This window comes from Ochotona curzoniae, unplaced genomic scaffold (assembly GCF_017591425.1).
Source record: "Ochotona curzoniae isolate NIBS_2020 unplaced genomic scaffold, NIBS_Ocur_1.0 contig_65, whole genome shotgun sequence".
NCBI lineage: Eukaryota > Metazoa > Chordata > Mammalia > Lagomorpha > Ochotonidae > Ochotona > Ochotona curzoniae.
Genome location: NW_024466508.1, coordinates 411,289 through 515,738, shown reverse-complemented (window position 1 = coordinate 515,738; position 104,450 = coordinate 411,289). Strand labels below are relative to the sequence as shown.

The 104,450-nt window shown below is 67.1% G+C and overlaps 6 protein-coding genes across 14 annotated transcripts; 3 read left to right on the top strand and 3 right to left on the bottom strand.

Annotated features, from left to right (window-relative positions):
* Nucleotides 1-829: 829 nt before the first annotated feature.
* On the bottom strand, nucleotides 830-44,626 carry PLEC (plectin). 9 transcript variants are annotated; one of them, XM_040991647.1, is made up of 34 exons: nucleotides 30,914-31,512; nucleotides 22,975-23,036; nucleotides 22,825-22,839; nucleotides 22,650-22,739; nucleotides 22,464-22,499; nucleotides 22,209-22,286; nucleotides 22,024-22,116; nucleotides 21,410-21,576; nucleotides 21,201-21,316; nucleotides 19,519-19,625; nucleotides 19,319-19,438; nucleotides 19,138-19,233; nucleotides 18,903-19,030; nucleotides 18,586-18,679; nucleotides 17,864-18,018; nucleotides 17,060-17,369; nucleotides 16,890-16,967; nucleotides 16,643-16,804; nucleotides 16,204-16,308; nucleotides 16,025-16,120; nucleotides 15,806-15,931; nucleotides 15,207-15,359; nucleotides 14,971-15,125; nucleotides 14,714-14,840; nucleotides 14,441-14,624; nucleotides 13,750-13,907; nucleotides 13,476-13,654; nucleotides 12,678-12,816; nucleotides 12,162-12,518; nucleotides 11,995-12,078; nucleotides 11,814-11,918; nucleotides 11,633-11,731; nucleotides 7,564-10,944; nucleotides 830-7,436 (listed from the first exon to the last, which is right to left on the bottom strand). In XM_040991647.1, the coding sequence occupies exons 1-34, from the start codon at nucleotides 31,446-31,448 to the stop codon at nucleotides 1,209-1,211; spliced, it is 14,118 nt and encodes a 4,705-aa protein (XP_040847581.1). In that variant the 5' UTR covers nucleotides 31,449-31,512; the 3' UTR covers nucleotides 830-1,208. The 9 variants fall into 9 exon arrangements, with proteins under 9 accessions (XP_040847581.1, XP_040847584.1, XP_040847582.1 ...); XM_040991650.1 differs by lacking the exons at nucleotides 22,464-22,499; nucleotides 22,825-22,839; nucleotides 30,914-31,512 and adding exons at nucleotides 43,559-43,756; nucleotides 44,399-44,626; XM_040991648.1 differs by lacking the exon at nucleotides 22,464-22,499.
* PARP10 (poly(ADP-ribose) polymerase family member 10) lies at nucleotides 44,395-56,409 on the bottom strand. The gene is given in 15 exon segments (XM_040991588.1): nucleotides 44,395-44,624; nucleotides 44,758-45,312; nucleotides 45,397-45,571; nucleotides 53,251-53,377; nucleotides 53,442-53,484; nucleotides 53,515-53,974; nucleotides 53,977-54,068; nucleotides 54,159-54,262; nucleotides 54,339-54,547; nucleotides 54,637-55,028; nucleotides 55,031-55,084; nucleotides 55,403-55,440; nucleotides 55,442-55,637; nucleotides 55,737-55,991; nucleotides 56,072-56,409. Coding segments are annotated over 15 exon segments (3,108 nt in total). The 5' UTR covers nucleotides 56,250-56,409.
* A 2,428-nt stretch (nucleotides 56,410-58,837) lies between these two features.
* On the top strand, nucleotides 58,838-62,675 carry GRINA (glutamate ionotropic receptor NMDA type subunit associated protein 1). The gene is made up of 7 exons (XM_040991646.1): nucleotides 58,838-58,910; nucleotides 59,719-60,097; nucleotides 60,171-60,283; nucleotides 60,657-60,857; nucleotides 61,021-61,149; nucleotides 61,871-62,014; nucleotides 62,109-62,675. The coding sequence occupies exons 2-7, from the start codon at nucleotides 59,743-59,745 to the stop codon at nucleotides 62,256-62,258; spliced, it is 1,092 nt and encodes a 363-aa protein (XP_040847580.1). The 5' UTR covers nucleotides 58,838-58,910; nucleotides 59,719-59,742; the 3' UTR covers nucleotides 62,259-62,675.
* Nucleotides 62,676-77,297: 14,622 nt separating this feature from the next.
* SPATC1 (spermatogenesis and centriole associated 1) lies at nucleotides 77,298-85,892 on the top strand. The gene is made up of 6 exons (XM_040991566.1): nucleotides 77,298-77,508; nucleotides 82,299-82,487; nucleotides 82,578-82,906; nucleotides 82,982-83,426; nucleotides 83,528-83,667; nucleotides 85,563-85,892. Exons 1-6 carry the CDS (start codon nucleotides 77,298-77,300, stop codon nucleotides 85,890-85,892), a joined length of 1,644 nt encoding a protein of 547 aa, XP_040847500.1.
* A 1,120-nt stretch (nucleotides 85,893-87,012) lies between these two features.
* On the top strand, nucleotides 87,013-88,946 carry LOC121163867 (sphingomyelin phosphodiesterase 5-like). The gene is made up of 7 exons (XM_040991587.1): nucleotides 87,013-87,840; nucleotides 87,932-88,004; nucleotides 88,103-88,240; nucleotides 88,326-88,415; nucleotides 88,494-88,557; nucleotides 88,643-88,778; nucleotides 88,854-88,946. The coding sequence occupies exons 1-7, from the start codon at nucleotides 87,013-87,015 to the stop codon at nucleotides 88,944-88,946; spliced, it is 1,422 nt and encodes a 473-aa protein (XP_040847521.1).
* Nucleotides 88,947-88,985: 39 nt separating this feature from the next.
* OPLAH (5-oxoprolinase, ATP-hydrolysing) lies at nucleotides 88,986-98,452 on the bottom strand. Its single transcript, XM_040991645.1, has 27 exons — nucleotides 98,382-98,452; nucleotides 97,733-97,956; nucleotides 97,451-97,642; nucleotides 96,936-97,035; nucleotides 96,611-96,734; nucleotides 96,332-96,527; nucleotides 96,075-96,240; nucleotides 95,839-95,977; nucleotides 95,493-95,560; nucleotides 95,144-95,409; nucleotides 94,925-95,037; nucleotides 94,597-94,767; nucleotides 94,334-94,471; nucleotides 92,629-92,767; nucleotides 92,433-92,545; nucleotides 92,165-92,316; nucleotides 91,756-91,916; nucleotides 91,570-91,671; nucleotides 91,303-91,477; nucleotides 90,712-90,896; nucleotides 90,484-90,630; nucleotides 90,269-90,403; nucleotides 90,045-90,194; nucleotides 89,789-89,946; nucleotides 89,502-89,662; nucleotides 89,316-89,413; nucleotides 88,986-89,151 (listed from the first exon to the last, which is right to left on the bottom strand). The coding sequence occupies exons 2-27, from the start codon at nucleotides 97,901-97,903 to the stop codon at nucleotides 89,005-89,007; spliced, it is 3,867 nt and encodes a 1,288-aa protein (XP_040847579.1). The 5' UTR covers nucleotides 97,904-97,956; nucleotides 98,382-98,452; the 3' UTR covers nucleotides 88,986-89,004.
* Nucleotides 98,453-104,450: the final 5,998 nt, after the last annotated feature.

Genomic DNA, 104,450 nt, shown 5'->3' with positions numbered 1-104,450 from the left:
GGGCCAGTGGACACCAAGTCGGCAGGGGCTGACAGGTGCCCACCCTTGCCACCCCCACAGGGGGTCCTGGCATCTGGAAGGAGTGCCCGATCACCCACACCAGCGGCAGGATGGGGTGAGCAGAGCCCGCGGGGAGGGGCACAAGCTGTGGTATGCGGAGCAGCCCGTCGCCAGCTGGCCGTCCTCGGGGCCGCTGCCCCCGGTTTGTCACCTCAGGCCAGCTTCTCGAGCTCGTCCCCACCGCATCCTGACAGCTCCGAGTCCCCTTCCCACCCGGCTGGCCGAGCTGAGCCTGGACCCTCCTCTCCCCGTCACCCCAAGCGCTGGGACAGAGAGACCGGAGCCAGACAAAGACTGGAATTGCATTTATTGGGGGCGGAGGCCCGGGGCCCCTGCCCGTGGTCAGGTTAGCGCTCTGCCCTGAGAGGCGCCAGGCACCTGGCACCTCCACCCGCTGCCAGCCCAGGTTAGTGGAGCATGCAAAGCTCAGCCGGAGGAGGGGGCGCCGAGGTCGAGGTCGGGGGGCTGGTGGAGGAGCGGGCGTGGCGTCGGTGCGGGCCAGAAGGAGCCGAGTCTCACCTGGGAGCGGGGATGGGCAGGTGGGGACCCCCCCAGCCACGCCTCACATGCCGCCCTGGGTTGGGTCGCTGGGGCCTGGGGCGGGAGGAGGGGACCCAGAAGGCACTTTGGGGAGCTGAGGTCGGGGGCCAAGAGGCCTGGGTCCTGGGACTGAGTGTTGGGGGTGGAGCGGGGCTGGGCTGGGCCCCACCCTGCCCCCCAGCCCGTGGGCTCCGCAGCCTGAACTCTTACCCTCCCATGGGGAAGGGGCTTCTCGGGGCAGGCCCGGGACCCTGTCCTCGGCTGGCAGCTGCCCTCCCTGCCTGGTGAGACGGGAGGAGTGGACAGGGGACCCGGCTCTGGTCGCCCCCACCCCTGCCCAAGGCACCTGGCTGTGGTGGCAGGGAGAAGGGAGTGGGGAGACCCTAGCGGGCGAGGCGGTGAGCGAGGCTGGGCTGGCCCCGTCCCTGCACGCGCGCACATAAATGCACACATCAAAGTGTTAGTCTGGTCGATTTTGGTTAAACTTGAGGCACCGCGTAAGAGGAAGACACCGTGAAATACTGGAGAGAGACCCGGGCGCCTTGGAGGGGGCCAGGCCGCATGCAGCGCGGGGAGGGGGTGCGGGCACGGGAGAGGGCGGGGGCCGCTCAGGCCACGGCTGACTCGGGCCCCCCCGGGGAGGCCGCGGGCCCCGAGGACGAGGCGTAGCGGCGGCCGTAGCTGGAGGAGGAGTAGGAGGCGGAGGAGAAGGACATGGAGAAGCCGGACCCTGTGCCGTCGAAGCTGCCACGGCGGGAGCCGGCGCGGGAGCCGGCGCGGGAGCCGGCGCGGGAGCCGGCGGCAGAGGCCGACCCGCTGACGCTGTAGGGGCTGTAATAGCCCTTGCTGGACTGGGCAGAGGCCTCGAGCAGCCGCAGCCCCGTGCCGTCCTCCACCATGCTGCGGTCCAGGGCGTCCTTGTAGGAGATCTTCAGCTTGGTCTTGGGGCACGTGAGGTACCTGGAGTAGGCGCCCACGTCGCGCAGCTTCTGGGCCGTGCGGGCATCCACGGTGCCGCGCTGCAGGGCCTCGTCCAGGGGCACGCGGCCTGGCACATCGGGCTCGATGAGGCCGCCGGTCAGGTACTGCACCTCCAGGAAGCGCTGGCCGGCCTCGTAGTACAACCAGCCCTTCTTGAGCGCCTGGGCGGCCGACATCTTGGTCTTGGTGCGTGGGTCCTCGAAGCCGCTGAAGGCCTTCTGGGCCAGGCTGATGCGGTCCACCATGATCCTGTCCACCAGGCCCTTGCTCACGGCCTCGGCCACGGGGAAGCGCTCGCCGGTGGCGGGGTCGATGATGCCGCCCGTGCAGGCCTGCGCCTCCAGCAGCCGCTGTCCCGTGATGTTGTCCACCAGGTTGCGATGCATGGCCTCCGTCACGGACACCTTCTCCAGCGTCTCCGTGTCCAGGATGCCGGCCACGGGGCCCGTCTCCTCGCCGGGGTCGGACCAGGCGGCCGGCTGGGCCCTGGAGACGGCGGGGCCGGTCGAGTAGGAGGAGGACGAGGAGCCCACGGAGGAGGAGCGGGAGCGGAAGCCGCCGGCGTTGCCCGACAGCATGTCGGCAAACTCGGTGATGGAGAGCGTGCCGGCGCGGTACTGGTCCAGGGCCGAGCGGTCGATGAAGTTCTTGGCGATGGCGTCGTCGATGTCGTACTGGCGGCCCGAGCGGCGGTCGATGATCATGGACTTGACCACGCCGTCCGAGGAGGAGGTGGTGATCTCCTCCCACTCGCACTCCTGCTCCGAGAGCTCCAGGTAGGTCTGGTGGTCGATGAGGCCCTTGCGGTAAGCCTCGTACACCGACATCTCCTTGCCCGTCTCGGGGTCCACGATGACCACACGCCGCTTGCGGACCGAAGACTTGGACGACGTCTTGCGCTCCCGCTTCTTGTCCTTGAGCGGTAGCAGCCGCAGGCCCGTCTGGGGGTCCTCCACGCAGCGCTCCATCAGCTGCAGGTACGTGAGGTTCTCCTCCGTGTTGGGGTCGAAGAAGCCCTTGGTGTCGTCCGAGGGGTCCGTGAGCACCTCATTCATGTCCTCGTCGAAGAGGCCGCGCTTGTAGGCCACCTCGACGGGCAGCCGGTGGCTCTCCTCGGGGTCGATGATGCCGCCCGTGGCGATCTGCGCCTCCAGCAGGCGGATGCCGTGGTCCTTCAGGATCAGGCCCTTCTTCATGGCCTGGAAGAGCGAGATGAGCTTGCCCGAGTAGGGGTCGCGGTAGCCGGTGACGGCGCGCTCGGCCGACAGCAGCTTGTCCTTGAACTCGGGCCCCACGATGCCCATGCGGACAGCCTCCTCCACCGTGAGCTTGAGCCCCTTGATGGGGTCGATGACGTAGCCCGTGGCCGCCTGCGCCTCCAGCAGCTCGAAGGCCGTGCCCGGCCGGATGATGCCCTTCTTCATGGCCTGGTACACCGACAGGCGCTCCTTGGTGGCGTCCACCAGGACACCGGCGATGCAGCTCGTGCCCTCCAGGAACCTCTGCAGGTGCCGGCTCACCTCCTCCACCGAGGTCAGGCCCTCCTGCAGCCGCAGCGCCGTGGCCTCGTCCATCACCTGCGAACGCACCAGCTCCTCCATGGTGATCTGCTTGCGCAGGCCGCGGAAGGTCAGCTTCCGGGCGTCGGACAGCGGCAGCAGCAGCTGGCCGCTGGCCTCGTCACGCCGGCACCGCCGCAGGAGCTGCGTGTAGCTCAGGCGCTCGTCAGTGGACGGGTCCACGTAGCCGCGCACCTCGCTGGGCTCTGAGAGTTGGTCATACGTGTCTTTGTTGAGGTAGCCCCGCTGGTAGGCCACGTCCAGCGGCAGGTGGAAGCCCAGGCGGGGGTCCACGATGCCGCCGGTGGCCAGCTGGGCGTCCAGCAGCCGCAGGGCCTCCTCGGCGGAGATGAGCTCCTTCTGCATGGCCTGGAAGAGCGAGATGGTCTGCTCGGTGTAGGGGTCCCGGTAGCCGGTGACGGCGCGCTCGGCCGACAGCAGACGGTCGTGCAGCTCGGGCCCCACCAGGCCCTTGCGCACGGCCTCGTCCACCGTCAGCCGCTCGCCCTTCACGGGGTCCAGCAGGAAGCCCGTGGCCGCCTGGGCCTCGAGCAGAAGGCGGGCCACCTCGGCGCTCAGCAGCCCCTTCTTGAGGGCCTGGTACAGGGTGAGCGTCTGCCGGGAGCCGGGCAGGTAGACGCCGGCCACGGCCCCCGTGCCGTAGAGGTAGCGCCAGGCGTCCTCGGCCTCCAGGGCCTCCCGCAGGCTGTGGGTGCCCTGGCGCAGCAGGGCGTAGGTCTCCTGGGAGATGATGCGGGCTTCGTACAGGTCCCGGGCCGTGAGGCGGCGGCGCACGTAGTCGTAGGAGGCGAGGCCCTGCTGCCGGACGATCTCCGTCTTCTCGATGATCTCGACGATGATGATGATCACGCGCTCCTTGGTCACGCGGCCTGCCTGGAAGTCGGCCATGAGCCGGGCGCGCTGCTCCTCCGGAATCAGGTCCGACTGCATCACCTCCCACAGCGACATGCTGGAGCCGCCGGCCTGGCCGCCGGGGACCTCGATCTGCGTCTCCTCGAAGGCCTTCCGGGTCTCCTCCTCGGAGTACACCTGCACGGCCTGGGCCTCCTCTGCCTGCTCGGCCCCCTTCAGCGGCAGCAGGCGCAGCCCGGTTTCGGGGTCCTCCACGCAGCGCCCCAGCAGCTCTGAGTAGGTGAGCTTCTCGTGCGTGTTGGGGTCCAGGAAGCCCTTGCTGGCGTCACTGGGGTCGGCCAGCACGCGGCTCGTCTCCCTGTCCAGGTGGCCGCGCTCGCAGGCCATGTGCAGGGGCAGGCGGTGGCTGTGCACGGGGTCGATGACGCCGCCCGTGGCGAGCTGGGCGTCCAGCAGGCGCAGGCCCTGCTCCCGCCGCACCAGCCCCTTGCGCATGGCCTGGAAGAGCGAGATGGTGGAGCCCGAGTAGGGGTCGGTGTAGCCGGTGACGGCCTTCTCGGCCGACAGCAGCTTCTCATGCAGCTCGGGCCCCACCACGCCCGCCTTGACAGCCTCGTTCACATACAGCCGCCGGTTGCTGACGGGGTCCAGCAGGAAGCCGGTGGCCGCCTGGGCCTCGAGCAGGAGCGTGGCCGTGCCGGGCCGCAGCAGGCCGCGGCGCATGGCCTCGTAAATGGTCACCTTCTCCTGGGCGTCCTCCAGGTAGACGCCAGCCAGGCAGCCGCTGCCCTGCAGCAGCGCGCGCACCGAGTCCACCTCCGAGAGCTCCTTGACCGTCGTCCTGCCTTCCCGCAGCTGCTCGAACTGGGCCCTGCTGAGGACGCCGGCGGCCAGCAGCTGGCCGGCCGGCACCGGGGCGCGCAGGCCACTGAAGGCCAGCCGCTCGCGCCGCCGCGTCTCCACCTCCTCCACGATGGTGATGACGATCTTGATGACCTTCTCCACCGTGACCTTGCCCGTGCGGAACTGCCGCAGCAGCTCCTGCCGCTGCTCCTCGGTGAAGTACTCGGAGCTCAGGAGCTCCCAGACGGTGGCCGGCCGGCCCTGGAAGCTGCCCGTGGGCACCTCCACGGCCGCCTTCTCGAAGGTTTCGCGGACCTGGGCCTCAGAGTAGACCTCCTCCTGCCGGGCCCGGGCGGCCTCCTCGGACAGCGGCAGCAGGCTCAGGCCGGTCAGCGGGTCGGGCCGGCACCGCTGCTGCAGCTGCTGGTAGGTGACCAGCTTCCCCGTGCCGGGGTCCAGGTAGGCCTTGACGGTGTCCGTGGGCGCCGCCAGCGTCCTGCTGGTCTCCTCGTCTAGGCACCCCCGGGCGCAGGCGACATCAGCCGGCACGCGGTAGCTCCTGCTGGGGTCCACCACGCCGCCCGTGGCGAGCTGGGCGTCCAGCAGGCGCAGGCCCTGCTCCCGCGGCACCAGCCCCTTTTTCAGGGCCTGGAAGAGCGAGACGCTCTGCCCAGAGTAGGGGTCCCTGTAGCCCGTGACGGCCTTCTCGGCCGACAGCAGCCTCTCATGCAGCTCGGGCCCCACCAGGCCGGCACGCACAGCCTCGTCCACCGTCAGCCGCGCGCTGGTGGCCGGGTCCAGCACGTGCCCGGTGCCGGCTTGGGCCTCGAGCAGGGCTAGGGCTGTGTCCGCCGGCAGCATGTCCTTCTTGAGGGCTTCGTAGAGGCTCACCTTGCGCGCTGCCCCCTCCAGCCACACGCCGGCGATGACGCCGGAGCCCCGCAGGGCCCGCCGCACGGCGTCGGCCTCGGCCACCTCCCGCACGGAGCGCTCGCCCTGCTGCAGCTGGCGGTAGGTGTCGCGGTCGATGACGCCGGCCTCCAGCAGCTCGGCGGCCGGCACCAGGGCACGCAGCCCCTCGAAGCACAGCCGCTGCCGCTGCTCGTGCTCCTCCACGATGGTGACCACAATCCTGATGACCTTCTCCACCGTGACCTTGCCCGTGCGGAACTGCCGCAGCAGGTCGCGCCGCTGCTCCGCCGTGAAGCACTCCGAGTTGAGGAGCTCCCAGATGGTCACCGTCCTGCCCTGGAAGCTGCCGGGCGGTGCGGACACAGTGGCCTTCTCCAGGACATCCCGGGCCTCCGAGTCCGTGTACACCAGCTCGCCACCCTTAGCGGCAGCATCCGTGAGCGGGAGCAGGCGCAGCCCGGTGTCGGGGTCGCGCACACAGCGCTCCAGCAGCTGCACGTAGGTGAGGTTCTCGTGCGTGTTGGGGTCGAAGAAGCCCTTGGTGTCGTCGCTCGGGTCGGCCAGCACGCGGTTCATGTCCTCGTCGAAGTAGCCGCGCTCGTAGGCCACGGCCACGGGCACGCGGTGGCTGTGCACCGGGTCGATGACGCCGCCCGTGGCGATCTGCGCCTCCAGCAGGCGGATGCCGTGGTCGCGCACGATGAGGTCCTTCTGCATGGCCTGGAAGAGCGAGATGCGCTCGCCCGAGTAGGGGTCGGTGTAGCCGGTGACGGCGCGCTCGGCCGACAGCAGCTTGTGGTGCAGCTCGGGGCCCACCACGCCCTCCTTCACGGCCTCGTTGACGGTCAGCCGCCGGTTCTGCACGGGGTCGATGACGAAGCCCGTGGCCGCCTGCGCCTCCAGCAGGATGAGGGCCGTGCCGGGGCTCAGCAGCTGCCGCTGCAGGGCAGCGTACACGCTCAGCTTCTCTCCGCTCGACTGCAGCAGCAGCCCGGCCACGCCTCCGCAGCCCTGCAGGTAGCGGCTCAGGTCCTCCCTCTGCGCCAGCTCGGCCACCGTGGTGCGGCCCTGATCCAGCCGCTGCAGCTCCTCCGCGCTCAGGATGCCAGCCTCCCGCAGCTGCTGGGCCGGCACGGGGCGCCGCAGGCCCTGGAAGGCGTGCTCGGGCTCCGTGTCCACGGACGGTCCGTCGGGCGCATCCCGGCCGTTGGGCAAGGCTTTGGTGGCGCTGGCCGCCTGGGAGGCCGCGACCTCCTCTGAGTGTGCCAGGGCGGCCCGGTGCTCCTCCTCCAGGCGCTGCAGCCGCTCGCGCAGCCGTTTGTTCTCCTCAGCCAACAGCTGCTCCTGCTGCTGCCGCTGCTGCTCCAGGCGCTGCAGCTCCTCCTGCTTGCGCCGCACGCCCTCTTCTGCCTCGCGCTGCTGCCGCCGGGCCTCCTCCATGCTGGCCACCAGCTGCCGCCGCTCCTCCTCCATGCGCTGCTGCTCCCGCTGCTGCTCCTCGCGCAGCTGCTGCGCCTTGGCCACCTCGTCTTGGAACAGCTTCTCGAGCTTGGCCTTCTCCTCCTCCACCAGGCGCTCCCGCTGCAGCAGGCTGTCCTTCTCCGACAGGAAGCTCTGCTGCAATGCCTGTGCCTCCTGCAGCCTCTGCTCCTGCTGTGCCGTCTGCATCTGTGAGGGCGGGGGGGGGGGAGGGGGGAGAGGGCAGCAGGTCAGAAGAGGCAGGGTCCCCGCCGTGCCCAGCACCCCCCGCCCAGGGCCTGCCCGGGCCCGCCCGCCCGGCCGGAGCAGCTGCTACCTCCTGCGACTTGAGCTGCAGCAGCTGGGCCTCCTGCTTGAGCCTGTCCTTCTCGCGCTCCAGCTCGGCGATGGCCTCGCGCAGGCGCTCGGCGTCACGGTCGCTCTGCTGCCGCTGCAGCTCCAGCGTCTGCACCAGCGTGACCTTCTCCTGCGACGCGAGCTCGCTGCGGTGCAGCTTCGCCCCGATGTCCTCAGCCTGCTTGCGGAAGCGCTGGGCGTCCTCCTCGGCGCGGGCCTGAGCCTGGCTCATCTCGGCCACGCGCAGCTTGAGGCGCTCGGCCTCGGCGCTCATCTCCAGCTGCCGCTGCCGCTCGGCCTCCAGCGTGCGCTGGAAGCCCTGGGTCTCCTGCGCCAGCTGCTGCGCCATCTGCTCCTTGTCTTCCTGCAGCCGCCGGGCCTGCTCCTGTGCCAGGTCCTTCTGCCGCTGCAGCAGCTCGGCCTCGGCCTTCAGCCGCGTGGCCTCCTGCACCGCCTGGATCTTCTCCTTGAGGGCCTTCTCGGCCAGTGCCCGCTGCTGCGCCAGGTCCTCCTCGGCCAGCTGCCGCAGGCGTGCCGCCTCCTGCGCCGCCACGCTCAGCCGCGCCGCCTCCTCGGCGACCTGCCGCATCTTCTCGGCCTCCTCCTCCAGGAGCCTCTGCGTGTTGTCTTTGTCACGCAGCACCAGCGCCCTGTTCTCGGCCTCGATGCGGGCCTTGAGCTTGCCCAGCTCCTCCATCTGCACGCGCACCGAGAACAGCTCCTCCTCCACCTGGCTGCGCTGGCGGGCGGCCTCCGCCACCTCGGCCTTCAGCCGCTGCAGCTCCTCGTCCAGGATGCCCCTCTGGTGGTCCGTCTCCTCCAGCTGCAGCCGCAGCGCCGTCAGCTCCTGCTCCACCTGCGCCTTCTGCCTCAGCGTCTGCTCCGCGAAGCGCTTGTGCCTCTCCATCTCGGCGTCGGCCGCCTGCTTTTGCCGCAGGGCCGCCTGCTCGGCCTTAGCGCGCCGCGCCGCCTCCTGCTCCGCGTCCTTGCGCAGCTGCTCGGCCGCGGCCTGCGCCTCGGCCTGGGCGCGCGCCTGCTCCTCCGCCGTCTGCTTCAGACGCTCTGCCTCCTCCACCTGCTGCCGAGAGCGGGCGGCCTCGCGCTCCGCCTGCTCGCGCGCCGCCTCCGCCTCCTCCGCCGCTCGCCGGGCGGCCTCTGCCTCTGCCCGCAGCCGCTCCAGCACGCTCTGCTCCTGCTGCCGCGTCTGCTGCAGCTCCTGCTCCCGTTGCTGCACCGCGAAGGCGTGCGCCTTCTCCTCGGCCTGCAGGCGCTTCTGGGCGGCCTCCTGGGCCAGCTGCAGCTGCCGCGCCGACTCCTGCTCGGCGCGTTCCCTCAGCCGCCAGGCCTCCTCCACCTTGGCCTTGAGCCGCTCCACCTCTTCCAGCGCGGCCTTGCGCTGCCGGCCAGCCTCCTCCTCGGCCGCCAGGCTCCTCTGCACCCGCTCCTCGGCCTCGCGGCGCCGCTGCTCCTCCTCTGCCGCCAGCTGCCGCTGCCGGGCGGCCTCGCGCTCCGCCTGCTCCCGGCTGCGCTGGGTGTCCTCGGCATCGCCCCGCAGGCGCCCCAGCTCCAGCTCCAGCTCCGCCTTGCCAGCGGCCGCCTTCTCGAAGCTCGCCTTCAGCGCCAGGATCTCCTCCTCCACCTGCCGCCGCTGGCGCAGCGTGTCCTCCACCAGCCCCTTCTGCCGCTCCAGCTCGCTCTCCGAGGCCTTGCGCAGCTGCGCCAGGCGCTCCTCGATGTCCGCCTTGTGCTGCGCCGCTTGCTCCTCCAGCCGCCGCCGCTGGAAGGCTTCGTCCTCGGCCAGCCGGCGCAGCCGCTCGTTCTCCGCCTCCTTCTCCTTCAGGGCGATCTCCGCCTCCGTCTTGAGCCGCGTGGCCTCGCCGATGGCCGCCAGCTTCTCGGCCAGCACGCGCTCGGCCTCGGCCCGCTGCCGCGCCGCGTCCTCCTCGGCCAGCTGCCGCTGCCGCTTGGCCTCCTCGGCCAGGGCCCGCAGGCGCGCTGCCTCCTCGGCCAGCTCGCGGAAGCGCCCGGCCTCGGCCTCCAGCCGCTGCTTGGACCGCTCGCTGCTGGAGCGCGACTCCTCCTCGGCCCGCGCCTTGCTGGCCAGCAGCACCTCCATCTCGGCCCGCACCTTGGCCAGCTCGGCCTCCAGCTCCTGGCGCTTGTGGGCGGCGGCGGCCGCTTCCCGCTGCAGCCGGGCTAGCTCTTCCTCCAGCACCTGCCGCTGCTGCTCGCCCTGCTCGGTCTCGGCCCGCAGCCGGATCAGCTCCTGCTCGGCGGCCAGGCGCTGCTGGGCCGTGCCCTCGGCCAGCTGCCGCTGCTTCTCCAGCTCCTGCTCGGCCAGTTCCCGCTGCCGCACGGCCTGCTCCTCGGCCTTGCCGCGCCGCCGCGCCTCGCGCTCCGCCTCCTCCTTCTGCTTCTCGGCCTCAGCCTGCGCCAGGCTCTTGTGCTGTGCCACCTCCTCTGCTTGCAGCCGCAGGCGCAGCGCCTCGTTGGCCTTCAGGCGCCAGCGCTCCAGCTCGCGCTCGGCCTCCTCGCGGGCTCGCTCGGCCTCGGCCTGCTGCTGCGCCCGCCGCTCGGCCTCCTCCCGCAGCTGCGCCACAGCCACGTGCTCCTCCTGCAGCGTGCGCTCCAGCTGGGCCGTCTTCTCGGCGAAGGACGCACGCTTGCTCTGCAGCTCCGCCTCGGCGCTGCGCTGGGCCGACTCCAGGGCCACCTGCACTTGCCGGGCTCGCTCGGCCTCCGCCTGCCGCAGCTGCCTCTCAGCCTCCTCCGCCTGCAGCCGCACCTCCTCCAGCGCCTGCAGAGCCCGCTGCTTCTCCCGAGCGGCCTCGGCCTCGGCCTGCACACGCAGCGCCAACTCCGCCTCCGCCTTTCGCTTGCGCTGGCTCTCCTCCTGCACCTGCCGGCGCAGGCGCTCCGCCTCCTCCTGCGCCTGCCGCCTCTGCGCCTCGGCCTCCTCGGCACGGGCACGCAGCGCCTGCAGTTCCCCCTCAGCCCCGCTGCGCTGGCGCTCCGTGGTCTCCAGCTGCAGGCGCACCACGCGGATCTCCTCCTCGATGCGCACGCGGCTGCGCTCGGCCGCTTCCGCCTGCTGGGCCTTGGCCTGGATCTCGGCCTCCGAGCTCTGCCGCAGCTGCTGCAGCTCCTCCTGGATGCTGCGCTTCTGTTGCTGCGCGTCCACGGCCGCCTCCTGCCGCCGCGCCACCTCTTCTTGCATGCGTCGCTGCAGCTCCTGCGCCTCCTGCTCGGCCTGCGCCTTGGCCTGGGCGTGCGCCTCGGCCAGCTGCCGCTGCTTCTCCAGCGCAGCCTCCACCTCCGCCAGCCGCTCCCGCTCCTCCGCGCGCTGCTGCTCCGCCAGCCTCTGCGGCCGCAGCGAGTAGGAAAAGAATGGGGGGGGGAAGAGTGTGAACGTGGGGCGGGCGCCAGGCAGATGGCAGGAGAACCAGGGGGAGAGTGTGAGGGTGGGGCAGGCGCCAGGCGCACACACGCTTCATGGCACTGCCACAGCTCAGGGGTCAGCGTGCACCCACCATGCTCACAATAGCTTGAGGGAGGAGGACCGACCAAGACGGACAGATGGCCGGGAGGATGGGGAGACAGCAAGGCAGGAGGCACGCGGCGCCCCCAAGCCGCTCCCAGGACGCAGACCCGCCTGGGCTCCTACCGGAACCCTCACCCAGTGGGCCCCCCCCCCCCCGGGACTGCTGCTTGGAAGCCATCGCTCCAAGGAGATGGAAGGCAGGGCTGCCGGCAGGCCCAGCAGCAGGGCCCATGGGAGGGGGAGCAGCCGGCAGCTGAACACCTCTGACACACGACTGCACCCCAAGAAAACCGGCAAGCAAAAGACCGCGGGGGACACCCCCAGAATGTACAGGAGGGACGCTCGCAGTGGATGGGGGGGTAGGCACCAGCCACCACGGCAGCAGCACAGGCCCAGCAGGGCAGCAGGCAGGGTAGCTGGGGCGGGCGCCCAGGCCTGGGCAGCCCCAGAAGTGCAAGCCTGCCCCGACGGCCAGCCTGGAGGAGAGCCCGACCTCGCCCGGCCGTACCTCCTCCTCTTCCATGCGCCGCAGGGTCTCAGTGAGGAACTTGATGTACTGGCTGGTGAGCGTGGTCAGCTCGCTGTAGCGCGTGCGCAGGTCCACATACTGCAGAGGGGTACCGGCTGGTCAGGCTGGCCCAGCTCGAGCCACAGCCCCCTCCCCCAGACCTGGCCGTGCCGGCTCCTACCTCCTGGATCACGCTCTCCGCCCCAGACTGGACCTTGGGCTTCTTGGCAGGAGACACCACCGGCTCCAGCTGGGCCTTGTAAGTGACGAGCTGGAGCTCGTAGTCCTGTGGGCACACACTGCTGTGAGCGCCAGCTCCGCCCCGGTGCCCACCCCAGGCTCGCCCAGCCCCACGGCCTCACCTTGATGGCATTGATGTATTGCTTGGCAAACCTCTGGCACTCCTCCACCTTCTCGCCGTGGCGCTCGATCTCTTCCAGCAGGGCCTGGGGGAGCGCAGGGGAGGAGGGCGCCGTCAGCACGGTCCTCGGCCCCCCCCCCGCCCCAGCCCCGGCCGCCCCGGGCCCACCTTCTCCTGCCGCAGCTGTTCCCGCACATCGCGGCTGCTGGCGAACGTCCCGGCCTGGGCCTGCTCCTGCCGCCGCCGGGCGTCCTGCAGCCAGGCCGCCAGCGGGTCGGCGCTTTCACGGTAGTAGCGCAGCTGGCGGCCCAGCTGTTCCAGCTCCCGCTGCCGCAGGTCCGTCTGGGCCAGCACGGCCTGCCAGCGCTCCAGCAGCTGGGACACCCGCTCACGCCAGCGCTCCACCTCCACGTCTCGCTCCCCGTGCCGCTGCTGCAGCCGCTCGCCCACCTCCTGTGCACCCCGCAGCTCGTCCCGCAGGGCGTCAAACATTGGCTGCTGCGCCTCTGCCTGGGCCCGCAGCTTCTGTGGGTGAAGAGGAACAGCCCTGCATCAGCCAGGGCACCCCCACGCCCAGGGCACCCCCACGGCCCACAGCCAGGGCACTCCAACGCCCAGGGCACCTCCCATGCCCAGGGCACCCCTAGGCCCAGGGCCCTGCAAGCCACAGCCTGGCCACCATACCTTCAGCGAGGCCTTGGTGGCCTCAAGCTCTGGGAGGGTGGCTGGCACGGCCTGCGCCTCCTTCAGCTGCCCCTCGTGGGCCCGGAGCACCTCCTCTGCACCCTGGGTACTGCGGATCACCAGGCTGATGGTCTTGAGCCTGGGGGCAGAGGAGGGGTCTCGGTGAGAGTGGGCGGTGAGCCTGAGGCAGTGGGGTCTGCTGCATGCTCAGACTGTATTCAGCACATCTGCCCAGGCCCGTGCGCCACAGCCTGGGCCTCAGGGTTAGACAGGCCCTCCAGCTCCGGCCTGAGGCAGGTGGAGCCGGGGGAGAGGTGGGAGCAGAAGTGCCCTCCCCCACAGTCCCCTTCGCATCCAGTGGGTAAAGGGGCGGCAGGAGAGGGAGGCAGGTGGGCTCCCATCATGACCGAGAGCCACTGCCTGGGAACAGCGGGTATAGACAGCAAACACAGTGGACGTGGGATGAGGCTAGCCTGGGACCAAGGGGCAGGCAGGACAGGGTAGGTGGGGAAGGGACGGCCCCATGACCACCCTGCAGGCCCGGGCATGGGGCCAGGGTGGGCAGGACAGGGGTGGCCTTGGCACCCACTGCTGTCTCCTGGCTCTGCCTCCCACCTGCTCTTAACAAAAGCCCCCTGACCCCCAGGAGCCTTCAGAACCCTCTGACCTACCCGTCTCTGAACCCCACTGCCCTGACACACCTGCCCTTGGCAGGCCCCTTCTGCTGACCTCTGTCAGCCGAGGGCCCGGTGTCCGTGCTGGGGTGACCCCCCGCACTCCTGGCCCAAGTCCACTCACTTCTCTAGGTAGATGGCTGACAGGCTGCGGACCTGCTCCAGCTTGCCCAGCGTCAGCTCCAGCTCCGAGCGCAGGGTCGGGGCTGCCGGTGAGGGCTCAGGCAGCGCCAGGATCTCCTCCGCTTCAGCAGAGAGCCGGCTGACGCCCTTGCCCAGCCCGTCCAGCTCAGCCTGTGCCTTCTGAGGAGAACCGAGCATGGGGACAGGTGAGCAGAGGGGCCCGGCGCCCAGGCCTCCCCACCCTGGGCAGGGGCAGGGTGGGGCGGGTGTCCTGCCTGCTGTTCGGCGATGCGCTGGGCACACTCCCGTGCCGGTTCCTTGTCCAGCGGCAAGCGCAGACGATGCACGGTGCGGGCCTCGCAGGCCTCCAGCTGCAGCCGCACGTCCTTGAGCTCTGAGATACAGCGCTGACAGCGGGACTCCTCCTGCTCCCCTGGGGTCAGCACCCGGGGTCAGGGCTGGGGACGGCCGGCCTGTGCTCCCCTCCCCGTCCCGGGCTGCCATCTGGGGCTCATGCTCTCCTCCCCGTCCCGGGCTGCCGTCTGGGGCTCATGCTCCCCTCCCCGTCCCGGGATGCCGTCTGGGCCCCGTGCCTCCCTCCCTGTCCCAGGCTGCCATCCGGGCCCCGTGCCTCCCTCCCCGTCCCGGGCTGCCGTCTGGGGCTCATGCTCCCCTCCCCGTCCCGGGATGCCGTCTGGGCCCCGTGCCTCCCTCCCTGTCCCAGGCTGCCATCCGGGCCCCGTGCCTCCCTCCCCGTCCCGGGCTGCCGTCTGGGGCTCATGCTCCCCTCCCCGTCCCGGACTGCCGTCTGGACCCCGTGCCTCCCTCCCCATCCCGGGCTGAGGCCGGCCTCGTGCTCCCCTCCCCGTCCCGGGCTGCCGTCTGGGGCTCATGCACCCCTCCCCGTCCCAGACTGCAGCTGGCCCAGTCTCCTCTCCCCTTCCTGGGTTCCCGTCCACGCCCTACCCTGCTCGGCACTCTGCAGCAGCTCCTGGTAGTGGTGGCTGCAGGAGTTGTAGTCACGCTCGGCCGCCAGCCGGTCCTCAGGCCCGAAGCCCCCAGCACCCTGGCTGTCCCGCAGGAAGGCCTGGTAGTGCAGCTCCAGGCTGCGCAGGGCTTGGCGCTGCTCCTCCGGCTTCAGCGTGCGGAACTGCACAAGGATGTGGGGGCCGGGGGCTCTGAGCATGGGCTGGGACGCCCTGCCACCCCTCGCCCGCCGCCCAGCATCCCCTGACCTACCGTGACCAGCGACCAGGAGCGGATCAGCTGCACATCCCGGCTGAAGCTCTGCCAGGCCAGGAGGCTCTTCATGTCCACGTGCAGCTGGTGCCACAGTGTGACCAGGGCCTGGTGCTGGGCCTCGAGCCTGGCAGGCGAGGGTGGCCATGGTCAGTGAGTGCCCACCAGCCCTGCCCACCGCAGCTGCCGGTCACCCACTGGTCCCCCCAACCACTGCGACCACCCACCGCCCCCCACCGCAGCGGCCGGCCACCCACCTGGCCACAGCCTCCAGGGCCTCCGGGTTGGGCGGCGGCACGAGGAAGCACACGGCCGGCATGGAGGCCTTGCTGCCCGTGCCGCTCTGGATCTCCCAGTGGGACGGCTGCGCAGGCCCCAGCAGCTGGCATGTGTCTCCCTTGTGCACGGTCACCTGGGCCGGGGCAGGGAGTGACAATGCGGCCACACGGCCGGCTCACCTCCCGCCGCCACAGCCCTCCTGTCTCAGCCTCACCTCCGCCTGCTTGTAGTCGCACACAGCCAGCAGGGGCACCGGGCCCCGCGCGGCGTGTGCCGGGTCGCGGGGTCTCAGCTGCACGATGGCCTTGGCCCGCTTCGCCAGGCCTGCGAGGTGCCCCTTGTACTCGCTCAGCTGCTCCTTCTCGTCCTGCAGGGCAGTGGCAGCTCAGGGCGGTGCCCCAGGACCGCCACCTCCAGCTCTGTGGTTCCTCTCGGGGCCTGTGCGCGGTCCCCAGAGGCTGTTCTTCCACGGCCAGACCTAAGTCCCCTGTGTGCCCAGGAGGCATGGCCAGCCACACCTGTCGCTGCTGCCGCCCTGTCCGCTCCCTGTCACCCCAGGACAACCCAAGGTCTCAGGTTACTACCTGCGGCTCCTCGGATGACACTGGGATCAGGGAACACACGAACCCCAGCTATTCCGCACCCCGACCCCGGCACATGAACCTCCACAGCCCTCAGACTCAGCCCTGCTGGCCACCGGCCACCTCCCTTTCCCACCCCCCGTGCCTAGCCCCCTCCCCCGTGCCTGGCCCCCTCCCCTGCCTGTGGCTGGTCCTGCCCGTGCCTTTGCCTGCCCGGCAGCGCGGGGCTCACCTGGGCGTCCTGCAGCAGGTCCTCCAGCCGTGTGACGGTGATGGAGCGGTCGCAGCTGTACTTCCTGCGCATTGTGTCCTGCAGCTTCTGCAGCTGCTCCTCGGCGGCCCGCACGTCCGAGAAGAACTGGGACGGTGGGAGGGGAGGGGGCGTCACGGGACCGGCGTCACAGGCCTAGTCTAGGGGGCTGTGAGGGGCCCGGGCTGCAGGTGGGCTCACCTGGAAGTAGGCGGTGTTCTCCTTCAGGTGGGCCTCCACACAGCAGCACAGCTGAAGTGTCCAACTCCACTGCGTCTGCAGAGCCGCCTGGAAGGACTGTGGGGGCACGGCCGTCAGCCCCCTGCACCCACCCCACCCCACGACTGTCAGCCCTGCCAGCACCCCACGCCTGCACCCACCTCCACCGTGGGCCTGGCAGGGTGCTCCTCCCGCAGCAGCCGATCCCCCATGTTCTGGATCTCCTTGACTTTTTTCTCCTTCAGCTCCAGCTCTCGCATCAGGGCCTGTCCCAGGCACCAAGTCTCAGACACTGGGGGCCTGCCACGGGGACGGCCGGGGCCCAGCAGGGGCGGGGCAGAGGCCGGGGGCCCAGCAGGGGCGGGGCAGAGGCCGGGGTGCGGGGGCAGAGGCCGGGGTACAGGGGCAGAGGCCGGGGTGCAGGGGCAGAGGCCGGGGTGCAGGGGCAGAGGCCGGGGTGCAGGGGCAGAGGCTGGGGTGCAGGGGCAGAGGCCGGGGTGCCGGGGCAGAGGCTGGGGTGCAGGGGCAGAGGCCGGGGTGCCGGGGCAGAGGCCGGGGTGCCGGGGCAGAGGCTGGGGTGCAGGGGCAGGCCGTCCTCACCGAGTAGCCCTCCTTCTTGGCCGCCATGTTGGTGTTCCGCTCACTCCAGTCGAAGCCCACCTCTTCCTCCTCCTTCTCGCTCAGCCACAGGAGCTCCTTGGTGGTGGCCGCCACAAAGCCATGCAGGCTCTCCAGCGAACGCAGGCGGGCCTTGGAGGAGTTCTGGGGACAGGGAGGATGTGTGGGCACCAAAGCCTGCCTGCCAGCCCCTGCCCTGTCGCCCCCCAGCCCTCCAGCCTGTGCTCACCAGCAGCTTGGCGTACTGCAAGTCCAGCCGGCCCAGGCAGTCCCGGTAGGCGCCCCGGGCAGCCGGCGACAGCTGGCCCTGCAAGAGGTGACAAGGAATGTCGCTGGGAGGGAGGGAAGCCCACGGCGGGGTCCTGGCAGCACACGACCCTCCCAGCAGCCCCCACTCACCTCATCGCTCCGCGCCCTCTCGATCTTGGACCGGAATTCCTCGATGGACTGGTGCAGACCTCGGTGGCTGCCCAGCTGAGCCTCCACGCTGGGCAGGTCCACCCCCCACTCGGCGCCATCCAGCCGCCGCTGGTTCTCCTGCACCCAGGCCAGCAGGTCCTGCAGGTAGCGCAGGGTGGAGTCCTCCAGCTCGGGACGCCTCTGCGTGCCCAGCGGGGCCGCCTGGGTCACGGGGGTGGCCACGCCAGCCTTTAGCCGCAGGGTAAACTCGGTGCGGATTGCCACCAGGCGTTCATGCAGGCGATACACCCTGGGCAGGGGAGGTGGGAAGGGTCAGCCAGGCCAGCCCTACCCAGCATGGGACAGGGCCAGGGACAAGGACAGGGCCAGGGGCCAGGACAGGGCCAGGGGCAGGGACCAGGGGCCGAGGCAGGGCCAGGGCCAGGGGCTAGGGCCAGGGGCTAGGGCCAGGGGCAGGGCCAGGGGCAGGGCCAGGGACAGGGGCAGGGCCAGGGGCAGGGCCAGGGGCCGGGAGAGGGGCCAGAGACAGGGCCAGGGACAGGGCCAGGGGCAGGGCCAGAGACAAGGACAGGGCCAGGGGCCAGGACAGGGCCAGGGGCAGGGCCAGGGGCCGGGAGAGGGGCCAGAGACAGGGCCAGGGACAGGGCCAGGGGCAGGGACAGGGGCAGGGGCAGGGACAGGGGCCGGGACAGGGGCCAGGAACAGGGGCAGGGGCCGGGAGAGGGGCCAGGGACAAGGACAGGGCCAGGGGCAGGGCCAGGGGCAGGGCCGGGCCGGGCCCACCTGCGGTACATCTGCTCGCCCTGAGGGTGCCGCCCGTCCTTGAGTGTCTGCACGTCATTGAAGAGCACTCGGATCATGGTGTCCGCCTTGTCCAGGTCCCGCTCCACCTCCCCCGCCCGCTGTGGCGCCTTGCCCGAGGCCAGCAGCCGTACGTCCTGCAAAGTGGACACCCGTGGCTCAGCGGGCCGACCTCCTGGCCATGAGGACCACCCTGCCAGAGAGGTGGACCCCTGCTCTCCTCCCTCCCCTTTCTGCTGCCCCATGCCCCCTCCACACTTCCAGACAAACCACTTTGCCAGTGACCAGTCCCGTCCACGGGAGGCTCAGGGACTGTGCCCCGAGACCCCTCCCCTCTCCGCAGCCCTGCGCCTGCAGCCCGCAAGGGAGAGGCCGGGCACCTCCCTCAGGGTGCTAAGAGCGGGCGGAGGAGGCTGCACCCCAGAAGGGCAGAGCGCAGGCCTGGCAGCCCCCTGGCCCCCCACCCTGGCCACGTCCACTCCACTCAACCGGCAATGGTCCCGCCCACTCCAGCCCTAGGGCCCAACCACACCCCATGCAGCCCCGCCCATCGGGCCCCAGACCCGCCCACCCACAGACCCGCCTCCATGTGCAGCCCCGCCCCTCCCACTAGGCCCCGCCCCCAGGTCCCGCCCCTTCGGCCAGGCCCCGCCCCCGGCCCGCTCGCCAGGCCCCGCCCTCCCCGGCCCCGCCCCTTCCCTCACCGACTGCAGCAGGGCGTCGGCCTGGTTCAGCTGCTCCTCGCACAGACCCGCCTCCATCTGCAGCTTGCTCACGACGCGCTGAAGCCGCTCCAGCCTGCAGCGCCCGCCGAGTGAGTGCCGGAGTGGCCGCCCGCAGCTCCAGCTCCCTGGGCTGCAGCCTGCCTGCGGCCAACTGGCCAGGCGGGCGGTGGCTCGGCTGCCCCGGTCCGGGGGACCTCCTCGCCAGGCGGTGAGTCACCGTGGGGTGGCCGCCCGCCCGGCCCAGCCCGGCCCACAGCCCGGCCCAGCCCGCCTGCCCACAGCCCGCCCACGCCCACCTCTCAAACTCGCTGCGGAGCTGCTTCTCCCGCTCCAGGATGGCCACGTGCAGCCTGCCCCACTCCTTCTCCACGTCCAGCGGGTGGTAGCCGGGCGGCACCTTGAGCTGGCCTGCTTGTATCGCACCCTGCAGGCAGCACCCGAGCTCAGACCCAAGCTGCACAGGGTGGGGATACCAGGCCCGGGGGGTGCCCGCCCGCTGCAGCCCCACCAGCCCTGGTTCTGGGGGCTCACCTCCAGGGACTGGTAGATGGCCTTGGACCGGTTCTTGTCTGCCTCCTTGGCAGGAAGTTCCTTCTCCTTGAACTTCAGGAATTGGCACCACAGGATCTGTGGGGACCAAGGGGAGCTGGGGCTGTTGGCAGCCGGCCGAGGGGCAGGGCAGGGGAAGTGGGCCGGGGTGGGGGGGGCCCACCTCGATCTCCTCGAAGCTGGAGGGGAACTTGCGCTCCTCGAAGGCGGCCGTGTGGTGCCGGACCCACTGCAGCAGCAGCAACACCAGCTCCCGGTACTCCTGCCAGCGCAGCTGTAGCTCCTGGCACACAGGGAGCTGGGGCTCAGGGCGCTGGGGGGGCCACACGTCCCCCCACCTGAGCCCTGGGCCCCGTCTCTCACGTTGGCCTTCACCCCGTCCTGCACGTCGGGCACACGGGGCATGGCGTCATACAGGGACGAGACGTAAGTGATGATGGACTTCTCATCGGGCTGTGCAACGTCCACATCTGGGGACAGGGGAGTGGGTGCTCAGAGGGCCCCCCCAGATGCTCCTGGGAGGGTTAGGGGAGTGGGTGCTCAGAGGGCCTCCCCAGATGCTTCTGGGAGGGGCAGGGGAGTGGGGTGCTCAGAGGGCCCCCCCAGATGCTCCTGGGAGGGTTAGGGGAGTGGGGTGCTCAGAGGGCCCCCCCAGATGCTCCTGGGAGGGTTAGGGGATTGGGTGCTCAGAGGGCCTCCCCAGATGCTCCTGGGAGGGTTAGGGGATTGGGTGCTCAGAGGGCCTCCCCAGATGCTCCTGGGAGGGTTAGGGGAGTGGGTGCTCAGAGGGCCTCCCCAGATGCTCCTGGGAGGGTTAGGGGAGTGGGTGCTCAGAGGGCCCCCCCAGATGCTCCTGGGAGGGTTAGGGGAGTGGGTGCTCAGAGGGCCCCCCCAGATGCTCCTGGGAGGGTTAGGGGAGTGGGTGCTCAGAGGGCCCCCCCAGATGCTCCTGGGAGGGTTAGGGGAGTGGGTGCTCAGAGGGCCCCCCCAGATGCTCCTGGGAGGGTTAGGGGAGTGGGGTGCTCAGAGGGCCCCCCCAGATGCTCCTGGGAGGGTTAGGGGAGTGGGGTGCTCAGAGGGCCTCCCCAGATGCTTCTGGGAGGGTTAGGGGAGTGGGTGCTCAGAGGGCCCCCCCAGATGCTCCTGGGAGGGGCAGGGGAGTGGGTGCTCAGAGGGCCCCCCCAGATGCTCCTGGGAGGGTTAGGGGAGTGGGGTGCTCAGAGGGCCTCCCCAGATGCTTCTGGGAGGGTTAGGGGAGTGGGTGCTCAGAGGGCCCCCCCAGATGCTCCTGGGAGGGGCAGGGGAGTGGGTGCTCAGAGGGCCCCCCCAGATGCTCCTGGGAGGGTTAGGGGAGTGGGTGCTCAGAGGGCCCCCCCAGATGCTCCTGGGAGGGTTAGGGGAGTGGGGTGCTCAGAGGGCCTCCCCAGATGCTTCTGGGAGGGTTAGGGGAGTGGGTGCTCAGAGGGCCCCCCCAGATGCTCCTGGGAGGGGCAGGGGAGTGGGTGCTCAGAGGGCCCCCCCAGATGCTCCTGGGAGGGTTAGGGGAGTGGGTGCTCAGAGGGCCTCCCCAGATGCTTCTGGGAGGGTTAGGGGAGTGGGTGCTCAGAGGGCCCCCCCAGATGCTCCTGGGAGGGGCAGGGGAGTGGGTGCTCAGAGGGCCTCCCCAGATGCTCCTGGGAGGGTTAGGGGAGTGGGTGCTCAGAGGGCCTCCCCAGATGCTTCTGGGAGGGTTAGGGGAGTGGGGTGCTCAGAGGGCCTCCCCAGATGCTTCTGGGAGGGGCAGGGGAGTGGGTGCTCAGAGGGCCCCCCCAGATGCTCCTGGGAGGGTTAGGGGAGTGGGTGCTCAGAGGGCCCCCCCAGATGCTCCTGGGAGGGTTAGGGGAGTGGGTGCTCAGAGGGCCCCCCCAGATGCTCCTGGGAGGGTTAGGGGAGTGGGGTGCTCAGAGGGCCCCCCCAGATGCTCCTGGGAGGGTTAGGGGAGTGGGTGCTCAGAGGGCCTCCCCAGATGCTTCTGGGAGGGGCAGGGGAGCAGGGGACACTCGTACCCTCGGGGTCCAGAAGCCGAGTCACCCCCAGGTCCCGCTCGGCCACAGAGAAGGCCTGGTCCAGGTTCTCTAGGTTGGACTGCTGGAAGACCTTGTTCATGTCGATGAGCATGGGCCTGCGGGCACAGGGGTGGTGGGCTCTGCAGGCCGTCCGGGCTCGGGGCAGCCCTGAGCCTCTGGCCCTGCCAGCCCGTCCTGGGACCACGCACCTGTGCCGGTGAATGATGGCATTGAAGAGCCGGCCGTCACGCCAGCTCGAGGTGAAGTTGTCGCAGCGCAGGCCCTGGTAGCCCTCCACCATGCGCTGTGACCACAGCAGCAGCTTCTCCTTGGCCGACATGTCCTCCGACTGCCCACTCACCTGGATGTCTGAGATCTGCCCCGGGAGCAGGTAGGCAAGGGGCACAGCTTAGCCCTGGGCCAGCCTGCCACACTGGGCCATGTTGACGGGCCCTGGCACTGGCCAGTGGCTGCCACGGACCAGCCGGAGCCCGTGGAATGGCCCAAGGTGGAGGACCACAGCCGGCCGGCCCACGGCGCGCCACCCTCATGCCTGGCTCTGCGCCCACCCTCCCCCTGTGTGACTCAGTGAGCGTGCCAGCCTGGCCGTGCCAGCCCAGATCTCAGATTTGTGGCTTCCTGTGTGAGGTTGAGTCAGCCAGGGCAGCTGGCAGCTCCATCGCAGGAACAGAGAGCTCTAGGGGACTGTACGGGCCCAGCCCTGTCAACTCCCTCAGGCCAAGGAGTCTGTGCCCGGGCTGGGGCGGGCAGGGCCCTGGCACACGGGGCAGCCACTCCCAGCCACGCCCCCTGGCCGCTCCACCTGGAAGTGCAGGATGATGGTCCAGATGAGGCCGAGCGTTAGCTTGGGGTTGCCGTCGGCGATGTCGTCATTGCGAATGTTCACCAGCTTTACCTGGGGGCGGGCAGCCGTCAGCCGGCCCGGGGCGAGGCGGGCCGGGCACCGGGGGCGAGGCGGGCCGGGCAGGGGCCGGGCAGGGGCCTCACCTGGCGGTGTCGGAGGTAGTCCAGGGCAATCTGGACGTTTTGCAGCTTGTGGAAGCGCATCCTCCCCTTCTCCCGAGGCTGTGGGGGGGCAGCCGAGGTCAGCGCCTCCCCGGGGCCCAGGCGCTCCCTCCCTGCCAGCCCGGCGGGGCTCCGGGAGGAAGGAACGGACAATAGCCAGGAAGCCTGCTGCCCAGTGCAGCTCTGGTGGGCCCCGGCGGGGCAGGCGCGGCGGCCAGCCGGGCTCCAAGCACTCACCAGGCGCAAACTCCTCATTCCGGCCCGCTCCCTTGGCTGCCCGGCCAGCGCAGGGCAAAGGGTAAAGGGCAGAGGTCAAGGTGCGAGTCCAAGCAGCAGAGAGACCAAAGCAGAGCAGAGCGTGAGGTCACGAGGCGGCGGAGTGGGGGGGCTCCGAGGGGGCCGGCCGGGACGGGGCGCACGTACCAGGCTGTCTCCGGACAGCACCTCCAGCAGGGAGATGAGGTTGTGGCCATCACGGAGGTCCTCGTACAGGTCAGTGATGTGCCTCTGGGCCTGAGGGGACAACGCCCGGTGACCCCCGAGCTCCAGGCAGGGGCCGACCGGGGGGCTGCCGACCGGGGCTCCCTCCCCCACCTACCTCCACCTTCCAGTGCTGCCCGAGAGACAGGAGGAAAGGAGGAGCAGAGGGAGACAGGAGCAGCGTGGAGAGGAAGGCATGGAAAAGAGCTTTCAGAGCCGCCAGGTGGGCACGGGGAGCCCCCACGCCCACGCCCGGGGTGCCACCCACCTTGATGAGGTGCTTGTTGACCCACTTGGTGAAGGTCTTCTTCTGGACCCGGTCCCTCTCATCTAGGGGGAGAACAGGACGGCCACGCTGACGCCAGGCCCCCAGCCCCTGCACGCGGGGGACTGGGCTCGGGTGCGGCCCGGCAGGGAGCTGGAAGGCAGGCCGCACCTCCAGCTCGGGTACACAAGCCCCGGCCTGCCCCGGCCCCACGTGGCACAGCGCAGCCCAGGCCGAGGCTGGGGGGAGCACCCCCGTCCCAGCCTGTGTCTAAGGCTCAGAGGCCCCACGGGCGCCCCCGTCTCGGAGTCTGCCCCCCAAACACGCAGACCCCCGGAGCCTGGGGGCACCCCCCACACACACACACAGTCCAATACAGACTTCCTGCCACAGGCAGGGCCCTTCCTGCCCGGTGGGTGCCCAGCCTGCCCAGGCCCGCCCAGCCTGCCCGGCGGGGTGCCCGCACCTTTCTTGCCCTCAGAAGCCCTGAGTACAGCCAGGTAGAGGTTGTCCTCCGAGCTGGTCCTCTGGTAGCCCAGGCCCTCGGGCTCGGGCACACGGAGCCGGTGCTGGGACATGCTCCGGCCGCTTGCTGGCCACCCCGTCCCTCAGCCTCCAGACAGCCCTCCCGCACACGGCCGCCGTCCAGCACACTCCCGGAGCAGGCTCTCAGGCAGGAGTCCCACGGGTTGTGGCCACTCCCTGCCCGCCGCGCGCCCCAACAAGGCACGGCGCCCCACCTCGCCAGGCGGGGAGTGTCCTGGGCGGGAAGAAGGCCGCCCCTCCCCCGCGGCCACACCCTCCTCCCCGCAGAAACAGGAAACGGGTTTCCTCACCCACCCTGCCCGCTGCAGGCCTGGGAGGACCCGGGACCCCGGCGGGGGTGGCGGCTGGCACAAGCCCCTCCGAGGACCCCTGAAGGCTCCCCAGGACACGGGGGGTTGTGCCCAGGGCTGCCCGGCTGCCTGCCCACCACCACCGGGGGCCTGGAGGACACCTGTGCAGGATGAGGGGCCAGGTACTGGCGGTCTCTCCGAGCCCCCACATCACACCTCAGCTCTGTACCAAGGGTCCCGCCCAAGCCCCCAGCTCCTACAGGGCTCCATGCTCGGCCTCAGTGTCCTGGCCGCGCCCACCTGGGCCCAGCCCCCTCAGCCTGTGTCCTGGCCGCGCCCACCTGGGCCCAGCCCAACCCAGGGCACGCATAGCTGAGTGCTGACTCACCGACGGGCCCTCCCCCACCCGGGCAGGGGGCAGTGGGAAGCCCCCGAAGGGCCCTGCTGGTGAGTCAGGGCCAGGAAGGGTCCAGCACCGAGTCACTGGACAGGAAGCCGCACCTGGGGCAGGGCGGGGTGGGGCCGGCCCAGAGCAGTGGCCCGGGGCTGTAAAGGCAGTCTCCGAGCAAAGGGCGCCAGGCCCAGGGCCTGCCCGCCTGCACTACTGTCCCTCTGAGGCCCAGGGCTGACAGCCGGTGGCTGGCAACAGGAACTGGACAGGCCCCACCCGCCCGGCGGGGCAGGAAAGAATGCGCTGCCCGACCACAAGCATTTTCCAGATGTGATGGCGCTCCAGCGGCAGGCTGCTCCCCTCCCCCCCAGGGCCTGGACGTTCGGAAAAGCTCACCAGCCCACGCTTGTGTCCACCAGCCACCAGAGGGCACCTAAGCCCTGCATGGAGGCCCCGCCAGGCGGTGGCCCCTCACATCACACCAGGTTCTAGCTCACAACTTCCCGGTGCCCCCGGAACCCAGGAGAGCTGGCTGAGGCCCTGACACCCTGTCCCGCCCGAGGACCCTGACCTGGGCCCCAGCAGCAGGCATGGGGCGGACAGACACAGCTAGAGGGGATCCCCAGCCACACCCTCCCCCATGTTGCGGGGGACCCTGTTGCGAAGTCAGGGCCCATTCCTGGGGAGCCAGGGACTCAGGGTTCATCCACCCCTTGTCCAGGTCCTGCCCGTTGGCCGCTGGCCACAGCTGCCCCGCCCCTGCATCCCGTTCAAGTTCAAGCTCTGCCTGGACCATGGCCAAGCTCATTCCTCGGGGTGCTCCCGGGGGATCCACTTGTGCCCACCGTCCCCTGGGAACGCTGGGCGGCCGTCTGGGGGTGGCAGGGTTGCAATCCTGGGACTGTGGGAAGCAGCAAGGCCCTAGAAGGCACGCTGCCCAGGGCGCACGCTGCCCACGGCGCACGCTGCCCAGGGCGCTGCCTTCCAACCCACGTGTCCAGAAGTCGGTGCCTGGCAACCCAGGCCACAGCCCAGGCACCGCCCACCCCACCTCCCGCCCCTCTCCACGTCTCCTGCCCCAGGTGTTGCTAAAGACGTGTGGGGTAGGGGAGCCAGCAGCACCCCCAGCCCAGGAGGCAGCCCCCACCCAGTGACACACCTGTACAGCACAGCTGCAGGTGGAGGTAGTGCCTGCGGGCCTGCTCGCAGCCCCCATCCAGCCAGCACAGCCGCTCCAGTACCACCTCCCTCTGCAAGGGGAAGGTGCCCCCTGGGCTCCAGGAGGGCTCGGCCATGAGCTTCGGGGCGGCCCGCGGGACGTCTGGACGTCAGGCCCCGGCGGCCGGTTCTGTTCCCCACATCCTCCCCCGCCAGCCGGGCAACAGGCCCAGACTAGAAGAACCGGCCCTTGGCAGAGGCTCCACCCCACACAGGCCAGGAAGCCCCACCCCTACCCACAGGGAGAGCCTGGCGGGGCAGGGGGAGGGGTGCCCCCCTCCAGGTGGGAAGGGCTACTGCAGAAGGCCCTGGGGACTGGAGGGAGTGGGCTGTGCGGGGACAGGGGGCCAAGGCAGGGGAGCAATGGGGAACGAGACGGCTCAGGGAAGGCCTGTCCGGTGCCTATGGCACCTCGCACAGCACCCACAGCTGAGTCACCACCCGCGGAGCCCCACTGCCACTTCCAGTCCTCCCACCCCACCCACCAGGGGGCGGCCCTGGCCAGGCCCTGCCGACACCTCGGTGTCCCCTGGCCTGCAGCCCGTCCAGTGCCTCCATCTGCTGCCCAGGAGCAGGGCAGGACACAGCCCAGCCTGGCTGCCTGCCTCGACCTGGGTCCTGGGTCCTAGGCGAGGACGGCCAGCGCTGCCTCACCCCTGCACAGCTCCGACAGCTCCAGCTGGGGCAGGCAGGACACTCTACTGGCCGGCCCACGCGCCCACCTATGTGCCCCAAGGAGCCCCCAGCCGCCCCAGCAGTGGGCAGGGGCTTTGAGTGCGGGGCACATCCTGTGGTGCCGGCCTCCCAGCCGGAAGAGGAGGGCACAGAAGCCTGGAGGAGAGGGGGCGGACCCTTGGCCCCGTCCCGCCCCAGCATCCCGGCAGGGGCGGCGACTGCGAGGAGCGGTGCTTACCTGGCTCGTCCTGCACCTCCCGACGCCCCCGGCGCCAGTGCCACACGACGGCCAGGGTCACAACGTGGCCCACGACCACCAGGGAGGGGAACAGGTTGCCCGAGGGCTCCATGGCCACCAGGCACGGCTCAGGCACAGCAGCCCTGCGGCTCCCAGGCCCGACAGTCCCCTCCCCGGGAGGAGGCCGAGCACAGGGGCGGCCCAGGGAGCGGGGCCCGCCCTGCCTGCCGCAAGGCACCGGCTGCAGGACCCACGACGGGCAGCCCGGCCAGCAGCACCGCCCGGGCCCTCCGCCCTTGCCTGCCCTCCTCCCTCCCGACTCTTGGCCGCTCCCACTCGCGCACAGCCCAGCTCAGCTGTCCCTACGCAGAGCGCCCAAGGTTAGCCTCAGCCTTAACCCCTGCGCGCCCACAGCCACACCCGCCCGGGGGTGGGGCCACACTGCAGCCCCCCCAGCACAGCCTGGGCAGGCCAACCCCAGCTCCCCTCCCTGCCCCCACCAGTATGCCCCAAGACCGACCGTGAGAGCAGGCGGATGCCAAGGGCCCCACTGGAGATGTCTCCCCTCTGCCCCTACCTCCCTGCTGCCAAGGCCAAGGTGCCCACGGCCCCAGATGCACAGAGGCTGAGAACATGGGCCAGCCATGTCAAGAGGAAACCACACAGCGCCAGCCCAGCCCCCTGCCCAGGCTGGGGGTCACGGGCGTCCAGGACTGCCCCCACCTACCAGGCACGACCTTCATGGGGGCAGCAGCAGCACCCACTGAGCAGACAGGGAGCGGGCAGGTGTGGGGCCTGGGCAGCGGGGAGGGTCACGGGCCCCTCAACCACAGCAAGCAGCAGCGGCCGCGCACGGTGGGAGGTCGGTCCTGCACTGTCAGCAGCCGGCGTGGGGGAGGGGAGCGGTGGGCAGGGGCCCAGGGGGATATAAATATCCGGGGAGGGCAGGCGAGGCCCGTCACTCGGCCACACTTAGAACATGACGTGTGGTACCCGGGCGCCCGGCATGGCCTGCGCGGCAGTCCCGACCAGCCAGGCGGCACCCACCGCTGATGCCACCAGCGAGGGCACGCCTGGTCCGCCACCTCCTCAGATGGCTCGTCCCCCCACTGCCTGCCAGCTGGGGTGGGGAGAGGGGAGGCGGCCCATGGACTCCTGGCCGCGCTGGGCCCGGGTGGGGAAGGGACACTGCTCCCCTCTCCCCAGACGGCCCTGCGCCCAGCCACTGGACAACACACCTGGCCCCACGGTGGGCAGGACACCTGCCCAGGCCACACTGCCCGGCAGGCCTTGCCCGGAGGCCCTGACAGCCCCGGCGTGGAGGGCTGGGGGTCGGAGGTGCAGGCAGCTGGCAGCTTGCTTGGCCGCCACGTCTGGCGTGGCCCTGAGAAAACCGGATGGGCGTACACACGAGTGCACGGGAGGTCGGGAACCCCTCTCTTCCCAGGGCCATTCCCGTTGGGGGCACTTCCTGTGTCTCAGACATCACCCCCTTTCACCCTCATGAGCCCTCAGCTCATGCAAAGGTGGGGAGGGCTTGAAGGGGCTGGTCCCCATCACACAGGCCCACAGCAGGACGTGGAGGGGCCCCAGGCCTGCTGCTGGCCAGCCAGCCCCACACTCAGCTTCTGCTCAGAGCAGCCACTGGTTACCACCCCTCCCAGCACCTCCCACCCTGGCCCGGGCAGCCGAAGCAGGCTGGGTGCTGGGCCAGGAGCAGCCCAAATAAGAAGTGGCTCCGGCAGATGGAGGGTTGGGGTAGGCGCTGGGACAGCTCCTGTAGTTCTGTCCGCAGCCAACTGCACCTGCCCCCCACACTGGGCATCCTGCACCCCTCTGTCCTGATGCCCTGTGCCCCCTTCACAGACCCTGGTCCCCCACACTAGGCGCCCTCACCCCTCTGTCCTGATGCCCTGTGCCCCCTTCACAGGTCCCATGCTCCCCCCACACTGGGCACCCTCACCCCTCTGTCTTGATGCTCTGGCCCTGTGCCCCCTTTCCAGCCTACCTTGGCCCAGCTGTATCAGCTCCTCCATGCTGTACCTGTCCATGGCCACTGCTCCAGCTGGGCCTCTCACAGTGAGAGCCACAGAGAGGAAGACAGGGCAGGAAGGAGGGAAGGGGTGGGAGGCAGGAGGACTCGCTCCTGCCCCGGATTCCCCACCCAGCGCTGGGAGCAGCAGCTCCTCCTCACGACCAGCTCAGAGGCCAGGGCCCAGGAGGACCGGCCAGCGGGTCAGAGCCGGCCTCCGGGGAGCAGGGGCTGCCCCTCACCCAGTCCGGCCCCGCCCAGCACAGCCCACAACCTCTCTTCCCTCTGTGGGCCCAGGGCCAGGCCCTGCTACCCCACCCAACCACATTCCAGACATCCATGCATCCAGCACATGGCCATGTTGCTTCATGGAGACCAGCCCTGCGCTTTCCACACCCTCCTTGGTACCCACAGTCCCTGCAGAGAGGGTACCCCAGGCCAGGCCTGTCTGCACCCACACTCCCACGCTTCCAGCTTCTGCATCCCCCCAGCAGCTCGCATGTCCCTGCATCCCCGCCGGCGTGGCTGCCTACCACCCCCTCCGTGCAACCCCCCCGACCCCTGCTCCAGCGGCAGTCCAACACGCACGTCAGGGTGACAAGGGGACCAGGGAGGTCCCAGACGATGGCTGCGAGCACGGGTGTGATCCTCCCTCAGCTAGGAGGCGACCCCCCATCCCTCCCACACATCCCCCAGGCAGGGGCCCCTTCTCCCAGCCTATAGCTCAGGCTGCCCAACTGCCCCCTCACTCCTCTATTCCTAGCTTATCCCCAGGCCAGCAGGGGCTCTGTGGTACAGGTGTGTGTGCAGTCACATGGGACATGCATGGTACAGGCGGTCGTGTGTGTGTGTGTGCAGTCACACAGAACATGTATGGTACAGACGGTCGTGTGTGTGTGCAGTCACACAGAACATGTATGGTACAGGTGGTCCTGTGTGTGTGCGTTCAGTTACATGGAACATGTATGGTACAGACGGTCGCGTGTATGCGCGCAGTCACATGGAACATGCATGGTACAGGCGGTCGTGTGTGTGCGTTGTTACACGGAACATGCATGGTACAGGCGGTCGTGTGTGTGTGCGTTCAGTTACACAGAACATGCATGGTACAGGTGGTCGTGTGTGTGTGCGTTCAGTTACATGGAACATGCATGGTACAGGCGGTCGTGTGTGTGCAGTCACATGGGACGTGTGTGGTACAGGCGGTCGTGTGTGTGTGTGCGTTCAGTTACACAGAACATGCATGGTACAGGTGGTCGTGTGTGTATGCGTTCAGTTACATGGAACATGCATGGTACAGGCGGTCGTGTGTGTGTGTGCGCAGTCACATGGAACATGCATGGTACAGGCGGTCGTGTGTGTGTGTGTATGTGTGTGTGTGTGTGTGGCTGTGGTACAGGTCCAAGGCGACCGACCCAGGCCCCACAGGCAGCCCCTAGCCAAGGCCCTGTGGCCTTGGGCTCCATCACTGTGGAACTCAGGGGCTGGTGGCTCTCAGTGTCCCCAGGCCAGGCCAGCCAGGAGCCCAGCAGTCCAGCCTAGGCTGGGGGGAGGGGACTGCCTGGGGCCAGCCTGCGGGCCTGACTCAGCCGGGAGCCCACTTCCTGCTGGAAACTCTGAGTGGCCGCCAGCACCGAGGCAGGGAAGGGAAGACTGAGTCACCCCGTGGGGACGGTGCCCTCCGCAGCCACACCCGGCCCCTCCGGGCTCCAGTGCCAGCGGCCCGCCCAGCTGGCCCAGCCAGGCCGCAAGGAAATGGAAATGGGGTGGGGGCGGGGCCGCTCCCCACGCCCACTGGAGGGGGCGGGTCCCTGAGCAGGGAGAGCCGGAGGGCCCAGGAATGGACGGCTGCTCCTGCTCCGCCCCAGGGGTCACCTCGCCCTTCCTTCCCGGACCACCTGTCCACCAGGCTGGCCCTCCCTGGGGCCCTTCCCACTGCCTCGGAGGGCTGGTTCCTCCCCAGGCATGGAACCACAAGAGGGAGGTGGGCTGCGTGCCATGGGCCCCGTGGGGCTCCGCCTGGGGATGGGAGCAGAGTCGGGGCAGAAAGAGGCAGCAGAGCAAGGGAGGGTCCCTGTTGCCCACCTAGGGAGGCCCAGCCCTGCCATGCCAGGGGCCCTGTGTCTCTCTCTTCCCAGGCCGCCCTGCGATGCAGAGGCTAGCAGACAGCCCTCGGAGTCCCGGCCCGGCCCCACAAGCAACTCCCCAGTGCAGAGGGCTCGCGACAGCTGGACAGCATGCAGACAGAGGACAGGCGGGGCGAGGTCAAGGGCAGTGCTGAACGCAGGGCCGAGCTGCAACAGGTGGGGCCACACCGACAGCTGGCACCGCCAGTCCAGGCTGCGCCCAGGCTGTACTGGCAGCAGCTATGGGCTCCTTGGCCTGCCCCTACCCAAGGCCCGGTCCCAGGACGCTGGGCACCCTCAGGCTGAGAGGGTGCCACCTGCTGGTGTGAGCAGAACTTGTAGACACACGCATACACACACATGGCCCAACCCAGGCCGCCCTCCCACCCGCCAGAGCCCGGCAGGCAGGGCCAGGATGTAGCTGACCTGTGACTGGGGCCGGCTCCGGGCCTGGCCTGGCCAGGGTCCCCTGAGCAGCAGCAGGCACCACAGGGGTCTCGGGCACCCCCTCCTCAGGGTCCTTCCGGCGGTAGACCCTGCGTTCGTCGCCAGCGGGGTCTTCGGCCAGCCCCCGCTTGGGCGGGCACGCCAGGGGCCCCTGCACAGCCTGCACCCGGGGCCCACGGCGGCGCGCAGGTGTCACCATGGCCACGGGGCGACGCACGCGCTGCAGGGAGGCGGGCACAATCTCCGGCGGCAGGTGCAGGTACTGGCGCAGGTGGGCAATACCCTCGTCAGTCAGGTACCAGTACAGGTGGCGCCAGGCGCAGGTCTCCCGCACCAGGCCGCGCGCCCGCAGGGAGCCCATGGCCCGCGTGACCTGCAGGTTGGTAGCGCCGGGCACATGGGGGTGCAGGCTGTGTGGCCTCCAGTCCTTCTTGGCCACCATCACCCCCTCACGGAACAGCACCTCGTAGATGGCCCGTAGCTGGTCCAGCGGCATGAGCATGCCGGCCACCATGGTTGCCGGGAGTGGGCGGGCGGCGTGGAGGCGAGGACGGCAGACCAGGCCGCGGGGCGTGTGGCTCCAGCGCACGCCGGGATCAGAAGGGACTCCACGGCCGCGCCGGCCGCCGCCTGTGCGCCTCAGGCCCGCCTCCCGACGCCCGCCGGCCCCTCTGACTCAGCAGCAGGGGCGGCACCTCCCGCCACCGCGGCCGCCAGCCCCTCGCAGAGAGGGGCACCGCCGGCAGCGAAGCAGCTGCCCCTGCCCTGTCCCACCCCAGGCCCCCGCGGCTCCAATGTCAGAAGTGACATCAGCTTCTAAACACTTCCTCCGAGGCTCCTAGGGCTGCGGGCCGGGCAGTGCCGACCGAGTCTACCGGGCATGTGCGGGAGGCTGGGGAGCCACAAGGAGACCCCCACAGGGCAGGCAGAGAAGGGAGGGCCAAGCTGGCAGCTGGCATGGAGCACAGAGGCCCACCTGCCAGGGCCAGCCTGGGCCAGCCTCCCTGCGGCAACCCATGCTTCCTTGGCCAGCACAGTGCAGGGGTGGCAGAGCGTTCTCGTGGGGGGAAGGGCTGGGGGTGCCCGCCCCGCCCCTGGCAGCTGGCCCAGGGAGTCCTGCCACCCCCATGCCCTGCACTTTGCTGCCCACACAAACTTCCAGCCCTGAGCCGGCGCCTCAGGGCCCGAGCAAGGACCACGCGGTGACCCTGGGGAGGGGACTAGGCGCCCTATGGGAAAAGCAGAGCTGCCCAGGGCGGGGGGAGGGCCAGCGGCGCCCATCAGCACCAGCCCCGCACGGACGAGGCTCCGGTGCAGGGTGCCCAGGGTGCCCAGGGTGCCCAGGCCCTCCCCCACCCGGATCCCTGGCCGCAGGCTGACACACCCTTTCCCACCACGGCTGATTATAAATAGGGCGGGGGCTCCCGCGGTGGGAGGTGCCGGCCAGCTGGCCCGGGGCCAGGCGGCCGGGTAGGCCTGCGGCTGCGGGGGCTGGGCGCGTTTACAGGCTGTTGCCATGGCTTCGGCGCAGCACACACGCACACGGAGGGGCTGGGCGCCAGTGGAGACTGCAGACACAGCTAACTGCTCCTAGCGACCTCGCTGCCAGCCTTCCCTACCCTGCCCCCACATCCCGCCACACCCTGTGGGCAGGCGGCCAGCCCCCGCAGCACACCAGCCCTGAGCAAGACGGACCACCGGGGCCAGCGAGGGCAGCAGCACTGCCCAGCTGGGCCCGCGCAACTCCAGGCCTGCCCCTTAGCTCACCTGCACTCCCTCCACACATGGCCACCTGACAGGTCCACTCTGGCTTCCGGCCACGACGCCTCGCTATCCACACCCAGGGTCCCACTTGAGGCTGCAGGCGACACAGCTCCCAGACCAGTGTCCCTGGCTGGCCACCCACCCAGCCTGCAGAGGATCCCCCCAAGGGCTTGGTGCAGTGTCCCTGCCCTCTTAGCACTTCGGCCGGGTAGGGTGCTTGCCCCTCCCCGCAGGAGCGGGAACCCCACCCCGTGAGCAGTGGCTGAACACCCGAGGGCTAGGGCAACAGGGCCAGCCCACCCCTGGCCCCTGGGCAGGACAAAGAGCCGTGGTGTGGGCTCGCCCTGGCCAGCCGGCCGGGCGCCTGGCTCCAGCACGCCGCCATGCCCTCCCCGGCACCCTACCGCGCCTGCCCGCCAGAGGAGCCCGCGGAAAGGCCGGGGCGCAGCGCGCTCGCCCCGCCCCGACCCCACAAGCCGCTCCGCCCCCCGACACTGGCTGCAGCAGTGTGGGGCGGCACGGGCGACCTTGACCCCGCAGGACCACCGGGTGGGAGCCCAGGACGCCCCCCGGGCCGCGCTCCGCCCCCCGACACTGGCTGCAGCGGTGTGGGGCGACACGGGCGACCTTGACCCCGCAGGACCACCGGGTGGGAGCCCAGGACGCCCCCCGGGCCGCGCTCCGCCCCCCGACACTGGCTGCAGCGGTGTGGGGCGGCACGGGCGACCTTGACCCCGCAGGACCACAGGGTGGGAGCCCAGGACGCCCCCGGCCGCGCTCCGCCCCCCGCAGCACTGCTCTCTGACAGCTGCTGCTGCGCGCCAGGTCGCCGTGGGCAGTGCGTCCCCGCCTCGGACCCTGCCCGCACCGCACCTTTGAGGGAGCTGATCTCGTGCTGGATGGCTCGCGAGGGGTCCATGCCTCCGCGGGGGCCGAGAGCGGCCCCGCAGTCGCTGCGCGCGGTCCAGCCCCGCACCACACTGCCCAGGCCGGAGCCGCAGCCGGGGAGAGGGGCCAGGAGGCCGGGCGGGGCTTGTCCACCAGGGGCGGGGCTTCGGCTGATCAATGCGCCGGACAGGCGCCAGGGCGCATGCTCCCGCCCAGCCCCCTGCACGGCCGGCTCTTCCCGCCACTCTACCTGGCCAGCGGGGCCGGACACGGACGTGCCCACGGAGGTCTCCCCAGGGACCCTCGTGCGCAGGGCCCATCCCCATTCCACCTGTGCGGGGCAGGTTCCCATCCCACACTCCCCACCCCAGGCGAATCTGGGGGGCCACCTCAGGGATCCTCAGGGCCATCACCAGGGACCCTCATCAGCTGACCAGCCGTCCCGGATCCTGGTGAAGCAGGCGTGGGTGGAGGCTGTGCCCGCATGGGAGGCCCATACCTCTGCTGGGAGTCCGGGACCTGGCCAGCCTGTCTCCTGCCATCCTAGTCCACCTCCTCGTCCTCATCCCAACGCCCTTTCTGGGCACCCAGTCTGTACTCTGCCCAGCCACACATCCGTGTGCAGGGAGCTGCTGGGTGCTACGTCAGGGCCAGCCTCACCAGCCTGGGACCGATTCATGTGGAGGCAGAGGCTCATGTCCAGGGCGAGCTTGAGCCCCAGCACCACAGCCAGGATCTTGCCCCCTGGCAGGCTGGGCTGCTGGGCCAGGCAAGGGAGGAGAGCCACCTGAGCCCATCCCGTGCTGTCCTGTGCAGGTGGGGGGCGTGGGGGGGCTGGGGGACCCACACCGAGGAGACTGGTCACAGGCTGAGCCAGCAGACCCTGGGCTTGGCAGAACCCCCTGTAGCTGGAGGCAGCCAGCCCCTCCCAGGCCCCAACTCCCAGCCAAGCAATCTTTGCCTTCAGGGCACCCCACCTGACCTGCACCATCCCCCCTCACGTGACCTGCACCATCCACCTGACCTGCTCAGCCCACCTGACCTGCACCGTGCCCCCTCACGTGACCTGCACCGTCCCCCCCCCATGTGACCTGCACCATCCACCTGACCTGCTCAGCCCACCTGACCTGCACCGTGCCCCCTCACGTGACCTGCACCGTCCCCCCCCCCCCATGTGACCTGCACCATCCACCTGACCTGCACCGTCCACTTCTCCTGCCTGTCTGCCCAGGCATCTGCCCTCAGCTTCAGCCACAGACCAGCCTTGGCCTGGCATGGGAGGGCAGCCTTCCGCTGTGGCAGAGCACAGCTCTGCAGCCTGAGGAACCTGGACGTGCCAGCGAAGGCCCCTCTGCCTCTCTCCCCTATAGTCCAGCACGGAGGACAGCTGACGCCGGGGCACATGCCCTCCCACCTGGGGGTCTCTGGCCCCTTGGAGGGCCCCAGCATCTGCACCATCACCCCCAAACACCTCACACCAGCCCCGTTCCCACCCCCTTCCCTGCAGCACGGCAGGCCCGGCCACCGCGGGACCTCACCAACGCTGTGGCCTCCGCTACGGACGCACAGTGGCTGAGGGCTCCCAGGGCTCTGGCCAAGGTGCGGGAGGGCACCCAGCAGTGCAGCCTCCATCCGGGACACCCGCATGCCGTGTCCCTACACCCGGCTCGAGGCCCAGCGCCACACCAGTGAAGGCTTCACAGCAGTGAAGGCTCAAGTGGCTGAAGTGATGGCTCAACCTAGCTGAGGCCCAGCCTCAACCTGGCCAGCTCCTCTGCTTTTGAAATGGTCTGGCCCAGGGCGGGCATTCGGCTGGGCAGCTGCCGTGGGCATCTGAGGAGGTGGCCAACAGATGGAGGGCTCATCTGATGTCTGGCTCAGGAAAACGGAAACGATAATAAGTAATAATTTGAAGGAGCCCCACAGATGCGGACACAGCGGCAGGGGGACGGGTGTGTGGGAAGAGATGGAGGCTGTGAGGGCACCGGAGGTAGGCACGGCTCTCAGTCCAGCGCAGGACCGGGGCTGCTGCTGGCACTGCCACCCACCTCTGCAGGGGTCTGCCGTCTACAGTGCTGGCATCCAACACGGACGCCAGTTCGATTCCCAGCTGCTCCACTTCCAACCCGGCTCCCTGCTGACGGGCCCGGGAAAGCAATGGATGGCCCAAGTGCTTGGGGCCTTGTAGCCACGGGGGACACGCAGGAGTGCCAGGCCAGCCAGGCCTTCCCTCCGCAGCTATCGCCACTTGGAGAGTGAGAAGGGAAATGGGATCTACAGAGAGGAAGATCTATCTGCTGGTTCACTCCCAAGTGACCACAACGGTCAGAGCTGAGCTGATCCAACGCCAGGAGCCAGGCGCAGGGTCCCAAGGCTGTGGGCCGTCCTCGACTGCTCTCCCAGGTCACAGGCAGGGAGCTGGATGGGAAGTGGAGCTGCCAGACCACAAACTGGCACCCACATGGAATCCTTGCCTCTGTACGGGTAGTATTTAACTATTGAGCCATCACATGTAGCTCTAATTTTTTTTCTTTCTTTAATAAAAAGGAGGTGTGGCTTGAACTCAAGCACTGAGAGGTGGGACGCAAACGCACAGCAGCTCACTCCGCAGAACCGCGACACCAACCCCTACAAGACAGTTCTCGGACAACTGTGAGGGAGAAGACGCCCTCTGCAGCAAAGCAGCCCCAGGCCGCCCTGCAACAGGCACAGGCAGACCCGCGCAAGGACAGCCTGCCTCCACCATGACCACCGCTGCTAAAAGCTGAGGTGTGGCCCCCCTACCGGCTGCGCGCCAGGCCCATCAAGCATTGCCTCGCAGACCCACCTGGCTGGCTGCAGTCTCCGGAAGCTGCTGTGCCGAGGGTTGGCAGGTGTCGGGGGCAGGAGACCACTCGTCCCAGGCTCTGGCAAAGGACAGTGGCACCCAGGAGACACCTCAGAAATCAGTCTAGGGTAAGCAGAACACCACGGAGGCTGGAGGAGGGCTGTGGCATGGCGGGCTAAGCTGCCACTCACACCGAGCATCGTGTCCCAGCTGTCCACGTCCCACCCAGCGCCCTGCTGACGGCCTGAGGAAGCAGCAGAGGATGGCCGGAGCACGTGGGCCCTGCGCCCGCTGGGAGACCCAGCTGAAGTCACCAGCTCCCGGCGTTAGCCAGGCCAGCCTTGGCCGTGGGCCACTTCGGGAATGGACAGCTAAGGGGAGACCTCTCTCTGGGTTCCTGAGGCCCCACAGGTGGCATCTGCCCCTTGCGCTTCCGTCAGGCCTCCAGCACCACAGCCAATGCTCGAAACGGCGGCCGCGCAGGCACCCCGGCCCGGAACACGGTGTCTGCGGGGCTGACGGCGGCGCTCACCGGCCCCCTTCCACAGCTGCACTCGGAGCACACAGACCCATTTGGGGTCTGTGCCAATTGGGGTAGGTCAAAGATGGCACCTCGGCATACTAACACTTATTTTTATGTGAAAGGCCGGGCTGCAGAGAGACAGAGGGTCAGCCAGCGGGACGGGCCAGGCCAGGGGTCGAGCTCCACACAGGTGTCCCATATGGACGCAGCCCGCGCCTCAGCCTCTGCTTCACTGGAGAGCTACATGGGAAGCAGAGAGCTAGACCCAAACACGAGATACCAGCACTTCAGGGGCTTAAACTCAAAATCATTTGACCCCAGGGCCCGGCACAATAGCGTAGTGGTTAAGGTCCTCGCCTTGAACACACCAGGATCCCATGTAAGTGTCTGTTCTAATCCTGGCAGCTCCACTTCCCATCCAGCTCCCTGCTTGTGGCCTGGGAAAGCTGTTGAGGACGGCCAAAGCCTTGGGACCCTGCACCTGTGTGGGAGACCCGAAAGAGGCTCCTGGCTTCGGATCGACGCAGCACTGGCCGTTGCAGCCATTTGGGGAGTGAATCATCAGACAGAAGATCTTCCTCTCTGTCTCTCCTCCTCTTTGTACATCCGCCTTTCCAATAAAATAAAAAAATAATAATAATTCGACCCCAGGTTTCTGATTTTTAACAACAGCCACTGCCACCACCACCAAGGACCTCAGTGTTGTTGGAGAACGGACTGTTCTTCTGTGGTCACACCCCCAGCAGCAAACTGGCACGGAGGACGTGGGGGCCACTAGGCCGGACAAAGCCTGTGTGGTCGGCCAGAATAGTGTGGGTGTGGTGGGGCAGCCCGGCTGAGGAACTCCACCAAGCTTGGTGAGGCCAGGAGAGGGGCAAGCCGGCAGATCCACAGGAGCTCCCAGAACCCCCCGAGGGAACCCACAGGCCGTCGGGGGCGTCCACGCTGCCAGCCTGGGGTGGGGACTGCGGAGACCCCTGATGGCAGGGCCCCGAGGCGTGGCCACGGGAGAGGCCCCGGCCTGGTCAGCAGTGGAATTTGCCCCATGGTTTTCCTGCCTTTTGTTTGTCCTGTCCCTGCCAGGCGCAGGCGCTGGGAGCTCCCAATTGGCTGCCCAGGCTCTAAAGTACACAGGTGGACGAGCACTCTGGCCAGAGTGGACCTGCTCCGAGCCCCACCCCAACAAGGGGCGCTGAGCCTTCCAAGCCCAGGAAACCTCGGACACCAGCGAGGACAAACAGGCATGGCAGACAAAGCCATGCCTGCGACGCTTCAAGTCCCGGCTGCTCCCCACTTGTGGCCTGGGAAAGCAGTGAAGGACGGCCCAAAGCCCTGGGACCCTGCACCCACATGGGAGACCCAGAGGAGGCTCCTGGCTCCTGTTTCAGCCGGGCTCAGCCCTGGCCACTGGGGAGTGACCCAGGAAGTGGAAGATCTCTCTCTCTCTTTCATCAAACATTTTTAAAGTGTGGACTGAGACTTGCATTCGCGGGCCGCGGTGCGTACGGCATCCACGTGGGACAGAGGTGAATTTACGGGCGGGCAGAGGCGTGTGTCGCCGAGGACGTCTGGCCAGCAGTCCAGGGTGGCCATGTTCCACACAGAAGCACCTAGACAGCACACCCCGTCGGCTGCCCTGTTTCTGCTGACAGGACTGGGCTTCCCGGCACCCACGTGGGAGGCTCGGGCTGAGCCTCCCGCTCCCGGCCGCGGCCTGGCAAGCATGGCTGCTGCGAAAAGCTCTCAGAGCCTCCACAACGCATACACACGTACCAGCGTCCACGTGCCCAAACACACGTGTCCACACCCATGTCCAGCTACCTGAAAAGCCACATGTCCACACGCCCAGTGTACACACATGACCACATGCCTAATGCACACACATGAACACATGCCTAATGTACACACATGACCACATGACCAGTGCGTGTCCATGACCACATGACCAGTGCGTGTCCATGACCACATGACCAGTGCGTGTCCATGACCACATGCCCCAATGTACACCTGTGTCCACATGACAGAACAAGGTCTTCCCATGAACCCCAGTGATCTAGAATGTTGGGCTCTTCCCATCACTCAAGGATACCTTCACACTGGGCCCTTAGAAGGGACGAAAGTGGAGCCACAAGGAGTCGGTGTGAGGACAGAGGTGGCTCGGTAAATGGGAGATCCTCCGGCCGCCAGCCTGGCCAGGGATGCCCCTGGAGCGCTGCCTTTCCCTGCCCGTGGACCCCAGAGCTCTACCAAGGTGGTGCGGTGCAGGGCACACCCACCCCAGGGGGTCTGCTGGATGGCCCCGCCCACCAGCTCTGCCCTGGCCTCTCACTGCACCCACCCCTTCCTTCCCTACCTCCCGGCAGCCCATGGCCTCTCACTGCACCCACCCCTTCCCCGCAGCCCATGGCCTCTCACTGCACCCACCCCTTCTCTGCAGCCCATGGCCTCTCACTGCACCCACCCCCTCCCCACCTCCATGCCCGTGTACCCGCCTCCCCTCAGCCGGATCACTGCAGGAGTCCAGCACCAAGAGGGAGAATGGCGGGCACCTGTCCGTCCTCTGTCTACGAAGCCTGCGCCAGGCCCGGCCAGGCTGAAGCCAGGACTTCCACCCAGGTCTCCCACAGGGACTTGGGCCGTCACCTCCAGCCGGGCACCTGAAGACCAGGCCCTCCAATGGAGTTGCAGGCACGGCCAGCCAAGGCTTAATCTCGGAGATTTCTCAAGCCAGTGGGGAAGCAATGGACAAGCTGGGTTCTTGTGGATGGAAACATGCATGTCCTATAGAATATCACCCAAACAGGAAGGAGGCGGGAGTCCTTTGCAAAACACAGCCTAGCAAGCGACCGAGGACCGAGCAGGCCCTGACCACACTCCACTCCGCCTACCGTGGCAGAGAGACCAGCCCACTAAGTCTCCACTTCACAGCCACTCGGACCCCACGCCCGCCTATCAGGAAGCCAGATAACAGCCAGTGTCGGCTGCCAGGACGCGGAGAGCAGCAGCCAGCCAACAGCAGCCGGGCAGCTGGCCCGACCTTCACCTGAGGGATTGCCACAGAACCCGCCATCCAGGGAGGACACGGGAGCCTCACCACAGCCATCCCAGGCCCTTCCACAGATGCAAACCCGGCGGCCGGTGCCTCACGCCCACTGCATCAAAGTCCTCGGACTGAGAGAGGATCCTGGTCCGCCTGGCCCCTTGGCCCCCAATGCATCAATTCAGCAACTTACAGGGACCCTCACATGGCACACTGCCCTGGAACTGCCACATTCTGAGAGACGACCTCAGCAGTCACCAGGGGAGACAACAGTGGGACAGCTGAGACACCCCCATCCCCCGGCGCGTGGGGCAGCTGAGACGCCCCCGTCCCCGGCGCGTGGGGCAGCTGAGACTCCCGGTCCCCCAGTGTCCCCCGGCGCGTGGGTTCAGGCCCGGCTGCATCTCCCATCACCACCTGCTGACAGTGTAGACCATGGGAAGCAGGGCTGTCTCCAGCAGCTGGGCCCTGCCACCCACACGAAGGCCTGGCCTACGTCCCGCGGCCAGCTCCCCCACACCAGGCCTTCTTGGGCATTCGGCGAGGGAGCCAGCAGGTGGCTCATTCTGTTTCCATTCCTTTTCCTTCTGCCTCTCAAATAAATAAATAAAATTCTAAGAGAATGAGGTCGGCCCGGTCCAGCCTGACGCAGGGAACCCACGGTCCAGCACCTCTGCAGCGAAGGCCACACGGGTCTTCTCATGCCTGCACAGGGGCCCTCTGACCAGGCGGACTAGGGTTCCGCTGTCACACTGATGGCCCCTAAGTCGGCACGTCTCGCCGCCCCGGGCCCTGGAGAGTCCACCCCTGCTGGCTGGGCCCAGGCCCCGAGGACAATGCCTGCACAGCCACACAAATGGCCTGCAAACACCAGCGGGTGCTGGGGCCAAGCCAGGGGCACAGCCAGATGCCAGAGCCATGAGCCCAGCGGGAGTCCAGCCAGGAGGGAGGGCCAGGGTGGACAACCGACCATGGGGCAGCACAATGGCTCAGAGCGGGTTCCAGGAGAGAGGTGAGGGCCCGCAGTCAGCTGGGGCCCCACACCAGGCCATTGCCCAGGCCCCGCAGCCCCAGCTGCCACCCTCCGCCACAGGTCTGAGTGAGCTGTGCCCCACGGCACCCACCCTGGAGCAAGGAGAACTGTCCTGGTGGTCAGCGTAGGTTCAGCCATTCTCTTCCCCCCGGGGGGAAACGGTGGTCTCCAGAATGGAGCCAGGAGTGATGGTGGGCAGGGCCCGGGAGGCTGTGAGGTGGGGTGAGGGCCAGCTGGCCCCAGAACCAGCCCCCTAACCCTGACCCTGACCGTAACCCCAACCCCTAACCCCTAACCCCCAGGCCCACAGGTGCCTTGCTGGAAGGGCAGTCCTTCTCCCCAGCCACGGCTCCACCAGCCCCTCCGGGCCCAGGCCAGGATGGGTGGGCTCCACCCCCCCAACAGCTCTAAGAGGCACACAGGCAGGGGGCGTGGGACCACCAGCCTCCTCCACCCGGGCTGGGGTTCCACCCACAGGGACCAGCTTAACCCCCTTGGCACACGAGTGGGGCTGAGCCCTGTGAGGAGGGCCATGGCTGCCTCACCTGGCCGGGTGGACCTTCCAGGGCTTTCCCAGGCCTCACCGGCCCAGCGAGGAGCAGGCTAGGACAGCCACGGGCCCTGGAAATCCACCCAGCCCAGGAGGCATAGCCAGCCGCCAGGGACTCTCCCTGAGCTGCCCTTGGGGGCAGAGCCAGCAAAACCAGCCGCCCAGAGCTGGAACCGCTCTGCTGGCCTCGGCCGGGCCCCACCTCGACCCTCCCCAGCCACTCACTCCCTGTTCTAAGCCTCTGCCGGCCGCCAGCCAAGGCCAGCATATGCCTGCTCATGCCGGCCGACCCAGCCCTGAGCCGGTGACAGTGGCCAGGCAGCCGGCAGCTGCAGGGGCTCCGGGAAGGCACCACGCAGAACTAGGGGTCCCTTGGGGACACCCCATGGTTCAAGAGGGGGGGAGGGGCTGGCAGGGGCTCTCTGACCTCCCCAGCTCAGGGTCAAAAAAGGGGTGTGCGAGGGTCCCTGCCAAGCACGAGTGGCAGTACTGTCGGCTCGCACCAGTTTGGGCAAGTGAGGAAAGGTGGCAAGTATGTGATCCGCTGCCAGGCGCCCCGCAGAGGGCCGGGGGCGGCCCAGCCCGGACCCACAGATCTGACGCAGGCCCCCGCGCTCCCCCCTCCGCCCACCTGCGCTGCAAGATGCCCAATTAAGGACATGGCCACGGGGGCTCAGCCGGCACGGCCAAGCCTTTCCTGGACGCCGGCGGCCGCGGGCCCAGCCACACCGGGATGGTGGGCAGGGCGGCCGGGCTTGGTCGGGGTCACGGTCGGGGCGGGTTCACGGGGTCGGGGTCGGGGGAGGCGGCGGACTCGCTCGGCCGGCCAGCAGGCTGGCCATACCTTTATACTTCTCCCGCACTTCCTCATAGGCCTGGATGAAGTCCTGCTCGTCCGGCGGCGTGTCTGGCGATGGCGCGGCCATGCCGGCGGCGCGGGACACGGGGCCGGGACCGGGACCGGGCGGTGTCGCGGCGCCGGGCGAGCCTCCAGCCCCCTGGTCACTCCGGCCCCGCGCGGCCGCGCCGCCGCTTAAAGAGGCCGCGCCGCCCCGCCCCGCACCCAGGATGCCCCACGGGCCGCGCGGAGGCGGAGCCCTGGCCAGCGGCCCTGCGCCCCGCGCTCCTGTCCCGGCCGCTCCTCACCTCCGGCCTCTGCGCCCCCCTGCGCCCCGCGCTCCTGGCCCGGCCGCTCCTCACCTCCGGCCTCTGCGCCCCCCTGCACCCCGCGCTCCTGGCCCGGCCGCTCCTCACCTCCGGCCTCTGCGCCCCCCTGCGCCCCGCGCTCCTGTCCCGGCCGCTCCTCACCTCCGGCCTCTGCGCCCCCCTGCGCCCCGCGCTCCTGGCCCGGCCGCGCCTCACCTCCGGCCTCTGCGCCCCCCTGCACCCCGCGTTCCTGGCCCGGCCGCTCCTCACCTCCCGCCCCCTTACACCCCGCGCTCCTGGCCCGGCGGCTCCTCACCTCCGGCACCTCACCCCAGCCTTCCAGTCCCGTCAGGGATCTGGCCCAGGAGCCGCGCCTGCCGAGGACCGGGCAGCTCCGGGCAGCCCCGCACACACGCCTCTGTCCCGCTACCCCCGGCTAGCGGGTGGGCGCGCAGGACCCTCCAGGAGAGCGGGCACGGGGGCGGGCGCCCAGAGCCAGCAGCATCTGTAACGGTAACACCCCCGGGAACAGAAGGGGCTGGATGCAGCCGTGACCGTCCACTCTGCCCGCCCCCCGCACATGGCCAGCCGCTCCCCCAAGGGCCACGCTGCACCGCCAGGCCCCTCCCCTGGGCCTCGGGCTGGGCCTTCCCTTCCCCTAGCCTCCACCCCTCGGACAGCTGAGCCACCAGAGCACCACCTCCGTCCGCTGCCCGGCAACCTGACCGCGGAGCGCGACGCGCTGGCCGGAGCTGGCCCCGCAGGAGCGGCAGGTGGCGCCAGAGAGGCGGCCTCCTCGGGTTCGAGGCCCGAGACCCCGGGCACGGCGCAGCAGCAGGTGGAGACGCATTACCTGCGATGCGGATGACCGCTCGCTCCGCGGGGTCCAGCACGCTCCCGTTGCCCCCGGGGCCGCCGCCGCTTCTCCGGCTCCGCTGCGTTTTCCCGAGGTTCCAGGGCAGCGTGTCCCCAGGGCTGGGCGAGCCGCTGCCGCCGCTGGAGCCATCGTCGGCCGCTGCCCGCCCCTCGGGGTCCTCGGCTGACATGCTTCCTGGCCGGGACAAGCAGGGGTCGTCACCCGGCCGGCTCTGCACGCCCTGCTCCACACGTGTCCTCTACGGGACGCTGCCCGCCAGTGCCCTCGCTCAGGCCCCACCAGGCTGTGCCCAGCCCTGGGCCGCTCACCCTGTCCCTCACCGCCCACCCCGCCCAAGGCTCCCGGCCGCTCTCGGGCGTGGGCGCCTGCCACCCTGTCCCTCACACTCTGCCCCCTGCCTCCCAAACTGGGCCTTCTCTCCCCCTAATCCGAAACCCAGGACGCCACAGGCAACCCCCCAGCCCCGTCCCCTTCAAGGGGAGGCCCCTGACGCCTCTTGGCCCTGGCCAGCCGCACTCCACCTGCACGCCGGCTCAGCCTCAGCGCCGCCAGCCCCACGCAGCCCCACGCTCTCCGCAGTGCAGCCCTATAAATAGCCGGGCCCGCAGCGGCGTGGGCCGGGGGAGCCGGGCAGCCCGCCCCGCACCGCGCGTCCCCCACGGGCAACCCGTGCTCAGGGGCGCTGGCGTGCGGGAGGTGAATGGGGCTCTGTCCCGGCAGGGGCGGGGGCGGCGTGGGGGCACAATGTGCCTCTGTGCCTCGGCCTGGGGGCTGGGAGCCGGGGACCCGCCCCGCCCCAGGCCGCGCCTTTCCTACCCACATCCCAGGCGCCGCCCGCGCAGTTCCGCAGTCTTGGGTGCGCGCGGAGAGGGGCTGTCCCCCACGGCGCAGGGCCGCGCTGCACCCCCAGTTCCGGCCGCCCGCTCGCGGACCCCCGCGCGACCCCACTCCGCACTGCCGCACGCCGCGCGTCCCGCGCGCACTGCGGAGCTACGTGCCTGCCTGGTGACTCCCTCGCGGAAGCTCGGCCGCTGCAGCCCAACTGCCCGGGCGGGGCGCGCGGAGGCCGCGGGAGGGCCGAGCCCAGCGCCCCGCCCGGGCCCGGCGAGGGCGGAGCGTCAGGGCGAGCGACGCCCGCGGGGCACCGGGCGCCCACGGAGGGCACGCGCACACACCTGCGGCCGGCCGCCCGGAGACGCAGCTGGGACGAGCGTGCGCGGCCTGAGGGCGCCGTGGGCAGGCCGGCCGGTCCCGCACCCCTGCGCCCCGGGGCGGGTGCGCCGGCGAGCCCCAACCCCAGCAAGGCCCCGGCTTCCCGCACAGGTTTATTGAAACGTCACAGCGGCGCGGGGGTGTGGCCGGGCCCCCCGTCCTGCTGGCCGCTGCTGACCTCTGCTGGTCAGGTGGCCAGGGGCTGGGCCCTGAGAGAGACGGGGACGAGTGGCGACGGCAGGTGATGAGGTGTGTAGGCAACGCCTGCGTGTCGTGGAAGATGACGAAGATGCTGGGCTGGCGCACGCAGTCCACCGCGCAGTCGTAGCGCAGCAGACCGTGGCCCGGGGCGCGCGGCGGCGGCGCGCGCAGGCTGGGGTGGCCCAGCTCGTAGTCCCCGGTCAGCACCCTGGCCACGAACACTGCCTTGTGGCCGTCGGCGTCGGGGGGCGAGCAGCGGTCCTGCACGGACAGGGAGGCGCGCGTGGCGAAGTACACGCCCTGGCCATGCAGCGTGCCTGCGGGCCGGGAGCGGGGGTCAGCGGCAGCGGCAGCCCCAGAGCACGCTGGTCCCCACCGGCCCACACCCGCTCAGGCCTCACCGTTGCGGCCGCAGAAGCTGCGGTTGAAGCCGTGGGCGCAGATCTCGGGCACCGCGGCCGCCGCCGTGCCATGGTACAGCACCTGCTCGGCCGGGCGCCGCTGGCAACGCTGCATCAGGCGCTGGCGCTGCAGCTCGTACTGCTGCCACAGCAGCGGGTGCCACGCGCGCTCCACCTGCGGGATCCCGAGTGCTCAGTCCGGCTGCCTGGGCCCTGCAGCAGGACCCGCACGCAGCTCAGGGAGGGCCCAATGTCTGGGAGAGCCCCCACATCCCCTGCATCAAGCTCTGTCCAGCGCTGGGCCTTGACCGCCTCCATCGGACACGTGACACTGGAGGACTTGTGCAGAGGCCTGGTCCGCTCCTGCTCCCGGCAGACACTACCTGCGATCAGATGCCAGTGTGCTGCCAGGCCTCCGCAGGCAGAGGCCGAGCTCGTGGGCAGAGGATGGCGGGCGCCAGGCCAGGCCCGGGTGGAGACAGAACCAGGGATCATCAGGCCAGCAGATACCTGCCCCAAGCTCCACCCTGGGCTTGGGAAGCTGGGGGAGACCTGACAGGATTGGGGCCAGACTGGCCACATGAGGGGACTGTGGGCAGCAGGGAGGAGAGCCAGTTAAACCCAGAGGACTGGCGCCTGCCGAAGCCTGAGCTGGCAGCTCTAGAAGCAGGGACAGAAGGACAGACGGACATGCAGAGCCCAGGTCAGGAGGATCAGATCTGCAGGAAGCTGGGACAGGTGGAGCACAAGGCAGGTGGAGCACAGGGCAGGTGGTGCACAGGAGGAGGTGGAGCACAGGGGGAGGTGGAGCACAGGGGGAGGTGGAGCACAGGGCAGGTGGAGCACAGGAGGAGGTGGAGCACAGGGCAGGTGGAGCACAGGGGGAGGTGGAGCACAGGAGGAGGTGGAGCACAGGGGGAGGTGGAGCACAGGGGGAGGTGGAGCACAGGGCAGGTGGAGCACAGGAGGAGGTGGAGCACAGGGCAGGTGGAGCACAGGAGGAGGTGGAGCACAGGAGGAGGTGGAGCACAGGGCAGGTGGAGCACAGGGGGAGGTGGAGCACAGGAGGAGGTGGAGCACAGGGGGAGGTGGAGCACAGGGGGAGGTGGAGCACAGGGCAGGTGGAGCACAGGAGGAGGTGGAGCACAGGGGAGGTGGAGCACAGGGGAGGTGGAGCACAGGGGGAGGTGGAGCACAGGGCGGGTGGAGCACAGGAGGAGGTGGAGCACAGGGCAGGTGGAGCACAGGAGGAGGTGGAGCACAGGAGGAGGTGGAGCACAGGAGGAGGTGGAGCACAGGGGGAGGTGGAGCACAGGGGGAGGTGGAGCACAGGGCGGGTGGAGCACAGGGGGAGGTGGAGCACAGGGCAGGTGGAGCACAGGAGGAGGTGGAGCACAGGGGGAGGTGGAGCACAGGGGGAGGTGGAGCACAAAGGAGGTGGAGCACAGGAGGAGGTGGAGCACAGGGCAGGTGGAGCACAGGGCGGGTGGAGCACAGGGCAGGTGGAGCACAGGAGGAGGTGGAGCACAGGGGGAGGTGGAGCACAGGAGGAGGTGGAGCACAGGGGGAGGTGGAGCACAGGGGGAGGTGGAGCACAGGGCAGGTGGAGCACAGGAGGAGGTGGAGCACAGGGCAGGTGGAGCACAGGAGGAGGTGGAGCACAGGAGGAGGTGGAGCACAGGGGGAGGTGGAGCACAGGGCGGGTGGAGCACAGGGCAGGTGGAGCACAGGAGGAGGTGGAGCACAGGAGGAGGTGGAGCACAGGGGGAGGTGGAGCACAGGAGGAGGTGGAGCACAGGAGGAGGTGGAGCACAGGGGGAGGTGGAGCACAGGGCAGGTGGAGCACAGGAGGAGGTGGAGCACAGGAGGAGGTGGAGCACAGGGGGAGGTGGAGCACAGGGGGAGGTGGAGCACAGGGCAGGTGGAGCACAGGAGGAGGTGGAGCACAGGGCAGGTGGAGCACAGGGCGGGTGGAGCACAGGGGGAGGTGGAGCACAGGGCGGGTGGAGCACAGGGCGGGTGGAGCACAGGGCAGGTGGAGCACGGGAGGAGGTGGAGCACAGGAGGAGGTGGAGCACAGGGGGAGGTGGAGCACAGGGGGAGGTGGAGCACAGGAGGAGGTGGAGCACGGGAGGAGGTGGAGCACGGGAGGAGGTGGAGCACGGGGGGAGGTGGAGCACAGGAGGAGGTGGAGCACAGGGCGGGTGGAGCACAGGGCGGGTGGAGCACAGGGCAGGTGGAGCACAGGAGGAGGTGGAGCACAGGAGGAGGTGGAGCACAGGGGGAGGTGGAGCACAGGGGGAGGTGGAGCACAGGGGGAGGTGGAGCACGGGAGGAGGTGGAGCACAGGGGGAGGTGGAGCACAGGGGGAGGTGGAGCACAGGGGGAGGTGGAGCACAGGAGGAGGTGGAGCACAGGGGGAGGTGGAGCACAGGAGGAGGTGGAGCTCAGGAGGAGGTGGAGCACAGGGGGAGGTGGAGCTCAGGAGGAGGTGGAGCACAGGAGGAGGTGGAGCACAGGAGGAGGTGGAGCACAGGAGGAGGTGGAGCACAGGGGGAGGTGGAGCACAGGGCAGGTGGAGCACAGGGGGAGGTGGAGCACGGGAGGAGGTGGAGCACGGGAGGAGGTGGAGCACGGGGGGAGGTGGAGCACAGGAGGAGGTGGAGCACAGGGCGGGTGGAGCACAGGGCAGGTGGAGCACAGGGCAGGAGGAGCACAGGGGGAGGTGGAGCACAGGGCAGGTGGAGCACAGGGGGAGGTGGAGCACAGGGCAGGTGGAGCACGGGGGGGGTGGAGCACAGGAGGAGGTGGAGCACGGGAGGAGGTGGAGCACAGGAGGAGGTGGAGCACGGGAGGAGGTGGAGCACAGGGCAGGTGGAGCACAGGGGGAGGTGGTGCACAGGAGGAGGTGGAGCACGGGAGGAGGTGGAGCACAGGGCAGGTGGAGCACAGGGGGAGGTGGAGCACAGGAGGAGGTGGAGCACGGGAGGAGGTGGAGCACAGGGGGAGGTGGAGCACAGGAGGAGGTGGAGCACAGGGCGGGTGGAGCACAGGGCGGGTGGAGCACAGGGCGGGTGGAGCACAGGAGGAGGTGGAGCACAGGAGGAGGTGGAGCACAGGGGGAGGTGGAGCACAGGGCAGGTGGAGCACAGGGGGAGGTGGAGCACAGGAGGAGGTGGAGCACAGGGGGAGGTGGAGCACAGGGGGAGGTGGAGCACAGGGGAGGTGGAGCACAGGGGGAGGTGGAGCACAGGAGGAGGTGGAGCACAGGGGGAGGTGGAGCACAGGAGGAGGTGGAGCACAGGAGGAGGTGGAGCACGGGGAGGTGAAGCACAGGGCGGGTGGAGCACCGGAAGAGGTGGAGCACAGGGGGAGGTGGAGCACAGGGCAGGTGGAGCACAGGGCAGGTGGAGCACAGGAGGAGGTGGAGCACGGGGAGGTGAAGCACAGGGCGGGTGGAGCACCGGAAGAGGTGGAGCACAGGGGGAGGTGGAGCACAGGGGGAGGTGGAGCACAGGGGGAGGTGGAGCACAGGAGGAGGTGGAGCACAGGAGGAGGTGGAGCACAGGGGGAGGTGGAGCACAGGAGGAGGTGGAGCACAGGAGGAGGTGGAGCACAGGGCGGGTGGAGCACAGGAGGAGGTGGAGCACAGGGGGAGGTGGAGCACAGGGGGAGGTCGAGCACAGGAGGAGGTGGAGCACAGGGCAGGTGGAGCACAGGAGGAGGTGGAGCACAGGGGGAGGTGGAGCACAGGGGGAGGTGGAGCACAGGGGGAGGTCGAGCACAGGAGGAGGTGGAGCACAGGGCGGGTGGAGCACAGGAGGAGGTGGAGCACAGGGGGAGGTGGAGCACAGGGGGAGGTGGAGCACAGGGCGGGTGGAGCACAGGAGGAGGTGGAGCACAGGGGGAGGTGGAGCACAGGGGGAGGTGGAGCACAGGGGGAGGTGGAGCACAGGGCGGGTGGAGCACAGGAGGAGGTGGAGCACAGGGGGAGGTGGAGCACAGGGGGAGGTGGAGCACAGGGGGAGGTGGAGCACAGGGGGAGGTGGAGTACAGGGCAGGTGGAGCACAGGGGGAGGTGGAGCACAGGGCAGGTGGAGCACAGGGGGAGGTGGAGCACAGGGCAGGTGGAGCACAGGAGGAGGTGGAGCACAGGGCAGGTGGAGTACAGGGCAGGTGGAGCACAGGGGCAGGTGGAGCACAGGGGCAGGTGGAGCACAGGGGGAGGTGGAGCACAGGGGGAGGTGGAGCACAGGAGGAGGTGGAGCACAGGGCGGTTGGAGCACAGGGCAGGTGGAGCACACAATCCTGGCACTGGTGGGCATACCAATGGGTGACCCTATGTGCCCTATGCATCGCAGCAGTGGTCTCCTGTGGCAACAGTAAAACGGAAGTCCATACCAACACACACACGTACACAGACTCGCATTTGTACAAAAGTATGAAATACCTGTTCTACTGAGACACCATGCATGCGTGTGTACACACACACACAGTCTCATCGGTACATACATGTACATACAAGCACATGTCTGTGAAATGATACAACAATCATCTGACTCTAGTGAGGAAGACTTCAACATGACAGAAACCCACAAGTACACAGACATGCACACACAGACATGCACACGCAGACATGCACACAGAGACATGCACACAGACATGCACACACAGACATGCACACAGACATGCACACACAGACATGCACACACAGACATGCACACAGACATGCACACACAGACATGCACACAGACATGCACACACAGACATGCACACAGACATGCACACAGACATGCACACACAGACATGCACACAGACATGCACACAGACATGCACACACAGACATGCACACACAGACATGCACACAGACATGCACACACAGACATGCACACAGACATGCACACAGACATGCACACAGCCATGCACACACAGACATGCACACACAGACATGCACACACAGACATGCACACACAGACATGCACGCAGACATGCACGCAGACATGCACACACAGACATGCACACACAGACATGCACACACAGACATGCACACACAGACATGCACACACAGACATGCACACACAGACATGCACACAGACATGCACACACAGACATGCACACAGACATGCACACGCAGACATGCACACACAGACATGCACACACAGACATGCACACACAGACATGCACACAGACATGCACACACAGACATGCACACACAGACATGCACAGACATGCACACACAGACATGCGCATAGACATGCACACAGACATGCACACACAGACATGCACACACAGACATGCACACGCAGACACAGACTTGCACACGTAAACACTGGCTTGCACACGCAAACACACACATGCACACGCACCCGGTCAATCCACAATTTGGCTGAAACCTCATATTCTCCTCTTGGGTTTCTTGCAATAGAATGTCAAGAAACACAGATTCACTTTAAAAAACCCAGTGTGTTGTTGTGTAGTGTTGCCCTGTTGATTTGCAAGGCAGAGGGTCAGACAGATTCTCCCTGCTCTAGTTTCCCGCCCACATTCCCAGAGGGGCCGGGGCTGGTCCAGGCCAAAGCCAGGAATTCCATCGAGATCTCCCACCTGGCAGTGACACCAAGCCCTCTTCCTCCGGTTTCCCAGACGTGTTAGCCAGGAGCTAGTTATAGCAGCCAGGACTCGAACCCGCACTCGAATGCTGTGTTGGCAGCACAAGCTTAGACCACTGTGCCACACTGTTGGCCCCAAAAGAAAAAATAACATGGCCAGCAGTGTGGCACAGCAGGTGAAGCCACTGCCTGGAGCACCAGCATCGCAGACAGGTCCTGGTTCAGCTGCTCCACCTCTGACACAACTCCCTGCGTGTGGCCTGGGCAAGCAGCAGGGGGTGGTCCCAGTCCTCGGGCCCCTACAGCCACATGGAAGACCCAGATGGAGCTCTTGGCTCCTGGCTTCAGCCTGGTCCAGCCTTGGCCATTGTGGCCATTTGGGGAGTGGAACATCAGATGAAAGATCTCTCTATAATTCTCTTTATTCTCACATAAATAAATCTAAAGCGAGGGAGAGCATTGTCTCCCGACCAGGAAAGCTGTTTGAACCTGTGCACAGCGCGTGCGGTGGAACTTGCTGCAACATGCCAACAGGCAGGGGCGTGTTGGCGAGTGCAGGACATGGGACATGAGGCCGGTGCTGGGTCAGGCTGCACAGTACAGAATCAAGCGGGAAGCTCGGGATACTGCTGAAGCCGGGATCTATGCAGGCAGGCGCCCAGGACAACAAGCCGGAGACGGCAGAAGAGGAGTCGCCGGAGCGATCTCCCTCATCAGGCAGTCGGTGGCTGAAGACAGGCAGCATGCCCCCACACCCCAGTCAGACACAGCTGCACCCGGGCACATGGCTCCTGTCAGTTACAGACACCATAAGAATGTGACTGGCCGACTGTGAGTAGGGAGAGAAGAGGTGGAGGCCTGTTGTCCTCACGATGATGACGAAAATGATGAAGATGATGGTGATGATGGTGGTGATCATGGTGATCATGGTGGTGATCATGGTGATCGTGGTGATCGTGGTGATCGTGGTGATCATGGTGATCGTGGTGGTGATCATGGTGATCATGGTGGTGATCATGGTGGTGATCATGGTGATCATGGTGATCATGGTGGTGATCATGGTGATCATGGTGGTGGTCATGGTGATCATGGTGATCGTGGTGATCGTGGTGATCATGGTGATCGTGGTGATCGTGGTGATCGTGGTGATCATGGTGATCATGGTGGTGATCATGGTGATCATGGTGGTCATGGTGGTGATCATGGTGATCATGGTGATCGTGTGGTGATCGTGGTGATCATGGTGATCATGGTGGTCATGGTGATCGTGGTGGTGATCATGGTGATCATGGTGGTGATCATGGTGATCGTGGTGATCATGGTGATCATGGTGATCGTGGTGATCGTGGTGATCATGGTGGTGGTGATCATGGTGATCATGGTGATCGTGGTGATCATGGTGATCGTGGTGGTGATCATGGTGATCATGGTGGTGATCATGGTGATCGTGGTGATCATGGTGATCGTGGTGGTGATCATGGTGATCATGGTGATCGTGGTGATCATGGTGATCGTGGTGATCGTGGTGATCGTGGTGATGATCATGGTGGTCATGGTGGTCATGGTGGTGATCATGGTGATCATGGTGATCGTGGTGATGATCATGGTGGTCATGGTGGTGATCATGGTGGTGGTGATCATGGTGGTGGTGATGGTCATGGTGATGGTCATGGTGGTGGCAGTAGTATCATGTTTTTCTGCACTCCCCTAATCTATCCACGTTTCCTTTCACCTCTCCGTGCACTCTGCATATTCCTGTGGTCCCTGGCCCTTCCCCTCCAACACCAGCTGTCCCTAGCCCCTTTTGGGAACACACATGTGCTTAGGTTGGCAAATATAGTGACAATACAAGAGGAGACAGCTGCCATTGAGCTCACCTTGTTTGAGGCCAGTCAAGGACACAGTTATGGAGTCAGTTTCACCATGGCCACATGGTGGCAGCACGACCCTGTGCTCCAGACGAGGCCCCGTGGTCCCTGGTCACTGGTCACTAGCCATAGCTGGCCTAGCATAGGCCCTTGCTCAGGCCAGTCAGACCCTAGGTCCCCCGCACCCAGAATCTGAGACAGCTCTTGGGACAGGGCTGGGGAGGCCCTCTGAGCTTCCAGCCCATTCTCCTGGGGCAGCTGCTGGCCAGCAGGGACCTTCATGGGGGACAATGACTGCCTGGACTACAAGGCACAAAGGGCACAAGGAGCCCACGAGGCCCTGGGTGGACACAGGGCAGGGCGCAGGGTGGACTCACCCGGACAATGCTGATCCTGCTGTGGGCTGCATCCAGGGTGTCACAGAAGGCCCGCACCGTGTCCTGGAACTCCGGGGTGCTCTCTGCCACGCCCTCCAGCCGACCCAGGGGCCCCTCTCTGCTGTCACTGCCCGCGGGGAGGAGGCAGTCAGGGGCAACCCTGAGGCACCAGCCTGCACAGCCAGCACCACCCACTCCTCTCCCCTTCGAGGTGCAGACTCACAGATGGGCCCCCTGACGACGGCAGGCCCGCACTCGGATGGCAAGGCTCGGCCAGCAGCACAGCCAAGTGGCGCGCTGCTCGGGCAGCCTGGGCCCCAAAGCCCCGGATAACGGCGCGCTGCTCACACAGCATCACACGCACGCCATGGCACCTCTCCAAGCGGGCACAAAGCTCTAAGGACAGCACACGGGTCCCCAGCCCCACAGTCTCCTTGTGGAGCTGGGCTTCCATGGCAGCCTCCAGTGCCTGGCCCAGTTCCTCCAGGTCCTGCTCGAAAGCTGCATGTACCACCAGCTGGGCCTCGGCCCCCAGCTTCCCGCCAGGCTCCTCTGCCTCTGGCTGCTCCAGCAGAGAAAGAGCCAGGGCCCTCTGCAGCACCGCGGCTTCCTCCTGGTCTCCCACCTGGCCTTGAGCGTCCAGCGACTGCTGCAGGGCCAGCTGTAGCTTTGCTGCCTCCTCCAGCCACCCGCGTCCTGCCGGGATCCTAGCTGGGGGCTCCTCCTGCTCTTCCTCCCCCCCGCCCCCCCCGTCTCCAGGGGCAGCCACTCCTCCCTCTCCAGGCCCTCCAGGGTGGCCAGCAGCTCCTGCACCTCTTCTGTGGACCGGGGTCAGGGGTCAGGCCCAGCCTGAATGAAAAGGCTGGGGGGGGGGCAGTGGGGCGGGCGGGGCTCTCCGGGAAGCTTACCGAGGTGCCCAGTGCTCTGTCGGTCACAGCCTGTGCCATCCAGGGACTCCAGGGCATGGGCATGGCAAGGGAGGGTCTGCAGGGCTTCCATGGGGTCTGCCCGCGGGAAGAGGAGGTTGGGGACCCCAGCCACCGAGAAAGGGGCCGAGGGGCGAGGGTGCAAGGCTTTGCCCCACCTCATCAGGGTCCATGTCCAGGGTGGCCGCGGCCAGGCGCTCTGTGCCCAGGACACACTGGAACCGAGCCTCGAAGTCCCGAAGCAGGCGCTGGCCCTCGGGGCCCAGCAGGAACCTGGCGCTGCCCGGGTGGCTGAGGCGCAGCACGATGCTGCCCACCAGGCTCTGCAGAAGCCCCTCAGCCGCCTGGCATGGGGCCAGGGCTCCGCAGAGCTGCGGGGGTGCAAGGCGAGGGGCCAGAGCAGGCTCAGGGTGTGGAGCCCCAGAGAAGGGGGCCAAGGGGAGCGGCCAGACCCACTCACCTGAAATCCAGTTACATCAGTCCCCTCCAGTGGGAACAGGGTGACATCGCCCAGGTCCCCAAGAAGGTCCTCATGGTAGAGCTGTAGGAAGCGCAGAGCCCCAGGGTCCACAGGCACCACAATCTCCACCACGTCCTCCTTCCTCTGGGGCAGCCCCCCCAGGGGCTCCACAGGGCCAGCTGGGCCTGGAGACCCCAGGGGACCCATCTTCAGGGAGGCCCCTGGTAACCCCGGGGGCTTCTCAGAGCCGTCCGCGCCAGGTTCTGTGCCCGTCAGCTGCCCGGCTGGCCCCGCAGCCTCCGGTAGAGGGGGTTCGCTGGGCCCAGGTTCCAGCACAGCCTGGCAGTGCCCTGCCCCCAGGTCCTCGGGCTCCAGGGCGTCATAGTGGGGACAAGGTTCAACTGGGAGCCCTGCAGCCAGTGGTTCCGCTGCAGCACCCGTTCAGCCACTGGGAGTGACACAGAGAGCGGGAGGCCGTCAGAGCTGTGTGGGGCCCAGAAGTACCCGCTGCTCTGCATACCCACCCTATGCACACTGCCCACCTCACACACCCTGCCCACACTGCCACCCTGCACACCCAGCACACCCCACACACCCTGCCCACCCCGCACACCCAGCGCACCCCGCACACCCAGCTCACCCCACACACCCTGCCCACCCCACACACCCAGCCCACCCCGCACACCCTGCCCACCCCGCACACCCAGTGCACCCCATACACTCTGCCCACCCCGCACACCCTGCCCACCCCGCACACCCAGCGCACCCTGCGACTGCTGGAATCTGATGACGGTACCCAGCCGCTGGCAGTTGGCGTACATCCTCAAGCGGGCCCCCAGCACTGTGCCGCTCATTCGCCAGGTACAGTTCCAGCAGCAGCTGGTCCACGGGGCCGCCAACCTCTAGCACACGGACTGCACGGGCCTGGAGCACCGGGGCCAGCAACACCGCAGCCCCATCCAGCCACAGCGTCTGGGCCTGCTTCACTGGCAAGCCGACATCTGTGGGGACGGGGGGTGCAGATCAGCGCAAGGCACAGCCCTGACCGACCAAGTGGCCAACACACCAACCAGCACGCTAGCTCCCTGCTCCACCTCTACCTGCTGCAGAAAGGGGCCTGGACAGCTGGACCAGCGCCCGGTCGGGCCGAGGACTGGCGAGGATGCGACAGGGCAGAGCCTGGAGCCCTGCGGCAGCCAGCAGGGCCTGGATGTGCTGCTCAGCGGGCAGGGGCACGGAGCCAGGAGGCAAGCCTTGGAGCATCAGGCGTGCGGGGGCACGCGGTGGGGCCGGCCACACAGTCAGCCAGGCCCCTGGGAGCTGGTGCCCTGCCTGGGCCAGGACCCTTGCGGCATCTGCGGGTGGGGGGAGAGGTCAAGGATATCAGTGTGCGGGGGGGGGGGCCCAGGGCTGTCCCCTCAGCCAGCCCCCTCACCTGTGGGGTCTCTAAAGGTCAGGATGCCCCCGCCGCCGAGCCTCTGCCAGCCCAGCACCGGCCCCCCGCCCGAGCGGCGGCGGTTCTCAAAGTAGAGTAAGAGCAGCTCATCGGACGCAGCTGGGCACAGTCCTCGCAGCTCCACAGCTGCCCCCCCCCCCGCCTCCACTTCTGCCATCATGGCCCTGGGGAGGCAGACATGCAGGGTGCAAGGGGTCTGAGGTGCCACCCCCTCCCTAGGCCTCATCGCAAGCAGTCCTACGTCCCACACTTAGACTCTCCAGCCGGTACCACAAGCTTCAGCCAGAGACCCGCAGTATGTAGGTCACACGCGGTCCTGGCCCCCTGCCGCCTGAGCCCACAGCCTGCTCCCTGGGCTTGGTCTCTCTGCCGCCTGAGCCCACAGCCTGCTCCCTGGGCTTGGACCCTCTGCGCCTGAGCCCACAGCCTGCTCCCTGGGCCCTGGCCCCCTGCTGCCTGAGCCCACAGCCTGCTCCCTGGGCCCTGGCCCCCTGCCGCCTGAGCCCACAGCCTGCTCCCTGGGCTTGGACCCTCTGCCGCCTGAGCCCACAGCCTGCTCCCCGAGCTTGGACCCTCTGCGCCTGAGCCCACAGCCTGCTCCCTGGGCCCTGGCCCCCTGCCGCCTGAGCCCACAGCCTGCTCCCCGGGCCCTGGCCCCCTGCCGCCTGAGCCCACAGCCTGCTCCCCAGGCTTGGTCCCTCTGCAGCCTCCTGCAAGCAGCACTAGGGGGCCTGACACCTCTGCCACCCAAGCCCACGACCCACACTCTGGGGCCTGGTCCCTCTGCCATCTCAAACACACAGCCTGTACTTCGGGTCCCAGCTTCTCTGCCACCCCCAGCCCCCAGCCCACACGTGGGGACCCAGGCCTGTGCTGTGTCCTGCAGGCAGCACTCGGGGTCCTGGGTCCCCTTGATTACCCCCCGTGGCAGGATACAGGCTGGTCTGGAAATCGGAAAACAAAAGTGAAACTGAACCCTAGGCTGGCTGAGGGGAGGGGCAACCCTGCAGCCCGCAGGACTGTGGCTCTGGGACTTCCTGGAGCTTCCCCCAACGCACTGGAAGCTCCTGACTCACAGGGTGGGCAGCTCCCTCCGGTCACTTTGCCTGCAAGGGTCTGAAAGGGCCCATCGTCCTCTCTAGCAGAGGGGGCAGGGGAGGGGCTGTGTCAGGTACCTTCCCAGCCCTTGACCTTCGCCCACTGCCCACTGCGCAGCCCTTCCCAGCCCTCACCCTTCGACCACTGACCACTGCGCAGCCCTTCCCAGCCCTCGCCCTTCGACCACTACCCACTGCGCAGCCCTTCCCAGCCCTTGCCCTTCGGCCACTGCCCACTGCACAGGCCCTTCCCAGCCCTTGCCCTTCGGCCACTGCCCACTGCGCAGGCCCTTCCCAGCCCTTGACCTTTGAGCACTGCCCACTGTGCAGCCCTTCCCAGCCCTTGACCTTCAGCCACTGCGCAGCCCTTCCCAGCCCTTGACCTTCAGCCACTGCGCAGGCCCTTCCCAGCCCTTGACCTTTGAGTACTGCCCACTGCGCAGTCCTTCCCAGCCCTCGCTCTTGGGCCACTGCATAGGCCCTTCCCAGCCCTCGCCCTTCAACCACTGCCCACTGCGCAGTCCTTCCCAGCCCTTGACCTTTGACCACTGCCCACTGCGCAGACCCTTCCCAGCCCTTGCCCTTCGACCACTGCGCAGGCATGAGCCAGCACACACACCCAGGGCCCAGGCCTCCAAGGGCCTGCCAACAGCCCCTCCAGTCTGAGCACCCACCTAGCCATCCTGTCTCACTGTTGTCCCGACTAACCCTAGGAGGTCACAGGCACTGTGCCCAGATGCCTCACGGCTGGGGCAGGGTGAAACACAGGGCCCTGACCCACCGAGCCTGCTGCCAGCCGGCGCCCTTTGACCTCTCACTGCCACGCTCACCCACCCCCAGGTCAAGCTCCTGGTGTCACTGACGGTAGGGGCCCTGCGAGGACATGGTGGCACAGTGGAGGGCTGGGACAGAGCTGGGAGGCAGCTGAAGGGCTTGCCCCTTGCCACCTACGTGGACCCTGCTCTGTGGGGCAGAGGAGAGCTGAGCTGGGTTTCCTGAAGTGCTTGGCAAGCACTGCCTGGGCAGCAAGAGCGCGGGCAGTGGGCAGTGGGCACGGCCGCAGCGCCAAACACCAACTGTCATCTGAGGCCGACTGCCCAGGCCGGCGGCTTTCCTTGCTGCTCGGGATCTTTAGAGGGGCTTCCTTCTTGCCGGGGTCCCCTATGCCCCCCACAAGACCCAGATGGAGCGCCTGGCTTTGCCCTGGCCAGGGAAGCACAGCAGAGGCAGACAGCTGCTGTCTGAGCTCCGCCATGGTGAACTTCCCAGCGCTCTGCGGCCTGACAGCCGGGCTGGGGAGGAGGCACCAGGGGCAAAGGCAGCGGGGCGTCCTCGGGGCCTGAGGGCGGGGGCGCACAGAAGGTCCCAGCCCCCCAGGTGGTGGGGAGGAGGGTGGCACTTGTTGGGTTAACCAGCCTCAGGCCTGCCCTGCCTGGGGCGCCAATCCGGCGGTGAGATCCCCTGACAGCGGTCAGACTCAGACGGAAGGGAAAGCGAGCACCTGGGGTAAGGCCAGCGAGGGACAGGCAGTCCCCCGCTGCAGCCTCGCCGGGCTCGGGTTCGCGGCCCGGGCCCCGCCCGGCGCGCAGGCCCCGCCCCGTCACAAGGCCCGGCTGCGTCTCCCCCGCCGCAGCGCAGGCCCAGCAGAGCCGGCCGCCGGGCTGAGCGGCTGCGGGCCTCGGCCGTCCCTGTGCGCAGCGGCCTGCGGCGCCCCGCGAGCGGTGAGTGCTCGGTCCGAGCCGGGCGGGCGCGGGGAGCGCGGGGGGCGCGGAGGGCGCGGGGGGCGCGGGGGGCGCCTGCCGGCCCGGCCTCGCAGGGCCCCGCGCCGCCCCGCAAGGCCGCCTGCGCTCCGGCCGGGGGACGGCCGTGGGGGCGGGGAGCCGCCGGGGCCTGCGCTGCGCCAGGACGCACGGCCCGAGCGCCCCCCGCGCGCGACCCGAACGCCCCCCGCACGCACCCGAGCGCCCCCGGCCCCGCGCGCCCTCCGCGCCCCCGGCCCCCGCGCGCCCCCGGCCCCCGCGCGCGCCCTCCGCGCCCCCCACGCGCGCCCTCCGCGCCCCCCACGCGCCCTCCGCGCCCCCACGCGCGCCCCCGGCCGCTGTCCCCACCCGCCTCGCCCCGGGCCTGTTCTGTTCCGCCCTCGCCCTCTGAACGGCTCCCTCCCGCACACCCCCGCACCCGCTCTTCCGGGTCCCCCGCTGGCACACACCCCGCCCCACCAGGCCGGACAGGGCCAGCGGGAGGGCCAGGGCCGCGGTTGGTCACAGATGGTGGAGGGATTTCCTGGGATGGAAATACCCCCTAGTCCTGCTTACGGCCCTTAAAGCTGCTTACGGGGCGGCTGCCAGGGGGAGGGGAGGGCCTTGGGACACCCCCACACGGCCCCAGACCGCCCCGACCCGCCGGCCGGGTGCAGCCCTGGGTGCCCCCCGCCCTGGAGCAGCCCCTGCGGAGGCAGCCAAGCCCCTGCGGCTTCTCCTGGCACCCCGGGGGGCCCCCTGCCTCCCCGTAACCTGGCCTCTCCTCTAGGGGCCGACCGCAGGACCCGAGGCCATGTCCCACGAGAAGAGTTTCCTGGTGGCGGGGGACAGCTACCCTCCGCACAACCCCGGATACCCCGGGGGGCCCCAGGCCCCCATGCCTCCTTATGCTCAGCCTGCCTACCCCGGGGCCCCCTACCCACAAGCCGCTTTCCAGCCCTCCCCCTATGGCCAGCCTGGGTATCCCCACGGCCCAGGCCCTAGCCCCTACCCTCCCGGGGGCTACCCCCAGGGCCCCTATCCTCCCGGGGGCTACCCGCAGGGGCCCTACCCTCCAGGCGGCTACCCGCAGGGGCCCTACCCACAGAGCCCCTTCCCCCCTAACCCTTACGGACAGCCGCAGGCCTTCCAGGGACAGGATCTCGACTGTGAGTAGGGGCGGGGAGGGGGCAGGGCAGGTGGCTGAGATTGGCACCGACCCTCTGCTCCCTGGGCCCCCAGCACCCCAGCATGGAAACTACCAGGAGGAGGGACCCCCATCCTACTATGACAACCAGGACTTCCCAGCGGCCAACTGGGACGACAAGAGCATCCGACAGGCATTCATCCGCAAGGTGCGGGGGACCAGGAAGGGTGCCGCCCCCACCCTGCCTGGTGGGCTCTGGGGTGCGCGCTCCCCGGTGGGCGGGCTCCCAGGCGGGCTCTGATGTGGGGGCTCCCAGGTGGGTGGGCTCTGATGTGGGGGCTCCCAGGCGGGCTCTGATGTGGGGGCTCCCAGGTGGGTGGGCTCCCCAGTGGGCGGGCTCCCAGTGGGCGGGCTCCCAGGCGGGCTCTGATGTGGGGGCTCCCAGGTGGGTGGGCTCCCCAGTGGGCGGGCTCCCAGTGGGGGGGCTCCCCAGTGGGCTCTGATGTGGGGGTTCCCAGGTGGGCAGACTCCCAGGCGGGCAGACTCCCAGGCGGACGGGCTCTGAGGCACTGGCTCCCCAGGTGTTCCTGGTGCTGACCCTGCAGCTGTCGGTGACACTGTCCACGGTGGCCGTGTTCACCTTTGTGAGCGACGTGAAGGGCTTCGTCCGTGAGAACGTCTGGACCTACTATGTGTCCTATGCGGTCTTCTTCATCTCCCTCATCGTCCTCAGCTGTTGTGGGGACTTCCGCAGGAAGCACCCCTGGAACCTCGTGGCCCTGGTAAACCCCCAGACGTGAGCTCCGGGCCCTGCTGCGGGCGGGGCCGAGCGCGACCCCTCCCTCTGCCCGCAGTCCATCCTGACTGTGGGACCGTGGGCCTGTCCCACGTGCTGTCCTGGCCGCCACGCCCCCAGCTGAGCGCGACCCCTCCCTCTGCCCCCAGTCCATCCTGACCGTCAGCCTGTCCTACATGGTGGGCATGATTGCCAGCTTCTACGACACCGAGGCCGTCATCATGGCCGTGGGCATCACCACTGCCGTGTGCTTCACCGTGGTCATCTTCTCCTTACAGGTGAGGGGTGCCCCAGGCAGGGGTGGCTGGGGTCCCAGGGTCCCCAGCCCTGCTCAGCCACCCGGGGCAGCGGTCCCCAGGTCCCTGGCCCTGCTCAGCCTCCCGGGGCAGCGGTCCCAGGGTCCACAGGTCCCTGCTCAGCCGCCCGGGGCAGCGGTCCCCAGGTCCCCGGCCCTGCTCAGCCGCCCGGGGCAGCGGTCCCCAGGTCCCCGGCCCTGCTCAGCCGCCCGGGGCAGCGGTCCCCAGGTCCCCGGCCCTGCTCAGCCGCCCGGGGCAGCGGTCCCCAGGTCCCCGGCCCTGCTCAGCCGCCCGGGGCAGCGGTCCCCAGGTCCCCGGCCCTGCTCAGCCGCCCGGGGCAGTGGTCCCCAGGTCCCTGCTCAGCCGCCCGGGGCAGCGGTCCCCAGGTCCCCGGCCCTGCTCAGCCGCCCGGGGCAGCGGTCCCCAGGTCCCTGGCCCTGCTCAGCCGCCCGGGGCAGCGGTCCCCAGGTCCCTGGCCCTGCTCAGCCGCCCCGGGCAGCGGTCCCCAGGTCCCCGGCCCTGCTCAGCCGCCCGGGGCAGCGGTCCCAGGGTCCACAGGTCCCTGCTCAGCCGCCCGGGGCAGCGGTCCCCAGGTCCCGGCCCTGCTCAGCCGCCCGGGGCAGCGGTCCCCAGGTCCCTGGCCCTGCTCAGCCGCCCGGGGCAGCGGTCCCCAGGTCCCTGCTCAGCCGCCCCTCTCCCGCAGACCCGCTATGATTTCACCTCGTGCATGGGTGTGCTGCTGGTGAGCATGGTGGTGCTGTTCATCTTCGCCATCCTTTGCATCTTCATCCGTAACCGCATCTTGGAGATCGTGTACGCCTCGCTGGGCGCCCTGCTCTTCACCTGCGTGAGTGGGGCCGGGGCGGGGGCCGGAGGCATGCGCAGTGGGGCCCCGGGGTGGCGGCGGCAGCCCCCTGAGCCGGACCCCCGCTGTGGCCCAGTTCCTGGCAGTGGACACCCAGCTGCTGCTGGGGAACAAGCAGCTGTCGCTGAGCCCGGAGGAGTACGTGTTTGCGGCCCTGAACCTCTACACGGACATCATCAACATCTTCCTCTACATCCTGACCATCATCGGCCGTGCCAAGGAGTAGCCCGAGGGGCCGGCTCCCCGGGCCCCCTCGTACGTACACTGCAGATGCTCCGTCTGGACGGGCTGTCGTCACTGCCTGCCCCTTCCTTCCCCTCCCCGTCCGAGCCACTTCCTGTCTACTTGTTGCATGAATCCTTTTGGGCAGCCCACTCCAGGGCCTGGGGGGCGAGGGGTCGAGCCACGAGATGAGGGTGCACGTCTCCCCTCCTTGCCCCAGCCCCCCTGGCCTGGCCTAGCGTACCCCCGCCCCGCCTTGTGCGCGCTGGGGGCGACTCTGACACTCCTGGGCCCTGAGGGCAGGAGACGGCATGTTTCGGGGGCAACAGAGCCATCCCCCCAACCTGCTGTCACTCAAACCCCAATAAATGGACCTTGCGCTGTCTGCCTTCCCACTCCGTGAGGGACACTGTCTGCCCTGGCTGCTGCCTCAGCTTCTGTTCCCCTTGGTGTCATGCGGCCCCCCTCCCGGGTGTGTGCTGGGATCCCTGGGCAGGGGATGGATCCGCAGCAGCCTGAGGTTGCCAGCTACACATGGTGTCCAGCCCACACTGGAGTCGGCAGGGCTGTGTGCGCCACTTGCCCCTTCTGGACACAACCCGGTGTGACAGCGGGTCTGTGAGCTGCTTGCCTCTTGTCTGGGCCTGAGGACAGCAGCAGAGTCTCTGGCCCCAGCCCAGGCCTCCCGGGGTCTCCTGGCTGCTGTCCAGTCCATCCTGGGGGGCGGCTGGGCCGGGGCTCTCCACCTCTCCATGAGTCCTGCAAGAACACTATAGACAAGCGCCCGTCGGAAGCCTGACTCAGGAGGGTCAGCCGGCCGGCAGCTCTGTGATGCCACCCCCTGCCGTGGACGCTGGCCGGCCAGCTCTGTGCCCTCCCCTGGTGGCCTGCCTGCCTGGGCCTAGCGTATGGCCCTCCGTGGCCCCTGTCCCCACAACTCCATCCCTCTCGGCCTGGAAACTCTGAGGCTCCTATGGCTGCCTGTCGGTCCGCACAGGGAGGGCCACGTCCAGGGCTGTCATCCGCACAGGGAGGGCCACGTCCAGGGCTGTCATCCGCACAGGGAGGGCCATGTCCAGGGCTGTCATCCGCACAGGGAGGGCCATGTCCAGGGCTGTCATCCGCACAGGGAGGGCCATGTCCAGGGCTGTCATCCGCACGGGGAGGCCCCCACACCCAGGGACTGTAGGACCAGGTTAGTCCTCCCAGGACCTGCTCCTGCCTGGCTCCTCAGGCCAGAGCACAGCTGCCTGCCCTCCTGCCCTGGCCTCTGCCTCGCAGCGCACCTCCAGCCCTCAACTAGGGCTGCGTTTCTGAGTCATCTGTCACAAGACCCACGGAAGCCATGGCCAGGTGCCTTCAGGATGAAGTCCTGGCACTCGGGCTCAGCCCGTTGCCCGCTGGCCCCTCCAGCAGCCTTGCTACCTCGGCCCGATCCTGACCTCACACAGCATGAGCCTCCCAAGGCGACCGCAGCCCTCCAGGGACAGGCTGCAGGCTCCAGACTGTCCCATGCCTGTCCTGTGTTTGTGCTGGTAGGTGCTGTAAACAGGCCAACAGGTGAGCCAGGAGCCCACCAGAACTGGGACACAATGTGGACAGTCAGGACCCCGCCGAGGCAGAAGAGCAGCCCAGGGGTACCCGCCCCAGGGACTGCTGTGAACAGAGCCTGCTGGAAGGGACACAGTTGACTGAGAGGGAGGTATTAGGGGCTCAAGTGCTGGCCGAGAAGCCAGGCAAAGGCCTCAAGACCCAACAGCCAGTGTGGAGGCGGGGGCCGCACCGGACGTGGGGTGCGTTCAGATGAGTAGCCGCAGCAGGGTCAGCAGAGCGTCCGGCAGCTGGCAGGGAGTGGGGCCGGGGTGTCCGACAAAGTGGGTGATGCTGGTAGCTGTGAGGCCACTTCGCAAGAAGCAGCAGGTCCTATCCGTGAGGCCTTGTGGCTGGGTGCAGGCCTGGCACTTCAGATAGTGGCTGCGCGATACCAGGAGCTGGCCTGGCACCCCCAGATAGCGGGCCCGCTGTTCTGGCACTGAAGCACCCAAGGTGAGATGCTCGGAGGGTCCCAGGCGGAAGCAGCCCACCCCACCCCCACACGGCCCCCTGAGGTCGTGTCGGCACACGGGCTCTGCCCCGGCCCTGGACAGGCCCACACAGCTCATCCTGGCCACCTGCCCCCATCTGGACATTCACTCTGCAGCCGGACAGCACCCCGGGATAGGGCCCCCACCGTGTTCCCTGGCACCTGGCTGTCCACCCACAGGATATCCTGGCAGCTCCCAAGGGGCAGCAGCGACATAATTACCCCGGGGGGAAAGCAAACTGATTTCCGACATTGATTCCCAGAGGCCACGCTTGAAGCGGCTCCTGTGAGGGAGGCTGAATGACACAGCCTCTGAAGGGAGATACACTTCTCTAGAACATTCTAGTACATTCTTCCTGGACCTAGGCTCGCAGGGTCCCTGTCCACTGCCTAGGGCTCGCCAGGATGGCAAAGACTTTCAGAACAGGGACCCCGGCTCTCTGCCTGGGCCTGGGCACAACGCAGGCTGGCACTCGAAATGCCCACATCCTGAACGGCTTCACTCCGTGTAGCCCAGCTTCCTACTAAAGCCTTCTAGGAGGCTGTGGATAGCGGTGCAGGTGCGGGGCTCTGCACGCAGCGGGGAGACCCAGGAGGACTGTCGGGCTCCTGGCCTCGTCCTGCTGTTGCAGCCGACTGGGGCATGGACCAGCAAGATCGCTGTTTAAATAAACACGGAAAAACAGGCGATGGAGTGGACGCACATGGCACACGGCGGGGCCGCAGAGCCGAGTGCCCGGGAGCGCGCAGGCCGCCCACACCTGGGGTCCCAGGTCCTGCACACCACCCACACCTGCATCTCCGTTTGCTCCAACCCCCAGTCTGTGCTGAACCCTGCCGAGGACTCAGACCATGCCACGGCCCTGCCCCAGCATGCAATTGGGCAGTCGCCTGGGCCCGGCCCCGTGACCCGAGGAGCCTGCCCCTGGTGCCAATGTCTGTAACATAGATGAGATGCCTACAGACGCTAACGCACACAGCCGAGCAGGAACGCAGGAGGTGGGGTCAGAGAGACCCTTCCACACGAGGGACCAGCAGACCCCTACGTGACGGGCGATACAGAGAGGAGAGACAGAGAAAAAGATCTTCCGTCCGATGATTCACTCCCCAAGTGAGCGCAATGGCCGGTGCTGTGCCAATTCGAAGCCAGGAGCCTCTTCCGGGTCTCCCACGCAGGTGCAGGGTCCCAAAGCTTTGGGCAGTCCTCGACTGCTTTCCCGGGCCACAGGCAGGGAGCTGGATGGGAAGCGGGGCCACCGGGATTAGAACCGGCGCCCATATGGGATCCCGGGCGTGCAAGGCGAGGACTTAACCACTGCGCCACTGCGCCAGGCGATGAAATACTTCTTAAAGAAATACTTCTTAAAAATGGTTCCTTTCTGGCTCATGAGTTCCTAGGTACTGTTTTCTCTCTTTCAAGATCATTGATTTGAAAGGCAGATAGAGGGAGAGGCCCGGATCACAGGAGACCTTCGTGCTCCCCCTCAGACGGCCACAGCAGCCAGAGCTGCAGCAGGCTGAAGTCTGGAGCCTCTTCCCGGGGCCCCACACACTTGGCCATGTCCGCTGCTTTCCAGGCGCGTTAGCAGGGGGCCGGACTAGAAGTGGAGCAGCCAGATTGAACGGATGCCCGTGTGGGATGCCAGTGCCACCGGCAGAGGCTCCGCATTCTAAAGCACAGGCGATTACAGGCGGAAGTGGGGAACAGCGGACACCGATACGGAGAAATTACCCAGAGAACAGCGTCTATGCAACAGCACCAGTGAGCTTGCTCTTGGAGAAGGCGGGGGCTGGAGCCGCCGTGCGGGGCAGGGGGTTCCACAGCCCCTTCCGGGCAGCCGCCTCTGGCTCCTAGCTTCCTGCAATAGTGCCTCTGGGGGTGGGAGAGCTGCAAGGCCAACAGAAGACACACGCGTGGAACCCCACGAGACGAGAGAAGGAAGGGGAGCCGGAAAACCAGCCACGACTGTCAGGACATCAGCCTTCATCTACACAACACCCACAAAGGAAGGCTTGGCTGCCCATTTCAGGGACCCCGTCAGGCTGAACTGCACCCCGTCACAGCTGAGCTGCACCCCACATCACAGCTGAGCTGCACCCCACATCACAGCTGAGCTGCACCCCCATCACAGCTGAGCGGCACCCGCACATCACAGCTAAGCTGACCCCCACATCACAGCTGAGCTGCACCCCTGTCACAGCTGAACTGCACCCCACATCACAGCTGAGCTGACCCCACATCACAGCTGAGCTGCACCCCCGTCACAGCTGAGCTGCAGCCCCCCGTCACAGCTGAACTGCACCCCCACATCACAGCTGAGCTGCACCCCCACATCACAGCTGAGCTGCAGCCCCGTCACAGCTGAGCTGCAGCCCCCCGTCACAGCTGAACTGCACCCCCACATCACAGCTGAGCTGCACCCCACATCACAGCTGAGCTGCACCCCTGTCACAGCTGAGCTGCAGCCCCCCAGCCCTGGCATGTGATTTATTGTGGTGAGCTCAAGCTGGAGGAGGCACCTGTGGGGCTGCTGGCACGACACTGTCCCATGGCACACCTGAGGAAGTGGCCATTGTCCAGGGCCTGGCACGGTGACAGGCCTGGAGTCCCTGGCCCTGGGACCTCCTGCCTTCCGTGGCTTTGGTTCTGCAGGCTGGGAACCACTCTGTCCCCCGCAGATTGCTGACAGCGAAGTGTAACAGACTCCTCCTGGGCAGGACAGTACAGGGCGGGGCCGGGGCCAGGGACCCAGCACACACCCACGCACAACCTGGCCACATGCAGACGGCTGGCTGCCATGCAGCTCCCTGCTTGTCATGGAAAGCAGTCGAGGACGGCCCACATGCTTGGGACCCTGCACCTGCGTGGAAGACCTGGAAGAGCTCCCAGCACCTGGCTTGGGACCAACCCAGCAGGTAGAAGAGCTTCTGTCTGCCCGCTCTGTAACTCCCTGCAGCACACAGCACACTCCCTGTGGAAGCCTTTATCCCCGAGGCTGGGAGCAGGCTCAGGGTGCCTCCTGCGATGCCTGCTACTCCACGTTGCAGAGACTGCCCCGTGCAACGAGCAAGAACACGAAATGGCATGAAGATTAGGCATAACTCGGCAGAAGAGAAAAGTCCACGTGATGCGCAGGTACGGAGATTTACGAAGACCCCGAGCCCGGGCCGGCTGTGTGCGGGAGGGGAGCTGGACCTACAGTCAGGCCCGTCGCCTGGAGCAGGTGCGGGACAATGGAAAACCTTCAGACTCCAGGGGAGCTGGGGGCCCGAGACTCCTGCCTCCTGGCCTTGCGAAGGCACCAGCCTCCGGCCCAGCTCTGGGACGCCCGGGCCGGGCTCTGAGCTCGTGGCGTTGGCCCAGTCCGTCCTCACGCTGGTGTCTGGCGGTGCTCCCGTGTACCCGTCCCTTTCTGCTCCTCTGAATGCTTAGCAAGCCCAAAGGACTCCGCCCACACGAGGAACGCAGACGTGAGCTTACCGCACGCCAGGCGGACATTGCCAACGACTCGGGTGAGATAGAGCAACTTGGAAAACCGCAAGTCTTTCAACATCGACTCAGCAAGAAGTGGCAACTGAACAGCCTCGACCTCCTCAATTAGACTCATAATCAAAACCTCATGAAGAAGCTGCAGAACTGAGCAAATCCTGAGAAACACTTGACAACCCATTTGGAAGCCAGCATAATCTGAGGACGCCAATGAGGCCGACATGGACAGATAGGGCAGAGCCCAGAATCCGTCACACACAAGCCCTGCAACCAGCATCGTGACTGAGGGCTACCACCTTGTTAATACAGCGTGGGCTGCTGGGGCCACAGGCCAGGCGTCTCGGCGTGGGCTGCTGCGGCCACGGGCCAGGCATCACAGCGTGGGCTGCTGCTGCTGTGGCCACGGGCCAGGCGTCTCGGCGTGGGCTGCAGCCACAGCGTTCACCTCCTTGGGCAGGTGGCTGCAGGTACAAGGCCCGCTGACCTCAGAGGGGGTGTCTGGCACGGTCTCCTTCCCAGTGTAGGGTCCTAAGGACAGCGGAGGCGCTGGAGCCCCCCTTCCTCCCAGTGGACAGAGGTCTGACGCTCCTGTCCTCACCTCAGCTTAGCCCCTCAGTGTCTGAGGAGGTGATGTCACCCCGTGTAACTGACCTTGTTCAAAGACGGAGCAGCAACCTCTGCGGGAGGACGTTGTGAGCCTGGAAGGCGAGCACAGGAACACAGCCGATTGGGTAATGTTTGCATGAGAACAACCGAATGGCCGCCTTTTCTGTACCTGATTGGACGTCATCCGTATGAGAACAGCTGAGTGGACAAAAGGAGTTCCAATCAAGAGTATGGAAGCAGTTGATGGGTTTGTTGATAAGCTCAACACCTCCTCCCTTATCCCACACGACCCTCAGTGTATGAAGTCTGATGCCACTAATAAACTTCAGCTTTGACCATCAGTCAGAGTCCACGTGTGTTACTATCGGCTCCATTCCCCAAGTCCATCACTGCGGGACAGCGACAGACCTCAAAGCTCAGTATTTGCTCGTGCTTAAAGGAAAACGACAAACTTTCCACAAAACAAGAAACTGGGAAACTGGTGGTAAAGTTGCAGCTTCCCTCAGTTAAAGGAAAGTGTGGGCCTGCCGGTGTGGCCTAGCGGCTAAAGTCCTCGCCTTGAGTGTGCCAAGATCCCATGTGGGCGCCGGTTCTAATCCCGGCAGCTCCACTTCCCATCCAGCTCCCTGCCTGTGGCCTGGGAAAGCAGTGGAGGATGGCCCAAAGCCTTGGGACCCTGCACCCGTGTTGAAGACCTGGAGGAAGTTCCTGGCTCCTGGCTTCAGATCGGCATAGCATCGGCCATTGCGCTCACTTGGTGAGTGGATCATCGGATGGAAGATCTTTTTCTCTGTCTCTCTTCCTCTCTGTACATCTGAGTTTGTATTAAAAATAAGTAAAACTTTTTTAAAAAGTGTATTTTTACTTGGAAGGGAGATTTACCCACACAAAAAAAAAAAAGAAAGAGAAAGAGAAGAAAGAAAGAGAGAGAGAGAGAGAGAGAGAGAGAAAGAAAGAAAGAAAGAAAGAAAGAAAGAAAGAAAGAAAGAAGGAAAGAAAGAAAGAAAGAAAGAAAGAAAGAAAGAAAGAAAGAAAGAAAGAAAGAAAGAAAGAAAGAAAGAAAGAAAGAAAGAAAGAAAGAAAGAAAGAAAGAAGCATCTTCCAGCTGCCGCTCCATCCACGGCTGCCGGGCTGAGCCGAGCTGAGCCGCCCGTGCCTTCCTGTAGTTAGCTACCTAACCTAGTACAACAGGAGGCAGGGGCCAGCGCACAGTCCCCGGAACCTCTCCCGTGATCGACGAACCCGAGAGGCCTGAGAGGAGCGGGGGGGTGTGGAAGCCCCATTTCCACACTGCCCACTGTCAATTAACCTGACAAGCAGCTGCTCTCCCCACTTCTCCCCAAGCATAGCAGGGAGCCGCGCGGGCAGTCAGAGCCCACACCACGCCCATAGTGGATGCTGACGCTCGACGGCGGAGGATTAGCCTGTTGAGCCCCCACGCCAGCTGCACAACCTTTACAAGGACACAGCAGCGTCCACGTCATGCTAAGCCATTGTGGCTTTCAGAACTCAGAAATCGAGGTGTTCTCTGCCCTGCGAGGCCTCAGGCAGCTGTCCTGCCCCAAAATGAAAATATTGACAGTGTAAAAGCTACAGGTCCGGCTTGGGTGACCCTGAGAAAGGTGTGAGGGAGGGCAGAGGCCTGTGTGAGGTTAGCCCTGAGGTCGTGGGGCGTGCCAGCAGGGCCGGGAGGAAGACGTGCGACCAGAGGCAGAGGTCTCTGCCAGAGCTCACACCCCAAGGGACCACAGGAAAGAGGAAGAAAGGCCGAACGGCTAGCCACCCAGAGGCAGGGCAGCCAGAGGGCTTACAGGAAGGGCCGGAAGCAAAGGCACCTGCCAGGGACGGCGTGCACGAGGTGGCCTTCGCCGGGTCACCCACAGCCCTGAAAATGACACCTTCACACGGTCTCCCCAACAGGCCTCATCTGAGGCTACAGACGACGTGGGGGGGACTCCAGCACTGTGACGTTCCTGGCACCACCAGACGGCACTGCACGTCGGCGTGGCCACTCGGCAGGCTCAGGCATGTCCATCCGACCAGCACCTCGTTGGAATCCTGGCTACTCGGCTTCTCACCCAGCCTCCTGCTCTGCGTGCCCTGGAGACGGGCAGCCAGGGCTGATTCGAGCACTTGGACCGAGGAGACGCCCCTGTGGCTTCCACGGACTCGGAGGGGGAACCAGCCAATGAAAGACAGCTGGCCCTGTCTCTGTGGGGTTTTTTTTTTTTTTTCAAATAAAATGAAAAGTTAATTGAAATAAGTGCATTGGACTGCCTATAGAACTGGGGGTGGGGGCGTCAGGCTGCCCCAGGCTGGAATACTCCCTCACTGGGCCCACAGCACGCGAGCAGCCACGCGGGAACAGACACGAGGCAGAGTGGGCAAGAGAGAACTCACAGGAGGTCGCAGGAGACCAGGCACCAGTGCCCACAAGCTTCCCCCACAGGCTGCCCCCCACTGGCTGGGCCAGCGCGTGCTCAGCGTCCACCAGGCAAGCCTGGGACAGGCTCAGGGCCAGCATTTTAACCAGAGGCCAGCGCTGCTTGCACGGACCAGCCCTCCGCTTAGGCCCCGTTGGCGCACAGACAGGTCCAGCACAGCAATGAAAGGCCCCCCCCGACTCAGGCTCCCGGGGGACAGCCCAGGGCATGCAGATGGTGCATGGTAGTGTCTTTGTAGATCTGCCTGAGACCACACTCCTGGACAGCTGACCGCAGTGTAGGGCCAGCCTGGCGGCCCGCAGAGCCTGGAGGCCCGCAGAGCCTGGAGACCCGCAGAGCCTGGAGACCCGCACAGCCCGACCCTGATGTGGAACAGCAGGGCACTGAGAAGCAAACACCAGATGAAGGAGGGTGGGGAGGCCAAGGGCGCCGGGCAGTCTGACGGGGAGGCCAAGTGCGCCGGGCAGTCTGGCGGGGAGGCGGACCACAAAGACTATGGGAGCAAGACGGAATCCAGACACACCCACACGCATTAACTCAGGTGAACAGTCCAGGAACGGGGGATAGTGTAGTTTTTACACAACGACGTCAACCTTTATCACACATCCTGCACTGAAGTGAGCTCGGACTGCTCGCCGTGAGCAGGCACTGTGGCATCGAAGATGAAGCACGTCTGCACAGCCCATGTGGGCACCGGTTCAAGTCCCCTCTGCCTCCCTGCTAACGGACTGGGAGAGCAGCAGAGGCTGTCCCACCTGTCTAACCCTGTGCCCGTGGGAGCTCCAGCAAAGGCTCCTGGCTGCAGACCAGCCAAGCTCTGGCCTCAGTGGTCATCTACCCTCAGTGGCCATCTCTCCCCTCTGTGGCCATCCCCCCTCCGTGGCCATCCCCCCTCTGTGGCCATCCCCCCTCTGTGGTCATCTTCTCCCTGTGGCCATCTCCCCTCTGTGATCATCTTCCCCTCCGTGGCCATCCCCCCTCCGTGGCCATCCCCCCTCTGTGGCCATCCCCCCCTCTGTGGCCATCTCCCCTCTGTGGCCATCCCCCCTCTGTGGCCATCTCCCCTCCGTGGCCATCCCCCATCTGTGGCCATCCCCCCTCTGTGATCATCTCCCCTCTGTGGTCATCTTCCCTCTATGGCCATCCCCCCTCCGTGGCCATCCCCCCTCTGTGGCCATCCCCCCTCTGTGGCCATCCCCTCTGTGGCCATCCCCCCTCTGTGGCCATCCCCCCTCTGTGGCCATCCCCCCTCTCTGGCCATCCCCCCCTCTGTGGCCATCCCCCCCTCTGTGGCCATCCCCCCTCCGTGGCCATCTCCCCTCTGTGGCCATCCCCCCTCTGTGGCCATCCCCCCTCTCTGGCCATCCCCCCTCCGTGGCCATCTTCCCCTCTGTGGCCATCCCCCCTCCGTGGCCATCCCCCCTCTGTGGCCATCCCCCCCCGTGACCATCCCCCCTCCGTGGCCATCTCCCCTCCGTGGCCATCTCCCCCCTCTGTGGCCATCCCCCTTCTGTGGCTATCCCCCCTCTGTGATGTGCGGTGCCTGGCAGGTGCCTGAGAGGAAGCTCCAACTCTGGGACTCCTGAAGAGCAGCCCATGGGGGCCCAGAACCGTGCCAAGACAGCGCTCCCGCAAACCCTGGCCTGGAAGCCTCCCGCAGTGCCTGGCCTGGAGCATGGACCCCACGTCAGCTGAGTGACCGAGTGACATGAGGCTACAACGAGACACCAGTGCGCAACCACTGGCTTTTTAGAAAAGAATTATTTCATCAAGTTTATTTGAAAGGCAGCATTCAGAGAGAAAGATCTTCCATCTGCTGGCTCACTCTAACACTCCCAAAAATCGGGTCCATTCCAGGCAAAAGCCGGGAGCCCAGAACTCAGGCAGCGCCTCCCCCGTGGGTGCTTGGCCGCCCGCCCTCGCTGGCACAGCAGCAGGGAGCTGTTGGGGGAAGTCGGGCAGCTGGGCCCCACGTGGAACGCCAGGCTCCAGGCTTCTGCCTGACCCAGTCCCATCCGCTGCGGCTCTGGGCAGGGAACTAAGGGACGGTCTCTCTCTCTGCCGCCTTCTCCTCGTCTCTGTAACTGCCTTTTATATAATAAATACATCTTCAAAAAATTGCTTCCGGTCCACATTAGCAAAATCCTGTGTTGAAGGAACTGGGGGCATGGGCAGAGCTGGAGACACAGGGCACCAGCGCCCCAAGAGCCACGCGAGAGGAAGGCAGCCGGGCCAGCACGCAGTGACCACTGCAGGTCTGTGGCATGGACGTGCAGTGTGGGCCGCGCTGTGGTGGCCAAAGGAGTGCACCTCCAGGCGTAGCACCACACCCGGGCCCTCACACCACACGCCGGGGTCCAGCCCTGTCTCTGACACGGCATCAAGGCCTCACGGGCCAGGTACAGCTGCCATCCCACCATCCCTCGTCTCCGTGTGGCACACACTCCCTGAGCCCTGACCTGGCTGGCTCCCCCGTAGCATTAGAGCGCCCCTTCCTGCCAGCCTGGATTACCCCTGTCTGTTGGCAGGTGGGGGTGTGCACAGCAGGGGTGCGACCCATGGGCTGCTGGGAGGGGGCTCCCGGACCTTTGTGGGGCGCTGACAGGTGCTGAAGGGGTCCCTGAATGTCCTGTGGGCCTGCAGCCTCTCCAGCTGGTGAACCTGTGCCTTGCAGACAAAGCTACTCACATACAAACACGACACTTGTCAGAGTCGCTCCCTATAACCCATCAGCTTCAAACAAATTCCAAATTTCAAAACACACAGCACCCCCAAAACTCACTCCCTGGATTGGACTGCTTTAACCAGTGGGCAGCAAGTCTAGAAAAGTCCCGTGTTGGACGGTCTGTCAGAAAGTTTACTCTTGATTCGGTGGAAGAAGGGAGAAGTGACACATGCCCAGAACCAGCCAGCAAGAACCGAAAGTGCTAGGAGGAAGTAGTGACACTTCCCAGAACGGATGCCTGACCTGAGGTCTGGCTGGGACCCCGCGAGGGGTGAGCAAGCCCCATCCACAGCACCCAGGTCCAGGAGTGTGCGGCCCGCGCCCTGCACCCAGCTCCAGGAGGGGACGGCCCGCGCCCTGCGCCCAGCTCCAGAAAGGGACGACCACACCTCTCCGTGCCCCTGCGCCCAGCTCCGGGAGGGGACAGCCCGCGCCCTGTGCCCAGCTCCGGGAGGGGACAGCCCGCGCCCTGTGCCCAGCTCCAGGAGGGGACGACCACACCTCTCCGTGCCCCTGCGCCCAGCTCCGGGAAGGGACGCCCCTGTGTGCGTGTCCTGCAGACACCAAGCATGCCGATCCTGCTGGAACAGCCCAGTGCAGTGTGTCACTCCCACATGCCATCACGCCAGCCCCGCTCACGGTTGGCAGTCACAACCTGGCAACTGCTGATCTCACCACGGTCACATGAGCCCCAAGACGATAGGCGTGGGTGCTGTTCCCTCCTGCACCACGGAGGCAGCCCCTTCTGCCACGGCTCCCCACCAGCCACTTCCTTCCACGCTCCCACAGACGCCGCAGGACAGGCCTTTAGAAGGGCCTGCCAGCGGGCTGAGGGCCCCAACCAGCCCACTCCTTCACCGGGGAGAGGCTGCAGTTGGCCCAGGCTCCTGCTGCTCCCGCCCTTCACCGTGGGGAGATGGCAAGGGTGAGGCCAAATCTAGAATTCCAGAAGGGTGGAGGGCAGGGAGGACAGAGGCATGATGCCAGCCAAAAGGAGACAGGGTGAGCAGCTGCCAGCTGAGGGAGGGGTGTCCAGGAGTGAAGCTCATAGCAGTGTGGGAGGCGGAGGGGCCGGGGACCACACTTGCCCCTGAGGCCCAAGACAAGGGAGTGGACTGTCTCCCAAGAGCCAGTCAGGGACACAGAGAGGCCACCCCTGTGGGCCCAGGGCTCCATGCTCATTTAATGCCACAACTGGCTGCTAAAAAGCAGGTCAGTAGCTCAGTGAGTGGAACTGCCACCTTTACAGCCAACAGTCCACATGGTACCAGCTCAGACCCAGTCGCAGCACTGGTGATGTGCCTGGGAAAGAAGCAGAGGGTGACCCAAGCATCAGGCGTCCACTCCCACGCGGGAGGCTCCGGGGCTTCGGCCTGGTCCAGCCCCACCTTGAGACCATTTGAAGAATGGCCCAGCAGAAAGAAGGTAACTCCCCCTTGCACAACTCTACCTTTCAAATAAATAAGTCTTTATTTTTTGTGTGGGGGTGCACATTCAGCCCACCCAGCAGTTCACACGCATGTGGCATGCCGGCACTCTGCATCAGAACGCCCAGGTCTGAGTCTCTCTGCCAACAAGGACCCTGAGAGGCAGCAGGAAGTGGCACACAGGGCAAGCCGTCACCAGCCGTGGAGGAGCTCGGAGCACATCCGAGTCAGGAGATGAAAGATCTCTCTCTCAAAGAAGTTCTAAAAGCTGTGAGAACAGAGGGGCAGTTAGGCAAGCTGCTGAGGCCCCGGCCCGACATCCCAGCGTCTGGCTCCGATTCCAGCTGCCAATCAGCTGCCCACCGCTGCAGAGCCAGCGAGGCAGGGCCGATGTCGGTGCCCGCCCTCCGTGGGAGATCGGCATGGAGCTCCTGGCCCGGGCCTGGCACGGTCCCCACTGTGGGCACTTGAGGAGTGACCCAGGGGCGCAAGCAGGCTCTGCCTCTGTGCTTCTGTCCTCTCAGACAGCCTCGGGGAGCAAAACAACCGAGCACCCACCCCTTGCCTCAGCCCCGTGTCACTTCTTCAGGGCACAGTGCCTGGGAAAGCCGGCCTTGCTGGGCACCAAACCCCTCAGCACCTCAAGGGCCACCGGCAGCAGGCGTAACCAGGCTCACAGGATAGAACCGGGCCACTTCACTGACAGCCACTGCTCACTATACTGTGGGGGTGACACGATGTGCCTGCTGGGGGCCAGCGCTGAACCCCGGCCCCTACGGGACACCTGCCCCTGCTGGGGGCCAGCGCTGAACCCCGGCCCCAACGGGACACCTGCCCCTGCTGGGGGCCAGCGCTGAACCCCGGCCCCAACGGGACACCTGCCCCAGTCATCAGCCGCCAACACTCCATGGCTGTTTCTTACCGTTACAGGTTATCTTAAGGAATCTGTACAACTATACAAGTTGGCGAGTCTGAAGAGGAGGACAGGTTGGAACCTCACTCGGCATCTGACGTCACAGCCATTTCTCCAAATGCCTGTTGGCTTTCGTCTTTGAAAGGCAGAGACAGAATGGCCTCTGTCCATTGGCTCATTCCGCTGCAGCAGCTGAGGCTGTCCTGCCAAACTCCCAGGGCACTGCCACAGCGGCGGGCCTCACCGGGGCGGCCTCCTGGGGCTGCCTGGCAGGAGGCCGCAGTGCCAGGACGAGCAGCCAGGATGCAGAGGCAGGGCGTGGGTGCCCACAGCGCCCCAAGCACCCACTCCCGAGGCAGACCAACCCCAAGGCCTTCTGCTCCGGCACGTGTCAGCTGGCTGGACAAGGGCCACCCCCAGGACTCGACACCCCTGAGCCCACATCTACAACCTTGCCCGCAACGTCCAGACCCTCATCAGCCCTAACACCTGGCACCACGGTCCAGTGCGGGAAGTGTCTCCGCCATGATGGGACCCACCGGGCCGAGCGGTGCTGGAGGGAAGCCCAGCTGAGACGCCGTGCAGACAGGCGGCAAGGCAGAGGTGGGCGAGGTGTCAGACCCCATTGTGAGGTCTGAGTAGAATGTAGGTCTCAGGCTGAAGCCCGCCTCAGCTGATCTGCCCCGCTGGGCCCAACCCCCCAGCACACGGCAGCCCCTGACTCCCACAGTGTCCCCCGTGGCCAGCTCCGGTGAGAGGAGGTCCAAGTTCCAGGAACCAGAGAAGAAACGCCACCTTGGCTTCTAGGACTAAAGACAGGGACTCCAGGAGCCGCCAGGGATGTAGAAGCAGAGAGACCGAGCCGCCAGGACGAGCAGGCCAGGACGCAGCAAGTCCACCACGTGGGGAGGCCACCCACGGCCAGCAGCCCCAGGCTGACCCTGGGCACCAGGGGCCAGAGGAAGACAACCCGCAGTGAGGCACTGCCCTTGGCAGCCACAGCATGAGGAAGAGGCGCATCTGGCAGGAGTCAGGGCGGTGCAGCTCCCCGCCGACACCTGCAGCCCCTCTGTCCACGCGCTGCTCACGCAGGATTCCGCCGAGTGCGGCACCGGCCAGGTGGGCTGCGCAAGGCCGGAGCGCAGCAGCGAGCTCTGCTGGCCATGTCCCCCAGCCGTGGCCTGAGTCTGGCAGGACAGAGGGCAGAGAGCAGGGCACAGCTCTGACCTCACAATACCAAGTCCGCTGGGCCAGCCTTGCAGACTGGCGCCCTCTTCCAGCCCGGGCAAGGCCCGGGGCCCTGGGCAGCCTGAGGTGCCCTCCGGAGGGCCGCACCCCTCCCGCCGGCCCGGGGCATGTCTCTACTCACCAATTACGAGGGGCTGCGGCATCAGATAGAGAGGCTTGTGCGGGAGAATGAGGAGCTCAAGAAGCTGGTGCGGCTCATCCGGGAGAACCACGAGCTCAGATCGGCCCTCAAGACCCAGGCTGGCGGCCTCGGCCTCAGCGGCTTCCCCAGCGGCCTCGGGGAGGCGGTGGCAGGCTCTGCGCCCCGCCAGGGCAACAGTAAGAGCCTGGGGCCAGGAGGGCGGCAGAGGGGGGCCGCGGGGGCTCGGCGGGCAGGGAGCAACCCTCAGACCACTGGCCCCAGCAGGTAGGAGGAGGGCAAGGCCCGGGGCCCGGCCCTTTTGAGCACCCCCGAGGGCAGCATCTGCTCCCCAGCACCCCTAAAGTGAACTACCAAGCAGCCCCCGCCTGCTCCCGTTGCCCTGTCCCCATCCCCCACCCTCTGAGGGCAGGAGACCTCCAGGACCCAAGCTGGCGTTTCACCAGGCCGGGGCGGGTGCCGGGCCCGGCCTGGAGCAGCGACCGAGCTGAGGGTACTCGAGGCCAGGAAGCCGAGGGACGTGGGCGGGCAGCGGGGCAGTGCGATGACAGCCCAAGGAGGACTTCTCACAGCGGCAGGCCCCGTGAGACCCCAACGGGCACAGGGCCAACAGCAGGTGGCGACTGTCCCTCTGCCTCCCTCCCCATGGCACCTTCCTCCTTGCCCGTGGTCCGGAGCCGGCCCAGCCCCTGGGGACCCGCCCTGCCACAAGCCCGGCTTCACCCACCGAGCAGGAGGCCGCCCTGCTCCTGAGGGCACGTCACGCTGCCTTCCCTCCCACACCTGTCCATGGCACGCCTCCAGCATGCCATTCAAGGTCTCTCAAGGCACCAGCTGCCCACGCCCAGAGCTGCCCCCCATTCCTGGGTGCCACAAGCACCCAGCTCCGCAGCATTTTAAACGCTGTGCCAGTAGCGCCATGCTCAGGGCAGCGGGCTGGGCAAGCCCCCACCTCCCATTCCATGCGGGGTTCTCGGGCCCCTTCAGCCTGCACAGCTGCTGCAGCATCAGGCCGAGGGGAGCCCATACAGCTGGGCGGGGGGCACCCCCGGATGGTCCCTCGCCAGCAGTCTGGCCTCAGGAGAAGCCCGGTGGCTGTGGCTCAAGGCTGTGCGTGCGAGCACCGGGGCACGGGGGCGAATGGCACACATCAGGGGCTGAGGTCTGTGTGGCGGCTTTGCGTGTGAGATGGCTGCGGCAGGCCAGCAGGGGCAGGGCCCAGCATGGGGGCAGCATACCGAGGGCCCACGAGAGGGGCTCCTCACAGCGAGAGTCCCGTCTGGGTGTCGGCATGAACTCCAGGGAGAGCAGGCCGAGTCCGCAGGGGTCCCCACCGTCCATGGGGGACAACGAGGGGACAGCAGGTGGAGAGACAAGGCCGTGTGCTTGAACACGAGGGCTGAGGGGGAGTGCAGCCCCCAGCTCCCTGGGGCGGCCCCCGCTCCAGGAGGGGCCCTTGCAGGCGCCTCGCCCCCCTGCTCACCCCCGCCTCACCATGCCTGCTTGCCCTGCCTGCTCCTGAACCAGGCTCCTTCATGGGATCAGGCCAGGAGTTAGGGAAGAGGTGGGGGCAGGGGGTGCTGGCTGAGGAGTTCAAAGTCAAGTTCCCAAGGGCAAGCAAAGAGTAAGAGCCTAACTCCTAAATCGCCCTGGGCCGCCCCTTAGGAGACACCCGCGGGAGCCCACACCCGCGGGAGCCCACGTCTGGGGCGCTGGAGCCTGTGGGTGCGGGCCGCCCCTTAGGAGACACCCGCGGGAGCCCACGTCTGGGGCGCTGGAGCCTGTGGGTGCGGGCCGCCCCTTAGGGGACACCCGCGGGAGCCCACGTCTGGGGCGCTGGAGCCTGTGGGTGCGGGCCGCCCCCTTGGGTCCTCAACCCCCGCATCCCCACCATGCCCACCGTCCCCCTGAGAGGACCCTCCTTCCCCCCTCTGGCCCCTTCCCCTCAGGGCCCCTTCCCCCCACCCCCTTCCCTTCCAAGGGCCCCCTTCCCTACTAGGGCCCCTTTCCCCTGGGGACCCCCTTCCCCTCTGAACCCCCTGCTCCTGCCGGGACCCCGGCCGCCCCACTGCCAGGACCGTTCCTGTCAGGACACCCCCTTTCTCACACTTCAGGACCCTCCCCTCCCTCAGGACATGTGGACACCCTACCCGCCCCTCACTCTTTCCAGACCCCCGCACACCCCACACTCCCACTGGAAGCTTCTGCCCGAGGCCCAGCCCTTCCAGACCCGTGTGGAGAGCCTCAGCCTCGGGCTGCGCCCCGCGCCAGGACCCTCGGTCAGCTGTGTCTGTCCCCGGAGGGCAGAGGGCAAGGCCGGCCGTTGGCTCAGGGCTCGGGTGGGGCGTCGCCAACGGCGGGCCTGGGTGCGAAGTCGGACGGTGGGGTCACATCAACTGTGTTTCCAGGGAAAGCAGGTTGTCTGAGGGAACAAACCCAAGAAGTGACCCTTCCCGGGGCTCTGGCCTTGGCTGAGCTCACAGACCCAAGTCCCCTCAGGAACAATGTGCAGAAGGGCAGCCCCCTGGGGCCGGCGCGGTAGCCTAGTGGCTAAAGTGCTCGCCTTGTATCTGCTGGGATCCCATATGGGCACTGGTTTGTGTCCTGGCCACCCTACTTCCCATCCAGCTCTCTGCTTGTGGCCTGGGAAAGCAGTCGAGATCAGCCCAAAGCCTTGGGACCCTGCACCCGTGGGAGGGACTCAGTGGAGGCTCCTGGCTTCAGATCTGCTCAGCTCTGGCCGTTGCAGCCACGTGGCGAGTGAGCCAGCAGATGGAGGATCGCTGTGTCTCTCCAGAGACAGAGCTTTCCAATAATAAGATAAATCTTTTAAAAAGACCATCCCCATGCCCGTTGCTGTCCATACAGTGAGTGCCCGAGAGACCCCAGACTCCAGTGGGACCCACGCTGACCCACGGCCCTGAGCGGGCTGCAGCCGCCGCCAGGGCTCCCCCTGAGGTGTCAGTTCCTGGTGGGGCACTCCTGCCAGCCACAGGGGAGGGTTCTGGCCGTGTCGCGGCCGCCTGCGGGTTGACCCAACGTGCCTAGGCTGTGCACCTGCCGCTGATTCTCCACCATTTCATCTCAGTGTCACGCATGCGTGCAGTGTGGCCGGAGTCTCTGACCTCACTCCGTGGCCGTGGGCTTCCAGCCGGCTGCACACCCCCGCATGGGCCTGGGACCCTGCTCATAATTAGTGGGTCATGGACGTGTGGGCTTGTTCTGGACACCAGTTCCGACCCACCCTGCGAGGGCAAGCACACAGGGCCGTGTGGGGGCGGGCAGGGGGAGGTGTGGCGAGCCTTCCCCCTCACCCCCCCGTGCAGGGGCGGTCCTCTCCATCGCCTCAAGCTCTTGCCACGAGGCCTGATTTTGTGTCTCTGAGTAGTTATGCTTTCTGATGTGGTCGTAGTTTTAGTTCTTGTTCTAATTTTTGCTTGCAAGGGTGTGGAAGTACATCCATCCCACGTGGTTGCCTCCACAGCTCGTTTACCAGGCCGCTCTGTAAACACCGATACAGCGGCCGGGCACTGTGCCCAGGGACCCAGGTCCCTCTCCAGTGAGGGGACACAAGGCTGGGCCCTACTGTCGGTGGTTGGACAGGGCAGCATGCCAGCAGACAGCACACCCAGGGCGAGCCTCGGCTGCCCAGGAGGCAGACGGGGGACCAGCAGCTCCTGCAGGAGACCAAGACACAGGATGTGCACCCCAAAGCGATGCAGGCCCCGACAGGCAGGGGCCACTCGCCCCAGGACCCCGCCCCACCCCCAGGGGCAAGGACAGCAAGCTGCCCAGGGCAGCAAGGTGAGAGGGTGCTGCTTGACCCTCACCCTGGAACGGTGTGGCCTTCCCAGCGGCAGCTCAGCCCACTGCACCACCCTGCCCGCTTTGCCTCTGGCCGGTCGCCCTCAGGCAGGCACCAGCACACGGTGGTGTGGTCATGTCTCCTGGACCTGAGGATGCCCGCCTCGCCCCCGCCCCACCTCACAGGACAGTGGCCCGTGGCCGCCTTCTCAGGGGCAGCGCCACCTTCTCTCCTGCCAGCTGCTGCCCAGAGGGGTCCCGACTCTTTTTTTTTTTTTTTAAGATTTATTTTTATTATTTTTTCATTGGAAAGGCAGATATACAGAGAGGAGAGACAGAGAGGAAGATCTTCCGTCCGATGATTCACTCCCCAAGTGAGCGCAACGGCCCATGCTATGCTGATCCGAAGCCAGGAGCCTCTTCCGGGTCTCCCACGCAGGTGCAGGTTCCCAAAGCTTTGGGCCGTCCTCGACTGCTTTCCCAGGCCACAGGCAGGGAGCTGGAAGGGAAGCGGGGCTTCTGGGATTAGAACCGGCGCCCATATGGGATCCCAGGCGTGCAAGGCGAGGACCTTAACCACTTGCGCCACCGCGCCGGGCCCGGGGTCCCGACTCTTAGGAGCAAGCCACGGCAGACGTACCATGTGGTCTGGGAGACGCTCGGTGGTCCCTCAGTCCTGTGCCAGTGAATGTGGGACCACCCCACATGGGGCCTCTCGTATTGGGGTTCAGGGAGGCGCACCGATGTGAAGGTACAGCCTGGATCTCCACCCAAACACTGTCCCTGCACATTGTGCTGCCAGATCATGGGGCTGCACTGTGCCGAGCTGTGAGCCAGGTCAGGCGGCTGTGACCCAGGCCACACAGACTCCTGGGCTTCTCCCTGTGACCTGCCCAGTAGCTCCCACCCCTCACACAGCTGTCTTCCTACAGACGCATGTCTGGCTCAGGGACCACACTGCCCACTGCAGGGCAGCCAGGGGCACAGCCACTGGACTGTGGGTGGCTCAGCCTGGTACACTTATTATGCCCCACCCCAGGCCCCACTGCTCCGGGACTTCTAGAGGTCAGGCAGGCCAGGGAGAGGCTGGGGCGGCTGGGGCGGCTGGGGCGGGACTGGTGCTCCTGGCCGGGCTCACCTGGCGCCTTCTCCCGTTGCCCCTCAGATGTCTTCCTGCCCACGGCCACAGCGACAGCCAAGGAACCCACGCTGGAGGAGATGGGGATCACGCCCCTGACGCCCCTGGCCGACATGCTGGGAAGCCCACAGCCTGGAATGAGCCCCCTGGGCACCCTGCTGCCCGGCCCCACCCCAGCGATGCAGAGCAGCCCCATCTCTGGCCTCCTGAGTGGGCCACTGCCCAGCCACCTGCCCGGCCACCTAGCACCCTCGAGCACGTTGTCCAACTCCCTGGGCCTGCCTGCCCCTGGCCACCTGGCGGGGTCGGTGGCCGTGCCCTCCATGGGCACGCTGACCGGCTCTTTGGGCATGCTCTCCACCGGCTCGCTGACTCCCAGCAGCCCCCTGGCTGGCCCACTGGCCGTGTCGCAGAGTAGCCCTCTGATGGCATCCATGGGGGGCCCCGTGGCCCTCTCGCTGAGCAGTCCCCTGCTCAGCTCCACAGCTGCCCCCATAGGTGTCCCTCAGAACCTTCTGGCCAGCCCCATGGGCAACCTGGTGCTGTCGGAGGCCCCCAGGGTGCGGGTGGCAGAACCGCTGCGCTCCTCGGGGCCCCAGGCCTCGGCCATCCCTGCGCCCGTGCCCACTCCCAAAGGTAACACAGGGGACTGGGGGTGCGGGGGTGCGGGGGGCCGGGAGGGGGCTGGCTGCGCTCCCCGCCCTCATCCTCACCCCTCCTCTCCAGAGCACGCCCGGATGTCCCAGGATCCAGAGCCCCCCGGCGTGATGTTCGCGGATGCCCCCCTCCAGTCCTCCACCCCCGCAGGCGCCGCGGCCTTTGCGCATGGCACCTCAGACCGGGCCCAGCCCGGGGCCCCCCAGGCACAGGCGGTCCCCGCCGCTTCTGCCCCGCAGTCCCCCCCGGGCTACGGCTCCGCCAGCGCCGCGCCCTCCCAGCCCCCCAGCCACCCGCAGGCCTCGCCCGGCCCCCACTCAACCCCACGCAACTCGCAGCCCTCCCCGCCGCGCACCGTGTCCTCCCCGGCCTCGGTCAGCGACACCCGGGGCTCGCGCTCCTCGGAGGCGTCCCGCAAGAGTGTGCTGGAGCTGGATCGGAAGACGACCCACCGCAAGAGCAGCAAGTTCCCGGAGAGCTCCCGAGACGCGCCCCGAGGTCAGTGCCGCGGGGGAGGGCAGGGGCGGCCGGCCCCGGCGGCTGACCAGGCCCCCCGGCGGCTGACCCGGCCCCTGCCACCCCTGCTCCGGCCTCGGCAGAGTCCAAGCAGCTGGCCTGGGAGAGGCTGGTGGGCGAGATCGCCTTCCAGCTGGACCGTAGGATCCTGTCCAGCATCTTTCCGGAGCGCGTGCGCCTCTACGGCTTCACCGTCTCCAACATCCCGGAGAAAATCATCCAGGTGCGGGGCTGCCTTCGCTGCCAGGGCCTGGGACCCCCACACGGGGGACCTCCACACTGGGGACCCCCACACACGGAGGACCCCCACACGGGGGACCTCCACACACAGGGGACCCACACACACACCGGGGGACCCCCACACACGGGGGACCCCCACACACACCTGCAGGGCCTGGGACCCCTAAACACCAGAGGACCCACACACACTGGGGGACCCCCACACACCGAGGACCCCTCCCACACACAGGGGACCCCCACACACCTCCAGGGTCCTGGGGCAGGGACCCCTCCCACACATCTGGGGGGGCTGGGGTGGTGACTCCCTACACACACCTCCAGGGGCTGCTCTGAGGACCCTTCCCACACCTGCAGCTTGGAGGGGTTGGGGGCCCCAGGCATCAGGCAGGGAGGCCTCCAAGCCGGGCCCCACAGCCTCCCTGCAAGCAGACAGCGAGAGCCGGGGCAAGCACCGACAGGCCCAACCTGGGCCTCCCCCTCCCCTGTGGGTCACTGCCCAGAGCCTCCAGCTGGCAGGGGTCGGGTGGGCAGCCCTAGGCATGCACGGACTGCACAGGCTGCCTTGGCAGCCACTGGACATGCTGCAGCGTGCCCACAGGGGCCACTGGGGGACTGCTGTGGGGCTGGGACAGGAGTGAGAGCGTGACGTCCCTGCCTGCAGCCAGCACTGAGCCGGGGTCCTTGGTCATCCTTTCTCGGGGTTGGCACCTGTGGAGGGCAGGCCTCTGCGAGGTCAGCTGTCACGGCGTGGGCTTGGCTTTTCTGGCTAAACCTCACTGAACGGGCTTCTCGTTTTATTCAAAGATGTATATATTTATTTGAAAGCCCCTAACATGGAGAGCTGGACCAGGCCAAGGCCAGGAGTGCAAAGCCCCACCCTCGTCTCCCATGTGGGTGGCAGGAGCCCAGGACTAGGGTGCTGCCGAACGGGAAGCTGGCTGGGAAGGGCTGTGAGTGCCCCGGTCCTCCACCCCAGCCTTCCCCCCCACTGTGCTCCATGTTCACAGGACTCTGCCTTCTTGCAAGGGCTCAGTTGGCGAGTCTCTTAGCTTAACTAGGCCACAGTGCTGGCCAGGTTGTTTTGGATTGGGGCCAGTCCCACGGCACAGCAGGTAGAGTTGCCGCACCAGCACTGTGATTGCCGGCCCAGTCCCGGCTGCTCCAGAGAGGGTGTGAAGCCGAGAGTGACACGGCGGGGCTTGAGGGGATGGGGTGCAGCCCCCACGACGCCCCTACAGTGCAGGCATCCCACATGGAAACACTGCTCCCAGACCTGGCTACTCCACTCCCATCCAGCTCCCTGCTCATGCGCTCGGGGACACAGTGGCATGATGGAACCCGAGCCTGGACCCTGCGTGGGAGACCTGGTTGGAGAGCTGGGGCGATGTGGTCAGGGTGTTGGGGTGATGGGTGTGGGGGCCCTGGAATGTGAGGGATGGAAGCTGACCCCACGCCTTGTCCTAACTCACCACACACATCCGCCTGGGGCAGCGACAAGGCTCTCCCTGGGCCTGGTACTGACCACACACGTGCTGCTCTGAGGTGGTTTCGGTCAACCCTTACACCCCCAGGCCATGACGGGAGCATGTCCACCCTGGGCAGGGGAGGTCCCCTGTGAGCCCCAGAGCCCCAGCAGGCCACCCTGGGCAGAGGGGGTCCCCTGTGAGCCCCAGAGCCCCAGCAGGCCACCCTGGGCAGAGGGGGTCCCCTGTGAGCCCCAGAGCCCCAGCAGACTGCCCTGGGCAGAGGGGGTCCCCTGTGAGCCCCAGCAGGCCACCTGGGCAGGGGAGGTCCCCGTCTCAGCCTGTCAGCTCACTGCCTCAGAGCCCGGCCAGCCGCCGCCACCGCCCATCTGACGGCCAGCCGCCCTGCCCGCAGGCCTCACTGAACCCCACCGACCACAAGCTGGATGAGGAGTTGTGCCAGACGCTCACTCAGCGCTACGTGAGCATCATGAACCGGCTGCAGAGCCTGGGCTACAACGGGCGGGTGCACCCGGCGCTCACGGAGCAGCTGGTCAATGCCTACGGCATCCTGCGGGAGCGGCCCGAGCTGGCCGCCTCCGAGGGCGGCTCCTACACCGTGGACTTCCTGCAGCGGGTGCTGGTGGAGACGGTGCACCCCAGCATGCTCACGGACGCTCTGCTGCTGCTGTCGTGCCTCAACCAGCTGGCACATGACGACGGCAAGCCAATGTTCATCTGGTGATGCCCCCCAGGCAGGACCATTAAAGCTTCCCACAGACACCAAGCCACCAGGCCTCTGCTCTGCCGGGTGGGCTTGCCGCGCAGGCCGCCCCTTCGGCACCCCAGACGTGGGCTGCAGGCACCGATTGGAAGACCCCCAGTCTCCCCCAGCTTGGCCACCAGGAGAGCAGCGGAGGCCCATGAAGTGGCCCATGAAGTTCAGACAGGCACAAACCAGAGGGGCAGAACCACAGCAAGCCCAGGGTGGTGGGCACAGCTGGCGTGCGGGGGCGGGGGCGCTGCAGGACGGTCAAGGCTAGGGCCCCTGGCCCACAGGTGGACAAGGAGAGAAGGGAGGAGCCTCTCTGGGGTCCGGTGAGCATGCGTCAGCAGCCAGCGAGGCGCCCAGGCCCGCCCTGGCTGAGGGGCCCCTGGGCCCTCCGTCATTCCCAAGCTCCAGCAGAGGGCGGGGGCGTCCAGTCAGACCGCTGGGCCGTTGGCCCCCTGGGCACTCCGCGACACACAGCAGGCCGGCCGGTAGAGGCGAGGGTCAGCCCCGACCCAAGCCACCCAGGGCCATTTCAGGCGGATGCGCCATCAGAAAAAGCAGTGGCACAAACCCGAGCTCAGCCGTACCCAAGAGTTCGAGCCCCGTTAGCGCCGGGGCAGCTGGCTTCCGGCCGGCTCGCGAGCCGGCGGCCTTAACGGTCCCGCCCCACGACCGAGTTCCTTGGGGTAGGGTGTCAGGGCCGCACCTCCGCGGCCGCCCTTTGGGGTTCTCTGCGGGGAGCTAGGCGGAGGCTGGACGGTGCCCCTGCGTTGTCTTTGAACCCTGGGGCTACGCGGGCTGGGAAGAGCTGGCGGGGTCGAGGGGTCCGTGGTGCGGCTGATCCGCCAGGACGCTGCGCACACGGCTCTTCCCGCGGGGGTGCTGGGGCCGGCTCGGCTCCTCCGTGGGTGAGGCTCGAAGCGGGGTCCCTTTCTCTCCCTTTGGCTCTCCGCAGCGGGCGCCCCCTCTGCCCTGCGCACATTGCCCTACCAACCCTCTCGCCCAGCGCCGCCCCTCGCGGACGCACCGACGACTCCACGCGCGCAGTTACAGCTTTTGGGGCCTTGCGGCAAAGAAGGCCTGCGCACGCACCATGCAATCCCTACCCGACTGGCCCCCGGCCCCTGACGCCCTGCGGCCCTCGCCCTTCCCGCACCCGGTGCTGCACGCCCTGCACAGCCTGTCCCGCGTGCTGCTCTTCCCAACCTACTGGGCCCTGGACCAGCTGCTGGGCTGCTGCGCTCCCAGGGTGCGCCCCCCGAGGCTGGCGCGGCTGCGCACCGCGGCGGTTGGCTGCGTGGCTCTGGCGCTGCTGCTGCTGCTGGCGCTGGCACTGCCGCTGGCACTGCCAGGCCTGCTACTCTGGCTGCCACTGCAGGCCACACGCCGCCCCTTCTGCTACCAGCCCCCTCCGCGGTCCTGGGCGCCACCCCTGCCCTGGCGCCCTCCCGCCGAGCCCGAGCGCTGCTTCGTCTTCCTGACCGCCAACCTGTGTCTGCTCCCCGACGGGCTGGCGCGCTTCAGCAACTTGCCACACAGCCAGCGGCGCGCAGAGGCCATCCGCGCTGCGCTCCTGGCCGGCCTGCAGTCCTCCGAGGACAGCCGCTGCAGGCAGCCGCAGCCAGGGGCGCCCTGCGGGGTGCTCCAGCCCGTGTTGCCCGCAGGTCTGGACTTCGTGTGCTTGCAGGAGGTGTTTGACGTACGCGCCGGGGGGCGCCTGGTGCACTGCCTGGCGCCCTGTCTCGGCCCTGTGCTGTGTGACGTGGGCACACTAGGCCTGCAGCGAGGCCCCCACCTCAAGTTGCTGGGCAGTGGGCTGCTGCTGGCCTCACGCTACCCACTGTTGCGTGCCTCCTTCCGCTGCTTCCCCAAAGCACGGCGGGAAGACTCCCTAGCCTCCAAGGGATTGCTCTCGGCCCAGGTACTGACCCCAGTGAGCCCAAGGAGCAGCGGGTGCCTGCTTGGCTGAGAGCTGCGAGTGGAGCTGGAACCCAGCGTCCCTGGTGTTGCAGGCGCAACTGGGAGTACTGGACGGGCGCCGCGTTGTTGGCTTCCTGCACTGCACGCACCTGCATGCGCCTACCCGTGAGTCGCACACGAGGCGTCTGGCGCCTGCTCGGCTGCCCCACACCACCCAGAGCGCAAGGGTAAGGCGGGGGGCTCATTCAGGACGCACCCCGCAGAGGACGGGCACCTGCGCTGTGAACAGCTGACGCTGCTGCTGGACTGGGCCGAGCAGTTCGAAGCCGAGAGCCGCCCCGACGAGGCTGTGGCCTTCAGTGTGCTGCTGGGCGACCTCAACTTCGACAACGTGTCCCAAGGTCAGGTGCAGCTGCAGGCCCACCAGGGGCGGGAGCCGGAGGCGCTGCCCCGCCAACCTGACACCCCATCTTTTTCCACCCGCAGACCACGCACGGGAGCAGGAGCACCAGCTCTTCCGCTGCTTCCGGGACCCGTGCCGCCTGGGCACGCGCCAGGAGCAGCCCTGGGCCCTGGGTATCGCGTCCAAGTGCAGGGAGCATGGGGTGGCAGGGCGTGCCAGGCCTCCTAACACCGCCCTCCTGACCTCCACAGGGACCCTACTGAGCACCAGCACACTGCACCACTCAACGGTCAACTCCCCCGTGAGGCTGTGCAGGTGAGTAGCCGCCCAGGCTCCACTGGCTCCCCGCCCCCAGACACAGGGCCTGGTACCCAGCCCTGGTGACCCGCCCCTCCGCCAGGGCCCTGGAGCAGGAGAAAGGCCGGCTGCTCTACCTGGAGGGCCCTCCCAACGGAGGCGCCCGGCCCAGCCCCTGGCAAGGCCGGCGGCTGGACTACATCACCTACCGGCCACAGCCCGAGGGCCCGCTGAGCCCAGTAAGTGCCAGGGAACTTGGGAGCGGACGGGCAGGGGAAGACCCTGCAGCCTGAGTCCCGCCTGCCCACCCGCAGGAGGTGGAGCTGGTGAGCTTCAGCACTGCGCTGGCCGGCCTCACCGACCACCTGGCCGTCGGCCTGCAGCTGCGGGTGTCTGCGCCCGCGTGACCACCGCAATAGACGCACGCGGACAAGCCGGGGAGGCCCGCAGGCGTTTTATTGCCCTTCACACGGCCTCCTGCGCCCGGCGGTACTCGTAGACGCTGCCACGCTCGTGGAAGGTCGTGGGCTGGGGAGGCGAGCCTGGCGGGGCCGCAGGGTCCTCGGGGTCTCCGTAGCCCCCGCCGCCCGGCGTGTGCAGGCAGAACACGTCCTGCGGAGGAGGGGTGCAGGCTCAGCAGGGGCGGGAAGGGCGGTCCCGGACGCCTCCCTGCGCTTGGCTACTTTCCAGGCCCCCAATTAAACCTGGTTTCTGGTAGCCTCCGCGCCTGCATTCCCCCTCCACTGCTAGCATGCCGCACGGGCCACGGCGCTTACCCCGGGGGACACGGCGACCGACGTCTTCCCACCCAGGTTTATGGTGCGGCCGTCCTTGCGGATCAGCAGGTTGAGGCCCCGGGCGCCAGGCTTGCCCCCTGCGGCAGAGGTGAGGCACAGGGCGTCCAGGGAGGCCCGGGCACCACAGAAGAGGGGTCCCCAGGGGCAGGGGAGGGTGGGGCGCACCGTGGAGGCCGTAGGGCTGGAAGGCACGACGCTCGCTCAGCACCGACAGCAGGGCCTCCTCGCGGAACAGCAGCTCGCGGATCACACCATCGCCGCCGCGGAAGCGGCCTCGGCCCCCAGAGCCAGGTCTCAGCTCGAAGCGGCGCAGGATCACGGGGTACCTGTGCACGGCAGGGCGCTCAGCGTGCACGGGGGAGGGGGGCTGTGCGTGGCAGGGCGCTCAGCTCACACTAGGGACCTTGCTGCGGGCTCCCTCCCCGGCCCTGGCCCCCGGCCCCGCCGCTCACCGCCGCTCCAGGATCTCAGGGTCCGTGATGCGTGTGTTGGTCATGTGGCTGTGCACGCCACTGCGTCCGTGCCAGCCAGGACCCGCGCCCGCGCCGCCCGCCACCGTCTCGTAGTAGCCCATGCGAGCGTTGCCCAGCGTCACATTGTTCATGCAGCCCTGGAGGGGCAAGCGCGGGCGCTCGGTACCGTCCCCGCCCACCCCGCACGCTCTCCCGCCCCCGAGCCCCGCAGCCGCGCCCCCAGCGCCCTCCGCACCTGCGACGCAGCGCAGGCCCCGAAGGCCCCGAGGATGACGTCTACCACTCGCTGCGAGGTCAGCACGTTGCCGCCCACCACGGCCGCCTCGGGGGACGGGTCCAGGATGGAGCCCGCGGGGATGACGACGCGGACGGGTGCCAGGCAGCCCTGCGCGGGGGACCGGGCGATGCTCAGGGTCGGGGCGCCCCGAGAGCGCCCCGGAGAGGCGAGCGCGCGCGTACCTGGTTGAGCGGGATGTCGCGGCCCACGAGGCAGCGCAGGCAGTAGATGAGCGCGGACAGCGTGATGGCCCGCGGCGCGTTCAGGTTGCCGAACACCTCGGGCCCGGTGCTGCTGAAGTCGAACACAGCGCTCCCCTGCGCGGCACAAGGCAGGGCACCCAGTCAGCCGGCGGCCAGCCCTCCCTGCCGCGCCCGCCCGTGCCCTCGCGGCCCACCTGGCTCAGGTTGACCTGCACGCGCAGGCGGATGGGGGAGCCATCGTCCATGTGGTCCTCCGCTGACACCTCCAGGGGCAGGCCCTGGGCCTGCCGGGCCGAGCCGAAGGCCCGCAGCATGTCACGCACTGCCAGCTCGGCGTTGGCCTGCGGGAAAGAGGCCTGGGCTGCAGCTGGCGCCCGAACCCACGCCCAGGGCCCAGCGCCCACGCCCAGGGTCTGGCGCACCTGAATGTGTCCCATGTAGGCCTGCACCACGTCCAGGCCGTACTGGCCGATGAGCTCGCCCACCAGCTGGATGCCCTTCTGGTTGGCGGCCACCTGTGCCCGGAGGTCCGACAGGTTGTCATGCAAGTTCCTGGTCCCGCTGCAGCCCGAGATCTTGCCCGGCGCCCGCAGAGCCTCTGTCACAGCTGCACCGAGAGGGTCCCCGCTCAGCCCTTTGAGAACCCAAGCTCACCACCCTGCAGGAGCCCCCATGCCCAGCCAGCCCGGCTGCCATCTGCCAGGCCAGGCTTGCCACAGTGCCTTCACGCCTCAGCCCGGGCTCTGCTCCCTTCACTCGCAGGCCCAGGCCTCCCCCATCCCCACGTGCACACGTCTCCCTGCCAGCTTTGCCCCAGTGCACACACCCCTGGGTGGCTCAGGCTGAAGCCGGCAAAGGCCCTGACCAGTGGGAGCCACACACGTCTCAGGTGGCTGCCACCTGACCCCGACCCTGGGGGCCTCACCTGGGTGTCCTGGCCACCTGACCCCGACCTGGGGGCCTCACCTGGGTGTCCTGGCCACCCATCCACTGCGTCCCCGCCTGCCGCTCACCGTCCTCCTGGAAGACGCCGCCCTGGACCAGCTTGAAGGACAGGAAGACAGCCCCCTCCTGCTGCAGGGACGTAGAGTGTGGTGGCATGGAGCCCGGGGTGATGCCCCCGATGTCAGCGTGGTGCCCACGGCTGGCCACATAGAACACAGGCCGCGTTTGGCCTGGCCAGAACACCTGCAGGTGCACGGCATCGGTCAGCCCCGCAGCCTCCGAGGCTCTCCCAGGGGGTGTCCCAGCTCGCCTGGCAGGGGGCGTGCGCCGCTCACCGGGGTGATGACCGTGAGGTCCGGCAGATGGCTACCGCCTGCGCTTGGGTGGTTGCTCAGAAGCACGTCCCCGGGGTGCAGATCAGCCCCCAAGTGCTGGATCTGAAACCGGGCACAGGGAGGGGGCTGTGAGGGGCCGCAGGGGGCGGGGCCTGTGTGCACGGGGGCGTGGCTGGGGAGGCACACCTGGAACTGCACCGTCTCCTGCATGGCGCCCAGGTGCACAGGGATGTGGGGGGCATTGGAGACCAGCCCCCCGTCCGGCCCAAAGAGGGCGCAGGAGAAGTCCAGCCTTTCCTTGATGTTGGTGGAGATGGCCGTGCGCTGCAGGATGCGCCCCATCTGCTCTGGGGGGCACAGAGGGACCTGGTGCCCGCCAGCCCTACCCGCCACGCAGCCTGGGGGCTTCAGGCCGGGCAGGGAGCGCACGTGCACAGACCTGCCTCCCGCACCCCGTCCCCGCCTGGCACACCGGCATCCGGCTCTTAGGCAGGAAAAGCCACGGCCTGCACCTGGGCCTGGACAGGGTCCCACGGCTCCCACCGAGAGCTGCCAGCCCCCGCCCCCGCGAGGGCCACGGGCAGTCGGGACTCACCAGCAATGCTCATGAAGCGGTGCGAGAAGATGGACAACTGGATGGGGTCCAGCTGGGTGCCCACCGTGCTCGGTGCCTCGGCCCCCACCGAGATGCGGATGTCCCCTTGCTCGGTCACCTCGGCCTGGCAGCCTGGCTCCACCAGGATGGTGCTGGGGACAGCAGCACCGAAGGGTCGTGTGGGGGCCAAGGAGCACGCCGAAGCCTCCAGACCCCTGTGCCCAGAGCCAAGAGCCCCAGCAGGGACAGCGGCCAGGCCCCAGCCCACCTGTTGCTGTCGATAATGAGGCACGGCCCGTGCAGCTTGTGCCCGCAGCCCAGCTCTCCCAGCAGGTACACGGGGGTCTCCTGGTAGCCCCCCTCGAAATAGCACTGGGTCATCTGCAGAAGACCCAGTCAGCGGAGGCTCCCGCTCAGCACGCTCCCCTGGGGTTGAGGTCCCTCTGTGTCCCAGGGCCACCAACCTTGTCCACTCGGGGCGGCCCGGTTTGGGCTTTGGGGACATCCTCAAGGCGAAGACCACTGCAGCCAGTGGCCCTCACCCGCACATCGTCCACCATCACCGGCCGCTCAGGGATGATGAATCCAAACTCCCTCATGTACCTGCCCAGTGGGGTGGGGGGCAGCTGTGGGCAGGGCAGACCACCCCCAGGGAGCGAGGGGGCAGCTGTGGGCAGGGCAGGGCAGGGCAGGGCAGACCACCCACAGGGAGCAAGGGGGCAGCTGTGGCCAGGGCAGGGCAAGGCAGACCCCCCCCAGGTAGCGATGGGGCAGCTGTGGCCAGGGCAGGGCAAGGCAGACCACCCCCAGGGAGCAAGGGGGCAGCTGTGGCCAGGGCAGGGCAGACCACCCCCAGGGAGCGAGGGGGCAGCTGTGGCCAGGGCAGGGCAGGGCAGACCACCCCCAGGGAGCGAGGGGGCAGCTGTGGGCAGGGCAGGGCAGACCACCCACAGGGAGCGAGGGGGCAGCTGTGGCCAGGGCAGGGCAGACCACCCCCAGGGAGCAAGGGGGCAGCTGTGGGCAGGGCAGGGCAGACCACCCCCAGGTAGCGAGGGGGCAGCTGTGGCCAGGGCAGGGCAGACCACCCCCAGGGAGTGAGGGGGCAGCTGTGGCCAGGGCAGGGCAGGGCAGACCACCCCCAGGGAGCAAGGGGGCAGCTGTGGCCAGGGCAGGGCAGACAACCCCCAGGGAGGAGCGAGGGGGCAGCTGTGGCCAGGGCAGGGCAGACCACCCCCAGGGAGCGAGGGGGTAGCTGTGGGCAGGGCATGGCAGACCACCCCCAGGGAGCAAGGGGGCAGCTGTGGCCAGGGCAAGGCAGACCACCCCCAGGGAGCGAGGGGGCAGCTGTGGCCAGGGCAGGGCAGGGCAGACCACCCCCAGGGAGCAAGGGGGCAGCTGTGGCCAGGGCAGGGCAGACAACCCCCAGGGAGCAAGGGGGCAGCTGTGGCCAGGGCAGGGAAGATCACCCACAGGGAATGAGGGGGCAGCTGTGGGCAGGTCAGGCCAGACCACCCCCAGGGAGCGAGGGGGCAGCTGTGGGCAGCTGTGGGCAGGGCAGACCACCCCCAGGGAGCAAGGGGGCAGCTGTGGCCAGGGCAGGGCAGACCACCCCCAGGGAGCGAGGGGGCAGCTGTGGGCAGGGCAGGGCAGACCACCCCCAGGGAGCAAGGGGGCAGCTGTGGGCAGGGCATGGCAGACCACCCCCAGGTAGCGAGGGGGCAGCTGTGGGCAGGGCAGGGCAAGGCAGACCACCCCCAGGGAGCAAGGGGGCAGCTGTGGGCAGGGCAGGGCAGACCACCCCCAGGGAGCAAGGGGGCAGCTGTGGGCAGGGCAGGGCAAGGCAGACCCCCCCCCAGGTAGCGAGGGGGCAGCTGTGGCCAGGGCAGGGCAAGGCAGACCACCCCCAGGGAGCAAGGGGGCAGCTGTGGGCAGGGCATGGCAGACCACCCCCAGGGAGCGAGGGGGCAGCTGTGGGCAGGGCAGGGCAGGGCAGACCACCCCCAGGGAGCAAGGGGGCAGCTGTGGCCAGGGCAGGGCAGGGCAGACCACCCCCAGGGAGCGAGGGGGCAGCTGTGGGCAGGGCAGGGCAGACCACCCCCAGGGAGCGAGAGGGCAGCTGTGGGCAGGGCAAGCCACCCCACAGGCCACGCGGACAGGGCAGTGTGGTACCTCTCCACAAAGGCTGCCCCAAAGTCGCCGGCGCGGGGAGAGTGGGCAGTGGCTGGGTGCTGGTGGGCGGTCACCATCAGGGCGCAGTCCGTGCCCTGATAACGCAAGTGCAGGAAGCCCTCCGTCCTGATCTGGGACCTAGGCAGGACAGAGCAGGAAGGGCTGGGGACAGCAACTCCACGACAGCGTGGTCTCGGTGCTGGCATGGAGCACACACAGTCCACTGGACACAGGACAGGAGGAGAGCTGGCCAGGCAGCCCACCTGGGGAAGCCCTGGGCCTGCAGAGCGTCCACACACTGCTCCTCCAGCTGGCTCAGCCGCTGGTCAAGCTGCGCGAAGGTGTCCGGCGTGTAGGGCAGGGAGCAGGGCTCCTGGGCCTCCTGAACAACATCAGCCAGGGCCAGCCCCACTGCCGACAGCAGCCCACTGTGCCTGCAGAGAGAGGGCACGTGGGGACCTGGGCACAGGGCTCGGAGGGGCACATGGGCATGGGGCCATGTGGAGTACATGGGCGGCGGGTTGGGGAGGGGCACGTGGGCACGGGGCCAGGGTGGGGGCAGGCTCTCCCTGACCTCCCACCTTTGCCCACCTGTGAATATGCACGGTGTCCATGCCCAAGGCCCGGGCGATGGCGCAGGCGTGCTGTCCTCCAGCTCCCCCAAAGCAAGCCAGCACGTGGGCCGAGGGGTCGTGACCTCGCGCCTGCAGAGCCAGCAGGATCAGTGGTCATCTCTCCTGCTCCAGCCAGCCACTGGACTCTGCCCACCCCCACCCCCTAGGTAGGCTGACCCGGCAGGCACAGGCTCACCTGCGTGAGTGCACGGATGGGCCGGCACATGGCCTCGTTGGCCACACGCACGAACCCCATGGCCACCTCCTCCAGGCTCAACGGGGAGGCCGGGCAAGGCCCTTGGGTGAGGAAGCTGTTGACCTCGGCGGCCACGGCAGCCAGGGCCTTGCGGGAGGCCTCGGGCGACAGGGGCTGGTCCTCTCCCGGGCCAAAGATGCAGGGGAAGGAGGCAGGCAGCAGGCGCCCCAGCACCAAGTTGGCGTCCGTCAGTGTCACGGGGCCCCCTGGAGTGGACACAGTGTGTGGGGCGCCAGGTGGAGGGCGGGGTGCGTGGCACAGCCAGGATGGGGGCGGTGGCAGCTCTCACCTTTGCGGTAGCAGGCAGGGCCCGGGTGGGCGCCCGCGGACTCGGGCCCCACGACAAAGAGGCCAGACCTTAAGAAAAGGACTGGTGTTGGAGGTGACAGATCGGGGGTAGGCAGGGAACTCAGGAGCACCCCGGAATCAAGGAGCACCAAGGAGCCCCGGAGCACCCGGGAGCACCAAGGAGCACCAAGGAGCACCAAGGAGCCCCGGAGCACCAAGGAGCCCAGGAGCACCAAGGAGCACCAGCCCAGGAGCACCAGCCCAGGAGCGCCCGGGAGCACCAAGGAGCCCAGGAGCACCAAGGAGCCCGGGAGCACCAAGGAGCCCAGGAGCACCCGGGAGCTGACCTGAAGAAGAGGCGCGAGCCCCCACCGGCCGCCACTGTGTTGATGTCCAGCTGGGGCGCCTGAAGGGTGACTCCCGCAACACTCGCCTCAAACACGTGCTCAAACTCCCCGGCGTAGCGGCTCACGTCCGTGGATGTGCCTGTGGCGTGACAGGCACGGGTGCTAGAGCAGCCCCGAGGATGCCCCTACCCGCCCACACACCCAGCCACCTCCGGGGCCGCCTCAGGCATCCGTACCTCCCATGTCGAAGCCGATGACCGGCTGGCCACCCTCCAGCTGGTAGGTAGTGGCCGCATAGCCAACCACACCGCCAGCAGGGCCAGAGAGCACGGCCTGGGAGCCGCTGAAGGCATCCACGGGTGCCAGGCCACCATCGGAGCGCATGAACAGCACCTGTACGTCCTGCGGTGGGGCGGGGAGGGGCTCAGCGGGCGGCCACGAGCGCCTGGCAGGTACTTGAGGCAAGGGGGACGGGAAGCCCTAGGCCCCTCACCTTCAGCTGGCCCTGGAACCCACGGCGGAAGCCCTGCACATAGCGCTCGATGGCAGGCGTGAGGTAGGCGTCGGCGCAGGCCGTGTGCCCACGGGGCACAATGCGCACCATGGGCATGGTCTCCGAGGAGAGCGACACGTGCAGGAAGCCCAGCTCCCGGGCCAGCATGCCCACCTGCTGCTCGTGCTGGGCCCACCTAGGGCGAGAACCCAGGTGTGTTGGGGGGCTGTGCCCGTCCAGTGTCCATGCACCCTCCAGCAGCCCACAGGCCCCGCTCACGTGTAGGAGTGCATGAGCACCACGGCCAGGCTGCGGATGCCGCGAGACAGGAGCCCCTCCAGCTTCCCACGCAGCGCCACCAGGTCCACCGGCTGCTGTACCTCCAGCAGGTCTCCTGTGCGGCCTGCAGGAGGACCCACGCCACCAGTCCAGGTCTCCTGTGCGGCCTGCAGGAGACCCACGCCACCAGCCCAGGTCTCCTGTGCGGCCTGCAGGAGGACCCACGCCAGCCCAGGTCTCCTGTGCGGCCTGCAGGACCCACGCCAGCCCAGGTCTCCTGTGCAGCCCACCTGCCACACACCCACCCCAGCACCCCTGCACACACCTTTCACAGGTGTCCCAGTGCCTGGCTCTCCACGGTACAGCACCAAACGCTCATCCACCTCCACAACCTCCTCGTACAACACCTCGGGCATGGGCACGGCCTGGGGGCAGGCAGGGGCTCAGGGAGGGGCAGGCAGGTACAACACAGCAAGTATGGGCACGGCCTGGGGGCAGGCAGGGGCCCAGGGAGGGGCAGGCAGGTACAACACAGCAAGTATGGGCACGGCCTGGGGGCAGGCAGGGGCTCAGGGAGGGGCAGGCAGGTACAACACAGCAAGTATGGGCACGGCCTGGGGGCAGGCAGGGGCTCAGGGGAGGCACAGCCAGTCCAAGGTCCAGCACAGGCAGGGGCGGCTCTGCCTCCAGGCACCTGAGTACAACCAAAAACCCTGCCCCCACGAGCCAACCCGGGACAGCAGAGGGTGGCAGGCAGGACCGCATGTGCCCTCAAGGACTGGGGGGCGCGGAGGAAGGGTCCCCGAGGAGTTGGGAGCCAGCACCTGGAAGGGGACTCACCAGATCGAAGAGTTTCACGCGGGCTTGGGTGCCAATGTGCAGCAGGTCCTTGAAGCCGCGGGTCACCAGCAGGGCCACCCGCTCCCCACGCCGTTCCAGCAGTGCGTTGGTGGCCACCGTGGTCCCCATGCGGATGCTGGCGATGCGACTGGTGTCCAGTGGCCGGTCCCGGGGCAGCAGCGTACCGCTCTCCTGCAAACTGCTGGGTCAGCACGAGGCCTGTGGCCGGCCAGGGCCCCCCCACCCCTGGCTCTGCGCACCCCTCAGGCTCTGTGGCTGCACCTGCTCCAGGATGCGACGGATGCCCTCAGTGGGGGCATCTGCATAGTTGGCGGGGTCTTCTGAGAGCAGCTTCAGGACCCGCACGTGCCCACCGGGGCACTGGGCAAAGACATCGGTGAAGGTCCCTCCCCGGTCGATAGCAAAATGAAAGCGGCCTTCGGGGGCGCCCATGGTGGGGGCGCTGGAGTCCGGCACTGGTTCTTCAGCTGGCAGCCCTGGGTGAACTGGATAGAGTGGTTGGGTGAGCGCCTGTGCGCGCAGGCATGCAGGCTCTCCTCTGCTGTAGCCCTGGGCGGGAATGGGAAACGGGAGGGAACCTGGGAGGGCCCACGGGAGCCAGTGCGCACTGGGAGGGCAGCTGGGACTGGACAGGCCAGGCAGAGAACAGAAGGGCGCCCAGTGCCCTGCTGGGGGCAGGAGCCGAGATCCTCTGCCCAGTGGGTCGGAGTTCTCTTGGCACCAAACAGCACGCGACAAGCCAGGGCAGGTGAGGGGACCCCACTGCCCACCTTGCTCGCTCTTTCCTGCTGGCCCAGGCCTAGTGAGGCTCTGGGACGAGGCGGGCAGAGGCCCGGGGGTGGTGAGGAGCTGGTCCAGGCGGGAGAAAGGAAGAGGCGGCAGAGAGGAGAGAGCCCAGAGCGCTACCCACCTGCCTGCTCCGCTCCGGGTCGCTCACTGGCCCGGGTGCGCTCCCCGTCGGCCCGACCCTCGCCGGCGTCCGTCCCGGGGAGGGGCCTGCGGGGCCCGCCCCCAGGACGAGGCCGGAGCGCGCCACCCCCGCGGCTGCGTCAGGCCGGCCTGTTCCTGGGCGGGCCCGGCGCGGGCAGGTCACCTTGGCTCTGCGGGCCGCCGGGTCCCGCGCCGGGCGAGCGCGTCCTGCCGACGGCCTGAGCTCCAGAGAGCGGCCGGGGCGCGCGGGGCGGCCGGGGGCGGAAGGGCGGCGCTCGGGCCGCGTGCGCTGGAGAGGGCCCTCGCCCGCCCGGTGCGCGCTGGAGAGGACCCTCGCCCGCCCGGTGCGCGCTGGAGAGGGCCCTCGCCCGCCCGGTACGCGCTGGAGAGGGCCCTCGCCCGCCCGGTGCGCGCTGGAGAGGGCCCTCGCCCGCCCGGTGCGCGCTGGAGAGGGCCCCTTGCTGCCACCCTATGGCCGCCCCTCACCGCAAGCACGCGGGGCTGACGTCCCCACCCATTCCTGTGCCCTGCACAGCTCAGCCGTGGAGGAGGACGTGCCCGCAGGGCTTCAGCAGCGTAAAGCCGGATCCTCCCCCTCCTGGCCCTGGACACGCGCCAGGCCAGCTAGCCCGCAGATGGAGACTTGACCTAGGAGGTCTCGGCTCATCCTGCGGGCTTGGGGAGGTGGGCGGCTGGTGCACTGGCCAGTGGCCCGGGGGAGGAACTGCAGCCGTCACTGGAAGTCTGCCAGGCCTAGGAGGCTGAGGGCATGTGGGAGGCAGGCTCCTCCACGGGGCTCCCCGTCCAGCTCGCCAGCAGCGACCTCCCTCCCGGGGCCTGCTACAGTGCTTTCCCAGGACTCCCTGCCGCTGTCCCCACCGCCCCGGGCCAGCCAGGAACCCGACAACCACAGCCTAGCTCAGGGGTAGGAACCCCACTCCTGCCTGCTCTGAACTGCTTCTGGAGGGGCAGCACTGATGAGCGACCCCGGCCTTACACCCCAGCACAATGGCTGACTCCTACCTCTCCCACCCAAACTCCCTGCCTCGGCCCCGCGCACATGCACCCCCGCTGCCTGCCGGCATGTCTTCAACTGGCCAGCTCACCAGCCCAGGCTGGCAGGGACCTGCCCCCAGCGGCCCACTCCGCGCCTCAGCCCCTGGCCAGGAGCACCAGAGCCCTCCCACACACACACACCAGCCACTCTACCTGCTCATGGCCCTCCTGGCTCACCTCGGTCAGCATCCTTGAACTTGATGGTCCTGCGGCGGGGCGCCCGGGGGCTGACGGCCACCTCGGCCAGGAAGTTGGGGCCACAGAAGCCCAGGCTGCTGCGGCCGTGCAGGGCCAGTTTCAGCTCGTGGTTCTCCTGGAGCAGCTGCACCAGCCTGCGTAGCTCCTGGTTCTCCTGCGCCAGCCGCTGGATCTCTTGCCGCAGGCCCTCATAGCTGCTCAGGAGGGACATGCCCGGTGGCCGGGCAGCGGGGCGGCAGTTGGCGGAGCCATGGGCTGCGAGGGACCCAGACCCAGTCATTGTGAGGTCAGGGCCGTCCCAGCCCCCACGCCTCGGCCACATTCCGGGGCCCGGCACGGACCCCTGTGTGTCCCTGCCGCCTGCAGTGGGCCTCGCCTGCTCCCCTCAGCAGGAGTTGGGCCTGAGAGTCACATGGGCAGCCATCACTCACGCCTGGCCAGTGCCAGCCTAGGCCAGGTGCCTGCAGGGGCAGCGAGATGGAACCCCACAGCCCAGTGCCCACGTGCCTGAGCCTCCCGCCCTTCGTGTCAGGCTGTGCGTCGAGGTGTCTGGCATATTATGTTCATATTTCATACGCCCTACAGCCTCTGCAGTCAGACCCAGATGCTCCCCGAGAAATATTTTCAGAAATGGAGCCTTCTTCTTTAAGGCCATATCAGTCAGCAGGTGAGCAGGTGTTGTACCCAGATTTTGCAATCCCCGGAAACTCATCAGGAGTCACAAGTTGATGCAAACGCAGAGAAGCAGTTTATTCAGACTAGGCTGCCAGCCGCCGGCCCGCAGGGCTCAGAGGGGAGGGCGGTGCAGCAGGAACAGCGGGCAGAACTGAAGAGCGAGGTCGGACAGCCCAGGGTTCATCTCAGGCCAGTTCCATATAATTATAGTCATGATTGGTCATTTTAACTTTTTTTAGAGATTTATATTTATTTTATTGCAAAGTCAGATATACAGAGAGGAGAGAAAGAGAGGAAGATCTTCCGTCCGATGATTCACTCCCCAAGTGGCCGCAACAGCCGGTGCTGTGCTGATCCGCAGCCAGGAGCCAGGAACCTCCTCCAGGTCTCCCACGAGGATGCAAGGTCCCAGGACTTTGGGCCGTCCTCAACTGCTTTCCCAGGCCACAGGCAGGGAGCTGGATGGGAAGTGGGGCTGCCAGGATTAGAACCGGTACTCATATGGGATCCTGGCGCATTCAAGGTGAGGACTTTAGCCGCAAGGCCCCAGCGCCGGGCCCATGATCAGTCAGTTTAACTGTTAACTTTTTTAAAAAGAGCAAGTTGGCAGGCTTCTATTGGTGGCTTTGAGGCAAACAACTTTCAAAAAATATAAACTGGTAGGCTACAGGGCATTGCTGGGCTTCTCTAACAAGCACACCGGGGGTCTCCCTCCTGAGGAGTGGTCTGCCACGTGACCTGCCAGGCCTGGAGGTCACACAGCCCCAGCCAAGCCGGCAAGGCCGGATCACAAACGCACTGATTTGTCGACCTCCATGTGCAATCAGTGTAAACTCGGCTCAAGGGAAGCATGGGAGGACAGCCTGCAGCCGAGTGTCCCTCAGAGTGTGGGCGGCAGCCCCGCCCGGTCACCAGCCGCACCCTTCAGCAAAGTGTCGCATGCTTTCAAAGTCCCAGGGCGAAGCAAAGCCCGACAGCGATGGAATATGGACGAAGCAGGAAAGCTGAATGTCTGCAGTTCCGTTAATGCGGCCAGGTTGCTCCCTGCATGTCTCTTAGGAATGTTGCATCATGCTGAGGGGGCTGGAACACAGGTCTGCAGTGTAATGGATGCATTTCACGGCAACCACCATATTCTCTCAAGGTTTTGGTTCGAACTGGCCTATCATGGTGACTTTTCATTTGATAATTTCTAGTTGGCCATGCCATCACCAAGCTTGGTTATTAAAAATTCCTAAAGGGGTCTGGCGGCATGGCCTAGCGGCTAAAGTCCTCGTCTTGAACGTGCTGGAATCCCATATGAGCACCGGTTCTAATCCTAGCAGCCCCACTTCCCATCCAGCTCCCTGCTTGTGGCCTGGGAAAGCAGTGGAGGACGACCCAAGGTCTTGGGACCCTGCACCCCGGTGGGAGACCTGGAGAAGTTCCTGGCTCCTGGCTCCAGATCAGCACAGCACCAGCCTTTGTGGTCACTGGGGGAGTGAATCACTGGAGGGAAGATCTTCCTCTCTGTCTCTCCTCCTCTCTGTATATCTCACTTTGCAATAAAAATAAATAAATAAATGTAGGAGGGCATTGTGACCCTAGAAGGTCAGCGAGCACAGGATTACGGTTGATTGGATAATATTTGCGTGAGAACAGCCGAATGGCCACTTTCTGTGTGACTGATTGGACTGCATGTGTGTGAGAACAGTTGATAGAATATACAAAACAAAAGGCATTCCAAACAAGAGTATGGAAGCAGCTGATGGGTTTGTTGATAAGCTCAACACCTCCTCCCTCATCCCACACGACCCTCAGTGTATAAGTCTGATGCTACTAATAAACTTCGGCTATTGACCATCAGTCAGGGTCCACGCGTGTTACTATCGGCTCCATTCCCCAAGTCCATCGCTGCGGGACAGCCACAAATAAAATTCTAAAAAATTCTTAACAAATCCTAGGATGGTCAGCATTTTACTTGCAACAGTTTGGAGGCTTCAGACTCCAACACCTTCTGGTGTTCTGGAGGACCAGGGTAGATGTGGGATGGACGAGGCTAGGTCTCAACCCCAACTGAGCCATGTGTGAGCTATATGTGTGTATGGACAAGCCATGGCTGGGCTGAAACATCCAACAGCAAGAACCAGTTTGGGTTGAAGGCCAGTCAGGAAAAGCCACTGTTCCCACTAGGACAGGAGGCAAACTGAGTAGGGCTGGCTCGTGGACCCCCTGTTATGCGCGAAATCTGGTATTGGGGGAGGTTCTGGTGGAGGAGCCTGGACAACTCCTCTGGCAGAACACAGAGCCCGCAGGTAAGTGCAAGAAGCATGATGGGAAACAGCCCACAACAGGCCATGGGAAGTTACCCACTGGCATATATTTGCCATGGGTCGGGGGCAGACCAGGCTGAATCAGTTCACGTCATCCACTGGCAAATCCAGGCACCAGAACAGTGTGGGTTGAGCCAGGTTCAGGTTCAGTCCCAACAAAAACCAGTCCACAATACGGAATGCCAAGGTGAGGTTGCCTGTACTGGATGTGACTGCAGCACCCAACCAGCACACCTGAGAACCAGGAAGGGAGGGGCAGAGCCAGCAGGGGAATAAGGGGGGGGGTTCCCTTGCTGGACAGCTACTCCCACTGGAGAGCGTGAGCTGGGATGGGGGCAGACCAGACTGGGCAGGGCTACAACGGCTGTGCGCCTCCTGTGGACTAGATCAGGGAAAAGCCAGGCTGGGCTAATTACTCCTACTGGTGCAAGCATAAATTAGGGTGGGTGAGTCCTGGTGTCCGTGCAGTAGGTGTTAATGACATGAAGGTGTGAAGAGAACAGCTCCCCTGCTTGGCAGGGCCTGGGGGAGCTCACAGCTGTTTGGCAGGGCCGGGCGGATTTCTCTCTGACTACCTTGACGCAGTCTCACCCCGTTTGCATGGACACTCAACCACCCCACTAAGAATTCTGCAATCTATTAGGCATAGTTTGCCCCTGTGAGATGGCTTTTACAACCAGCATGAGCTTAAGAGTTAATGTTACTGATAATGTCTTGGTGAGTGGGCCTTTAACTGCGCACAGGAATACAGTTAAGCCCATGCTGTTTCCAGACACCTTATTGTGTGCCTAACCATTGCTCAGAGATCTGGCCCAAATATTTAGCATGCTTTCTGGAAAATGGCCTGATAAGAGTTTCACAAACTGGGCCCGGCGCGGTGGCGCAAGTGGTTAAAGGTCCTCGCCTTGCACCCCCGGGATCCCATATGGGCGCCGGTTCTAATCCCGGCAGCCCCGCTTCCCTTCCAACTCCCTGCCTGTGGCCTGGGAAGGCAGTCGAGGACGGCCCAAAGCTTTGGGAACCTGCACCTGCGTGGGAGACCCGGAAGAGGCTCCTGGCTTCGGATTGGCATAGTATCGGCCCGTTGCGCTCACTTGGGGAGTGAATCATCGGACGGAAGATCTTCCTCTCTGTCTCTCCTCTCTGTATATCCGCCTTTCCAATGAAAAAATAATAAAAATAAATCTTTAAAAAAAAAAAAAGAGTTTCACAAACTAATGGAAGTGATGGGAGTATGGGTTGAAATTGCTATGACAAAAAATATAGCTATCCTGTTACTGGGATCCTAAAAGCTATCCTGTTACTGGGACCCTAAAGGTTATCCTGTTATAATTACTGTGACCCCAAAAGGCCATCCCGCTATGGCAAAAATATAGTTACTGGGACCCTAAAGGCTATCCTATGGCAAAAATATAGTTACTGTGACCTTAAAGGTTAGCCTGTCCTTGCAACTCTCAACTCTTTAGAACATAGTAAATGTAGTTGCTTTGGCTGCCTTCATGATTTTTAACTAGAGGAAATAGGGTGACTTTACTAACATCATGTATACTTTTGATTATTGTTTGATCATTTATGAGGTTGTAGAGCCTGCAGTTGTAGAGGGATTTAATGTTTGAAACTTTTGTCTTAGATTTTTATATTTTTTCTCTTTTGATGTATTTCTCTCATTAAGTGATGGATAAGTTGTAGAATAAGAATTGTAGTAGGAATGTATTACTGAATAAGATGTGTTGTCTACTGAGAAAATGTTGGCTGCAACATCAGAATGGAAAATGTCCTGTCTTAAGGTGAAACTATCTGTAGAGTTA

Bases quoted from the DNA above. Each gene is read 5' to 3' on its own strand.
- PLEC (XM_040991647.1), bottom strand. From the start codon at position 31,448: ATGGTGGCCGGCATGCTCATGCCGCTGGACCAGCTACGGGCCATCTAC. The intron at 19,234-19,318 runs GTGGGCCCCCCC...TGGTCCCCACAG, and splicing joins CCAGCTTCGAGGAGATCGAG to ATCCTGTGGTGCCAATTCCT. The intron at 18,019-18,585 runs GTGAGGGAAGGG...TCCACTTTGCAG, and splicing joins CCGACGCCCTGCTGCAGTCG to GACGTACGGCTGCTGGCCTC.
- GRINA (XM_040991646.1), top strand. From the start codon at position 59,743: ATGTCCCACGAGAAGAGTTTCCTGGTGGCGGGGGACAGCTACCCTCCG. The intron at 60,098-60,170 runs GTGAGTAGGGGC...CTGGGCCCCCAG, and splicing joins CCAGGGACAGGATCTCGACT to CACCCCAGCATGGAAACTAC. The intron at 60,858-61,020 runs GTAAACCCCCAG...CTCTGCCCCCAG, and splicing joins CCTGGAACCTCGTGGCCCTG to TCCATCCTGACCGTCAGCCT.
- SPATC1 (XM_040991566.1), top strand. From the start codon at position 77,298: ATGTCTCTACTCACCAATTACGAGGGGCTGCGGCATCAGATAGAGAGG. The intron at 83,427-83,527 runs GTCAGTGCCGCG...CGGCCTCGGCAG, and splicing joins CTCCCGAGACGCGCCCCGAG to AGTCCAAGCAGCTGGCCTGG. The intron at 83,668-85,562 runs GTGCGGGGCTGC...CCCTGCCCGCAG, and splicing joins TCCCGGAGAAAATCATCCAG to GCCTCACTGAACCCCACCGA.
- LOC121163867 (XM_040991587.1), top strand. From the start codon at position 87,013: ATGCAATCCCTACCCGACTGGCCCCCGGCCCCTGACGCCCTGCGGCCC. The intron at 88,005-88,102 runs GTGAGTCGCACA...CGCACCCCGCAG, and splicing joins GCACCTGCATGCGCCTACCC to AGGACGGGCACCTGCGCTGT. The intron at 88,558-88,642 runs GTGAGTAGCCGC...CCCCTCCGCCAG, and splicing joins TCCCCCGTGAGGCTGTGCAG to GGCCCTGGAGCAGGAGAAAG.
- OPLAH (XM_040991645.1), bottom strand. From the start codon at position 97,903: ATGGGCGCCCCCGAAGGCCGCTTTCATTTTGCTATCGACCGGGGAGGG. The intron at 96,528-96,610 runs GTGAGCGGGGCC...TTCTCGCCCTAG, and splicing joins GTGCTCATGCACTCCTACAC to GTGGGCCCAGCACGAGCAGC. The intron at 90,631-90,711 runs GTGCGCCAGACC...TCTTTCCCGCAG, and splicing joins CCTACATGGGACACATTCAG to GCCAACGCCGAGCTGGCAGT.